Raw genomic sequence first — 144,179 nt, forward strand, 5'->3', positions numbered from 1 at the left:
AAACAATCTCAGGATCAGAACACAGGAGCTTTGGCTTATATCTTGGCCTCCCGAAGGTATTTTAGCTCAAACTTGAGATTTGGAATGCTCTCAAGTATGTCTACAAGATCATCAACTCAAATACCCCCACTATCCTGAGAGGTACATGGATGGCAATCCATGTTCCTGTCAAAAAAAAAATCTCCAAATTTTCCCAAATTTTGACAGTGTGTCGACAAGGTCATATGCAAGCTATATACCAATTTTCATCAAATTTTGAGGTTAAGGTACATGGATCGCGATCCATGTTCAACCACATCTCGACTTGATCTCTTGGCAAATTGTTCCGGACTATGCCCACAACCTGAATCTTAAATCTTTTTGGATCTAGACTTGTTTTGATAGGTCAAATACCCAATACAAGGTCTCTACTGCGGTTTTTAGTCTATCACCCGTTTTGCTCCCTTTTGACCCTAATTTGCTCAATTTCTCCCAAAATTGGACTTGGGGATATGTTTTCTTGTGTAAGAACTACTAATTTGGAAAGTTGTAGGTCAAGCTGTCACTATGGGTACATGGATCGTGATCCATGTTTGGAGCCCAAATTGACTTCTCTTGGTACCATTAGAATCAGCATGACTAGTAGGTCCTATGGTATCAATTTTTTTTTAAATGGACGTTTGGATTGAAATTTAGGTCAGTTATGGAACTTGCACGGAGTACTTGGCAATTCTCGACTTTTGGTTTGGTTTTTGGTATCCAAATTCACTTTTTTAAAAGACCCCTAGACTCCTAGTGATGTTGTCTATCTATGGTGCAAGTTTGGTATCACTCTGTGACAAAGGAACATGGATCGCGATCCATGTACGTATGTGTCAGATGATAATGAAACTTGGCATATAGCTTCCCCTTGGTCTTTTGATGCTAGCTATATGATTTTTGTATGATTTGGACTTGTTTAGGTCAGGCAAAAGTCAAATCCTAGCTCTGTTTTAGGGTTTTCACCTTGAACTGGTTTTGGCTCTTTTCACCCACTTTTTGAACTTTTTTCACAAAATTTCTTTGGGGACTTTTGTTGACAATGGTCTTTGTCACAGTCTTGAAAAGTTTTTGTCCAAAAATTTCTCAGGGGTACATGGATTGCGATCCACGTTCCACCACTTTTGGATCTGAATTTTTGGTGTGTTGATAGCTTGTGACGTTTGTAGCTTGCTCCACAAATCTTTTTGAATTTGGATCAGTTTGCCCTACCAAAATTGACTTCTACAGTTTGCTGCGGCAGTTTTGACAATGAGCTATTTTTGGCTCTTTTGACCATTGTTTACAACTTTTTTGCATTTGGTTCGTTTGGGAAAGTTGTTTATCTATGTGTCAGCTATCCACTGCTGAAATCTGAGCCAAAGAAAATTCAATTTTTTTTCATGAGCTACGTGGATCGCGATCGATGTTGGACCACATTTTGACATGAAACTTGGTCAGCTTGTAGTGCATGTTGTGTGATACTCTTCCCCAAATCTTTTTGAATTTGGAAAACTTTTTTCTACTCAAAAATGAGTTTTTCCGTCGGCCCTGCGGTTTTTGACTAGTTTCTGTAGTTGGCTATTTTGACCAACCTTTTTCAGTTTCTTGACATGGTTCCTTTTGGCAAAGTTGTTTCAAACGATATCAAGGATGTACTTGTCAAATATCAACCCCAAATGTCAAAAAGGTACATGGATCACGATCCATGTTTCACAGCATTTTTTCATGAATTTTGTTGTACAGGTTCTCTATGCCCTATAGAAGCCAAATCTCACCCCTTTTTGAATTTGGATCCCAAAATCTCAAGATTTGCTTAATTTTGTGTCTGCAATGCTGTTTTACTAATTTTGTCATAACAGCTAATTCTGAAGTGATTTTTAAGTTTTGCTTTCAAGCAAATTTGATCAGAGCAATTTCCCATTGATGCTCACTATAACTGGTTACTTTTCACCAAAAATGGTTTTTTAGGGTACATGGATCGCGATCCATGTTCCTCCACAGAATCTTGCCAAACTTTCCAGATTTCTTCTAGAGAGCCTGTTGATGCCCTCGATCCACAAATTTTTGAATTTGGATCACTTTTGAGGTCTCTACCATCAAATTTTCAGAATTTCAGAGTTATGGTCATTTTGGCCAAAATATGGTTTTCACCCTTTTTACCCTCAATCTTTTAGCCCAAATTTGATATTATAGTTTCTACTTACCCTACTCCTAAGTACTGAAATGAAGCATGAAACAAAAACAAACAGAACGGTACAAAATAAAGTCATAATGAAAAAACGATACAGCACTCTGAAAGCATAGAGAAAATTGAAGAATGAAATGCTTTTGGCTATCTCACTCACAACCCTCTTTACTTCTCAAGAATAGATCTAGCAAGTCTTCGACTTCTAGTTTCTATCAAGCACTAAACCCCGTGTCTAGCTGCTTCACTGCTAAGGTGTAAATGGAATGGAGAGACAAATCTTAGAAAAAGAATGCTCTAAATACGCACTAGGTCACTCACCATCTAAGGATCATATGCCCGGCAACGGCACCAATGTTAGCGGGTCGGCGCGGCGGACGTCTGCAGCATAGCTTTCTGGCACTAACATAATGTCAATAATCAGGGAAAGTGACTCGGATGGGGCACGGAGACTCTATGAGATTGTCAATCTCACAAACTGAACCTTAACAAGAAAACACACTAGCTCAACAAGCAAACCAACACTCATGATCAGGAAAATCTGCCTATGTCCTTTCTCACAGCTCTAGGTCATCACGCTATTTCGACACTCAAACATACTCGAAATGAAACGAAACTTTAGGAGGAGGTCTAAGACACCTAGGGGTACTATCCTAGCAAGTCTGGTCGCAATCCGACAAGGTACCAAAATCACGATCTATCATGAAAAAGGTCCTGAAAACTGCAACAGAACATGCCAAAAATGTCGTCCTATGGTCTAAGAACACTCTCGTATGGTCAAAACGACAAAACTTAGTGATTTAAGCACTCAAATCTGCAATTAAGGCTCACTAACACGTAGTTGTGAACCACAACAAAACTGACAATGCTTACACTAAATTGAAAGAGCAAAGAGAGAGGAACACAATGCAAGTTTTGGATTTGAAAATCTATCACCCAATCATTAGAAAAGTCGATTACAACTTGGAGCAGCTTGTAGCTTGAGCGTATGTACAACAAAGCTCTTTGTTCTTCTAAAAATAAGCCTCTTTTCACATTAAGGTCATTGACCTTTATACCTTGGGCATTTAAAATGGAGAGTAGCCTGCTCACACAGACCTTTCCATATATCATTACAGCATTACAACTCAAGGGATTGATCCACTACTCTGTAATGAGGATTTACACGGAGTATTACTACACTAGCTCGGAAAACTAATAAAGTAAAAATGTGGTGTCCAGCTATGTGTCCGACCAATTGGGTGCCCGTTTGATCTGTCCTCAAACAACGTGCTGCAAAGAAACGCGTCTTGTCCATCGTACAACATGCTTGCATTGATCACAAGGACATAAGATGCTTGTTGAGAGATAGATTTTTCGGTTGGACGGCCCCACATCCTCGTCACTACTCATAATGAGGGTAAAAACCTTATAATCTTGACATAAATTTAATCTTCTATTGGCATCCTCCATCTTTTATCTCTCTCTCTCTCTCTCTCTCTCTCTCTCTCTCTCTCTCTCTCTCTCTCTCTCTCTCTCTCTCTCTCTCTCTCTCTCTCTCTCTCTGTGTTCACACTGTAAACTTCCTCACATTCTCTAGTCATGTCCAATCCCCGCACACCTTGGTCTCGAGGTGCACGGAGGTCAGAAACACCGGACTATAATCTCGTCTTTATTGGTCAATACCTATATTTGTGGGTACGAGAAATCTACACATCACGTCTACATGATAGTGCATGTAGTGGACAAAACCCCTTTGCCTCTTCTCTAGCTGTAGGATTTCACAGCATCTTAACATCTTTCATAGTAGATCTTTGTTCAAGGGATTACTTAGCACATTACATGTTGGCCTCCAATATGAGTATCATGCCATTGAAAGCTTTCCAACTTAAGGTCGCATCCAGAGAGGAAGAGAGGGATCACCGTTCGTCTAACTCTAATTTTTTAACCCTAATCTCGAATGTAGACTCTAATATAAAAACTCAATCCAAAATCTAATCATAAATCTAGCCTAATTGAACATGTGGTGATTTACAGACTGAATATGGGTAGTGTGTGAGGTGTCAGATTCTGATGGGAATATACATACTATTGTGTAACTAGTGTTTGCTCTTTGGGCAAAGCACGCCTTCATTGACATGCACTAAAATCTAACCTAAATCTAAAAAAAGCTAGTCCATCGAGCATAAATCTAGATCTAATCTAATCTTAAACTCAAAATAAACCTAAATATAATCTAATCTTAAATCTATCCTAAACCTATATGTAATCTAACGTAAATCTAAATTTAATCTAGTTAATTTTAAATCTTGTCTTAATCTTAAATCTAAATCTAATTCAATATTAAAATCAACATAAACCTAAATGTAATCCAATCTTAAATCCTAAACCTAAATGTAATCTAACTTAAATCTAACATAGCTAGGTAATCTTTAATACTTTCCTAATTTTAAATATAACCTAATCTTAATCTAACGTAGATCTAAATCTAACCTAATCTTAAACTGAACATAAACATAAATCTAAATGTAATCTAACCTATCCTCTCGTCTTCGAGAGAATCCCGGTGGAATACTCTTTGATGTGTATTGTGGCATCATTATTGGATGAAAGTAAGTAGAGATCGGAGTACCCTTGTATGTGTATTGTTCTAAGTCAATTGGATCAACAAGTTTGTACTCACGTCCATACTTATCTACCATCAAAACTTGCACTCCATAAGTTTGTACTCACGTCCATACTTATCTGCCATCAAAACTTGCACTCCATGGGCATCTGTATATGTGAATGCATAGAGGTTCTTTTGGAATGTCAACTCTCCATCGTAGGGTTCTACACACCTGTAAAAGATGTATTGATCCCTGTTTGTGAATCTGTATAAGCCATCACGAGCATAATCTGTAAGCACTCTCATGGATTCATTGGCTTTGATGAATCTCACATTCGGTTTGTTGATCAGAAGATGCCTCTCCTCTATATATTCTCCCAATCCCCCTGTTGTCGGCATTGCAACGTTTTTCATTCTCTGAGTGGAGTAGAGAACCCTGGTGGTGGATGATTTGTCACGGTCAAGGATCACTCAAATCTCTCAAGATAGTACATGACAAGCCCAACTTGGCTTAGTGCAACTTATCTCTTTTTGCCCTTGGTAAGGTCTCTCAAAAGTCAAGAATTTGTGACTCTTTTGGTCTTTGAAAACTAGTTTTGGGTACCCTAAAAGTTCGGATTTAGGAAACCTAGAAAATTTCAACTTTCTTCCTAGCTATACCTGACTCAATTTGGAGTTGTCTATCAAAAGTTAGAGCAATTTTGGTGAACTGCACTTGAAACAACACTCAAAACAGTCTCAGGACCAGAACACAGAAACTTTGGCTTGTATCTTGGCCTCCCAAAGGTATTTTTAGCTCAAACTTGAGATCTGGGATGTTCTCAAGTATGTTTACAAGATCATCAACTCAAATACCCCCACTATGCTGAGAGGTACATGGATCGCGATCCATGTTCCTGTCAAAAACGTTTTCTCCAAATTTTCCCAAATTTTGACTATGTGTCGACAAGGTCACATGCAGGCTATATACCAATTTTCATCAAATTCTGAGGTTGAGGTACATGGATCGCGATCCATGTTCAACCACATCTGGACTTAATCTCTTGGCAAATTGTTCCTAACTATGCCCACAACCTAAATCTCAAATATTTTTGGATCTAGACTTGTTTTTATAGGTCAAATACCCAATACAAGGTTTATACTGCGGTTTTCAGTCTGTCACCCTTTTGCTCCCTTTTGACCCTATTTTGCTCAATTTTTTTCCAAAATTGGACTTGGGGATATGTTTTCTTATGTAAGCACTACTGATTTGGAAAGTTGCAAGTCAAGCTTATGGGTACATGGATCGCGATCCATGTTTGGAGCCCAAATTGACTTCTCTTGGTACCATTAGAACTAGCATGACTAGTAGGTCCTATGGTATCAAAATTTTTGAAAATGGACCTCTGGATTGGAAGTTAGGTCAGTTCTGGCACTTGCACAGAGTACTTGGCAAATTTGGACTTTTGGTTTGGTTCTTGGTATCCAAATTCACTTTTGAAAAGACCAGTAGACTCCTGGTGATGTCCTCTAGCTATGGTGCAAGTTTGGTATCAGTCTGTGACAAAGGAACATGGATCACGATCCATGTACCTATGTATCAGATGATAATGAAACTTGGCATACAGCTTCCCCTTGGTCTTCTGATGCTAGCTATATGATTTTTGTATGATTTGGACTTGTTTAGGTCAGGCAAAAGTCAAATCCTAGGTCTGTTTTTGGGTTTTCACCTTGAACTATTTTTGTCTCTTTTCACCCACTTTTAAAACTTTTTTGACAAAATTTCTTTGGGGACTTTTGTTCACAATGGTCTCTGCTACAATCTTGAAAAGTTTTTGTCCAAAAATTTCTCAGGGGTACATGGATTGCGATCCACGTTCCACCACTTTTGGATCTGAATTTTTGGTGTGCTGATAGCTTGTGACGTTTGTAGCTTGCTCCACAAATCTTTTTGAATTTGGATCAGTTTGCCCTACCAAAATTGACTTCTACAGTTTGCTACGGCAGTTTTGACAATGAGCTATTTTTGGCTCTTTTGACCATTTTTTACAACTTTTTTGCATTTGGTTCTTTTGGGAAAGTTGTTTGTCTATGTGTCAGCTATCCACTGCTCAAATCTGAGCCAAAGAAAATTCAAAATTTTTTCCTGAGGTACATGGATCGCGATCCATGGTTGACCACATTTTGACATGAAACTTGGTCAGCTTGTAGTCCATGTTATGGTGATACTCTTCCCCAAATCTTTTTGAATTTGGACAACTTTTTCGAAGAATGAAATGCTTTTGGCTATCTCACTCAGAACCCTCTTTACTTCTCAAGAATAGATCTAGCAAGTCCTCGACTTCTAGTTTCTATCAAGCACTAAACCCCGTGTCTAGCTGCTTCACTGCTAAGGTGTAAATGGAATGGAGAGACAAAACTTAGAAAAAAAATTCTCTAAACACGCACTAGGTCACTCATCATCTAAGGATCATATCCCTGAAAAATGCGCCAATGTTAGTGGGTCGCCGCAATGGACGGCTGTTGCATAGCTTTCTGGCACTAACATAATGTCAATAATCAAGGAAAGTGACTCGGATGGGGCACGGAGACTCTATGAGATCGTCAATCTCACGAAGTGAACCTTAACAAGAAAACACACTAGCTCAACAAGCAAACCAACACTCAGTGATCAGGGAAATCTACATATGTCCTTTCTCATAGCTCTAGGTCATCACGCTATTCCGGCACTCAAAAATACTCAAAATGAAACGAAACTTTAGGAGGAGCTCTAGGACACCTAGGGGCACTATCCTAGCAAGTCTGGTCACAATTCGACAAGGTACCAAAATCACGATCCTTCATGAAAAAGGTCCTGAAAACTGCAACAAAACATGCCAAAAATGTCGTCCTATGGTCTAAGAACACTCTCCTATGGTCAAAACGACTAAAAACAGAGATTTAAGCACTCAAATCTGCAATTAAGGCTCACCTAACACGTAGTCATGAACCACAACAAAACTAACAATGCTTACACTTAATTGAAAGAGCAAAGAGAGAGGAACACAATGCAAGTTTTGAATCTGAAAACGGATCACCCAATCATAAGAAAAGTCGACTACAAGTTGGAGCAGCTCATAGCTTGAGCGTACGTACAACAGAGCTCTTTGTTCTTCTAAAAATAAGCCTCTTTTCACATTAAGGTCATTGACCTTTATACCTTGCACATTCTAAATGGCTGGTGGCCGGCTCACACGGACCTTTCCATATATCATTACAGCATTACAACTCAAGGGATTGATCCACTACTCTGTAATCAAGATTTACACGGAGTATTACTACACTAGCTCGGAAAACTAATAAAGTACAAATGTGGTGTCTAGTTATGTGTCTGACTAATTGGGTGCCCGTTTGATCTGTCCTCAAACAACGTGCTGCAAAGAAACATGTCTTGTCCGTCGCACAGCATGCTTGCATTGATTACAAGGACATAAGATCCTTGTTGAGAGATAAGTGTTTCGGTTGGACAACCCCACATCCTCGTCACTACTCAGAATGAGGGTAAAAACCTTATAATCTGGACATAAATTTAATCTTCTATTAGCATTCTCCGTCTTTTATCTCTCTCTCTCTCTCTCTCTCTCTCTCTCTCTCTCTCTTTCTCTTTGTTCACACTATAAACTACCTCACATTCTCTAGTCATGTCCAATCCCCGCACACCTTGGTCTAGAGGTGCACGGAGGTCAGAACCACCGGATTATAATCTTGTCTTTATTGGTCAATGCCTATATTTGTGGGTACGAGAAATCTACACACCCACGTCTACATGATAGTGCATGTAGTGGACAAAACCCCTTTGCCTCTTCTCTAGCTGTAGGATTTCACAGCATCTTAACATCTTTCATAGTAGATCTTTGTTCAAGGGATTACTTAGCACATTACATGTTGGCCTCCAATCTGAGTATCATGCGATTGAAATCTTTCCAACTTAAAGTCACATCCATAGAGAGGAAGAGAGGGATCACCGTTCGTCTAACTCTAATTTTTTTACCCTAATCCCGAACATAGACTCTAATGTAAAACTCAATACAAAATCTAATCATAAATCTAACGTAATTGAGCATGTGGTGATTCGTGGCTAATTGAATATGGGTAGTGTGTGAGGTGTCACATTATGCTGGGAATATATATACTTTTGTGTAACTAGTGTTTGCTCTTTGGACAAAGCGCGCCTTCATTGACATGCACTAAAATCTAACCTAAATCTAAAAAAAGATAGTCCATCGAACATAAATCTATATCTAATATAATCTTAAACTCAAAATAAACTTAAATCTAATCTAAGATTAAAATCAAGTGCATTTTGAGTTCATCGAACATATATCTATATCTAATCTAACTGAAAACTAAGATATAAAACTAAGTCACTTGATTAATCTAACTTGATTAGTCACTTTAGATTAAATCAAGTTAGATATAGATTAAATCAACTTAAATCTAATCTAAGAGTAAAATCAACTTCATTTTAGTCAAGTGAATCGAACATATATCTATATCTAATCTAACTGAAAACTAAATTTAATCTAGTTAATTTTAAATCTTGTCTTAATCTTAAATCTAAATCTAATTTAATATTAAAATCAACATAAACCTAAATGTAATCCAATCTTAAATCCTAAACGCAAATGTAATCTAACTTAAATCTAACATAGCTAGCTAATATTAAATACTTTCCTAATTTTAAATCTAACATAATCTTAAACTCAACATAAACATAAATCTAAATGTAATCTAACCTAATTTAATTTACATCTTAACCTAATTTCTTTCTCTTTGTTTTCTCCCCTTACCTCTCTCTTTCGTCTTCTCCCTCTCTCTCTCTCTCTCTCTCTCTCTCTCTCTCTCTCTCTCTTTGGTTTTTTATTCTGTCTCTCTTTCTCTTTGTTTTCTCGTCTCTCTCTCTCTCTCTCTCTCTCTCTCTCTCTCTCTCAATGTGTGTGTATGCATTCTTTGTTTATGCATGTGTGTGTGTGTTTTGTTTATGCATGTGCTCTCTCTCTTTCTCGCGCTTTCTCTCTCTCTCTCTCTCTCTGTCTCTCTCTCTCAAAGACACAATGTTTGTGTGTATGAGAGAGAGAGAGAGGGAGAGAGAGAGATAGAGAGAGAAAGAGGGTAAGGGAACATGAGAAAGAGAGGAGAGGGAAGGAGCATACCTGGCTCTCCTTCCTCTACTCGTGTATGTGTGTGTGTGTTGGGGGGGGGGGGGAGGGGGAGAAAGAGAGACAGAGGGAGAGCGTGGGTTACCTCTTTGCTTGAGCACCAAAAACTCATATCTGAGATCTGAGTTTTCGGACGCTCTCGGTTTATTTTTTACCCTTGTTAGCATCGCTATAAGCGTCGCTGTGAGCGTCGTTATGTAACAAATAAAATAGCAAAGACCATAGCGATGCCGTGGATTTTCACTTTTGAGCGTCACACTGCAAGCGTCGCTAATGTGAAGTACCTCTTGTAGTGTATGGTGAAAAATGATAATCATAGTGTATCTATTGATTGTAGGATATATTTTGTTGAAGTCAGAAAACATGGTGCGAGGAAAAGAGTGGTCATATGTGGAGGAAAAAGAGAGAGGCAAGACATTTTCATTTTTAGAATGAAAATATTGTGGGCATAACATGCCAGGCAATGCAACTTGCATCAAAGAACATTTATTCGGCACTAATCCCAATATGAAAGAATGTGGAGCACCACCTAATGACATATGGGTCCATTTTGCAGGGTATGTAAAGAAATGCAAACATGCAAGACTTCTTCCTAAGAGACAGAAGGGTATGACAGGTGTGTTATCTGTCAACATAGAAGAAGTGAGTGTAGATCAAGAAGACATGCGAGCTAACCAAGGACCTTCAATGTGATAGATGGAAAAATGTAAACATCTTTTCATGATAATGTATCTCACTTTTTCTCATTGTAGCTCCCTATTGAGCTATATATCTTACTTTTTTTATCTAGTAGCAACAAATTCAACTATTGAAGAGAATTCGCATAAACATAAGAATTGAGGACATTTCTTGGCAATCAAAGAAAAAGACATTGCTTGACTCTCAACAAAGTCATAAATTAGCAACTCCAAAACAAATTCATTGCCATTAACATAGAGAGAATATAATGCGTCTCAAAAAAGAATGGGATAAATTGCTATTAAAATTTTCAACTACAGTCTACAATGTCTTTAAGAAATTGTGATATCTACCACTTCTTCAAGATCTGCATTCAATGCTGCCTCAAGTATATCCATTGTTTCTTGAATATCTACCTCGTGACTTGATCCACATATTCACATGTGTGGTATTTTGGCAATGGTGCTACAAAGTGCATTACCTCACATCATGATTTGTTTAATTCTCTTGAGTCTGTCTTGGAAATTCAGTCACTTGTGACAACAATGCCTCTTATCTTGTTCAAGGAGTTGGAAAGATTGTGCTTACTACTACAAATGGCAATTCTTTTACACTTGTTGATGCATTGTATGTACTTGGGATCAAAAAGAATCTTTTGTTTAGATCTGTACTTGCTAGACTTGGACTTGTAGTCAATTTGTTGATAAAGATGTACAAAACATAATCTCAATTTGGTGGATGAAATTGTTGCGTCTGGCATTTCATGTCGTTGGACAAGTGTGGGTAGAACTTTGAAAATGTAGTTGTGGATTCTAAGGCTATTTCAGATTCAAAACTTTGGCATGTGTTTTTTCGGTATCTAAATTTTTTCAGTTTTCTATGTTTAAAGAAATTTGATATTGTTGCTTCTCTCGTGGCCACTTAAAGCACATGTCAAACATGTTTGTGAAGGCTATATTTTAGGTAAGATGCAGCGGTCAAAGTTTCTGAAGGATGGTTCAACTAGAACCACATGAAAGTTACAACTTGTGCATAGTGTTTTTTTGTGGGCCCATGCAGACTCCATCCTTGAGAAATTACCTTTACTTAATGAATTTCATTGATCACTACTCCAGGTATGCATGGGTGTATCCGCTTAAAGAAAAGTCTAAAGTGTTTATGGTCTTCAAAAAATTTCTGGATATGGCTGAGAATATCTCAAAATGTATTATGGACGTCATCCATTCCGATCGAGGGGGGAGTATATGTCTCATGAATTTAATGCATTTCTCGCTAATCATGGGATAAAACACCAATTTACAGTTACATATCAAAATGATGTTGCTAAGAGGAAAAACAGGTCACTCACAAAAATGGCACGATGTATGGTCGAATTTTGGGCTTTTCCACATTCGTTTTGTCTTGAGGCCATTGTGTGTGCCACTTATGTACGTAACAGGTATCCTATAAAAGCTTTGTAGTCTATTACTCCATATGAAGCATGGTATGATAGAAAGCCTTCTATTGAGCAAATCCGTGTTTTTGGTTGTCTTGCATATGCTTTGGTGCCACAAACACAACGCACAAAATTGGAGGATAAGGTTGTTAAGTGTATTTTTGCTGGTTATAGTACTAAAAGAAAAGGTTACAGGTTGTATCATCCACAAACAAAGTGTATATTGGTCTCACGGGATGTTGTGTTTGTGGAATATTTTGTTCAGCCCTTGTTGTCATGTACTAGAGACAGTAATATAAGCTCACATGACATTTATGACATTTTGTTGCCTCTTTTTAGTGGTGGAAGTTTGAATGTAAATTCCAACTAGACAAATGGAAACCCTATGGGGGTTTCTTTAAATGTTACAAATCAACCTATACCTAATGGAGATGTACATGAAGTACTTGATGAGGAAAGGGTTGAGAATGAGCATGCTAGAGGTATGCCAAAATTGATGGTGCATACTTTGCGTAAAAGTATACTGGATGCACCTTTGTCTAGTTATACTCATTTAGGTTCTCTCCATGCATCTTTTGCATCATATTATATGCTTTGGATGTGTACACTTTATGTGATGTTCAAGTACCTTTGTCATTGATGAAGCACAAAATTTGGAAAATTGGATAGTTGCCATGCAATTTGAATATGATGCACTTATAGAAAATGACACATGGATTTTATGTGATTTTGCTCCTGGAAAAAGGCCATTGGTATGAAGTGGGTTTACAAGTTGAAATGCAAGCGGGATGGTGAGATTGATTACTATAAGGCTCAACTTGTTGCAAAGGGTTATGCACAAAAAAAAGGCATACTTCATGAAGAGATTGTTTTCTCCCACTTGCCATATGATTGCTCTATGTTTTCTATGTGCATTGGAATCTCATTTTGGTTGGAATGTACATCAGCTAGACATTGTTACGACTTTCTTGAATAGTGACATATTTGAGGAAGTTTATGTAACGAGGCCTCACAATTTTTTATAAAAAGGGTGGAAGATAAAGTGTGCAAATGTAAGAAATATTTGTATGGGTTGAAGCAATCTCCTTGTGCTTGGTATGACAAGGTTGCTCATTTGGTCAAACGAGGCTTTTGTAAAAGTCCAACAGAAAGCTCATTGTATATAAAGCACGAGGGTGATGTATTTCTCATTGTCGTTCTCTATGTGGATGATTTGTTGATCACTTGAACAAATGAGAGATATGTATTTTTGAATTTAAGGATGATTTTAATGCTACTTTCAAGATGGAAGATTTGGGGTTATTGCATCATTACTTGGGAATACAGTTTAAGCGGTGTGATGGTGGTATTGCCTTGTGTCAAACAAGTTACATAGAGACATTGCTATGTAAGTTTGGACTTGAGGATTGAAAACATATATATTGCCACTTGTATGTAGAAAAGTTTGAAATTGAGTCTCCATGATGCTCGTGATCCGATCGATGTCAATATTTACCAATTTTCTATTGGCTACCTTATTTATGTATGCAACATGAGACCGGATATTCAATTTGCAGTCTCACAAGTCAACATATTCATGCATAGCCCATGGTCTAAGAATTGGCAAGTTGTCAAGTGGATCTTTTCCTACTTGAGTATCACTTTACATTCTGGGTTGTTTTATCCCAGGGGGGGATCATTGCCGTTAGATCTACATGCTTTTTCAACCTCAGATTGGGCTTGTTGGTGGTTTTTGTTTCATGCTTGACATTTCACGCATATCATGGTTGAGCAAGTAGCAACCTACTATAGCCACTTCCAATTGTGAGGCTGAGTATAGGGAAATCTTCACAGCTACAATTGAGTGTGTATGGCTCATACGCCCTATGGATGATTTGGGTATTGGATAGGAGACACTGCCAACACTATATACATTGACAGTGAGAGCGCATTGGCAGTTGCAAGGAACCCACTTTTTCATGCTCGCTCAAAGCACATTGAGGTGCATTACCACTATGTCAGGGAGAGGCCCTCAGCAGGAGAGATCATCTTGGCATAAGTGCCAACACAAGACAACCTCACAGATCTTTTCACAAAGGCATTGTCTCGTGCGAAGTTTAAATCTTTCCGCAAAGCTTTGGGCTTACTCCCCTTTGTGGACTGATCATGTCCTCAAAGGACATGGAACTTCCCTATATTCTATGGGTCAGCTTCCATTCACCGCATCACTCCCATGGGGAATTTGTTACCATATACATGTGGTAGGGATGTGTGTGAGCACACTTAGGACCACCGGGGCATTTTTTCCCTCACTAGGAGTTTTTCCCCCCCGTGCATTGTATATATGCACATCACTCTAGGGCTATCTTATCTTTCCATTGCACACTAAGTAATGTAATCTTTGTTGTGCTAGTTGAGCTTCCTGCATCTTCTCCAAGCTATGTGTGTTTTCCTTAAACCCTAATTCCATCACCCTCGTCCCTCCTTTGTTGACTTTTGTGATGGTGGTGGCCCTCTTGGCCACCCACTTTTTCAAACTTACACACATATATTATGCTTAATAATTTAAGCGTGGAGACCCATGGGAGGAAACAAAAAAAAAGAGATTTTCTTGGCTCCACCAATTCTTGAGAATAATGCAAAAAAAGAAAAATACTATGTGTCTCATGGCTTGATTTTGCTAGAGGTTTCAAGCAAACCTTCGAGTCTTCCAAGTGGTAGTTCATCCGCAAAGGCTTGAAGCCATGCCATGGAATGCATCCCAAGACAGAAGAGGGCCAAAATTCAAAAATCGTCTCTCAACATGATGGATTCCTCTTGTTAAACATGCTAGGGGTTAAACACTTCTTTCACAAGAGGAAAAAAAGACTCTCTAGAACTCCAACTTCGAGCCTAAATAGAAAAACATTTTTGCAGTGTTTCTACAAAGAAGTCCCCTCGTCGAACATTTATGTTCGACCAAAAGCATATGTACAGAACTTCAAAATTGGCACATCGAACTGAGAATTGGAAGCACTCACAATACCATAACTCTATGTACAAGCTATCTTTGTCTTTTTTTGCACACTGTATGCTTTAGGTGGGTTTCCTACCCCTGTTGACTACAATCTGATGCACCTCACACACTAGATCCCTCTCTACATACAACTTGAGCCGCACACTATTCACCATGTTCCTAAGAAGCTTGCCATTTTCTCTTACCAGTTGGTAGGTCCCATTCGGAAAGGCCTTTTGCACTTTATATAGACTTGTCCACTTCTTCTTGAACTTCTTCTGGAATATGAAATCCAGGTAGCTTGCATACTTCATAACTAGATCTCCTTCTTCTATCTTATTGTCTTGTAGGTTCTGATTGAACTTGGCAACCCGCTTCTCTCTCTACTTCAAATAGTAGTCTGTTGCTGCCTCTCCGTCCATCTGCAAAGCCTCCAAACTGGTTATCCAATCCTGTAGAACTCCTTGTTGAGTGGCATTGATATGCCACATACCTTTCAAAGCACCTAACTGTGCATGCATCGGCAATACAGCCTCCTTACCATATACTAGCTCAAATGGAGTGAAATTTGTTGCTACTTTATAGGATGTTTTATATGCCCACAAATACTTCTCTAGATTTGTTTCCCACTCAGTCTCCTGCTTGTACACGTACTTTGTTAACATTTTGAAGATTTGTCCATTAGCACTCTTGACTAGACCATTGCATTGGGGGTGATAGGGTGAGGAAAAGCAATGCTAAATCTTTAGCTTTTCCACTAATGCACTCATGAGCTTGCTTCTAAACCCCTGACCCCTATCAAAAACTAGCACCCATGGAACACCAAAATGGTAGCAGATGTTATCGAACACAAATTCAGACACCACACTAGCATTGACTTCCTTCAGAGCCTTGGCTTTGACCCACCTTATAAGGTAGTTAATGGCTACCACCACTTACTTCTTATCGCTCGGAGACTTTGGGAGAGGACCTATGGCATCCAGACCCCACTTCTCAAAAGCACTTTGCACGATGATGGCACCTTGTGATTCCGCTACCTGTCGTCTTTCTCCTATAGTCTGACAATCGTTGGCACATCTTGCACCAGTAATGTACATCCTTCACTATGGAAGGCCACCAAAAGCCTACTCTAAGCACTCAAAATAGAACTTGGTATTTTCCCTGATGTCCACTTTCTTTGTGGCATTGCTCCAACACCATACCTATCTCTTCTTTGTACAGCACCCTTCTTAACACTCCATCACGCCCACAGTTCATGAGATCTTCACCTACTAGTGTGAATTTGTGGGCCTTTTGCACCACTCTTCTCCTTTGCAACTTGGACAAACCCTCTGGACACTACCCTGTACTGAAAAACCCTTCAATCTCGTTTAGAGTCTCCCTACCTGCATAAGTGGCTAGGGCCACATATAGACCTGCAACATGCACTTGTACTTTGCTACTTGCTAATTGATATGCCTCTTGGTTTTGCTCTCTCCTTACATGTTTGAACTAAACCTCTTCAAAATATTTTAGCATCTTCTTCATGGAAAAGAACCAATACTTCAAAGAATCCTGCTTTACTTGCCATTGGCCTAATAGTTGCTTTGATGACTAGCAACGTATCTCCCTTCACCACCAGTCTTGAAGTACCGAACTCTATACACTGCTTCAAACCCATATGTAGAGTGAGATACTTCACTTCATTATTGGTGTGGAAATCCTCCAGATCATACGCCTTCAAAAATATAGCTTTTTTGTGTGGGTCGTGTATCACCACACCTCCTCCTGCCTTCTGCACTACCCTTCAATATACTCCATCGAACCACATTGTAAAAGCATTCTCTAAATCAGGCTTCTCCTTAGCTTCATCTTGCACCACCCTTGGATAGGCTGGAAAATCAACGGCCTGGCTAACAAGAACATCCTCCAAGTGAGACCGACTCGTATGATCTACTTTGAACTTGAACTCGAACTCTTGCAGATCCAACACCCACTTCATAATCCTTCTTCTTGGCTTCAAATGTAGCACATCCTCTGGCAATAGATTGTTAGATGTCAACACAAAAAACTTGCACACAACTAAATGCACCTTGAACATTTTGCAAGCAAAGACCAGAGCCATTACCCACTGCTCCTCCTCGGTGTAGGTAGCTTCTCTTGGGCTAATCACCCCGCTCTCAAAGTATATCGATTTGTAGCTTCTCCGTACCTTTTGCAGTAGAACCGCGTCAATAGCAATTGTGCCCACTGTCATAGACACGTAGAAGTCATCCTATTGATTGGGAGGACACACCGCTGACAACTGACAACAAATTTCTTTGACCCTATCAAAAGCCTCCTAAGCTTCCTCATTCCACTCATAGCCATGCACTTGATGAGCTCTCTTTTGAAGAGGATGCACATATTCTGGCAACATCCAAAAGAAACATGATAGATATGATAGCTTATGAACAAATGAAGCCAAACCTCGAGCATCTGATGGTGTCTCCATTAACACCAACGCCTTCACCTTCTCGGGATCAGCCTCTATACCGTTTTGCAACACCATATGACCCAACAGCTGTGCTCAAGGTTGTGCTAGCTTGCACCTTCTTCATCAATCCTTTGAAAGCATAAATGCAACTTCGATAGGTGCTCTAATGTCTATGTTATCCATGAAGACCCTAATAAAGCGGCCTAGGTATGGACCAAATACCCTGTTCATCCAATCTTGGAAGGTGGCATATGCATTCAATAATCCAAATGGCATCCTTTGGTAAGCAAAACAACCCCATGGAGATATGAGTGTGGTCTTCAACTGGTCCTCAAGTGCAATCTCTATCTGAAAATACCCCAAAAAGCCATCCATAATCAAGTATCTCTTGTGCCCCACCACCTGGTTTAGGATCTCATCTTGAAACGACAACGGATAGTTATTTCTCTTAGTCGCTACATTCAGTGGCTTGTAGTTGACACACACCCTCCATTTCCATTCTTCTTAGGGGTTATGGCCACTGGTGAGACCCACTCTGACTCTTTCATAGGGTATATGATGCCTACATACAACAACTTATTAATTTCCTTCGAAAGGACCTCCTTTTGGATTTCCCCTAGTCTTCTTAGCTTCTGTGCTTTAGGCCTATGTCCCTCCTTGAGAACAATCTTGTGCTCTACCCCTCTTGAGCCACGCAAATGCTTGTATTTTGTCGCAGACAAGTTTGGATAGGACCCATATAGCTGAACATAGCCCTCCTTTTCACCTTTGGTCAAATCTTCACTCAACATGCTTGAAACCTCTTCTATGCTTAAACCATGAGCCTGAGGCTGTATACCTTTTTCTTTAGGAGGGGAGTCATCTATGGTAACTCCAAATAAGTTTGCATCTATCTTTAGCATGTCGTCCTTGCTTTCCTCTTCCTCTGTGCTAGTGTAGCCTTCATCATAGGCCGTCTCTGTCTCGTACTCGTAGCTCGTCGTGTCGCCTTCATCTTTTAGCTACCATAGGATGATAACTGCTCTCCTTGGTCTTTAAATCAAGCACAATCCTCTTTGTCAGTAAAGATGAATACTTTGATCTCCCAACCTTGCTTAGCACCTATTGCCAAAATCCATGGCCTACCCAAAATGATCGGATAAGCATTATCTCTTGCCTTCATCACAAAAAATTCTATCAAGCACTTTATGCCCATCACCTTGACCTTAACATCCTGAGCCACACCCAGACAAGGGGCTTTAGTATAGTTGGCCATCCTCATGTGCACATTCAACTTGTCTACTGCCTTGACTCCTATTCTTTCATTGTTTCTTCCATTATGACACAAACCTGCGCTCCACCGTTTATGTAGGCCTGTACCTACATCCTCTTTTCTATAACAACATCCACCAACGAAAGAACATCAATCGGGTTACATACCCTCAAAGCCATGTTTTTCACCACTTGCACACTCCCCTTAGCTCTTGGCAGCCTGGTGCTAACACTCGTGGACCACTGCCATGCCCTAATGGGAAATCCGCTTGCTTGATTTTGCGCCATCTCCTCCTTTTGCTAGGCTTGAGCTGCTCTCTGCCTTCATACTCCTTCTCTTTAACGTTGCGTTGACATTAAAATGAGCATCAAGTTGGCAAGGTGAATTATTTGTTAAGGTTGATAAAGTCTTGCATTTAAACTATTGGATGAAGGAGAAAGAAACCAATACTAAAAAAAGCCAATTTATATGGTTTTTAACATTAAGTAACGTTCTGTGATCACGTAATTTTTTCGAGTGATCACGTAAATAATAAACCATTGGCCTCTATCTCTTTCTGAGCTCTTGCCCTCTTATTGGCCAAAACTTCGATGTCTTGCTTATCCACCCCGATAATATTTACTCTTGGGACTTCACCTCCATTTGGAGGAGCTTGCTGCACAGGATTCTCTACCGCTTATTCTCTTGGACCGTTGAACTGCCCTTGGCCTTGACCTCTACCAAATAGTGGGTAAATGCCTCCTCACTCTCTTTGTGGCTGAGAACAATCGGGTGCATAGTGCCCCTCTTCTTGGAAATTGTAGCACCTTGCCCTCCCCCTTGCTCCTCTTGGTTGTCCTCTATCCATCACACTTAGTCGCAACTCCTGCATTGGCTCAAAAACATCTTGCAGTGTTCATACCCAATTTTGCGGCACAATAGCTACTCCTTGGTTTCCATGATTTTCTTCATGCATAGCCTCCCTCGAACTCTGCAGTTGAATCAAAGCCATCATCTTGTAGCCTCCGACACACCCTGCTCTATCTTTTTCTTTATCTTTCTGCTCTTTGATTGTGCAATTGCTACCGCACCATTGTAATTTTTTGGGCTTTCAAAATCGCCCTTTTCTCTCACCTTAGGATGCAAACACGCCATGAATTTGTCCAGCCTAAAGTATTCTCCATTAGCCAATTGCATGGTTGTCACTAGTTCTACCCAACACTCTTCAAAATGACCCAAAACAGATTGAATTCATCACTTATATCTTGCTTAAGCGCCTTCAGCTTTGCATCCATCTCGACTGGGAAAGCCTCCTTGCAAAAGTCGTGAAGAAACCTTGCCCGTAGAGCTGGCCATGCCTGCCTCGGCTCTCCTTCCAATGCTTCATACCATACTTTAGCTTTTCCACGCATCACCAACGAAAATGTCTGCATTTTTCTATCCTCGTTCGGCATACTCAACGATAGCATATACAACTCGAAATCCGACATCCACTCGTCAGGGCCCTCCTCGCCAGTGAAAATCGGTCCATAGCTTCTAGCTGCCATGACTTCCAACGTGAAAAAGTGCTTCTTTTTTATCAATTGGGAGAAATTAGTGTGCTCCTCTATGGGGGCACCAGAAGATGGGGAGGGGGAGTGGGGGAACACGCCCAGCACAAACACAAGGGCCTCTCTATAGCTCAGGGTATCCACAACACACCTATCCTCTCACAAAACACCTTCAAAACACACTTCTCACTAGCAAACCACCACCTGCTCCATTTCCACTGCTCACACACTCCACAAATTCACCACACAACACACGCCTACTGCCACGGTCTATTGTCTCTACCCTTGCACATGCACACAACCCCTCCATCTCACACTCTCATGCAATACACCGTCGGTTCGGTGGGGCAACACACTTCCACACACTGCCATCACCGAGGGGAAACACCAGAGGAGGAGAAAGAGAAGGGGGGAGGGGAAACGACAATAAGACGGGGCAAGAGAGTCTTGATTGCACTTCAAAAGTCATGTACAAAGGCTTGCACTTCCATCACCATGGCCATTTTCAAGAAAAAAGTACAAAGGGATAGGTCTGTCAGAGAACTTCATCTTGCAGGCTTCAAACAGCACAAAACAAGCCCCTAATTTGATTAAAATTTGACTTTTATAGGGGGTGCCTTCAAGTTTGGAAACTTCCTTTGTCCCATCTGGCACCTTAATTTAGCATCCTTTGGAAGGGGTAGCCTCTTTTCTTGCATCAGCGACATCGCTAATGCACTTAGGCATTTTTTGATGTTTATTTTTTCTTCTTTATTTTTACTCTTAGAAGGCCTATCTGGCACTGCTCTTTTGAGACTGTCTTTGTCCGGCTCCCACCAATCCTCTTCTCTCTCTCTCTCTTTTTTCCTCACTCTCTCCATGGTCTTGTTATTCCCGGACGTCTCTTCCTTGACCTTTGCCTTTGCTTGCCCTTGCTTGGCCGGCCTTGGAATGAGCTCGCATAGCGTCCCTTGAACTCTCTCTCTCTTCCTCTCTTTCCTTCACATGGGACTGCCCTCCATCTCATGCCGGGGGGGCATTAGCGATGTCGCTAATGCACTCCCCTTTTGCCTTCAAAAAATTGTTTTTAAGGGCTATGGGAACAGGCCCCCATTGGGTGCTACAACGTCATCAGTCGGCATTGGCCTCCACCACTAGGCTCGCGCCACCGGCACAGCCATCGCCCATGGGCAAGGAACTCTCCCTTTCTCTCTTTGATGCCCCATATGTGGGCGCTCCTTGGCTCATATAGCACGCCAAATTTTCTCCCTTCTTTGCATATGAGAATTATTCCATCCACGTGGAAACTTTATAGACCATGGCCTCCAAGCCTTCAAAAGGTCCCGAGATACCTTTTTTTATAAAATCCCCTCTACAACCCAACTCTTTGCCCTGCTTACCTTGTAGCCAGATTCTCGATCGAGGTGGGATTCCCAAGCCGTAAGGCTCGGCCAAAGCTTTACCATAACGACCTCAAATCACAAGTATTTGGCCACGTTCCGAGATTCTTGGGGTTGCAAATCGGGGCCGTCAAAACCAACAAAAATCATTTGCACACGCAAGCTCACCACCACCAAATTGTTAAGTATGGAGCCTGATTTACCCTTGTAATTTTTTGTGGTAAAAGCGCACATTTGTAAGGCCCCCATTATGAGGAGAAGCCATCGTGCGTGAAGGAAAATCACTCACCGGAAACCAAAATTTTCACGGACAAGAATCGGGGGCAACTTTAAAGGCCTCGGGGGCGGAGGCCCCCGAGACTTTTTTTTGGCTGGAATATTATGGCCGGACGGCGGCCGAAAAGTGGTCGGAAAACAACCGGTCGGTTGGCTGGTGGCCGGTAGTCAATGGCCGATGGCCGGTGGTCGGAATGCAATGGCCGGTGGCCGAATTCAAAAGCGGACTTGTCTTCTCAAGGGCGGCCACACATGGGCGGATTGGAGGGTCTGATTTGGACTTATTCGCACAAGGGCGGCTACACGTGGCTGTCTCTCATAAGAGAGGGCAGCCCTTTTGGCCTATAAAAGGAGGCCATTTCTACATACATTTCATAGTGTGAAGTTGATGCAACAAGGTGAGTGTGAGGTGGTGAGAGTGAAGCAAGGCGAGAGCTCCATTAAGGGTATAATCCCTTTGTAAACTACTTCTTGTTTTGAAGTACTAAATCCATTGAGTGGCTGCTTTCCCGTGGACGTAGCCCACATTGGGTGAACCACGTATATCGTGTGTACTCTCTCTCTCTCTCTACTCTATAATCTCGTGTATATAAATCTGTCTCTCTCCATTAAGTAATCTACTCAATTATCTATTTAGCTACGTCTTATTTCCTAACAACTGGTATCAGAGCAAGGTTTGCTCGTAGCTAAATTATCTCAAGGAAAGGATTCCTTGAATTGAGTGGGAGTTATGGCGGAGGAAGGGAGGCTCAAGATTGAGAAGTTCAACGGCAAAAACTACCAACATTGGAAGATGCAGATTGAAGACTATCTCTACCAGAAGGACCTCTATTTGCCACTAGGCGGTCTTGCGAAGAAGCCCGCAACAATGGCAGATGAAGCATGGATTGTCCTTGATCGAAAGGCACTGGGAACAATCCGGTTAAGCTTGGCGTCAACGGTGTCCTTCAATGTTTCGGAGATGAAGACCACGGAGGACTTGATGAAGTCACTTGATGACTTCTACGAGAAACCATCGGCATGCAATAAGGTATTTCTTATGAAGCGCTTGTTCAATCTAAAGATGGCGGAGAATGGTTCAGTTGCAGAATACCTAAATGACTTTAACACAAACATAAGTCAACTTCGATCAATGAAAATCAATTTCGATGACGAAGTGAGAGCTCTCCTTATACTATCATCTCTACCGGATAGTTGGGACAGCCTTGTGATGGCTGTAAGTAATTCTATCTCTGGCACAAATACTCTTAAGTTTGATGATGTTGTGGGTGTTCTCCTAAGCGAGGAAATGCGAAGGAGAAGCACAGGAGAATCATCAAGTGTTGCACTATCAGTGGAAACAAGAGGAAGGCTTAAGGAGAGGTTCAAAAACCAAAAGGGTCGTGATCGCTCAAGGCGGAGCAAGTCACGCACAAAGTCAGTTCTTGAATGTTGGAAATGCGGCAAGAAGGGCCACGTCAAGAAGGATTTCTAGTCCAAGAAGAAGAAGGAGACAGAGTCTCAAGACAACAAGGCAACATCGGAGGCCAATGTGGCAGGTAAAGTAGAGCAAGATGCTCTAATTCTCTCATTAGACAATGTGTCTAATTCCTGGATAGTAGATTCCGGAGCTTCATTCCATGCGACACCACACAAGCAACATTTCCAAGACTACATCAAAGGTAATTTTGGGTATGTATACTTGGGAGATGATGAAGCTTGTGAGATTGTCGGCAAAGGTACAGTTTCTGTCAAAACTGCTAACGGAAATGAATGGAAGCTTAAAGATGTTAGGCATGCTCCTTCTCTTCGCAAAAATTTGATCTCTACAGGATAATTGGACGATGAAGGTCACAACATTGCATTCGGAAACAAATGGTGGAAGATCTCAAAGGGATCTTTGGTGGTTGCCAAGGGTGAAAAAGTCGGTACACTTTACTTGTGTACTGTTAGCACGCAACGTTCAGCTTGTGCAGCAACTACAGAAGTTGACAGTGCGGTGTGGCACTACCGACTTGGGCATATGAGTGCCAAAGGAATGCAAATCCTTCAAACAAAGAAGCTTCTACCAGGTTTGAAAGAAGTGGACTTAGAGTTCTGTGAAGATTGTGTTTATGGTAAACAAAAGAGGGTAAAATTTCAAAAATCAGGAAATGAAAGAAAAAATAAAAAACTTGAGTTGGTTCATTCTGATGTTTGGGGTCCTGCAAGTACACCATCACTTGGTGGCTCATTGTACTATGTAACATTCATAGACGATGCGACTAGAAAAACATGGGTTTATGTCATGAAGAATAAGTCCGATGTATTTTCCATATTTCAAAGGTGGAAATACTTTGTGGAGAATGAAACAGGTACCAAGGTTAAATGCATCAGATCCGACAATGGAGGCGAATATTGAAGCCAAGCTTTTGAAAGCTTTTGTGCTAGCAATGGCATTCGGAGGCAAAGTACAACCCCAAGGACACCTCAACAAAATGGGATTTCGGAAAGGATGAACAGGACAATCATGGAACGAGCACGAAGCATGCGGCTACATGCAGGCCTACCGCTTGAGCTTTGGGCGGAAGCTGTAAGTACGTCTGTGTACTTAATCAATCGGTCACCCTCAATGGCATTGGATGGGGGAGTTCCAGAAGAGGCATGGACAGGTAAACCAGTGAATTATGCATTTCTCAAAGTGTTTGGGTGTGAGGCTTTCATGCACATAGATAGAAGCCTAAGATCAAAGTTAGATGCAAAGTCCAAAAATTGTTTCTTCATTGGCTATGGAGAAGGAGACTTTGGGTATCGCCTATGGAATCCTGAAGATGGTAAAATCTTAAGGAGTAGGGATGTAATTTTTAACGAACAAAATATGTACAAAGATTACTTGGAAAGAAAACAAACAAAAGAAACAGGTGATGAGTACATGGAGCTTGAGGACGGTGAAGACTCAAGGACTGCAAACAGTGACAATGTGCAACAACGTCAACCAAATGAGGAGCCTCAACCTATTCCCCAAAGATCTACAAGAGCAAGTAGACCTCCAAAAAGGTTTGTTCCTTCCTTCAACCATCTCTTGATCTCAGATTCTGGAGAGCCGGAATCATATGAAGAAGCTATGCAACATGAATCCAAAGGAGAATGGATGAAGAGCATGCAAGTGGAGATGGACTCACTACATCGCAACCAAACATGGGAGTTGGTTGAGTTGCCTAAAGGTCAGCGGGCACTTCAAAACAAATGGGTGTACAAGCTAAAGGAAGAAGAAGGTGGGAAGAAAAGGTACAAGTCTAGGCTTGTGGTAAAAGGTTTTTCTCAAAAGAAAGGTATTGACTTCAATGAAATATTTTCTCTTGTTGTAAAAATGAACTCAATTAGGCTTGTCTTAAGCCTTGTGGCTGCTCATGATCTAAATCTCGAGCAAATGGATGTAAATACGGCATTCCCTCACAGTGACTTAGAGGAGGAAATCTACATGCTTCAACCAAAGGGGTATGAAGTAAAAGGTAAGGAGAAAATGGTTTGCAGATTAAAGAAGAGCTTGTATGGTTTAAAGCAAGCATCAAGACAATGGTACTTGAAGTTTGATCGATGGATGTTGGATCATGGATTCACAAGATGTAACTCGGATCACTGCGTCTACATGGAGAATTTGGGAGATGGGAAATTCATCATCCTAATGTTGTATGTTGATGACATGTTGATTGCAAGTGCTAACATGCAGGACATCAAAGACCTAAAAGAGGAGTTGTCCAAATCTTTTTCAATGAAAGATTTAGGTGCTGCAAAGAGGATACTTGGTATGAAAATATCAAGGGACAGGACGAAGAAGACAATAAAGCTATCTCAAGAAGCTAACATCAAGAAGGTACTAGAAAGGTTTGCAATGCAAAATGCAAAACCAGTTTCTACACCTTTGGCTGGTCATTTTAGACTAACGAAGGATATGTGTCCAAAGACACAAGAGGAGATAGCCTATATGTCTAAAGTTCCATATGCTGCAGCGGTAGGTTCTCTAATGCATGCTATGGTCTGGACAAGGCCAGACATTGCACATGCAGTGGGAGTTGTGAGTAGGTTCATGGACAACCCAGCTAAAGAGCATTGGCAAGCTGTGAAGTGGATACTTAGGTATCTAAAACGGACAACAACAAATGCTTTGTATTTTGGAGGAACTGATATTTTTCTAGAAGGGTATGCTGATGCAGATATGGCAGGTGACAAAGATACTCGAAGGAGCACTACTGGCTATGTGTTCACGGTTGGAGGCATAGCAGTAAGCTAGGCTTCAAAGCTGCAGAAAGTGGTTTCACTTTCTACCACGGAAGCAGAGTATGTAGTAATGACTGAGGCAAGCAAATAAATTCTGTGGCTTCACAGATTCTTAGAAGAGCTTGGATTCAAACAAGACAATTGTGTCTTGTACAGTGATAGCCAAAGCGCTATCCATCTTGCGAAGAACTCAGCCTTTCATTCAAGGACAAAGCACATTGAGGTGAGATATCACTTCATACTCACTCTTTTGGAAGACGGACAGCTAAAGCTAGGAAAGGTACATACAAGTGAAAATCCTGCAGACATGTTTACAAAGGTGGTCAACAAGGAGAAGTTGAGCTTTAGCTCATCTTCAATCGGCATTCAAGGATAAGAAGCCAGAATGGAAAGTAGTCACAGGTTTGGTTTGGAGATTAGTCTCCAAGTGGGAGATTGTTAAGTATGGAGCTTTATTTACCCTTGTAATTTTCTGTGGTAAAAGCGCACATTTGTAAGGCCCCCATTATGAGGAGAAGCCATCGTGCGTGAAGAAAAATCACTCACCGGAAACCAAAATTTTCACGGACAAGAATCGGGGGCAACTTTAAAGGCCTCGGGGGCAGAGGCCCCCGAGACTTTTTTTTCGCCGGAATATTATGGCCGGACGGCGGTCGGAAAGTGGTCAGAAAACAACCGGTCGGTTGGCCGGTGGCCGGTAGTCAATGGCCGGTGGTCGGAATTCAATGACCGGTGGCCGAATTCAAAAGTGGACTTGTCTTCTCAAGGGCGGCCACACATGGGCGGATTGGAGGGTCCGATTTGGACTTATTCGCACAAGGGCGGATACACATGGTTGTCTCTCATAAGAGAGAGCAGCCCTTTTGGCCTATAAAGGAGGCCATTTCTACATACATTTCATAGTGTGAAGTTGATGCAACAAGGTGAGTGTGAGGTGGTGAGAGTGAAGCAAGGTGGGAGCTCCATTAAGGGTATAATCCCTTTGTAAACTACTTCTTGTTTTGAAGTACTAAAGCCATTGAGTGGCTGCTTTCCCGTGGACGTAGCCCACATTGGGTGAACTACGTATATCGTATGTACTCTCTCTCTCTCTCTCTACTCTATAATCTCGTGTATATAAATATGTCTCTCTCCATTAAGTAATCTACTCAATTATCTATTTAGCTACGTCTTATTTCCTAACACAAATGCTCCCGCTCCCAACTTCATCCTGTTGTATCTTGGAGACCGAGCATACGATGGACAAACCATCAATTTGTGCTGCCTTCACATGATGTCCTTCATCTTCCAGAGCCTTGTCAAAGCCAAAAAGATTCCAGAGGGCGCATCCTCCAATGCGGGAAAGTGGATACAGACTCAACCCCCGAAAAATCTTCAAATAGCCATAACTTGCTATCCATAGCTCCGATTTGCAATCCAAGAAGACAGGCGTACTCCATAGTTGGATCTCTATGCATCTATCTGTTGACATCTGTCTAGGCCATCTGTCCCCAGCTGCCCTATCCGTTGGGGATCTGCAACACCTTTTATCTTTGAACTCTAATATCTTGAGCACTAGGGCTCCGTTTGGCAAACCGTCTGAATCAACTTCTAGAGAACATTTAACTCTACATTCCAAAGCACTGACTCGGCACTTTGGGCACCTTGATCTCTCATCCCATCTGGACCATCCTTTAGCTCTTTTGGCCTAAAAAACCGCTTAAGACATACATTCCTGCTACCCTTTGGCTGCCCAAGACCTTGGTACTTGCTCTAGCCTTCTACACTGCACTTGCCTATAGCCTTTCACTGGCATAGACCACTTTCTATCTTGGACCAACTTTGGCGGAAAGCATATGTTGGTGGCAAGAGAGTGACAAAGGAGCATTGAGGGCGGCGAAACACATGAAATCCAATGGAAAACACATTTTCGATGTAAATGCACTTATTAGAGCCCATTGCATGCAAATAGACATGCCAAAACCCCTCTAATAGAGGGGCTAAATCACTCATTCCGTGTCGCCCCATCATTAGAGAGGTTTTGGCATGCCTATTTGTATGTAATGGGCTGGCATTTGGTGAACCCATTGCATGCAAATAGAAATTCTGAAACCCCTCTAGTGGAGGGGCCAAACTCATGCCATTTGGTCCCTCTATTAGAGAGGTTTTGTCATGCCTATTTGCATGCAATGGGATGCCCGTTTGGGGAGCCCATTGCATGCAAGTAGACATGCCAAAACCCCTCTAATGAAGCGGCCAAACTCATGCAAATAGAGATTTTGGCATGGGTTTGGCCCCTTCATTAGAGGGGTTTTGGCGTGTCTATTTGCATGCAATGGGCTCCCCAAACGGGCATCCATTGCATGAAAATAGGCATGCCAAAACCCCTCTAATAGAGGGGCCAAATGGATTGAGTTTGGCCCCTCTGTTAGAGGAGTTTTGACATGTCTTTTTGACCCTATCTGAAAACCCTTAGTTTATTTCCCTAATTGGTCGAGGTAAAGGCTCATGTGAGCCCATGGATTTTCCCCTAGGCTCATGTTTGTTTGTCCCTATTTTGCCTCCCCCCCTTCAATGTCCAAAACCCCTAATTTTTGACATGAGTTTGGCCCCTCTATTAGAGAGGTTGTGGTATGCCTATTTGCATGAAATGGGTTCCCCGTTTGGGGAGCCCATTGCACGCAAATAGACATGCCAAATCCCTCTAGTAGAGGGGCCAAACTCATACCGAAAACTAGAGGTTTTGTCATGAGTTTGGACCCTCCATTAGAGGGGCTTGGGCATGTCTATTTTCATGCAATGGGCTCCCCAAACAGGCAGCCCACTGTATGCAAAGGCATACCAAAACCTCTCTAATAGAGGGGCCAAATGTCATGAGTTTGTCCCCTCTATTAGAGGTTTTTTGGCATGTCTATCTGCATGCAATGGCTTGCCTAAATGGGCAGCTCATTTCATGCAAATAAGTATGCCAAAACCTCTCTAATGGAGGGGCCAAATGGTAGCCCAAAACCCCTCTAATAGAGGGGCCAAATTCATGCCAAAACCTCTAGTTTTAGGTATGATTTTGTCCCCTCTAATAGAGGGTTTTGGCATGTCTGTTTGCATGCAATGGGCTCCCAAAATTGGCAACCCATTGCATGCAAATAGGCATACAAAAACCTCTCTAATAAAGGGCCCAAACGGCATGATTTTGGCCCCTCTATTAGAGTGGTTTTGGCATGTCTATTTGACCCTAGTCCAAAACCCTTAGTTTATTGCCATGATTGGATTAGCTAAAGACTCATGTGAACCCATGGGTTGTCCCCCATGCTCATGTTTGTTTTGGCCCTATTTTGTCTCCCCCCTTCAATGTCCAAACCCCCTAGTTTTGGGTATGAGTTTGGCCCCTCTATTAAAGGGATTTTGGCATGTCTATTTGCATAAAATTTCCTCCCCAAATAGGCAGCCCATTGCATGCAATAGGCATGCCAAAACCTCTCTGATAGAGGGTCCAAACAACATGAGTTTGGCCCCTCTGTTAGAGGGGTTTTGACATGTCTATTTGCATGCATTGGCTCTGCAAACGGGCAACCCATTGCATGCAAAAAGGCATGCCAAAACACCTCTAATAGAGGGGCCAAACGGCATGAGTCTGGGCCCTCTATTAGAGGGGTTTTGGCATGTCTATTTGCATGCAATGGGCTGTCCGTTTAGTATATTTAGGTTGTATTTGAGTTATTTTTTCTCTCTTTTTCCATTGTGACATGGGCACACAAGACGAAGACTTCTTATTCTCTTTTAGGACAATCATGGGTTCCTCTTCCGTGAATCATTTGGGGGCTTCGGTCCTTATGACCACTCCCCCCTCCTTGTTCTTCTCCTCATTTGGTCCCTATGGATCCCCAGATAGCTTCATTCTTGCACATGCGACAAGAGTGTGAGCAAGATTTGAAAGGTATATTCCCTTCATATATGCCACATCAGTTGTCCCAGTATGGGATTTCCCCACCCTCATCCATGCCCTCGCAGGCGCCCTCTACCTTTTCTTCACCCTTTTCCTTGGCACCCCCCAACCACTACATTTCCTTCACCCTATCCCTCCATCCATGCAGCTACATTTCCTTCACCATTTCTATTAGAATCCTCTTCTGCGATTCCCTTTCAATGACCCTCCCCACGTTGACCATCAGGCCATACTAGACCTCGTGGTTGTCGATCTTCTTTAGGGCAATGTGAGCCACGTAGTTTGCGTGGCTCTGGGGGCCGACGAGAGTCCACTGACAAATAACGAAGATGGGAATAGGGGGAGGCTCTTGTTTTGATGCTTGCTTTGGAGGAGGTGGGGGAGGATCTTCCATTGACCTGCTAGATCCAAGATACAGTTTTGATGTGGACTATCCAGATGTCGATAGGTGTCATCGAGACGACACCCTTGATCTTGGCACTAGTTCCACAATCACTTGAAGAGCTTGGTCAACTCTACCTACACTAAATTCTTCATCGAGTAGGAGAAACAAGATCCTCAGTACCTATAGTATATTGTTATTACAATGTGGATTCAGTCTCCTAATCCCCAGGGCCAATCTTTTGCCACGCAGTGGATATATGGAAGGTTTTATCAAGACCTTCCTTCATAATAAACGGTCCATCGTTCACAAGGCAACCTAACAACAACGCCAACATCCCAATCTCCAAAAAAGGGGTGCCAATATGCATGATGCAGAGTGGTAGTTTTCCCTCGAAGAGAGGAATAGTGGAGGCGACCATCCTCACCAGAGGCAAGCAAGGGCAGGACAACGAGCGCATTGTTGGGGTTCTCACAGAAAGGACGTCTGGAAGGACAAAGTGATAAGTAACGTTTTTAGTTTTTATTTGATCCATAATATTGATGTAAACCAATATAAATAATGCTTAATATGCATGCAAACATCATAGGACATTGAGTGCCAAGGGAGGTGGTGAAGTATAAAAAATGCAACGATGAATACAGTACCCACCTGTGGATGCTCCAACAAGGCCACATCAATCAAGCACGGTTCGACGCTCTCATCAACACATTGACCACTACACAAGTACAAAGTCAACCTAACTAATTAATTATTGTGTTAATTACTTATTTTAATATTTACTAATTATGTGGTTTGCTTTGTTATTTGTGTAGACTCAAAGAGGTGGCACTAATGAGGGCGAGGACGACGAGGGCAGCCAATGTGACGATGAGGGTTACTAACATGTGGCCAAGAGCCCTTGTACAACATAATCCGCTCACATTTCAAACGCCTTGCCAAGATCCCTTCCTTGTACAACATAATCCCCTCACATTTTGAACGCCCGACCAAGAGCCCTTGTAGATGTTTCACTTTTATTTTGGATGCCCGGCTAAAAGGCGTTGTATACATTTTGCAAAATCTCGATATCAATAAAAAGAATTTTATTAATATATTGATTTTAAGTATCTTGTGTTTCAAAAATTATACAATATTGTTAAATATTAAATAGTAATTAAATGTGATATTTATGTAACAGGTAGGACACATGTGTACAGGTAGGACAACATGTACATAGTAAATCAATTTTCATCGTCACCAGTATTAGTGTATTTTTCTATAATAATGAGGAGTTGTTGGAGCATAAAACTTCTTGAGGAAGCTATGAGCGGGTGCATGCCATGAGGTACGCAGGTGCGTCAGATGACATCCAGTGGCATCAGAAGGTTGAATGGGATCAAGACTTGCACGTGGATAAGTATGTGCACAACGTGGGTGTTTTTTTTAGATGAATTATGCAAAAACGTCATCATGAGAATTGTATTTGGGGGCCACTTCACGTGATTGCAAGATGCATTATTGGAAAAAGTTGAGTGCCAAGTGTGCGGATGGATGTAGAAGGGTAACAAAAATGCACTGCGGGGCCATTTTTTGGCTTGTTCGGGGTTCGTTTGATGTCAATGAAAAGTCCAAAGGTACCCAAGGGATAAAATGAAGTGTGGACACTGAAAAGCCTGAGAAAAAAACCAGAAAAAATGTGGAGAGAAGAGGAGGACAACCGCAACTCAATTTTTGCTGCTTTTGGAGCCTGTTTTGGCCATAAATTGCTCATCCGAGGTCAAATTTGAGCACTTTGATATAGTAGAGTGTGGTTTTTGGCTGTTTCGGATGCAATAGTGCTGTCCATTTTGCCAAATTTCTCACTAATATTTTGTTGTTCTGGTTGTGTAAGTTTCTCTTATGAGCGAAGCCTCTGCTCAACTTTATAATTGTATCATTGGTGTTGGCCCAGGCTCAATTGTATCTAAACATCAGAAATCTTCCTTTTTTGAGCTAATTTTTTTTGGGGGATGCGTGTTTGTGTGTGTTGAGTGAGCAAATGGATAGTCTCTCTCCTCTCACTCCATCAGTGTGTTCCTTGTCTAGGCTAGGTAGGTTGTGTAAGCCCAGTGGTGCCCCATAGTGTTTGTGTGTATCATCCCAAGAGTGTGTGTTGAGTGATAATAGAGGCGTTGTGTTAGAAGCTGGACACACCCCACGGCACTAAGTATTCGGAAGATTATTCTTTTTGTAATTATTCATTCGTTGAGGAAAACCTGATTTTTCACCTTGTAATTATTGGGACTTACAGAAGTTTCCAGATTGTATCCCAGTTTTGATAGTTAGATTGAGTAGATGGTTGATTTTGGAACTTAAGGGTTTGAGGAATTGTAAGGTATATATATCACTTTTTGACCTTAATGAAAAACCTTTTGTCATTTTTAAAACAAGTTTTGAAGTCTGTGAGTGAGCGTACTATGTACAAGAGAGAGAGAGTGTGAGCTTCATCTTGACGCTACGCGTGCTCCGGTGGTCGGAATCGAGTGCAGAGAAGTGCAGCGTGTTGCCCCCGACGAGAGCTACACGTTGATACCTACATTGAGCGCATACAATCCGGTTTTGCGAGTTCCTTCTACGAGCTTCATCGGGTGTTTGGGTAAGCATACGTTGTCCGATTTTGCATTGCAGCATATCCACGCATTCACATTGAGTAGAACTAAACATTAGGCACTTTAGATTTTGGAAACGAAGACCTGTAGATTTCGGCCAGACATCCTACGTGTTTCTGCATTAGGTGTTTTGGGTTGGGATTTTGGTTCATAGACCTTAGGGAGAGCGACCTATTGGTATTAGTAGGGTCTCCTTTGTAAAGAATGAGGATGCAAGAGAGCTACACAAGACAAGCACAAAGCACACAGAGATGGAAAGCTTCTTCTTCTTCTTCACAGAAAAGAGAGTACAAAATGACTAAGTGCTAAAGCTGAAAAGTAGCACATATGTACATGCGGTCACTAAGTGTGAACTTCGCTAGAAGCGTACTAGGCTGGAACTATAAGTGTAGTCCAGCTGTAGAATCACTGGCAGAGATCCTCCGTGTCGGTCACCTAACGTGCCAGTGAGTAAATGCCGTAAGCGGCCAAGACCCGTAGTGGATGCCAGCTCAAGGTGTAGAGCTCGACATCTCAACACTCCCCCTCGAGCTCTACATGTCGTAGAGTCTAAGCATAGTCCGGAAACGTCGAAGCTTCTCAGCTCCGAGGGCCTTGGTAAAAATATCCGCTATCTGCTCCTCTGTGCTGACGTAGACCAAGTTGATGTCGCCCGCCAACACTCGCTCTTGAACGTAGTGGTAATGGACCTCTATGTGTTTGGTCCTAGCATGGAACACTCAGTTCCTAGCCAACTGCATGCTGCTGAGGTTGTCACAATGGATGAAAATTTGCTGGTCCACCTGCACTCCTAGGTCCTCAAGTAATGTGCGTAGCCAAGCTACCTCGCACGCCGCAACTGTTGCACCTCTGTACTCGGCCTCTGTGCTCGATAAAGCAACCGTAGGCTGCTTTTTGCTGCTCCAAGTAACAGCAGCACTCCCAAAAGAGAACATGAAGCCACTCGTAGATCTCCTATCAACAATGCTACCTGCCCAATCTGCATCTGTATACCCATACAATGCTAATGGTGCATCTGCTGCATAGAACAATGCGTAGTCAAGAGTACCTTGCACATACCTAAGTGTGCGTCGTACTCCATCCAATTGTGGCTTCCTCGGAAGCTGCATGAACTGACTCTCCAAGCCTACTGTGTAGCTCAAGTCTGGCCTCCTGATAGTCAAGTAGATTAGACTACCCACAATCTTCTTGTACATGTTGACATCCTCAACAACATCACCCTTCTCTGCACTCAACTTTGCATTCACATCCAAGGGAATAGAAATTGGCTTACAATCAACCATACCATACTTTGACAACATGTACAAAGCATACTGTCTCTGTGATAGCCATACACCCTCTGGAGTCCTGATCACCTCAATGCCAAGAAAGTAGCGCAACTCGCCTAAATCTTTCATTTCAAACTCTTGTTTGAGAAGACCCTTCACATGGTCAATCTCTATAGCATTGTCACCAACAATAATAAGGTCATCTACATATATGGTAATGACCACAATCCCCACATCACTCTCACGTACATAGAGTGAATGATCAGCATGAGCTCTCCTAAAACAATACTGACAAGATACTTGGCAATCCTATCACACCATGCTCTAGAGCCCTGCTTCAAACCATACAAAGCTTTGAGAAGTCTGCATACATAATCTGGGTAACCTGGATCGACATAACCAGGTGGTTGATCCATATACACTTCCTCTTGCAACTCACCATTCAAGAAGGAATTCTTTACATCCATTTGATGCATAATTCATCCTCTAGATGCATCCACTGCTATGACAGCTCTCACAGTCGTCATCTTTGCCACTGGAGCAAAGGTCTCCTCATAGTCTATGCCATATGTCTGTGCATAACCCTTTGCGACCAGCCTTGCCTTGTGACGCTCAATGTTACCCTCAGCCTTATGCTTGGTTTTATACACCCATTTACAGCCAATAGCTTTCTTGCCACTTGGCAATGGCACCAACTCCCATGTGTCGTTTGCTTCCAATGCACCCATCTCTTCATTCATTGCATCATCCCAATGCACATTTCCAACTGCATCCTCAAAACATGTGGGCTCCACATCCTGTATCACCTTAGCCATGTAGGCTTGGTGATGCGCTAGATACCCATCATAAGTCAATTTCTGAACTGGATTTCTGACTCTATTAGATCTGCGCAGTCCTGGGTCACTCCTTTGCCCTCTAGCATCTTCTTGTACTTTCCTTACACCAGGTGTCTTGACAGCCGGAATTCCAAATTCCTCATCAAGACTTTGTTCAGAACCATCTGAATCCATGTCTACATGTGAAAAACCTGATGATGCATCAGCCATAAAGGGAGGTTCATCAACCTTTTTCTTTCCTTTTCCTGATACATTCCCTATACCTGTTGGTGGAGTAACCTGCGTACGTAGTCTACCATTCTATGGTTTCTCAACAGAGCCACGAGAAGAGGACTCTTGTGGTCCACTCAAAACCTGTGACTGTGGCCTCACATTTTGTACAACCACATCATCTTTTACATCAGCCCCAATAGTGCCATGTGCATTACTGTACCAGCTGCTCATCTCATCAAAGACTACATCTCTGCTCACTCGTAATTCTCGTGTAGTAGGATTGTAGCACCTGTACCCCTTTTGTTCAAGGGAATATCCCACAAGAATACATTTCTATGCTTTAGGATCCAATTTCCTACGCAACTCATCTGGTACATGCACGTAAGCTATGCAGCCAAACACTTTCAAGTGTGCCAAATCAGGCTTTGTACCTATAAACTTTTCCTCAGGTGTTACATCATGCACCGCAGTTGTAGGTGTCTTGTTCATAATGTACACAGCTGTATTTACGGCTTCAGCCCAGAAATGATGAGGCATGTTCTTCTCATTCATCAATGCACGTGCAACCTCTGCAATGTGCCTGTTTTTCCTTTCTGCGACCCCATTCTGTTGTGGAGTATATCTGCATGTAAACTGCCTGCGTATACCATGCATTCATAGAAAATCTGAAAAATCATTGGAGAAGTACTCTCCCCCTCCATCTGACCTCAATGTCTTGATTTGCATATCTATCTCCTTCTCAATCATGACTTTGAAGTCTTGAAAGTGACCAAACACTTCACTTTTGTTACGCATGAAGTAGACCCATACTTTCCTTGTATGGTCATCAATGAAAGAGACATAATACCTGCGACCATGTATACTTGCAGTATCGGTTGGACCCCAAACATCTGTGTGCACCACCTCAAGTGGCTTTTTACATACATTGCGCTCATGTGGAAATGAGCCCTTTGACTGTTTTCCAAACTGGCATGCTGCACACACTTTACGTATACCATCCACCTTGAATTTGGGCAAAACTTTTACAATCTGTTTTGATTTCATGATGCGCAATCTCTGCTCATTGACATGGCCAATGCGTTTGTGCCAAATGTCAACATCAGTCACAACACCTGTGCCCTGTGCAAATAATGCAGCTTTTACCTCAGGCATGTCTACATTCAGCGTAAACATTCTGCCCACACATTTTCCCTCTGTGATCAGCTTACAGCCATTCTGGAAATCTTCTACATAGCAGCCATTTGGATTGAAGCGAACCTGCAAACCCTGCTCAACCATTTGTCCAACAGAAACAAGATTCTTTGTAATGTTTGGGACATGAAGTACATCTGCTAAGTACTTTGATTTCCTACTCTTCGTATTTAGAGGTATGTCCCCTACATGAGCAATGGGGTGAGTTGTGTCATCTCCTGCCTGCACATAGCCTGACACATCTGGTTTACGCATATCTCTAAACCACTCTCCATGAGACGTCATGTGATTAGAGGCACGTGAATCCACATACCAAACATCATCTTGGGTGGAATTCTCTGCAGTCATTGTATTCATTACATGCTGCATAACAAACATGCGCTCGTTTTTGTTGTCATCTGCATCTCTGCTAGTAGATGCATAGTTGCCCTGTTCTCTCTTTCCACTTGCTTTTCCCTTTGGACAGTCACGTGACATGTGACCTCTTTCACCACAAGTCCAACATTCTCTGCTATCTGGAGTATGTTGCTGCTTGCTTGATCCTGCACCACGACCTCTTTGACTCCCCCTGCCTTGAGACTGGTTTCCCCTGCCACCTGTATTGTTTTGATTTGATTGACCTTCCAGAAATTGGCTCCTGCAACCCCTTGGGCCTCGACCATGACCTCTACCTCTACCTCTATTGGAGTTAGAATAGAAGGCCTGTTCAGAATTATTTCTGCCATGAGAAGAAGATGTGTCAAGGTTCTTCTCCTCAAGAATAAGCATAGAAATCAAATCTTGGAACACGGGGATGTCGTCTCTTGTATTCATGGAAGACCTAAAATGTACATACTCATCTCCTAGACCATCCAAGCATGCACGGACAATGTCATCGTCTTCCACTGAGACTTTAATAGATCCAAGAGCCTCAATGATACTCTTGATCTTCAAGGCATAATCATTGATTGAGAGGTTGTTCCTCTTAACCTGATTTAGCTCCGACTTTAGTTGAAGCTTCCTGGCCTTGGTGTTCACCTCGAACACTCTGCCTAAGTTTCTCCATGCAATGGCGGGGGTTTCAGCATCCTGTAGATAGCCCATCATGCCATCTGTGATACTCATAGAAAGCCAATACATCACTTTGCTCTGGCCTTGTTGCCAATCCCTCAAAGCTTTCCTTTGTTTTGCTGTAGCATTTGCCTCGGGAATCTCTAGTTCCTTTTCATCGTGTCCTTTTACATAGTCCCAATAACCTTTTCCTTTTAGGAAATTTGTTATTCTGAACTTCCATGCAGGGTAGTTATTTTTCTCAAGCTTCTCAGTAACAATCTGACTGAAATCGTCAGACATCTTGAAGCACTAAGACAAAATAGCTGCAATCTGCAAAAAACTTGCAAATCTGCTGAACCTGTTATCGTGGTACCTGTAACGCTTTCTACACTCAACGAGGGTCCACAATCAAGCGTACATACAACCACTGTACTTGTACAGTAAATCTTTGTATACTGCACTTTGGAGACCTGTTCAGAAACTGGTCGTGGATTGCAAACGAAGGGATTCTGATGCTCTTGCTCTCTTAGCCACTCTTGCCTGCACCAGGCTCTGATACCATGTAAAGAATGAGGATGCAAGAGAGAGAGATACACAAGACAAGCACAAAGCACACAGAGATGGAAAGCTTCTTCTTCTTCTTCACAGAAAAGAGAGTACAAAATGACTAAGTGCTAAAGCTGAAAAGTAGCACATATATACATGCGGTCACTAAGTGTGAACTTCGCTAGAAGCGTACTAGGCTGGCACTATAATTGTAGTCCAGCTGTAGAATCACTGGCAGATATCCTCCGTGTCGGTCAACTAGCGCGCCAGTGAGTAAATGCCGTAAGCGGCCAAGACCTGTAGTGGATGCCAGCTCAAGGTGTAGAGCTCGACATCTCAACATCCTTTAAGTTCTATGGTGTTTCGAGATTTTTTTATGGGTGTTCGACTCTAGAGAGCGTTGTAGGAAGTTTCCTCTTATGCACTCTTGACGGCTGTGACTTAGACATTTGGTAGAGACCTCTGTAGGAAGTTTCCTCTTATGCACTCTTGAAGGCTGTGACTTAGACAATTGGTAGAGACCTCTGTAGGAACTAGTTAGGAGTCGATCGAGTGTAGGTTGACACCTTATGCTTGCTTCCATGCGCCTGCGGGTTGATCTTTGTCCTTAGCTGACATTACATGTTAGGTGAGTTCTCGCTATGCTGACGTCCTTTGCGGCATATCCGTCCAACATTGGCACCGCTGCCTAGATCCTTTGACTTAGGTGGATTAGGTAGACCAAGGTATTTTTAGGTAGTAGTCAAGTTCTAGAGTTGGAGTTGGAGTGGTAGAAGCGGTGAGAGGAGAGCTTGAGAGTCCGGAGAGGCCAAAAAGCAACCAAAAATACCATTAACACCATTTCACATGATAAGTAGGAGTAGAGTAAGTAGGACATCATGATTCAGGATCTAGAGCATTTCATGCATGTACACTTGCTTGGTAAAGTCATCACAAGTTTGAAAAAGATGCAAAAAGACGCATAAGTGTGTTTGAAAGCCTAATTAAGGTCCAAAAATTACTGTGAGTTTTTCTGATAGATCTACAGAGCATCAGGAGCATTCCTGTTAGGAAAAAAAAAATTTATTTCAAGCCAGAAGACATCCTATGCGTAGGATGTCTACAGGCTAATCTGGGAGGAATTTTGAAATTTTGAGTTGACCCCAGATTATCAGAAGGTAGGGTTTACCCCAATTTCAACTGGAAAGAGGAAATTTGGCCATATCTTGATAGGAGAAGGCCAGATAGACTGAAATTGCTAGACATCCTACCCAAATAGTGCCAAAACATTATTTTGAGACCAAAACCATAAGATGGCTGCATGAGCATGTCTTGCATGATATATTGAGTGACTGAAAGGGGTTTCACCTCATTTGGGTGAGAAAATTGGGTTCAAAGCGGACTTTAGCACTTTTGACTGAAAAAGGCAAGAACAGCTGAAATTTGGGACTTTTGAAATCCAAACCAAAATCTAAGCACACCACTGGGTTACTGACATCAAGGGGAAGCTGTGGCACAAGTCTGGGGTCAAACAGGCCAAAAAGACATCCTACGCGTAGGATGTCTTCTGAGTGATTTTGAACTCCAAACTAAATTTTGAGTATACCAAAGTGATTAGCAACTCAAGGGGAGCCTGTGCTTTGAGTTTGAAGCCATTCTGATGAAAAAGACATCCTACGTGTAGGATGTCTAAAGCAAGAAATTGAAGCCAGACTTTGACAGTGAGCATAGCGAGGTGTTGTATAGCCTAAGGCAAGCCTCCTAGTCAATTTTGGTCCAAATTGGAGTTGATTGGACTGATCAATATCAGCAACATACTGACGAAACAGATTTCTGACTCATTGACCAGCTAATAGGTGTCCAAACCAAAAAGTAGAAGAAGCTGTAAGCTCAGCACAACAAGGGGAAACCACAGTGCAAAAATCCACACAAAACACAGCAGGAGACATCCTACGCGTAGGATGTCTATTGGGGCATAATGCAAAGAAAATTTGACTAGGCATAGACATTTAGATTCCATTTGGCTTAAGGGTTTTAGAACTTCTTTCAGAAGTGAATTTGGACCTTGTTTACCCATTTGACGAAGCAAAGATTGAATTCGGACTTTTTCGCGTAAATTGACCAACATCCGAGGGAAGTACAGTTTCAGATTAGTAGACCTAATCCATAACATCAACAGGGTATAAAATACAGTAGTGGTTGAGATTAACTCTCCAGTTATACCAATCATTACTAAGATAACCTCTAGCAGATAAATGCTTTGATTCGATTGCCGAAATTAAAACGCTTGTGTACAGGTATATTCAGCAACAAAGCAAGAAGTTGAGCAGAAGCTGACCCTTTTCCGGGTGAGTGGTTGGATTTGTGATAAATTGCATTGATAAATTTGATGAATTTAAGATCATGGAGATATATTGTTAGAGACCAGAAGGTGGCAGGTGACCAAGGTAGCTTAGTGTCCACCGAAGAGAGTGTAACTCAGGCAAGGCTACATCCGCTAGCACCGATTATTGAGGAAGGTAATGATACTGACACTTTGTCAGACAAATATTTTTTCATGATGGGTAGTCAACAGCCAGGAGGTTTCACCTATGATGGACCTATGCGAGGAGGAAGCACCTCCCAAAATCCTTTGAATGATTCCAAGCTCACGGTGATCTTCTTAGAGGGAACAAACTCTAGAGGAGCCCTCGTCTATTCTAACTATCGAGGCAGCAAGTGCATTTGTATCGACGAGAGGCTAGCTCAAAGATTGGAGATAATCCGAGTATATGATGATGGAGATAGATTCCGAGACGAAAAGGGGAACCACTATTTAATAGTTAGTAACCCTGAATATTACAACAGATATGGAGATAATGTGGCGAAAGGGAAAATGGTTTCAGAAACTCAAGAACCGCCACCAAACATTGATCGGCACGGAGCTATTTTTATGTATGATAAGAAAACAACCAGGGTTCCAACTTACAATGAGAATGTGGGAATCTACAAACATGAGAGTGAGGGTATAGTCTCTTACTTTCGCAGCAAAGAACCATACGTAAACGAATTAAGCAAAGACAAGGTTCTTTACTTATTCTCTTATGAAACTGCTACGGGGAAGGGTATAGTTTTTGTTGATAAAGGAGGTAGAAAGGGCAACACGTCCAGGAGCATCAACATATGTCCCTAAGAAAGGGCCAAGAGCCACCTACACCCCGAGCAAGTCAACGAATCCTTTTTTAGATGAGTATGACGCTACCTCACATTCCACCCGACCACAAGCATTCAACAACCAAGACCAACCAGCAAACCAACCATCATTGCAGGCATGGCTTCGGCAGAGTGCAAACAATGGAACCAGATCGAAACCGAGAGGGTTATCAAGCTACACGAGGGCTCAGGGATTTGCAAGAACCACCACTCTATTCAATGTATCAGGCAGAGAGTAAGCCAAAGACTCAAGGGTCAACAGAGCCTGGAGGACCACCCATAGAACGAGTTCGAAGAGAAGAGCCACCTCCAGCGAGAACCGTTCGAAATTATGGCTTAGGAGCACTACTGAAAGAGGAACCAGCCTATTACAGAAGGCCTGAGGAGGTATATCGATTAGGACACGGAGATCCAATGATGAGGTTTGTAGACCATCGAAGAACTAGACCTTTTCAAGTGCAAAAATGGGTAAACAAGAAATACACAGGAAGCAGAGATCCAAGAGATCATGTAGCAGCCTTTGAGCGTGTAATTAGAGCCGAAGAGGTGTTAGGTTTTCCTAACCAATTTGCATGGTTTGGACTAACCCTAGAGGATGATGCTGCCACTTGGTTTGACTCTATAGAGCGTAGAGACTTTGAGTCTATGGAGGAACTGCCAACTCAGTCCAGACATATGCTGATATTCATCCAAGGACTAAGGAATGCAGAACTAAAGACCAAGGACTAAGGAAGAGGAGCACTACGTTGAATGAGTTGACCAAGGAAGGTCTTTACCTTGTGGAAAATTGTGCAGTCTACAAAGAGGGAGAGTTCAAGGACCTTGATGACGATTCGTCTTCACAGCAAAGTGGAAGCAAGTCTTCTAAGACAGCACCGAAAGGAGAAGTAGTTGTAAACCAGGAGCAACTTGTAGATGAAGTGCTAAAAAAGATTAGCTTGTACGCCAAACCCCAGGCTAAACAGCCCAAGTGGTGTGCTATTGAACAAAAATGGACAAACCATGGGACCGAGGAACGTTATTATAACAAGGGATATGTGAGAGAGAGACCTTACGCTCCCCAAGCTCCAGTAGCTTCCCCCCAAGTTCCACCGATGCCTAGATATCAAGCAGGCAACCTACCAGGACCTGCAGGTGTAGAAAGACCACAACCGGTGTTGGGGCAACAACCACCCCTACCAGGATTACGACCAGTTGGTATAAGATACACACCAACAGTAACTGAATCATAGGATAAGGCTTTGGTGCCAATGCATGCATACTATGAAGATCCCAATGGATATGTGGCAAACCCTGTCTATTATCCACCGAAAGAACCCTCGACACCAGAACCATGGAGCATGATAGGAAATATAGGACCACCAAGTGCTGCACATGCAGCAGGAGAAGGAAGATATATCTTAGATGAACGAACACTGATGTTCATAGCCAATGGAGGCATGGGCGGACAGAGACATGCTTACCAACAAAGAGGATCTCAAGGAGCACCTCAACAACCCAAGGGACCCTGCTACAAGTGTGGTGGAGACCTTTGGCTGAGAGAGTGTCCTCATGATGAAATCATTAGAGTCAATGCGTATTGCCCAGAATGTGGAATTACTCATTTGATTCCTGATTGCCCTAAAAACATGAGCAAAGGAGCAAAAACCACCTTGAACATGCTAGAAACAGTACCTTCCAGTGGAGGATCGGAAAATGAAACAATCATACCTATCCAGGCGGTCACACGAGCCCAAGCTCAAAGAAGGACGAACGAACCCATAGTTGAAGAACCAAAAACCAACGCCCAAAGTTCAGAAACGAGAAATGAGAGAAGCACTTGGAAAGCTAGAAAGGCGCGTAGGAAAGCCAGGAATGAACGAGAGCAAACAACTTTATCAGAGGAGTTAAAACATACAAAGGATAGATTGGAGCGGTTAGAGGATCTAGCTAGCTTAAGCTCACACACCATAGCAACCATAGCACCCAAGGAAATAGAAGAGCCCAAAAGTGCGGGATCAGGAGGATCTATACTAAGGTAAATGAGCAGTTTGATGCACTTCTAAAAGCTTATGAAGCTAGACTTTAAAAAAACCAAACCCAGGAGCAAAGGTGGATGACTTATCCATATGCAGAAATAGAAAAACAGAGGTTGGATATGAGTAAAAAGATTATCGAAATAGCTCAATCATTGATGGAAGACCTGCTGGGTAAACCTGCGAATTGGCATGAGGCACCAGCTCCAACCCCTATCCAACCAACTTTAGAGAAACATGTGGAAACAAAGGAAAGACTCACTCATGCCTATGAGTCCAGAGGAGAGCCAATCATAGTGCCAAATACCACAGATGGGACAAGTGACGGGTTCCAACCTAAAATATTGGCAGAAATGGGTAAGGACTGTAACGGTCTAGACGATCTGTGGAGGCAAATCCGTGAGACCAACGAGGCTAATAGGATGAGTAACCACATGAATAGCACGAGAAAAGAAAAGAATGCGATCTTACCTCCTATTGAAGAATTTGATGCAAGATCGCAAATGAACTTTGAGATACATTCACGAGGGGGAGACCAAGGATTAATTAGTTCGGGGCATAGCCAACCAGACTCACTGAGAACTTTACCCTCTTACCTAGGAGAGTATGAAGCTAAGTCAGAAGTGAGAGAAATCCCATCTCAAAGACTTTCTTCTAACAAAGTGATAGATTCACAAGGATTGATTGAGTTGTTGTCCACCCAGGTGGCATGCACAATCACATTAGCAGAACTCCTAAGGTTACGACCAAACATGTGGACCACAGTAGGTAAGTGCCTAGAAAAATTTGGACTGGAAGACCCCACCTTGAAGCTACAAGAAGGGATCAGAGAGTTGGACAGCCTCAACTAAACACTAGGCCAGTACCATTGAACAAGGTTGGAGAGTACTGCGAAGGGGAAGATGGAAACACCACGCTACCAGTAGAATTCCAAGGAGTAGTTTCCAAAGCTATTCTTGACAGTGGAAAACCAGCTTTGAGGGCTACAAGAATGAAACTGCAATTGACATATGGGTTCATGGAGAAGCCATTAGGACTTTTAGAAAAAGTGATTGTCACTTCGTGCGGAATCGAGTATGAGCATACATTCACAATAGTCGATTTCGACAAAAAGAACAATTATGAGATCATCTTGGGACGACCATTCATGCCACAATTGAAGATGGTCCAAGATTGGGGTTATGACCACATATACCTCAGACATGGCAAGACAACAACTAAAATACACCTAAAAGACCATAGTTACAAAGATGTGAACCAAACACCAGTCGAAGAGTTTGATTCAGATACAGTAGCAGGATCAGAACTCCCAGCATGGTTAGGGCAACCAAAAGAGCTATGGATGTGCGGAGCTTCACATTGTGGAATATTAAGAAGAGAGGAATGCGTCTTAGAAAGAGAAATTGAGGACAAAGAGTATATTCCGGAACCTTTCCCTGAAGATGCCTTGGAACCTCTCAAATGGGAACACATACTAGCAACATTGGATGTCTGTACCATTACCGATAGTCCAACAACAAAATTTTGCGATAAGGATGGCTATGATGTATTACCCTATTACATGGTAAGCGTTATACTAGAAAAAGAGACGGTAGAACCATCAGAACACGAAGAGTTTTACAACTCCTCTGAACATTTGGAAGTAAATGATGATGCAGATAATGAGTGTTCAGACACCTCAAGTGAGCGCGGAAATGAAACCAAGAATATCAAGTTTTATGATTTTGCTAATCAACACCCTAGACGCCAAGAACGCTATAGGAGGAAACGAGCAGAAAACAAAGCGAGAGAGAACCTGATGCCCAGGATTAAAGGTAAAACTCACTATTTGATGCTTGTAAAAGCAGAGGATTGTGTAAAAGATCAAATATCAGGAAGATTCTCAAAAATTCAAAAAGAAAGAATGCGAGAGGAAATAAAACAGTTACGAAAAGCTAAAACTGAAACAAAATCACAAAAATCTCAAAAAGAAAAAAAAGAAACAACAAAAGACCAAGAGTGTACCAAATTGGAGCGTAAACAGGAATACCAAGAACTGAAACAGTCTTTGAGAGAGATATGGACTACTGAAGACGATGGTGATAGTAAAGGGGAGTCAAAAAAGGGGAACATGAATGTACCATCACACTATCGGAAATTTACTATCCAGGACAGAAAAATCATCATGACACCACCAGTCAGGGAAAGAACCAACCAAGAATCTTACGATGGGCCTGAAAATGCAAAAAAATAGACTTTGCGGAACCAGGTGAAAAGACTCAGCTGGTCTATATAGCTAAAGATTTAGAGCCTGAAGAGGAAGAACAGTTAACATAACTTCTCAAGAAGTATAAAGATGTATTTGCTTGGTCCTATAAAGACCTCAAAGGAGTTGATCCATCCATATGCCAACATACAATTCCTTTGAAATCAGATGCAAAAACCTAGTAAGCAACGTCCTTATACATATAATGACACATTTGCTAAACGAATCAAAGAAGAGATTGATAAGGTGATGGAAGCTGAATTCATCTATGAGATTGAACATACAGATTGGGTGTCACCCATTGTGGTAGTTCCCAAAAAGAATGAAAAATTGCGAGTGTGTGTAAACCTCAAAAAGGTAAATGCAACCACCATAAGGGATAATTATCCCTTACCAATCACATAACATGTACTTGAGCGGGTGGCCGAGAAACAGGCTTATTCCTTTCTGGATGGGTTTTCAGGATACAACCAACTGGCAACAGAATGGGGGATTTATGCGTATCGAGTTATGCCATTTGGCTTAACTAATGCACCAGCCACTTTTCAAAGGTTAATGACTCACGCATTCAAGGAATACCTAAGCATATTCTTAGAAATTTACATGGACGATCTTTGTGTACACTCTCTTCTACGAGAGAATCATATCGACCATTTGCAAAAGGTCTTTGAAAAGTGCAGGACATATCGAATCTGTCTTAACCCGGAAAAGTGTGTATCATGGTTAAGCAAGGACGAATATTAGAACACATTGTCTCAAGAAATGGCATAACCACTGACCTAGACAAAGTCAAAGTCATTGTAGACCTACCTAGGCCTACTAATGCAAAACAAATTCAATCCTTCATGGGACACTACAGATATTATCGAAGATTCATATACATGTATGCGGTTATCGCACAACCTCTGTATCGTTTGCTAGTCAATTTTGAGTGGACCGAGGAATGTGAAACTTCATTCCAAAAGTTGAAGGAAAACCTTATATCAGCACCTATACTAAAGGCACCAGATTGGGAAAAGATATTCCATGTGCACATTGATGCTTCATCATATGCCATTGGAAGTATTCTAGCTCAACATGGAGACGGAACAATGGATTTTCCGGTTTGCTATGCGAGCCGACATTTAAACGGTGCAGAAAACAACTACACAACAACTGAGCGAGAAGGGTTAGGAATGATTTATGCTGTAAAGAAATTTCGGCATTATCTGCTTGCAAACAAATTTGTGTTCTTCAGAGATCATCAAGCTCTTTTGTATCTGATAAATAAACCTTGCAATACAGGGAGAATCGTACGCTGGTTTATTATATTGCTATAATTTGACTTCACAGTGGTAGTCAAAAGGGGTAAAACCCATCTACGAGCGGATCATCTTTCAAAGATACACAACAGGGAAGCTCCTGAAGGAGTAGATGATGACATACAAGATGCTTATCTTTTTAATATTGAAATGGTACCCAAATGGTCTCAAGAAATTTTTAGCCTTCTTTCCGTTGGAAGTGGGTTTGATAATACGGAATTCAGATCCAAACACCAAACAATTCGACAAACAAAAAACTTCCAGTTGATAGCACGATGGTTGTATCATCTTGGATCGGACCTAATCCTACGATTATGTATAAATCCGGAAGAATTCGAGTGATACCTTGAAGAGGCACATGTCCAGGGTTGTGCATTTCATTGTTCAACAGTGAAGACACACCAAAGACTGAAACAGTTAGGGGTTTATTGTCCAACTATGTATGCGGACACACATTCTTATGTTACCAATTGTACTATATGTAGTACCAAACGACCAGTGGATCATGCAACTTTGTTTCAGGTAAACATAGCACCTGCATGGAGTCAATATATCATTGACTTCTTAACCACCAGGACGTTCCCTGAGAACATCACAAGAGCACGGAAAAAAGCTATAGAGCTGGAATCTCGTGACTTTCAGTTAATTGGGAACCAACTCTATAAGCGAGGTAAGGACAATCAACTTAGAATCTGTGCAAGTGAAAGCAAATACTTGCTGATTCTAGAACATGCACATAGCGGAATAAGTGGAGGCCATTTTTCGGGCGATAAGACGGCAAAAATTGTCTTAATCGCAGGAATTTGGTGGCCTACATTGCACATGGATGCTGAAGAGTTTGTAAAGCGTTGTGATGCATGTCAACGCACCAAGGTGCCAATAAAAAGAGATTAGATGCCATTACGGCCAATGATGGGAGCAAGAGCATTTGCAAAATGGGGCATTGATTTTGTGGGACCTATATCACCCCCTGCATATCGCACCCATACCCAATATATCATTGTGGCTACGTACTATCTCACAAAATGGGTCGAAGCCAAGGCAACATAAAAAGCTGATGCACGCACCACTACACAATTTTTGTATGAGAATGTTTTTGTATGTTACGGGTTACCAATAGAAATTGTCAGTGACTGTGGAACACATTTTCTCAATGAAGTCATTGAATATCTGCTAGAGGAATTCATGGTCATACATAGTAAATCTGCACCATACCATCCACAGACCAATGGACAAGCTGAGGCCATAAATAAAACACTATGCACGGTTCTCACTAAAATAGTGTCAGAATCAAGAAGAGATTGGGATCAGCAACTACACTCAACACTACGGGCATACAAGGTAGCTTACAAAACATCAATCGAAACAACACCATACAACATGGTGTTTGGCCTAAATGCTATACTACCCATAGAGGTTTTAATTCCAACTCTACGAGTAGCAAAAAGCTTAGAATGGACAGGACATGAGCTCTCTTCAAGAATTGATGATCTTGAAAAGCTAGATGAACTCCGCTTACGAGCTGTCGCTTCAATCTATGCTAAAAAGAGAAGACAAAAAGAATTTTTTGACAAACATGTGCATACCAAAGAGTTCAAAATAGGTGATTACGTACTTGTTTATACCTTGAAGCAACATGCCAAGAAACTTAAAAAGCGAGGGATGAGACCATTTGTGATTAGTGATCTATCACAAAGTGGAGCTGTCAAGCTTGCTACATTAGCAGGTGAAGAAATGCCAAACTGGATTAGTGGATGTAGACTGAAGAGATATCATCTACCACTCACATAGGAGATATCATCTACCACTCACACAGGAGATGCTCCAACAGATTCATCAAGGAAAACAAAGAATGAAGGAAAAACAGAGAGTACGAAAGGAAGCTCAAGCAGAAGCACAAGAACGCATTGCAAAAAGAAGACTTTTGCGACACCAAGGAACACCATTGCGAATCAATGCCATTTGACTGACGAAGTTGGATGAAGAAACAGTGGATCCAATAATTGCGGTCAAAGTGGGCAGCAATCGAGTTGAATCAACAGCCTTGCTTGATTCTGGGGCTCAAGCAAATTTGATCTCTTACAGATTATACCAACAGCTCAAAGTCACAGGTTAACTTCATCCTACTCCTCAAGTGCTGGAAAGTAGCACATCACACCCATTGAAAACATTGGGATGGACTATATTGCATGTACAGATACATCAATATATTTACCCACACAAATTCTATGTGGTGGCAGATATAAGCACACAACACCCAATGATGTTGGGGCAACCTTGGAAAAAAGAGTACAATATGCAGATAGATTGGAAAGCAAAGGCAGTCAAAATTCAGCATGAACATGAACATGAACAACAGGTGATAGCCTTTGCTCAGCAATACCAGAATGATCAACTGCAAGCCATGCAATCACTGGAAACAAATCCAAAAGCACAAATTCCATCAAAGAACAACATGATACCCGAGACCAACAATCAGGTAAAAGCCAACCATGCTACTTACAGACATATGAAGTCACTAGCCACAATGCAAAAATCTAGGCTACCAAAACAAGGAAAACAAGTATGGATGCGGAAGGATAGAAATGACATGGAAGACAAACAACAATGCAACAAAAGGATTCCACCGAAGCAGATGGTTCAACCACAAACCAAGGTCATAAAACAGATATGGATCCCAAAGAAAATGCTTAGCCATAACCCAAATGTCACTCACATTTGGATACCAAAGCAAAAGCAAAAGTAACTCCCTTCAGTACAAGCAACAACGGAAGGCAGACAGCTGCATTTGAAAAAGGAAAAGCGACTTATGTGGATGCCAATCAACAATAAACCAGTGGCAAACAAGAAAGTGCCAAACCATCTACAAAAACCGGCAGCAACAAAATACCAATGGAGAGCAAAGGAAATAAGGCCCATAACCATTACGGCCCAGCCAATTCTCTCCTTAGACACAGCTACGGCTCTGCCTTTTGCAAAAAAGACAATTAAACAGAGAGCAGTAGAGTTACAACTGTTACTTGCAAATAAAATAGGAAACCTCGACGATGAATGCCAATAAGCATCTTGCTTATTCCCTTCTCTTGCACAACATTAATTTTCCATGCATTGACCGAGTATGCATAAAATAGGGCCACATTATTAGGCCAGGCCTTAGTACAACTTTTTCAACCTATGCACGGCACATACTCCAAGGCGATACCTTGTCATCCGGGAGGACTCCGGCTAGGAGGGGGGAAGGCATTCTAGAGGCACTCTCAAATGCAGAACCAGTAACAGAAACAGCATGAATTTCGACTAATTTAAGGGTTGTTGTTTGATTGCGAAATTTTTTGGAGTAACCCAAGTATATATGCCCTTATACAGCATGAAGCTACAAGTATATGGGGCCAAACGCCAAATCAAGCCCCTAGGTGTGTGTATATAAGTAGAAATAGCCATTTTTCAGGCAAAATATTGGTAAAATGGAGAAATTCGGCCATAAAAATTGCATGCGAGTGTATATAATGTTTGGCAGTGATGTTTGTGATTTATTATGATTTTTGGGGATTTTCTGGGTTTGATTTGCTATTTTCCTTTTAATTTTGCTAATTTTCGGTAGAAAAACTACAAAAATGCAAAAAGCAGGTGAAAAACAGTCGTAATGAAAAACAAAAAATATGGGGATGATCAGTGACTATAGGACAACCTATGGTACAGTGGGGGTGCAATAATGAGACTGGAGCGGAAAGCGTGTTTTGGCTAGGTTTTGACCGAAATGCCAAATTTCTGGTAAACAGAGCAAATGGAGTCCAAATCAAGAAATTTTTGAGCCTAAACTGCATCTCGTAAGAAGATAGGAGCACATGTCAAATTTTATGAAAAGTGGTTCGGGGACCTCCATTATAAGAAATTTTCACCCCATCTTTAGCTCATTTTCACTATTGACTTTGTGGAGAGAGCTTCTGCCACCTAGAGCGGACCGACCTTCCAACAGCTTCTACGACGTGCACGACTACTCGACGAGCTCCAGACATGAGAGGTAGGCTCACCACCTTGAGCTTTTCGCGCATGTTTGTCATTATGTCGCGAAAACTAGCGTAGGGGTCACACACAAAGCGGGCAGTAGAGACCTACAAGTAGAGACGGCAGCCTAACGGCTAACCCAAAAGCAACAAGACTTCATCGGTAGCTTACCCTATTTTAGGAGACCAGTCCTGGATGTCCAAAGGCAGTAGGAAACCATCCGAAAAAACCCTAATTCCCAGAAACCCGCAAGAGGCCACCATATGGGAAATCGGTGAAACGGCGACCAAATGCTACCAAAATTCATGGGTAGGAGCATCTCGACATGCTCGATAAGTCTTTATGACCTGCATGACCAAAAAGTGACCCGAAGCGGCACTAAACTTCAGAAACGGTATCAGACACACAAAGCGTCAAATTGCACTTGCGGCCAAACCGCAAGTCCGTTTGCCACCAAACTTCACAAGCGGCTTTCCTAGACCATCAACAACCAAGTCCTATGGTGGTAGACCACCAAAAATCATCAAAGGTATGTAAACGCAACCAAGGGGGCTTCTAGAGCGACAAATTGCCAAATGGAGCTCCGGTGAAGCCAAAGTCGACAAAAACCATACGGCAAGGATCCCCAAGGGATCGGGAAGCTATGGAGACCAACATCAAGAAATTTCATCGCCAAAAAGCACTCCAAAAGTGAAAAAATGGCTCGGAGGCTCTGAAGTTTACACAGGGAGTTATTCTCTATCCATTTGAATTTTTTGTTGAAATTAGGCTCAAAAGGGACTTAGGGGGCCCAAGGGTAAAGGGCAAGCACTGGGAGCACCATCCATGAAAAAATCACCAGGAGACATCCTACGCGTAGGATGTCTCAAGGGAACTTTTGGACACAAACTCCAACATTTTTCATCATGCACATTTTCTAAATGACATTTACAAGCTATCCACCAATTCTCATCACATTTGGACCAAATTTGACCTCATATGCATGGAAAAACGCAAAGTTAGGGCATAGAGGCAATAATGGGCTATAGACCTACCAAATCTTGTCCAAATCCAATGAAACTTGCACAACACACTCACCAACACATCAACAAACAATCTGTGTGGTGAGAAGCAAAAAATGATGAAATAGACATCCTACGCGTAGGATGTCTATTTGACTTTTTTGACCAGCAGGGAATGTTTGATCATTCCAGATCCAATCACCTCATCATCAAGAGCTCATATATCAAGTTTAAAGACATTCTAATCACTTTTGACCCCCAACACTATCAAGATAAACTTTTTGAGCCCAAAAACACCACATAGGCCCTTACAAGCATCAAACCTTGTCCAAATTCAAATCCAAGAACATGGCCATGTTCCACAAGCCAAGGACAACCCACAGAACAAGTTTCATGTCATTTTGATTAAAAAGACATCCTACGCGTAGGATGTCTCTAGCATAAATTTAGCCTTCTATGCAAAGAATGACATCATGGGAGCCAATACCATGGTGCAATAAGCCCATATACCAATTTTCAACCCATTTGGACATCAATTGCTACCTATTATGGACATTCTACCCAAATTGTGACCTAAAGCCTGAATCAGCCCAAAAATCCACTTTTTGATATCCAAATTCAAATCCAAGCATATAGCCATGTTCCATGAGCCATACACTACCAGCATGTCAAGTATGAACCAATTCTGATGAAAAAGACATCCTACGCGTAGGATGTCTAGATGAAAATTTTTGTCCAGATTTGCACTGTGAGCACAAGCACAGCTTCACAAGTTCCTTTTAAGCTTTATTTTCAATTTTTAAGTCATTTGGATAAGTAAAACTCAGTTTCGCTGCTAATATGGAAAAAACGCTAACTTCGGACTATTGAATTGCAACAAAATCTATGGCAGCCTCGAAGTCACCGGCAAAGAGAAGAGAATGACCATCAAGGATTACCTGGAAGAAGTGGAACCCTTCGTCATTCCAGAAGGAACACTATAGCCCACCAGCACATGGATACAAGAGGATCTGTTAGAGTCCAACGACCTAAAGATCTACCAAGGAGTGTTCAAAGACATTGTAGGCAATGTTATAGAGCTACCAATGCTGCCGAGAGAACTCAATGAGTTCGTACGAAGCAAAATGGCCAGATATTTGGAGAAGATTGATCTACACAACTACTTTGAAGCAATACTGGCAGGAGTGGACATCAAGAGAGTCTGGGAGTTTGTGAAAAGCATCAAGGAGGATGGAGTGGCCAAAGTAACAGATTGACAAGGCAGACCAGAAACAGAGATAATAATCACTGAGCGGGTTGTAGGAGATGCACTAGACCTCTCCAACGAGGGGGATAGTGTAACAAAAAGAAGAGATGAGGTCAAGGTGTACAAAGAGAAAAAGGGGAATTATACCTTTGAATACATTGCCAACCCAAGAGTGGCAATCATGAGCCAGTTATACAACCAGTACTTCCACATGTGCACGAAGAGGCCACAGAAGTACAGGATGCCGCCAGGTGCAATTGCCACGACATTCACGTGGGCAATGACGAAAGGCACCCCAAAGATAACCAACTATGCGGCATATGTACATGACAACCTAGTGAAGATGGGTAACAAGAAGCCGACCTACATAGTGCCAGGAGAACTCATCACCAAGGTGATTTATGGGGCACTACACGCAAAAGTAAGGTCGCTTCACCCCCCGTCTCAGAATGATTCGCTGAGAGTAAAATAAGACAAGGAAGATGAGCCGCAAAGAGCACCAAAGGTGGCAACAAGACTGAAAAGACGGCTAGAGCCAGTCCAAGAGGAGCAACCTGAGCAGAAGAAACGGAAGAAGGAGTTTGCTCAAGTGCCGGCCAAAGAAACGAGGTCACAGAAAGCGGCAAGACTAGAGAGACTGATGGAGAGTTTTCGAGCGGAGAGAGCCCTCAAGGGTGATTTAAGAGAACTCTGGAATCCATCTCTAGAGTCTATGTCCGGATCATTGAGAAGAGTGCAAAGGGACCGATTTGAAGACTATATCAAGAATTTTGAGATTCATGATGCTGCAGCAGAGAACATTCCACATGTCCCTTTCATAGAGGAAGAAGTACAACAAATACGGCAGAAACTACTGGATGAGCAAGAGAGCCAGAAAAGAGAAAGAAAAACAAAAGCAGTCAGGGACTTAAAGGGCAAACCTGCATCTCTACCAGCCATCCCTAAAACCAGCCCACCACCATCACCACCGCCCTCACCACCTCCTAGCAGCCCCCCATAAGAAGATAAGGAGGCTGAAGACAAAGCAGAGGAACGGCAAGGAGAAGAGCAAGAAAAAAGGCAAGAGCCGGAGCTGCAAGAAGAGGCTAAGCCTCAAAGTGAGCAAAAAGAATTCGAAGATTCTTAATATGCATTTTTGAACCTGCTAGCTGCAGGCTATACGATGGAAGAAGCCGCCAGAGTCGCATTCGACTTGGCGAGGACAGGGCCTAAAGAACAGATGCAAGGCATCAGTCTAGTGGAGTTAAAAGAAATTGCTACAGACACAGTGGACCTACACCCGCCCTCCAATGAATGGGACGTGGTGATGACAAAGCTAGCCGAATTGAGAACACTATCCATGGCTTCAGAGAAAGAGATGACAACTCTCAAGGCCACTGAAGAAAAGATCAAAATGGAAGTAGACTCTCTTCAGGCACAAAGTCAAAGGCAAAAGGAGAGAGAAGCTGACCTACAGGCCAGCTTGGCAAGGGCACTACAAAACTGCCAAGCAATGGAAGAAGCAAATCAGGCAGCAGCAAAAAGAATGCAAGCAGCTAAAGAAGAGTGTCAGCAGCTCAGAAAGTCACTGCTAGATGCCGAGAAAGAAAGAGATAATCTCACACTACAGTTGGTAGAAGAATCGAAAGAAGTAGAAGCCATGAGTAACGCCAAGGAAAGAGCAGAGATAGATCAAGAAACAAGCCAGGATGAGGTCTTAGAGCGCAAAGACCAACTCAAGGTCAAAGATCAGACCATCCAGAGGCTGCGAGCATCACCTGCTAGAGTCAGAGCTACTAGCTCGACTCAAATCATGACCGAGAGTCAACTCTATGAGGAGCAAATGCAAGAACTTCAGAAAGAGCTGACTCTAGAGAAAAAGCAGAGATTGATGATGGCAGAAGGTTCTATAGTCATGCAAATGAGAATGGAAGAGGGCCAAAAAGCCCTACAAGAGGAAGTGGAAAGCATGAAGAGAAAGCTCGAGGAGGCGGAAAGAATAAACGCCGAACTTAATGACCTCCTCATGAATATGGGCAGAGAAGCTGAAATGGAAAAGAAAAAACTCCTTAGGCAAATTGAGGAGTTGAAAGGCCAGCAAGGAGGAGAGGCAGAGAGCACAGGGCCAGCCGCCAATGAGGGCATTGACCTAGAAAATGTGGCAGATCCTGTGGACACGACTATGCAAGAGGAAATCCTAGCAGGATCCTCTCAAGAGCCACAGGATCTAACACAAGAAGAGGACGAAAAATTGCATAAAGCAATAGAGGTGGAGCTCAGGGAAACCACAAAGGAAGCCTTGGAGTGGGAGCAGAGGGTCTTCAAATCTATGACCATTCAGAAGATCGATGCAAGCAACCTTAGGCGCGAGTGGATTCAACCCTCTCTCCCATATCCATTGCTAAAATATGAGGCAGCTACCATAAACAAGCGGATCAGAGAAGAGCCAACTGTACCTCTCTACAATGCAGATACCTCAAAACTAGAAGGGGTCAAGCTTATTGTGGATTCTCAGCCAAAGTGGAGGAAGGCCTGGCTTACAAAGTACCCACAATACCTAATCCACTTGGTAGAGGCACCTAAAAATATCAGAGACAACCTCAGCTTCTGTCCTCTACCAAGGGTTAGGACGTGAAAGGCGTAGGAAATTTTGCAAAGAAGCCAACCCACTTGGCTGAACTACCCCAAGCTGTCGGGCTTGAAGGCAAGTGAGAGAATAAGTGTTCAATACATGGTGAAAACCCTAAGAGGCGCCATAAAGTTGTTCACTGGCTCACGTGACCGTACATACATTATGATGAGGAAAATCTGCAGAACCATCTTAGTAGTGTTCGAGACCTTCAAGCCAGGCCAGGTGACTGACAGCATCTTTTTCTTCCAAGATACATACATATGCGCTTATGATCTATCAGGTCAGCCTTCCAAGGAGGTGATACATGCATTGTATCAAAGGATAATGTTTCTACCATCCTATCACCTCCAGGCTTTTGAAGAAGCATTCTATACAGGTTTCTTCACCATAAATACTGATATTTTTGGCCCAACAATGTTGAACCTGCATGTCGGGTACGAATCACTGCTAAAGATGCGGGAAACGATACGATGAAGCAGCAGATTAAGGCCATGTCGGGGACAACATGAGCAAGGAGGGGGGGAGTGTTAGAAGCTGGACACACCCCACGGCATCTAACTATTCGGAAGATTATTATTTTTGTAATTATACATTCATTAAGGAAAACCTAATTTTTCACCTTGTAATTATTGGGACTTACAGAAGTTTCCAGATTGTATCCCAGTTTTGATAGTTAGATTGAGTAGATGGTTGATTTTGGAACTTTAGGGTTTGAGAAATTGTAAGGTATATATACCACTTTTTGACCTTAATGAAAAACCTTTTGTCATTTTTAAAACAAGTTTTGAACTCTGTGAGTGAGCGTACTGTGTACGAGAGAGAGTGTGTGAGCTTCATCTTGACGCTACGTGTGCTCCAGTGGTCAGAATCGAGTGCGGAGAAGTGCAGCGTGTTGCCCCCGACGAGAGCTACGCGCTGATACCTACATTGAGCGCATACGTTCCGGTTTTGCAAGTTCCTTCTACGAGCTTCATCGGGTGTTTGGGTGAGCATACGTTGTCCGATTTTGCAGTGCAGCATATCGACCCATTCACATTGAGTAGAACTACACATTAGGTACTTTAGATTTTGGAAACGAAGACCTGTAGATATCGGCCAAACATCCTACGTGTTTCTGTACCAAGTGTTTTGGGTCGGGATTTTGGTTAATAGACCTTTGGGAGAGCGACCTATTGGTATTAGTAGGGTATCCCTCAAGCTCTATGGTGTTTTGAAATTGTTTGATGGGTGTTCGACTCTAGAGAGCATTGTAGGAAGTTTTCTCTTATGCACTCTTGAAGACTGTGACTTAGACAATTGGTAGAGACCTCTGTAGGAACTAGTTAGGAGTCGGTCGAGTGTAGGTTGACACCTTATGCTTGCTTCCACGCTCCTGTGGGTTGAGCTTCGTCCTTAGCTGACATTACATGTCAGCTGAGTTCTCACTGTGCTAACGTCCGTCGCGGCGTATCCGTCCAACAGGTTGTGTGTGTTTCCATCCCGCTCACATTCTTTTGGCGTCCCCATGGAGGATCTTCTTCGAGTACCTTCATCTTCGAGATTACAAGTTACAGAGTACAGGTTTAGGTACAAGTGAGTCACACAGGTATAGTTAGCTGGAGTAGAGTTATATAGTGGCAAGTGGGAGTCACTTGCATTTGTTGTGGGTATGCATCATTTGGTGCATGTTTGAGTGCAATGTCTAGTATTGTACGTTACTTGTGGATAATGCCATTGTACGCCTTTGTGAAACCATACTTGGTTTTATTTTGAAATCCCAGCCATTTTTGAGACTTGGTCTAGAAGATAGTTATTTCTGAGACTTGACTATATGATCTTTGTGTAAACCTTCGTGAGAGGGTCATGGTGAGGTTTTATGGAACTCGGGGATTCTCAAATCTGAGATCCTTTTGGTGATACAGGCGGCTGGAGCACCCTTTTTGTGACCTCATCATAGGCTATGTACCAGTGATTCCTACTTGATGCTTGGGTTCCATTGTTGTTTTGCAGATTATGCATACATATACAATTTATATTCTGGGTTCTTACTGCTCTACTTCTGGGAAAACTCTGCCAAAATTTTTCCAAGTTGTGATGGCTGGTTTTTTGGTCTTTTGAGCCATTTATGTTGTTATGCTGCTGAAATTTTGGCAAGCTCAAAGGGTAATTAGTCAAGTGTGCTTTATTGGGACGGCATGGTTGGCCTTTAATGGATAATCACGATGGACCTCAGTTCACTCCTTTTCATTTTTCACAAAGAATCCAGATAAATGTTCATGTGGACAGGAAGATTTTTTACCAGTAGTGCATAGGCTTATGTTTGGACCAAGAATATTAAGAGAGATATTGGAATCCCCTTTGCCTGTTGTAATTCCAATGATTAACTATGAGAACTCATTTGATGTACATGTGCTCATCCTTTTCTAAAGCTTGAGCTCCATTGAAGTTTCTAGGGATTGAGTTAGTAGAAAGTTTTGGGTTCTTGCACGTGTGTTAGAAGGGGTTCTCAAAGCATCAAAACTTGGGTATCCATGGCTTTCTCTTTTTCGGAATTCCAAGGAAGAAGTGGTGAAGATGTGGAAGACTTTTTGGAAAAGATGGAGGTTGCCTGCATTAGCAATCAGATTCATTATCTAGCACAAATTTTACATCTTCTCTAGATTTGTTTGAAGAGTGATGCACGAGTTTGGTCCAAAGCATTTGAAGATGAGTTGCATGCAGTTGTTCCACTTGTGAGATTAAGTTGGGATAATCTACGGCATGGATTGGAACTGGAGGTTGTGAAGACAGAAGATCTTGAAAAAGTGTGGCAAGAAGTACAGGGTTTGGTGCAAAGGGAAGGTGAGCCAGTAGATGCGTGCATACGTAAGTTTTCAATAGCATGGGAGCGGATGTGCAAGGCCTTAGCACCACAGGTACCCCCACGTGACATGATGAAGAAGGATAGGTTCTTGGATAGTCTTTTGGAGAATATACCTTGGAGAGTGGAGCTAAAGAAGCCTAGGACACATAAAGATGCACTAGATGTAGCAAGGAACATAGAATGGAAGGTGAGAAGAATGAGTCAACCAGGAGTAGATTCTTTTCCCAAGAGGTCTGAGTTTTAGCCTATGGATTCTTTGCAAGGTCACATGCCAGGGGTTCGTCATGAACCAATGGTTTGTGTTACTCCTCAGGTTATGCCAGCAGTGGTCACTATTATGATAGTGCAAGATGATGGGCTAAGGCAGGACATGAGGCAAGCGGTAGATTTAATGAAGAATCTTATCCTAAACCTTCTAGGTAATGTGGAAAATAATCGAGTTCGGGGGAGGTTTGCAAATCATCCAGGAGGTGAAGAAAGACCCAGGAATGGTGTTGGACAAAGCAATGGTAGAGTCTGGAGGTAGACGCCCATGTGCTATATTTGTGGAGAGCTGGGCCACATCAACCCGCAATGTGATAAGCCACCAAGGATGGGGGGAAGCATGTATCCATTTCCAAGATAGGTGCTAACTAGGTCAAATGATTATATCATTGAAATTAAGCGAGAAGAAGGAACCAATGGATTAACCCAAGAGGAAAAGGGAAAGACAAAAGTGATAAGTGTGGTCACCTTGGAGAAGGCAGCAAAGTTGGAGAATACATTAGTGATGCCTATTGGGAAGAGGACCACACAGAATAAGGAATGAAGAAGTGGTGCAGGTCCTAGTAAGAAGAAGGGAAAGATCCATGAAGGTGAGGATGTCAAGGCCAAGAAGAAAAGAAGGGCTCGTCGCAAGTTTCATGTTTCAGATTTTCAACTAGGGGATGGGCAAATAAGCTATGACTTGAAGGAGTGCCTAGCAAGAAGGAAATCAGATGTTACTTTTGGGCAGCTTATAGAGATGGTGCCTAAACTAAAGCGACAGTGGAAGAGGATGGTTAACCCAAGGGAGAAAGAACTAGAGAGAAGTTCAGTGAAGATATTGGCGATGGATGAGCTACCAGACATTTTCCCAATAGTAGATGTGTGGCCCAAAAGAAAAAATCCAGTACAAGGTTATGTTGATGGCGGAGCCCAAATATGTGTCATAACACACTCATGCATTGAGAAGATGGGTCTACAGTAACTAGGGTTTCAGGCTTTTGGATCAGATTGGCAAACCATCAGAAAGTAAAATGTTTGTGTGTTGTAAAGAGCTTAGAATTGGAGGCGTATGATGCAAAGGTGATAGTTGATTTTCATGTAATGCCAGTGGGGTTGGAGCATATCCTATTATATTGGATAGACCATGGTTATGTGCAGTGGAAGTTGTCTAAGATTGGAGACATGGAATGATTAGCCTCTAAGGAAAGATAGGTTCCAAGAAGCTATATAATATGGACACAAGGAAACGATTGGAGGAACTTTATGAAGATGAGGATGAGTCTACTGATGGGTGAAAGCATGTTAACCTATCATGCTTTTTCATGTCCCGGACAATGCTAACTAGCACAAATTTGACATATGCTAACTAGTACAATAACTTGAGCTACATCTCCAAGATCTATGACATATGATATATCAATAGAAAGCACTTGAAACAAGGAATCCAAATGTACAACCTCCAACAAATTTTGATATTATTTGAAAAAAATTTACCGGACGCCCAACTTTTTGAAGATGTGCTAACTTGAAACTGCTAACTAGCACAAAAAGCGCGACAGGTTAACATGAGTCCAGTAGCCCAAAGAAAGATGAAAAGTGGAGGATTTTTGTAGATTTTAAACCCTTAAATGAAGCCACTAATAAGAACCCATATCCTCTTCCATTCATCGATCAGATTTTGTATTCAGTGGCAGGTCATGAGAGGTACAATGTGTGTGATGGTTTTTCAGGCTATTTTCAATTGAAGATTGCTCTTGAAGACCGAACAAAGAAAACTTTCATTACGCCATGGGGTTGTTATTGCTACATAGTATTGCCATTTGGGTTGTCAAATGGACCACCTTTCTATCAAGAGAGAGCAAATTGGCAATAGGGCTGAACACCATGAGAAGCTACAAATGGTATCTACAACAATAGGGATGAACACCATGAGAAGCTGCAAATGGTATTGGCTTGATATGATGAATGTGGAGGATAACTAAATCTAAAGAATTGTCATCTAGCACAGCCAAGGGTGAAGTTATTGGGCCATATGGTGTCAAAAAATGGCATTGAGACTGATTCAGACAAGGTTAAGTCTGTAATTGTATCTAGTATATTTCATCCATATTGTGTGAGGTATTTTCCCTATAAGTGTTGGCCCAAGCTCAATTGTATCTAAATATAAAAAATATTCCTCCTTTGAGCTGAATTTTTCTGGTGTGTGGGTGTGTGTCTCAGTGTTGAGTGGGCAAATAGATAGTCTCTCTCCTCTCACTCCATCGGTGTGTTCCCTGTCTTGGCCAGGTGGGTTGTGTAAGCGGAGTGGTGCCCCATAGTGTGTGTGTGTGTGTGTATCATCCCAAGAGTGTATATCGGGTGATTATAGAGGCATTGTGTGTGTTTCCATCCCGCTCATAACGTCTAGAATGTGCATCACGATGTGTGATATAGGTACAGTTTTTTGCGCCAAAGTTTCCCTCAATGAAGACCCTTGAGGCTTGTTCCCTAAAGCCAGATGCCACAACCAAAAAGGATGGCCATCGCCACTCAAGGCCTTCAATATGGCACGCTGCTCCAGCCTTCCAACCAACACCTTTAATATAGGTGCAACACTTTCACAACGTTCAACAGTCAGGGTGCGGTTCGTGTTGATAGCCATTTTTCGGCTCTCCATAATTTCCATAGTAATTTACTCTACCCTACCAAATTCACCCAAACTCTATGGCTATCCCTACCATTTCACTGTACATAGGCGTGTGTGAGTTAGGGGGCTTTTCCCATATCTTCTTAAAAACCCTCAGCTAGCTAGTCATTGGGCTAGTTGAGCCAAAAAAATAAAGTATTTTATGGCCTCTTTGTGTGTAAATATTTCATTGTATATATGGCCTAAATATAGGGATTTTTTATTATTATTTTGGTATTTTATTTAAATATTTCTACTTAGGTGTGTGTTTTATTAAACCTATGTACACCTTCTTTCATCCTCTTACACCATAATTATATTTTTTGCCAATATGTACATACTCTAACCTCATATTTTTCCTTTATACAAATCACTCCCACATTTTCACCCTCACCCTCACCCTCGTGAAAACAAAAAATTGATTTCTACTCATTGGTTACGTTTATTATATTATTTACTTGCATACCTTTTCCTCTTTCACCCAAAATAATTCAAGAAGGGACCATACCATATGATTCCAATATCTTTCCATATCCATAACTCCTCCATATTTTTATTATTATTTTTACTCATTATTCTAACACCATGTGCTCATTGAGCTAAAGTCCATGAATAGTCCATACACTAGTCCCACCATGTATATATTTCTTTATTCACCAATAATCCTCCTCCATGCATGGGTCAAGGGCAACTTGAATGCTTTGTATTATAATATGACAAAGGAGGGGCTCACTCTTGGATGCATTGTACAAATTCAATAAAGGAGGGGGCCACTAAAAGACTTTTGCAGGCATTAAAAACAGGTCTTTTGGTGGGATTTTTAATATCCATCTTCACTCCGAGTTTGGATCGGTGGTCAAAAGAGAAAATGTAGCTCACGCTCTGAATAATTACCTCAAATTTTTTCATGATTTTTGGAGCTACCAGCGGTGAGCTATGATTTTTTGAGTGGACCCCAGTCCGCCCACTTTTCTCACAAGTAGCCCATAGTCTTCTCTCACCTCTTTCCACACTTCTACACACACACACACACACACACACATTCCTCTCAATCCCTCACTCAAACCTGCACCTTCAATGGTTTCTCTCACCTTCTTCACCATTAACCTCCCCACTTACTCCTATAGCTCTCATCTGAGCTCTCCATGTACATACACCATCTCTATGCCTCTCTCTATTATCTCCAAAGTACAATTCCATCTTAACCCTTATATATATACATAAATTCAGCATGTGTACCATGATTAACCTCTGCAAATCAAGAGATCTCATCAACGGAATTACCATTTTCATCACGATAATCAACCTTGGCGGCGGTGGCGTAAAGAAGGGAAGACGAAGAAGAAGATCGATAGTCATTTTGAGAACCTACACAAGTAAATCCAAAACTTCTTCAAGCTTCACCATCACAAGGATTTGCTCACTTCATTCAACCATCTTACTTCAACCAACCACCTCATTCTACCCATTCTAAATGTAACATTAACTTTCTAGTGATTACTAACACTAACCACTAACATACTAACACAAAATAGCATTGACCTAACCATAAAATACACCTCACCTCAAGACATGTACAAAGTAACTCTCTCTCTCTCTCTCCCTCTCTCTCTCCTTTTCCTTAAAACTCTACTTTCACCTTATTCACCATCAATAATGCTCTCTTTTGAGCCCACACCCATGACTCAAGCAGACAAAGAAGGCCGGCAATGTTTTGATATTCAAAAAAATCATAATCCTGATTTGTTAGCTTGTAAATTAGGATTTCCAATAATCTTTATGAGGGGTCTCCAACCTATAAATAGGCCCCTCTCCTTCTTGTAAAACAATCTCCAACATCTCACATAGCACCCCAACACTCTATGCGTGAGGAGAGACTTAGGTGTAGCAACCACTTGTGAGCTTCACTCTTGGTGTGAGAGAAGCCTTCAAGCTACACATTGCAAGTGAGAGAGCGTGAGTTCCTCAAATCTCAAAACCACTATTGTATATGCTCCTTCATCATCAATAAATTGAGGTTTGGTGCATCAAAGGCGTGATTCGACGTTCAAATCTTCGTCCTTCCATTTGTGCAATACGGTTTGGTGAATTCAAGGTGACTTGTGTATTTGAGTTTTTATCGGTTGATCTTGATTTTAGAAAGTGTTTTAGTGTGTTTTTCATTGCCAGTTTTGTGTCCATTGTAAGAGGGTATTGTGGTGAGAGGTCTCCCACACCCTAAGACAGTGTGTGTGTGTTTTGGCAATGTTTAGCAATCACTAAGCATTGAGTGAGTTTTGTACAAGTTCTACAATAGCATCATAACGAACCATATCCATTTGCAAGTCACAAATAAGGTATTACGCAAGATCCATTCCTCTCTCTCTTCCCTTTGCTCTAGCTCTCTCTGGTCCATTTTGTGCGTGTCTTGGTGTGAGGTTTCTTGTGTGTGTTGTGTGGTGCATCTTCTTGGTTGTGCCAAAATCTCTCTTGCGTCCTAGTTCGCATACCATAACTAGGTGGTGCCCCTATCTTGTTTGGGTTTGGCTGTGGGTTTGTTGTTTTGTTATGCTTGTGGTTGCCCTAGCCCCAATTGAGCAGCACGGGAGCCTTGAGGGGTGTTTAGAGGTCGCCTCTCTTGTTGCCCGCCCCGGACCGCCTCAGTGTCAATGAGGTAAGCGCGTCCTGCGGGTGTGGGAACCTCATTGCATGTCGTTAGGATTCAGGGCTAAATTTGACGTGCAGAGGATAGCTACTAGTTAGAGGAGAGAGAGATAGCCTTATCACATGAGGCTGGATGGCCATTGTGCGGTGGCTCCTTTATTCTAAGAATATACTTTGGTCGATTGAAGATTTTGAGCACATGATAGCCGGTCATCGGGAGCTTTGAGCACATGGATAGTGGCCGGATGGAGTCAATAAGCCCTAGTTCTCCCTAAAATTTATTTACATGAGTTTCTTTTTTTTTGTAGTTGTGTAGACGTGTGCTATTGGGGGAGATCCACTCAGTCAAAGTCACCTGGGACTCGAACCCAACCCCTCCAAAAGGCATGCACACGTTCTCCTTGAAGGTTGCCCAAGCCTTTCAAGGATAGAATGCTCTTTTTTTCAAAATGGCATGCAAGCATTAGTCAATCAAAAAACACACACAAATAAATAAGGAAACACATGAGGCCATAGACACCCAAAGCAAGCATATGAAACAAGCAAATGCTACATTATGCACACACATAGAAACGTGCAACAATGCAAAAATAAAAAAGGGTACCGTCAGATCCAACTATTCATGCACAACACACAAAAAAACAAGTCGGTTTGATTCGTCCAATCAATGGACACATTAATATTTTCACTCTCAATTTTGCACGATTCACCTATTGAAATGTCATGCGCATTCTTAGGCCTATTGTGTTGGAATTAGGATTGCAGAGAAACGCACACAACTTGGAGAAGACAAAGGAATCTCAAGGCACACAATAGAGAGTTTGCTACTTAGTATGTAATGGAAAGATAGATAGCCCTAGAGTGATGGGCGTATATACAATGCTCGTGGGAAAAAAACCTCCTAAAGAGGGAAAGAAATGCCCTAGAAGTCCTAGTGTGTTCACACACATCACTACCACATGTATATGGTAACAAATCCCCCCTGGAGCGATGCGGTGAATGAGAGCTCGCACATGAGTAAAGATAAGTTCCATGCCCTAAGGACATGATCAGTCCACAAAAGGGAGTAAGCCCAAAGCTTTGCGGAAAGCTTCAAGCTTCTCACGAGACAATGCCTTTGTGAAAAGATCTGCAAGGTTGTCCTGTGTTGGCACATAAGCTAAGCTGATCTCTCCTACTAAGAGCCTCTCCCTGACATAGTGGTAATGCACCTCAATGTGCTTTGTGCGAGCATGAAAAAATGGGTTCCTCGCAACTGCCAATGCACTCTGACTGTCAGTGTAGATAGTGTTGGCAATGTCCTGTCCAATACCCTAATCAGCCATAAGGAATCTGATCCATACACACTCAATCGTAGCTGTGAAGACTGCCTTGTACTCAACCTCACAACTCGAAGTGGACAAAGTAGGTTGCTTCTTGCTCAACCATGATATACATGAACTTCCAAGCATGAAACAAAAACCACTTGTGGACACTCGCGTGTCAAAACAACCAGCCCAATCTGAGTCCATAAAACCATGTAAGTCTGGCGGCAATGATCCCCCTTGGGATAAAACAAGCCAAGATCTAAAGTTCCACTAAAATAGCGGAAGATCCTCTTGACAGCCTACCAATGCTTAGACCCTGGGCTATGCATAAATCTGTTGACTTGTGAGAGAACCGAATATCTGGCCTCATGTTGCATACATAAATGAGGCAGCCAATAGCAATTTGGTAAAGAGTGACATCAGGAGGATTGCCAACATCATGTAGACTCAACTTCAAACCTGTTTCCATGGGAGTGGCAATAGGTTTGCAATCCTCAAGTCCAAACTTACATAGAAATGTCTTTATGTAACTTTTTAGACACAAGGAAATACCACCATCACACTGCTTAAACTGTATACCCAAGTAATAATGCAACAACCCCAAATCTTTCATCTTGAAAGTAGCATTCAAATCAGCCTTAAATTCAGCAATATGTCTCTCATTTGGTCCAGTGATCAGCAAATCATCGACATAAAGAACCACAATCAGAAGTACATCACCCTCACACTTTACATACAATGTGCTTTCTGTTGGACTGTTACAAAAGCCTCCTTTAACCAAATGAGTGTCAACTTTCTCATACCAAGCACGAGGAGATTGCTTCAATTCATACACAGCCTTCTTACATCTCCACACTTTGTCCTCTTGTTCTTTTATGACAAAACCGCAAGACTGCATTACATAAACTTCCTCAAATATGTCACCATCAAGAAAGCAGTAACAATGTCTGATTGATGTACATCCCAACCAAATGAGCTGCCAATGCACATAGAAAATGCACAGTAGTCATACGACAAGTGGGAGAAAAAGTCTCTTCATAATCTATGCCTTTTTGCTGTCCATAACCCTTTGCAACAAGTCGAGCCTTATGGCGATCGATCTCACCATCCGGCTTTCGTTTCAACTTGTAAACCCACTTTGTACCAATGGCCTTTTTATCAGGAGGCAAATCACATAAAGTCCATGTGTCATTCTCTATAAGTGCATCATATTCTGATTGCATGGCAGCCATCCAATTTTTTGAATTATGTGCTTCATCAAACAACAAAAGCTCCTCAACATCATATAAGCTAGACACATCCAAAGCATAACAATTTGATGCATAAGATGCATGGCGAGAGCCTGAACGAGTACGACTAGACAAAGGTGAGACCCTGAACGAGTACGACTAGACAAAGGTGCATCCAATTTACTGTCATGCAAAGTGTGCACCAGCCATTTTGGCATACCTCTAGCCTACTCATTTTCATCCCTTTCCTCATCAAGTACATCATGCACATTTGCATTAGTAATAGGCTGATCTGTAACATTTTCAGAAACCCCTATAGGTTGTACATTTGCCTCATTGGAAATTACATTCGTATTTCCACCATTGAAAAGAGGCAACAAAGTGTCATAAATGTCCTGTGAGCTTACATTACTGTCTCTAGTACATGACAACAAAGGGCTGAACAGAATCTTCCACAAACACTACATCCTGTGAAACCAAAACACGCTTTGTTTGTGGATGATATAACCTATAACCTTTGCTTTCAGCACTATAACCAACAAAAATACATTTGATAGCCTTATCATCCAATTTTCTGCGTTGTGTTTGTGGCACCAAAGCATATGCCAAACAACCAAAAACACGCATGTGCTCAATAGAAGGCTTTCTATCATGCCATGCTTCATATGGAGTAATAGGCTACAAAGATTTTATAGGACACCTGTTAAGTACATAAGTGGCGCACATGATGGCCTTAAGCCAAAAAGAATGTGGCAAAGCTTGACTTTTGACCATACATCGTGCCATTTTCATCAGTGACCTGTTTTTCCTCTCGGCAACACCATTTTGTTGAGGTGTATAAGGCACTATACATTGGTGTTTTATCCCACGACTAGCCAAAAATGCATTAAAGTCATGAGACATATACTCCCCCCTCGATCGGAACAAAGGGTGCCCATAGTACATTTCGAGACATTTTCAGCCATAGCCAGAAATTGTTTGAAGCACATAAAAAATTCGGACTTTGCTTTAAGCGGAAATACCCATGCATACCTGGAGTAATCATCAATGAAAGTCACGAAGTAAAGGTAATTGCCCAAGGACGGAGTTTGCATGGGCCCACAAACATCACTATGCACAAGCTGCAACCTGCATGTGGCCCGAACTGAACCATCCTTTGGAAACTTAGAACGCTGCATCTTACCCAAAATACATCCTTCACAAACATGTTTGACAGGTGCTCCAAGAGGCGGCAAAAAAGCAACCATATCAGATTTCTGCAAACGCAACAAACTAGCAAAATTCAGATGACCAAAACATGCATGCCAAAGTTTTTTTGGGGTATAAAGCCCAATGTGGTCGCCCAGGTAAGTGGGCGGGCCGCCAGGTATGTACACATATTCTTTTGTAAAAACCTAATAAGAACTCACTATGCTCTACACATTACAGTAGAGCGAGTTCACCATATCGTCGTGCTCTTCTTCTCGCACTCTCTCTCGCGTCGCACTTCTGCTCGTACTCCTTCAACTGGTATCAGAGCTCAGATCGAGGCTCGGGGAAGCACTGCATGAGGCTAGAGTCACCAGCTCAGATTGGAGTGAAATTCGACAGGCGAAGACACGGCCCCAAATCTCGTGAGCAGCCCAAAGGGCTTGGTGTTGTCAGAATTTCATTCTGAGGTCATCTCGGCCACTGTTCGGCTTCGACAAAGGTCTGCGCAGGACATTTTCGACTACGTGGTCTCAACGGGTGCAGATCCGACTTTGCAAATTTGGGGTTTTTGGCCTACGACTGTAGGTGCTGAGGATATCGACACTCCCAGAGTGTTGATTTGTGGTTGTCTACACATCGAAGGATGGCTCACAGTTCTTGGAGGCGTGTCACATACGACACGGGCGCATCTACACACAGACTGTAGGCGACATCCACTAGTTCATCAGCTTGATATTGGTTCAGAGGTCAATTTATAGGGGAAACTCTGCCAAATTTTTCCCAATAAAGTACACTACTGTGAAGCGTAGCTATGGCTGGATCATAGGACACTACTCTTTACAATATCAAGAAGCTGGATGGAACCAATTTCCCATTGTGGAAGCAGCAGATTTGGCACGTGTTGGTACAAAGGAAGCAGATAAAACCTATAAAGCTCAAGGGGATAAAACCAGAAGATATGGACGAAGATGAATGGAGCAAAATGGATGAATTGGCACTTTCTACCATTATGCTGACTTTGGCAGAAAGCGTTTACTTCAATGTAGCAGACGAGATGTCGGCTTATCAAGCATGGTTAAAGTTGAGTGATCTTTATGAGAAGTAGAGTGCAGCTTCATAGGTATACTGGCTTAAGAATCTTGTTGACTTGAAGATGAAAGAAGGGACACCTATGTCCAATCATCTGAATGAATTCAACACAATCTACAGTCAGTTGTCAGCTCAAGGTGTCAAGTTTGATGAACCTGTTAGAGCTATGTTCCTGTTGATCACATTGCCAAAAAGTTGGGACACTTTTGGCACAGCTTTGAGTAATTCTGCACCTCTAGATGGTTTGAACATAGCAGGTGAGAAGGAAGTCTGCTTACTGAAGAAACCAATAGAAAGACAATGGACAAAGGCAAAGGAACAGCCTTAGTTGTCAGGGGAAGGACCAAAGAAAACTACAAAGGTGGAAAGAGGAATCAGTCTCGTAGCAAGTCTCGCAGTGCTAAAGGCAAGAGTGACATAGAATGCTACCATTGTGTCAAGAAGGGTCACATGAAAAGAGACTGCAGAGAATGGAAAGCAGAAAAAGGCAAAGAGAAAGCTGAAGACCATGGTGAGAAGAACAAGTCCTCAGTGAAGATTCAAGAAATAAATGTGACAAACACTGTTGCAGAGGATGACAGTCTAGTGTCAGGAGACATCTACTTCTTGAAGAATACAATGGACTCAGCTCTTCTTACAGCATCTGATGGAAATACATTGAGTGACTGGATTATAGACTCAGGGGCATCACTTCATGTGTCTCCAAACAAGGAGTGGTTTACCTCTTATGTGACAACTAAAGATCATGTTCGGCTAGGAAATGGGCAGACATGTGAGATCTTAGTTGTTGGAGATGTTCAATTGAAGTTTCAGAATGGCTCTTCTTTCACGCTGAAGAATGTGAGACATGTTCCCGCAATTACAAAGAGCTTGATCAGCACAGGCTTACTTGATGATGCTGGCTACGTCACCACTTTTGGACAGAACATGTGGAAGATATCCAAGGGTTCTATGACAGTAGCACATGGAGTAAAGTCTGGAGGACTTTACATGATTTATGTATCAAATGTCTCTAAAAATGTAATCAATGTAACCGAGCAGCCGAACGTTTCTTTTTGGCATAGCCGGTTAGGACATATGTCCAAGAAGGGAATGGAAATATTGTCTCGTTCTGGTTATTTTCCTGGATTTTCATTTAATGATTTTGAATTCTGTGAACATTGTCTGTATGGTAAGCAAACACAGCAGCCACATAAGCATAGAAGCAGTAGAAGAGATACACAATTGGCACTTGTTCATAGTGATTTGTGTGGACCTATGCCTAACCTATCTCTAGGGGGAGCTTCTTACTTTATGACATTTATAGATGATTACTCGAGGAAAGTATGGGTTTACTTTCTCAAGCACAAGGATGAAGCGTTTAGTGTTTTCAAAACGTTTGTGACACTTGTGGAGAATCAGAGTGGCAAGAAGCTTAAATGCTTACGCACTGACAATGGTGGAGAGTATGTTTCAAAGGCCTTTCAGGACTTTTGTGAGTCAAAAGGTATAAAACGTGAACTTACTGCTCCTTACAATCCTCCTCAAAATGGTGTTGCTGAGAGGATGAATAGGACCATACAAGAGAAGGTCAGAAGTATGTTGTCTAATGCACAGCTGCCAAATGGGTTTTGGGCTGAAGCTGTATCAACAGCTGTTCATCTTGTAAATAGATCTCCTAGAAAGGTTTTGCAGAAGGATTCAGTTCCAGAGGTGGTATGGTCAGGCAAAATTCCCTCATACAAGAATCTCAGAGTCTTTGGCTGTGAGGCAGATACTCACGTTCCAAAGGAATTTAGGAACAAACTTGAGCCAAAGAGTAGAAAGTGCATCTTTCTAGGCTATGGTAATTCTGGTGAGATGGGGTACAGACTTTGGGATCCCAAATCCAGAAAGGTTGTCCGTAGCAATGATGTTCACTTTAATGAATCCAAATATCATTCTAAACCAGAGAGGGTTGAGGAGATTAGAAGAGTTGTCTTCCAAGAAGATGGACCTGCACATGCAAGACAAAATGTCAGGGCTCAAGAGGAGCAAGGACAGGATAGAGTGGAACCACAAGTTGTGGCTGAGCCTGAGCCACCTATTGTGCGTATATCTGGACGTGTCACACGACCTCCTGATAGGTTTGTTCCATCTATGAACTATGTCATGTTGACTGATTGCAATGAGCCTTCATGTTACAAGGAAGCAGTGCAAATGAAGGACTCCGGGAATTGGCAATTGGCCATGCAGTCAGAGATGACAGCTCTGCATAAAAACCAGACATGGAAGCTAGTTAAATTACCACGGGGCAAAAAGGCTCTACCCTGTAAATGGGTTTACAGGTATAAGATCACCGCTCATGATAGTCAGCCAAAGTACAAATCAAGGCTTGTTGCCAAGGGCTTTAAGCAAGAACAAGGCATTGACTTTGATGAAGTCTTCTCTCTGGTGGTCAAGATGACTACATTGAGATGCTTTCTTGCATTGGTTGCCATATTAGATTTGGTGTTGCACCAAATGGATGTCAAGACAGCGTTCTTGCATGGTGATTTAGATGTGGAAATTTACATGCAGCAGCTAGAAGGGTTTGTTGAGAAAGGCAAGGAAGATTGGGTATGCCAGTTGTTAAAGAGTCTTTATGGCTTAAAAAAATCACCGAGGGCATGGTACCATAAATTCCACAAGTTTATGCTTTCTCAAGGCTACAAACGTAGTGAGTTCGATCACTGTCTATATACAAAGAAGGCTAAGGATGGTAGTTGGCTGATCCTTATTTTGTATGTGGATGACATGTTGATTGCTGGCAAGCACTTGGAAGAAATTTCAGCTTTGAAGTCAAAGATGGTAAAATCGTTTGACATGAAAGACATGGGTGAGGCAAGTCATATACTTGGTATGCGCATTGAGAGAGACAGATGAAAGAATTTGATTTGGTTATCTCAAACAGAGTATATTGACAAGGTTTTGCAATGTTTCAATATGGAGAAGGGAAAGGCATTGAGTGTTCCATTGCCACCATATGTGAAACTTAGCAAACAAGATTGTCCTGTGTCTGAGGAAGAACAGGCTGAAATGGATAAGATTCCATATGTGTCTGCAGTGGGTAGTTTGATGTATGCAATGATTGCTACTCGCCCAGACATTGCATTTGCAGTGGGAGTAGTAAGTCGATACATGTCAAACCCAGGCAAGAAACATTGGGAGGCAGTGAAAGGAATATTGAGATACCTGAAAGCTACAAAGAGTATGCGTATATGCTATGGAAGTCAAGAGCTAAGTGTAAAGGGTTTTACAGACTCAGATTATGCAGGTGACTTAGACAACCGAAGGTCTACGTCAGGGTATGTCTTTACATTGGCTGGTGGAGCAGTATCATGGCGTTCTAGATTACAAGATTGTGTTACTCAGTCTACTACAGAGGCTGAATATGTTGCAGCATCAGAGGCATGCAAAGAATCAATTTGGCTTAATTGACTAGTAACAGATTTGGGAATCAAAGAAGAGATGCATGTGTTATATTGTGATAGTCAAAGTGCTATACAATTGGCTCGCAATCCAGTTTATCACTCAAAGACAAAGCATGTGGATGTGAAGTATCATTTCATCAGGGAAATGCTCGAGGATAAGCAACTTCAGCTTGTCAAAGTTCACACCACAGAAAATCCTGTTGATCTACTTACAAAAGGACTTCCCTCAGAGAGCTTTGCGCATTTTCGCAAGCAGTTAGGTGTAGGGTAGTACATCACTTCTCTACATCTCTTGTATATTATCTTGTATAGTAGCTTCTCTCACACTTAAAGTACCACATTGGACTTTAAGTGGGAGGTTGTTGGGGTATAAAGCCTAATGTGGTCGCCCAGGTAAGTGGGTGGGCTGCCAGGTATGTACACATATTCTTTTGTAAAAACCTAATAAGAACTCACTATGCTCTACACATTACAGTAGAGCGAGTTCACCATATCGTCGTGCTCTTCTTCTCGCACTCTCTCTCGCGTCGCACTTCCGCTCATACTCCTTCAAGTTTTGCATCTGAAAAAGCCCTTGAATCTGCAACAACATTTGCAAAATTTTGTCCACACTTGTCATAGAATGAGAGCTTATACATCCCACGACACAAAAGGCCAGATGCAACAATTTCATCACCAAAACTAAGATCATGAATTGTACATCTGTCATCCACAAATTTGACTACAAGCCCAAGCCTAGCAAGTGCGGATACAGACAAGAGATTCTTCTTGATTCCAGGTACATAAAGTGCATCAACAAGTGTGAAGTAACTGCCATTTGCAGTAGTAAGCACAATCTTTCCAACTCCCTGAACCGGATAAGAGGCATTGTTGGCACAAGTGACTGAATTCCCATGAGGGACAGACTCGAGAGAGGTGAACAATTCATGATGTGAGGTAATGTGCTTTGTAGCACCACTGTTGAAATACCACACATATGAATCTGCAGCAACTGACAAGCATGCATCATGAACAGCAAGATTGTAAGTGCACTCTGTGCTAAAATCCCATTCTACATCGACATCAGCATCACAGTCTCCTTTCATAGAAGACTCAACAATGGCTGCATTTGTAGTGGAACCAGCATTTGTAGTGGAACCACCCTCTTTCTTCTTAGCCTCTTTGGACTTCAACTTAGGAAACGACTTCATCAAGTGATCATTAGCGTTACAATAATGGCAATGCATCTTCTTTTTTCCCTTATCACCAGAATTGCCAAACAAAGTGCTTCCAGCAAAAGCATTGGGAATAGAAGTTTTGCCACTCGTAGCAGAACTATAAGAAGTGGTTGCATTGCTGTTACCACCCTTTCTTTGAGAAGCAATAAAAGCATGTTCAATTGCATGCTGTCTAGTCTTGTTTTTTCTGGAAAGTGACTCTTGCAACAGCAATGTGCATAATGCATCAAGCTTGACAACTTCTGGATTTCCTTGGGTCATAAGTCTCCAAGTACTAGCAAAAGTCTGGTAAGAATCTGGTAAGGCATCAAGAACAGTCTGCACAAGGGAACTGCTTGAAATGACTTCACCTACAGAGATAAGTTGCTCATTGATATCCTTGACACTAGCAAGGAAAGTGTCCATATCATCTTCCTCATGCATAATCTTCGACTCCAGCTCTTTACGCAACAAAGCAATTTTAGCCTCATTGAGGCTTGCATAAAGACCAGCCAGAATATCCCAAGCCTGTTTTGCAGATTTTACTGAACGAATGTGAGGAACAATGGTGCGCTTCACAGACAACGCAATCAATGCATGAGCCTACGCATCCTTTACATCCCAACGAGCTTGTTCTACCGTAGGCAAAACAACTCTAATAGCAGCAATCCTTGCAGTAAGACCTACAACATCCTCAAGATCGCCTACATCCTTAGAACTAAGACGTACATCAATGCTGTGCACAATATTCCATACGCCCTTTGACACAAGAACATATTGCATCATATAAGCCCACATACGGTAGTTGTCCCCATCCAACCTATCCTCAACAGCAAACATCTTGAACACATCTGTGTTGTTGTCAGGCATGGTAAATGCTGCACCTGACGTGAAAACTGCCCAATAAAAGAAGAAACAGAGCGAGAACAACACGTGCTATATAGCATAAACCGTAGGAGACTATGAGGTATCTGCTATGCAGAAAATGGTACTGACAAAAATTTTGCACAAAATGACAAAATAGCCTGTGCAGTACTACTTGTAGTGGAAACGGAGGTCGAAATGAGCCCAAATTGACAAAGCTCATTGAAATCAGAGAAAGTGAGCAGGCGTGTGCTGGAGCAGCTAGCGACTAATCCCGGGAGGATGTAACCTGCTCTGATACCAATTGTTGGAATTAGGGTTGCAGAGAAACGCACACAGCTTGGAGAAGATGAAGGAACCTCAAGGCACACAATAGAGAGTGTGTTACTTAGTATGAAATGGAAAGATAGATAGCCCTAGAGTGATGGGCGTATATACAATTCTCGGGGGGAAAAAACCTCCTAAAGAGGGAAAAAATGCCCCAAGAGTCCTAGTGTGTTCACACACATCACTACCACATGTATATGGTAACATACTACACGCTGACGCGTCATCGCGCACCACCTCAAGGTATCCTCCGCATTGGGGTGTGGGTGGATTTTCTCTAAAGGCTCCGGTTCACGCTTCAACTGTACAAAATTGTGCAATATGTAGCAAGCACTATCAACCAAGGGAGGAAAGGGAAGATCTACATTGAGGTTGTGGAGAATGCGCCATTGGTTTTTTGATATACCAAAGGCATTCTCAACCTTAACCCTACCCTTCACAATGTGTCTATCAAAAATATTCTTTTGTGGTAGGTCTTGCCCACCTTTGGATTATAATCTTTGAGAAGAAAACTCATTGGCTTATATGCTAAATCCCCCACAATATACGGCCTCACTCTCAAGCCGCTCACTTCCACAAGAGACTTATTCAAAACCTCATTCCGCTTCATTTGAGCATATATTGTAGACTCCTTGAAGACTGTGGAGTCGTGTGTGCCTCCTGGTGCAATACAAACCACATCCCAAAATATCTTTTTGGAGTCGAATCCATGGTGACTAATATAGTGTGCAAGATAAAAGTCTCCTTGAGGCTTGTGTGCAAGATTTACGTGAGTGCCATCAACTGCACTACGTATGTTTGATAGGTCCATAATGTCCTGCAAATCTTCTATGATCTTTGCTAATTGGGTCCGGATAATCATCTCTTGATTTGTAAGTGCTCTAATGATAAGGTTCATGTACTTTCTAATAGTAGAATCTCCCATCCTAGATAATTGACATAATGTTCCATGTGCAACTCTCCATAGCACACAACCAAGTGCTTCATCAGCTTGGATGGGCACCCTAGACCATCCATGAACATGAGGACACGGGAGATTGGGTAGGTTTATCATGAATCAGTGGTTTCTGTTACTCCTCAAGTTATGCCAGCAGTGGTCACTACAGCAGTGCAACATGATGGGCTAAGGAAAGACATGAGGCAAGTGATAGATTTAATGAAGAATCTCAACCTAAACATGCTAGGTCAAGTGGGAAATAATCGAGGTTGAGGGAGGTTTGCAAATCACCCAGGAGGTGAAGAAAGACCTAAGAATGGTGTTGGACAAAGCAATGGTAGGTTCTGGAGGCAGACGCCCACATGTTATAATTGCGGAGAGTTGGGTCACATCAGCCCGCAATGTGATAAGCCACCAAGGATGGGGGGAGACATGTATCCATTGCCAAGACAGGTGCTAACTAGGTCAAATGATTATGGCATCAAAATTAAAGGAGAAGAAGGAACCAGTGGATTAAACCAAGAGGAAAAGGGAAAGACAAAAGTGATAAGTGTAGTCACCTTGGAGAAGGCATCAAAGCTAGAGGATACATTAGTGATACCTATTGGGAAGAGGAACACAGAGGACAAGGAAGAAAGAAGTGGTGCAGGTCCTAGTAGGAAGAAGGGAAAGAGCCATGAAGGCAAGGATGTCAAGGCCAAGAGGAAAAGAAGGGCTCGTCGCAAGTTTCATGTTTCAAATTTTCCACTAGGGAATGGGCAATTAAGCTATGACTTGGAGGATTTGACGAGCAAGAAAGCAAATGTTACTTTTGGGAATCTTATAGAGATGGTGCCTAAGCTAAAGTGAAAGTGGAAGAGGATGGTTAACCCAATGGAGAAAGAGCCAAAGAGAGGTTCACTGAAGGTGTTGGTGACGGACGAGCTACAAGACATTTGCCCAATAGTTAGATGTGTGGCACAAAATAAAAAATCTAGGACAAGGTTATGTGGATGGTGGAGCCCAAATATGTGTCATAACACACTCATGCGTTGAAAAGATGGGTCTTACAATGACTGGGGTGTCAGGCTTTCGGATCAGATTGGCAAACCATCAAAAAGTAAAATGTTTGGGTGTTGTAAAGAGATTAGAAGTGGATGCATATGATGCAAAGGTAGTGGTTTATTTTCATGTGATGCCAGCGAGGTTGGGAGCATATCCTATTATATTGGGTAGACCATGGTTACGTGCAGGGGGAGCTATTCAAGATTGGAGACGTGGTACGATTAGCCTCTATGGAAAGACAGGTGCCAAGAAGCTATATAATATGGACACAAGGAAAGTATTGGAAGAGCATTATGAAGACGAGGATGAGTTTAGTGATGAAGACTATTCCACAGTGACTGATGAGGATAGTGATAGTACTACCAGCAGTGATGAGGATGCTGATGTTGCATTTATTTTGATGGACAAAGAAGGCCATAAGTTTGGTTTAGTCGCATTTGCAAATGAGGTTGAAGACGAAAGTGAAGGGCCTTATGAAATGATTGAAGGGCTGAGGCAAACCAAGGTTGAATTGTCAAAGAAGCAAGAATTGATGACACAAATGATCAGTGGAGACCTCTCAGCTATGGAGAAGGAGATATATTTGCACATGCTGGATAGTTTTCCTGATTTTTTCATTACTTCATATGAAGAGATCAGAGGGATCACGGGAAAAGAGATGCATATAGAGCTGAAAGAAGATGCTAAGCCAGTGCGATAGAAGCTAAGAAGGATGGGTCAAGAGCAAATGGAAGCCTTGCGTGTCAGGACAAGGGTCCTACGGGGCAAGGCCCAACCTAGGGGGTCAGGGACCTAGGCCAAGGGCCGGCTGGACCACTGCGGACTAGGGATCTTCTTAGGGCAAGTGCTAGGAGCTAGCCTATATAAGGGGTGGTAGGGAGGAGGATCCCAGGTTCAGTTACCCTAGGTCTTATATGGGTATCGGAGCTCAGGGAGGGAGCAGCCGTGGAGGAGGGGATGAAGCATGGCCTTCTCTTCCGTTCTCTCTCTCTCTCTCTGGATCTCTTTTAACATGAGGCATGGCCTCTCAAGGGCACTCTCTCTCACTCTCCGTTCATAGACAAGCCGACGGGGCATGCCGTGGGAAAGAGTGTTCCACAGGCGGGAAGAGAAGCCCGACGTGTAGGCCCGCTTAGGAAGGGTCGGGCCGACGAGAGCCGTGTGCAAGCTCCCCTAGCAGAGAGAGGCGGGGCCAGGCGGTCACCTCCAAAAGCACCAGAGATGGGCTCTCTGGGTTTTCCCGGCCCTGCTGGACGAAGTTTGACTCTACCGCAGCCCTGTTTTCTCACTCTGCAGCGCATCTTCGTGTGCCTTCTTGTCTACGCAGGCGGGAGAGAAATCCATGGCTTGCATGCTTTTTGGGTTTCACATAGAAACTCCCTAAGGCCATTGGCCTTGGGAACTTTAAAAAAAACTAGGGGAGGGTGCCCACGGGCTCACCCCCCCCATTTTTAACCTCTTCGTTTACGCTTCATGGCACCATACCAATGGGGACGCATACGGTGGAGCACGGAATTCTCGGATGCAAGACAGTAGACGTAATATGCAGATATGCTTGAGAAAACGTGTACACACGCCATGATCATCAGAAGTTATTTTTTACTGCAACGACGAAGCCTACTGTTAGTTTGGCTAGTGGATCTGAAGTTGTGGTTAACATATGGGCTCTATGATGGCAAATTTTACCAATTATGTTCGACACGGTTTTGAGCAAGGCGGCGAGGCAACAGTGATGTCGACACTCGGTTCAAGGTTCATTAATATTCGAGCCAAATAATCTAGATGGCACGTTCATGAATGTACAATATGAGGTACGAAATAACTTTTGATTGTGTTTGCTAACTTTTTAAATTACATGCTCTTGTCATACATGCGAGGCTTGTGATTATTCCTCGCATCAACGGGCCAAAAGATTAGTACAAGAAAGCTTCAAGGAAAGGGAGTTTGTTTCAAGGTATGTATGCTGCCTAACTTTATGTGGCATGTCAGGCAAACACTATTAGGCAAGTGATGCGAGTACTTTAGCAGGTATGTATGCTGCCTCACATTTGCTTTTCCATGCTTGTACAATTCCAACTCTGACGGCATCGGCAAGGCTCATGGGCATTCCCAAAAGCATGTTTTTTTTGTTTTTGTGCAAACACGATGAGCAGCATAAACTCACACTCAAGCACGGCTTTAGTGAGAAATGTTCTCATTCGCGAATAGCAAAGGTCAACGCATGGTCGTGCTTGAGAATCTCATGGAGATCGGCACAGCATATTCCTACTCTTGATGAAGGAAGCAACAGCTGCTCGATAAGACCAACCATTCACAACCATTTCAAGAAGCTGTCAAGAAAATTGTTAGGGCTTGTCTCCGTAATCAAGCCAAGCAGGTACGAGGTACATCTTGTACGAGATGCATATACTTTGCACACATAATTCTGTTTTTTCCAGCAGATCTACAAATGGACAAAGTCTATTTTTTGTGAATGGTCGACACGGTCGACTTTGTTTTGCTATGACATCTGTCGCCAATAGCGTCTGTTGGCAATGAGGCCACACGAAATTATATGCATTGCGACTCCCCACGTTTGGCATATGGTATGACCATACAAAATTGGGAAGAAATAGGCAATGTTTTTGCAGGTTCTTTCATATTGCAGGTTATTTCATTCTGTACCAGACAGGTGTATAGGATATACGATGGCTTCTGTTCAGATATGGCTATACACCATTTTGGAACGAGTTTTTCCTTCCAAATTTCATGACAACTGGTTGCAGCAACAACGACCAGGTTAGCCAAGTTTAAGTTTTTCTTGTTTTTTCCTGTTTAAACTTTTCTTGGCAATTACTCGCATTTTGCAAAGCAAAGTGCTTTGGCAATTTCATAGGCAGCAAGGATTCAGGGCACTGGCACAATAGGGAATATCAGCTCACAGAATCCCTACCAGTCTAAACTGTGCAAGGCACTCATGGTTTTGGTTCTCACGGTTGAGGCCATCACTCTCGGCAAGCGTTGGATGCAAGACATGCTATTTAGGTGGATTCAATTCTACCGCCTCATGAATTACGCTTCCGCTATTACACTTGCAACTCTGTCACGTACAGATTCAAAGGTGGAAAATTGGGAAATGCTTATACGATAAGCTGCAAGTCAGGCATAAGATGCGTACAAGCACATAGCTTGGGCACACACTCTAAAAACTTAAGGAAAGTTCCTCAGCCCAGCATACTCTTCTTTTCATTCTCTAGCTCTCTCTCTAAGGAAAAAATGAAAATCTTCTAAGAAGCTTTTGATACAGGTTTTGCTCGTGAGTCAGCTTGCGCCAAGGTGCTCTAATTCACAGCTAGAAGGTGGCTACGATTCTACTCAAATTAGTCTTCATCTGTTCGTCGATTGAACACTATTTTGCATAAGGGCTATGAGCCAAACAGGCTAAGAGCCCTTGTCAGGCCAAGGGTAAGACCCAACTATTGGCATTCTTTGGGTGATTGTTTTCTAGATCTACCCAAGGAATTACACATCGACGATCATGGACATGGTCATTACGGAAGTTTAGGGTGTCATTTTTGCACTACATGTTTTCAGTGCGACACTCAAGTTGGGTTTTTACTAATCTTCAACTCACATCCGTTGATCTCTACAAGAAATTATAGATGCAGCAATTAGTTTTGACAGCACGGCTGTCCATAAGAGCTCGACAAGTCCCTTGTGTGGGTCTAGTGCTCTCTCTATATCACTACAAAGTGTCTAAGGACATACTGTTTTGGGGTAAGACCCAGCGGGTGATTGCTACATCACCCCATAGGCATTAAGGATCACAGTTTGATCTGCATTGAGGATCACAGTTGATCTCTCCTAGTATACTTTCAAGGAATGAATTCCGCCATCTACCACACACGGTAGCGGATAGAGACACTTTTCAAGTTGATTCCACTCATCTTGTACACGGTTGACTATGTTAGTTACCGTGATCTGCTAGTTGAGCAGTTTCTACAAAGAGTCTTACCAAAGGGTTTGACTACGTAGATTCTAATCCAAGGGCTTCAATTGCACAGGCAACACCCAGGGTTTCTGGTGCAATGTTGTTTATTTTTCCAGGTAGGGCACCTGATCCTCCCCATTAGAATACAGGTAAGAGTACATTACGTTCAAATCTCCAGGTACGCATCTATTGATTTGGTGTTATTCCATTTTTAGTATGCTCTGCTTGGTTTTTCAAGACGTCTAAGTACGCTTGAATGTTACAGAGCCATGCCAAAGGGCATGTCGGCACAAAGTATTTTGGGCCAAGTGTCCAATCTATCTTTTTGTCTTATGGTGTTACGAACCTACTTGTCAGGTTCAATTTGGCACATGTTGTCACATGGGATACAACATGGTCTAGGAACTCAAGGAGTTCGGTTTAGCCAGTGTGGAGCAAGGCTAATGAGAGTCTTTCTCACTCCCGTCGTAGAGTGTTTGCAATTACCTCCACACACAAGTACATATTGTACTTGAAGGATGTTCTTTTTTACACATCCTTACATGAGACATATTCCACAGGTAGAGAATATGAGTCTCTAGACTGACACTGGCGCTATTACTTCCATTATGTGTCACGACAAAGTCCCTAGGTGCTGGTCACATCTGTTTTCTAGACCATTTTTTAGCACGACGTATCAGGAGCAATTTCGTGGCCACAAATTGTCGGATACTCAGAATGACTTGTTAAGGTACAAGTACTGCTAAACAACATTACAGATGGTTGTTTTTACATATAGCAAGGCTATAAGTTGTTAATGAAAAGTTTCATTGTCTATACCTAGAAGTGATCAATGTTTCACCTTCTATTGTGACTCACATGTTTCAGCAAGGCTTGCAAACTATTGCAACTAAAAGTATTTAGTTTCTTTTTAGAACTATTTACATTACTTTTAATGTGTGCTAGGCGCATCACATTTGCCATCAGTATTGGCAAGGATAATTATGGATATACAAGTTCGGGTTAGTTTTTTCTAAATGCATGCACACTAGGTGTTATGGGCCCTACTGTTTAGCAAAGGCTAATTTGGAACGGCATGCATATTCCTTAGGTTGTTGCTTATGAAGCATTTTTCACTCTATGTGCACTATCTCTATGAGATTACTTTTGGGTCTACTAATCACCAATAGAGGTCATGGCTCGGTTTGGGCATTTGTAGATTTTTTCAAGTTAACCACGATGGTTATACACTACTGTGATTCCTCGTTTACCAATCATCTGGGACGACTGTCTATAGACCGTGAGGAAAACACACCTCAGTACTGTCAGTCATCCAAGGGGATAGGCAGATTACAAAGAGTAATCTTGTGCTAAAGGATCTGCTAAGAGCATACGTTAACACAACGCATTTTTGAATAGATGATTTTCTTTCTATTCTAGAATTTGCTTAAGTACGATTTTTGACTTCGAACACCTCTTGTGGTGGGGTTGGAGATTGTGTCAATACTTTCATGCGTCAAGGACTTACCAGGTGTGCTGACAAAGTATGTTGGCAAGTAACCTTCATTAGGGAAGAACCTATAGTTCTATGTGTTCCAATATGTTCAAAAGTCTGCCATAAGAACACACCCTACTATACTTCTTCGTAGCTATGAAGCTTTTTAAGATAACCACGCAAGTTGGAAATCTGGCTCTCAACTTCAGGGACAGTTGCAGCAAGGTTTCCTTGAATTATTCCAGTACCTTCAGAAGATCTGAACACTGGTTATGCCTTTGGGAAACTCTTCGTTATGGTTTCTCCTTTACAGTACTCAAGTGAGTTATAAATGGAATTACCATTTAGACCCAAGTGGTTGAAAATGGACAACAATGTTGAAAATCAAGATATTGCTCTTGGTTTCATTGAACCTCCTCACTGCACCAATTATCGGTCATACAGACAACTGGCTCATTTATGGGACGTCAATAAAGATAACATCAGTATTCTTAAGAAGATATTACTACTTGTGTTTTTGAGGACAAAAACTCTTCCTTCAGGGGGGAGTAATGTCAGGACAAGGGTCCTGCGGAGCAAGGCCCAACCTAGGGGGTCAGGGACCTAGGCCAAGGGCCGGCTGGACCAGTGCCGACTGGGGATCCGCTTAGGGCAGGTTTTAGGAGCTAGCCTATATAAGGGACGGTAGGGAGGAGGATCCCAGGTTTAGTTACCCTAGGTCTTATATTGCGGGAAGAGGTGGACAAGTTATTAAAGGCAAGGTTCATAGTCCCAGTGGAAACCACAGAATGTGTGAGTCTAGTAGTAGTCAGTCCAAACAAGGATGGGAAGTGGAGGATTTGTGTAGATTTTAAGCCCTTAAATGCAGCCATTAAGAAGAACCCATATCCTCTTCCATTCATCAATCAAATCTTGGATTCAGTGGCAGGTTATGAGAGGTACAGTGTGTGATGGTTTTTCAGGCTATTTTCAATTGAAGATTGCTCTTAAAGACAGAACAAAGACAGCTTTCATTACGCCATGAGGCTGCTTTCACTACATAGTATTGCCATTTGGGTTGTCAAATGGACCATCTTTCTATCAAGAGAGAGCAAATTGGGTATTGAAACCATTCATTGGCAGTTCTGTTAAAGCTTTTATGGACAACTTCTGTGTCTATAGCAGTAGGGTTGAGCACCATGAAAATCTGCAGATGGTATTGGCTCGATATGATGAATGTGGAGGACAACTAAAACCAAAGAAATGTCATCTAGCACAGTCAAGGGTGAAGTTATTGGGCCACATGGTGTCAGAAAATGGCATTGAGCCTGGTCCAGACAAGGTTAAGTCTATTATTATTCTTCCATCACCTACGAGTACAAAGCAATTGGCAACCTTTACACAAAGTGAAGTACATGGCATGTTTTATTCCATTGTCTTCACAGCTCCTTTGTCCATTACAACAAGTGGCAAAGCATGATCCATTGAAATGGGATGACAAGTGTCTCAAGAGGTGAAAGAGGTGCTAGCGGGGTTGTCATCCATGCAGGCTCCTGATTGGGAGCAAGTGTTTTATGTAAATCCATTAGTAGGGGATGATTCCATTGGAGCCATGCTATTGCAAAAGGGGAAGGGCAACCATTATATGAGGCCAGTGTATTTTTCAAGCGAGTGAAGTTGGTAGCAGAAAGAAAATTCTCGGAAGTAGAGCTAGTGATGGCCAGTGTAATATTTGCTTGTCGACGATCTCATCATTACTTGCTACCACGACCTTTTGTTTTTCTTGACGAGCTATGCTTTTTGCCATTGTTAATTAATGACACTAAAATGTCAAATGTGGTTAAGAAATGGGTAATTGAGCTGCAAGAGTTTGAGTTCTCTTTTTTAGTGGAAGATAGTACAAGGGCTACCCTAGTTGATTTGTTGACTTACAAGGAGAATCCCCTTCTTGTTAAGGAAGATGTGGTGAGAAAGGTAGTCGAAGAAGTGCCATAGATCAGCAATGCACATGTGTTGTTCATTGATGGCTCATACAAAAAGAGCCATGATGCGGCTTCAAGGGGTATAGCACTTTATGATCCAGAGGAGAAGCTAGTATGCAAGAGAGGGTTCAAATTGGATGCTCATAGTAACAATGAGGCTGAATATGCTACTTTGGAAGCCGGATTACACATTTTCTTGAAGCATGGGATTAGAAGGTTGAGCATAAAATGTGATGCCTTGTTAGTTGTGAAGCAAGTGCTGGGTGTGTGGAAGAGCAAGAACACCTCTTTGAAGGAAATGTGTTTCAGAATTAAAGGCCTGTTAAAAAAGTTTGAAGCATGGAGCATCAGACATATTGAACGTGCTCTAAACGGAGAGGCACATGAAGCAGCTCAAAGCATGATCGAGGAGCTATTTGTGTTGAGGACCAATTTACCTCTTTATCATGGCCGGGAAAGTTTGGCTCAAGAAGAGGAGTTTTTGCTAACGGGAATCATTTCGAAGGACATTCAAAAGTCTAAGAGGTATGGTTTTGTGCGTAGAGCATACAAGTACAAATTGATTGGTGATGTCTTGTACTTGAAAGGGGTTGATCTTGTGTTGAGACGTATACCTTGGCAGGAGGAGCTTTACAGAGTAATGGAAGAGAATCATGAAGGCGCATGTGGCGGCCATTTTTCTCTAAAGATCACCTTGCATAAGATCTTGCAAGAGGGGTATGTATGGCCTAGTTTTCACAAGTATGTTCACCATTGGTGTAGGTCTTGCAATAGGTGTCAAGCATTTGGGAAGAGAGTGCTGAAGCCAGAGCTACGGAAAACCATTATGGCATTTGATGTGTTTGAGAAGTGGGAGATTGATGCAATAGGCCCGTTACCTATCACAAGCAGGGGAAAAAGCTATATTTTGACTGCATTGGACTATCTCTCTTGATGGGCAGAGGTTATAGCAATAAAACAATTCACTGCAAAGGATGTGGCAAAATTTGTGTACGATGAAATATGTTGCAAGTTTGGGGTGCCACTAGAGCTACTTTCGGATAAGGGGCCAGGATTTGAGCTAAACTGCTAGACTTTTTATGTGCAAAGATGAAGATTAGGCACCAGCATGCCATTCCTTATTATCCCCAATGTAATGGCTTAATGAAAGATTCAATGGTGAGTTGGTACAAATTATTTCGAAAGTGACAGAGCACCAAGGAAAGAATTGGGATTTGGAATTTCCTAGTGCATTATGGGCTTACCGTACTTCAGTAAAGACAGGTACAAGGTTTACTCCTTTTCATTTGGTATATGGAAAGGAAGCACTATTGCCTGTGGAAGTAGAGTTTCCTGCAGTAAAGATGCTAGAGAAGTTGCTTGGGCCGCCTAGTGATGCATTCAAAGACAGGCTCTTACAGCTACAAGAGGTTCATCTGGATAGGATGAGTGCATTGGAGAATTATGGGCAGATGCAAGATAGGGCTTTGGCAAAGATAAATGAAAAGGTCAAAAGTAAGGGTATCAAGAAGCATGACTTGGTTTTGTGCTACAACAGTAAGCTGGACAACACCTTCCAAAGAGAAGTTTCAAATTAAGTGGGAAGGCCCTTTCAAGGTAGTGGAGTGTTTTTCGAATGGTACATATCAATTGGCTAACCTGGATGGGAATCTACATAAGTCAAGGGTAAATGGATTGCATCTTAAATTATATCATGCCAGATTGATGATGGTGGAGCAAGATGACCTATCTGTGGAACAAGTAATGTCTGTGAGGGATGAGGAAACTTGTGATGCGGCGAGTCTCATTTCTCTTTTTGCTGCTGATCATGAATGATCAGCAGCAAAATGACCTGTCTGTGGAACAAGTAATGTCTGTGAGGGATGAGGAGACATGTGATGCAGCGAGTCTCATTTCTCTTTTTGCTTGCTGATCATGAATGATCTAGCAGGCTAGGGGATGGGCAAATTATGTCAGGATTTTTTTGGAGCAAGGGATTGCACATATGTACATACACATGCATGGTGCATAAAATAAAGGATTGCCCATTTTCCAGAGCCAGGTGGTTACGTGGGGCCCACATGTGTAAAGGTAGGACAAGATGTACATAGTGCATCGATTTTCACTATCACCAGTACTAGTGTGTTTTTTCTACAATAATGAGGAGTTGTTAGGGCGTAAAACTTTTCAAGGAAGCTATCTGCGGGTCGACGACATGAGGTAAGCAGGTGCGTCAGATGGCATCTAGTGGCGTCAGGAGGTCGAATGGGGTCAATACATGCATGTGGATAAGTACGGGCACAACGTGGGTGTTTTCTTGTGATAATTATGCAAAAATTTCATCATGAGGACCATATTTTATGGGGCCACTTCATGTGGTTGCGAGATGCATTACTGGAAAAAGTTGAGTGCCAGGTGTGCGGATAGACGCAGCAGGGTGACAATTATGCACTGCGAGGCCAGTTTTTGGCATGTTCGGGGTCCGTTTGAGGTCAACTAGAAGGCCAAGGGTTCCCAAGTAATAAATCCAAGTGTGGGAACTGAAAAACCTGAGAGAAGAACAGAAAAAACATGGAGAGAAGAGGACGAACAGCCGCAACTGTGTTTTTGCTGTTTTTGGAGCCTGTTTTGGCCATAAACTGCTCATCCGAGGTCGGATTTGACCACTTTGACATTGTAGACTGGGGTTTTGGGCCGTTTTGGATGCAATTTTGCTGTCCATTTTGGAAAATTCCTCAATTTTTTTTCTGTTGTTTTGGTTGTGTAAGTTTCTTTAATGAGCGAAGCTTCTGCTCCTATTTGTGATTGTATCTGGCATGCTTTACCCATATTGTGTGAGCTATTTGTCCCATTGGTGTTGGCCCAAGCTCAGTTGTATCTAAACATCAGAAATTCTCCTCTTTTGAGCTGATTTTTTTGGGGGGGTGTGTGTGTGTCTCTGTGTGGAGTGGGTAAATGGGTAGTCTCTCTCCTCTCACTCCATCAGTGTGTTCCCTGTCTCGGCCAGGTGGTTTGTATAAGCCGAGTGGTGCCCCATAGTGTGTGTGTATATCATCCCAAGAGTGTGTGTCAGGTCATTATAGAGTTGTTATGTGTGTTTCCATCCCAACCACACCGTCTACAAGTTTCAATTTCATTTGTGTTTTGCATTTCCCCTAGATGTCCTTTGTAGCCATTGCCTCTCTTTTAGGAAATAGAGACGTAGCTAAGTAGAGACTGGAGTGGTTTACTTAATGAAGAGATATAATTTTCACACACAACAGAGATAATAGAGAGAGAGAGAGAGAGATCACATGATACATGTGGCTCACCTAATGTGGGCTACTACCATGGGAAAGCAGCCACTCAATGGTTTTGAACTTCAAACTAGAAGTAGGCTACAAAGGGATTATACCCTTAATGAAACTCCAGCCTTGCTTCACTCTCACCACGTCACACACACCTTGCTTCACCAACTTCACAATATCGTTTTGTGTGTAGAAGAGGCCTCCTTTTATAGGACAAAAGGGTTGACCTCTTTCATGAGAGACAACCATGTGTAGCCACCCTTGTGTAGATAAGTTCAAGTTGAGCACTACCATGCGCATATTTGTGTCCGCCCTTGAGAAGACAACCATGTGTATCCACCCTTGTGTAGATAAGCCCAAGTTGAACTCTACCATGCACATATTTGTGTCCGCCCTTGAGAAGACAAGTCTGCCTAGAATTGACCATTCGCCCATGTGTAGCTATAGCTATGTTCACTTAAAACTCTGTTACCAGCCATTGAATTTGGCCACCGGACAAAGTGTTCCAACCATCAGCCCCCACAAGCCATTAACTATCGTCCATTGTCCAATCAACCAACCAAACGACTTTTTTGACCAATTTTTGGTTGTCATCCGACCATAATAGCTCTTGAATAGGCGTGAATTGTGAACGCTTGCCAAAGCGCACAAAAATCAGAGAAAGTGAGCAGGCATGTGTTGGAGCTGCTTGCAACTAAGAGGACACAACCTATTCTGATAGTAATTGTTGAAACTAGGGTTGCAAGAAAACACATACAGATTGGAGAAGACAAAGAAATCTCAAGGCACACAATAGAGAGTATATTACTTAGTGTGCAACGGAAAGATAAGATATCCCTAGAGTGATGGGCGTATATACAATGCACGGGGGGGGGGGGGGGGGGGGGGGACCTCCTAGTGAGGGAAAAAATGCCCCGGCAGTCCTAAGTGTGTTCACACACATCACTACCACATGTATATGGTAGCATTGGCATAGCCAATGAAGAAACGCATCTTGGAATTTGCATCTAGCTTTGACCTTAGGCTTCTATCTATGTGCATAAAAGCCTCGCATCCAAACACTTTGAGAAATGCATAATTTACTGGTTTACTTTTCCATGCCTCTTCTAGAACTCCTACATCTAGTGCCTTTGAGGGTGGTTGATCGATAAAATACATAGATGTGCTTATTGATTCCACCCAAAGCTCAAGAAGTAGGACTGCATAAAGCTGCATGCTTCGTGCTTGCTCCATGATTGTTGTGTTCATCCTTTCCAAAATTCCTTTTTGTTGAGATGTCCTTGGGGTTGTCAGTTTCCTTTGAATGCCAATGCTAGCATAGAATCTTTCAAAAGCTTGATTGCAATATTTGCCTCCATTGTCTGATTTGAGGCATTTAAGCTTGGTATGTGCTTCATTTTCTACAAAGGCTTTCCACCTTTGAAATATGGAAAACACATCAAATCTATTCCTTATTGCATATACCCATGCTTTTCTTGTTGCACCATCTATGAAAGTTACATGGTATAATGAACCACCAAGAAATGGGTAGTACTTGAACGACCCCATACATGAAAATGAGCCAATTCAAGTTTTTTATTTTTTCTTAGAATTGTTACTTTTAGAAATTTTATCCTTTTTTGTTGACCATAAACACAATCTTCACAAAATTCCAAGTCCACTTCTTTCAAACTAGTTATAAGCTTCTTTGATTGAAGGATTTACATTCCTTTGGCACCTTAAGATATTTTTGCTATGAGAAAACCTTTCTCTGATACTACTTGTTAGGAAATATAGAGGTAGGTAAGTAGAGACTATAGTGGTTTACTTAATGGAGATAGATAATTTTCACACGAGAGAGAGAGAGAGAGAACACAAGATATACGTGGCTCACCCAATGTGGGCCACATCCACGTGAAAGAAACCACTAAATGGCTTTGCGGTTCAAATTAGAAGTAGGTTACAAAGGGATTATACTCTTGATGTAACTCCCGTCTCGCTTCTATATATATATATATATATATATATATATATATATATATATATATATATATATATATATATATATATATATATATATATATGGAGAAGCAAGTGATACTAGAGAAGCTCAAAGGCGAGCTCTACTTCAAGATCTCTCTCTCTCTTTCAATTGACTTAAGGAAGCAAGAAAAGGAAGCCATAACTCTCAATTTTTAAGAGATTCTATGGCATGGAAATACAGGTATCATGAAAATGAAGGGATTGGAAGCAAAGGAGTGGCTTGGGGTGCATAGAATTTATGCCACAATTTCATGATCAAATAACTAGAAAGGATTGAGGAGAAGTTTTCATGGAAAAGGTGCCAAAAGGCTAAATAATTGGGTTGATATTTGTTGTTCAATTCCTAGGATTTGGGACTTCAAAGCAAACTAAGGGGTGTCATGTGTATAAAGGCTTTGGAAAAAGAATGGTCAGCTGGTCTAGTAGATTAATGATTGCCTTTGTTTGAAGACAAACCAATACCTGCTCATTGAGGAGATCAAGGAAATGCGGCTATGAGGTCTTGGACATGCAATGGGAAGACTCCAAGAGTGGTTGTAGGTTGATTTTCAATTCTGGAGCTATTGAGTTTACCAAGGGTTTTTATCATGTAAGTGATTGTTAGAGATCAAGTCTCACATACCTTATACATATTGTTCCAATTTTATTGATATAGTACTTCTATTGGGTTTCTATTGGCATTCATCTATATGTGTCTGTTATTTCTCTCTTCTCCATATCTCACAGCCAAAGGCCTTGTTCCTTCTTGACTCACCTCTAGAGCACATTATGCCTGACAATAATAGGTCCACTCTATGTAAACATGCTATGTATGCGTCCTCCAAAAATTGTGGAGTCTTATCTATGGTGTCATCTCTCGCTTCTCTTCCTCCCTCATCGTCTACTCAACATGGTTCTAGAGCATTCTTGTGGTCTAAAATTTTAAAGGGCTCTTTTTGGTCATCATGGGAACAAAATAAGTAAAATGAGGAAAATATCCTCTCGATCATAAGTGATGGCTCATTCCAAAAAAGAACATAGTTATGAAAATCCTCCTTCTCAATCATGAACTGGAAATTGATGGGTGTTGTAGAGAACACATGTTTATATCCATTGCATCTCTATGGTGATGAACAAAGCAATCACTAGATTCATGATAATTACAAACATGCTTTGACAGGGCCTTGAAAACTGATAACAATACATATGTTGTGTGTGTGGATCAATGTTTATGGCTATGTAGCATGTGGCTATCAAAAATTCATATTGTTTACATCTAAAACTATAATAAAACTAATTGCATTGATGTTTGTGTTGTATCTCCTTATCATTTCAAACGTGCCTTACTACAGTACTACTTTCCACAATAAACATACCCTAATGTTTGGCATTTATGTCATGGTGGTTTATATCAGTTAGAGGTTTTTATAGATGTTCAAGTAATATATTAATGCATTAATATAGAATGAGGATAACCTGGGTTGAATCTTACTAGCATGGAGCATCAAAATAAAAGACATATTCCACAAAGTGACGTGCATGGAAAATGATACATTTGATATCACTTGGCACAAGTGTGCATGGAACAACATAGTAAGTAAGCCGATCTTTTACTAGCATGCCTACCTCATCAAGTGTTTATGGATAATAATAATATTTGATATCACTCGGCACAAGTGTGCATGGAACAACATAGTAAGTAAGTAATCTAATCCTTTCCTAGCATGCCTACCTCATCAAAGTTATCTCCTATGTAGACATCATCCATAATATTTTGAGCCACATTGTTTCTTATGTCATGTATTTGGAAAATACATGATTGATGTCACTTCAAAACAATGTGTATGTGACAACATAGTAATCGACTAGCTCTCTTCCCCACTTGCTTTCCTCACTAGGGTCGTCTATTATGTAGAAATAATCCAACTTATTGTGATTCAACTTCTTTCTTGTGTCATCTATGTGGAAAATGACAGATTTGAAATCAATTGGAACAAGTGGCCATGGAGAAACATAACCATTGACTTGATGCTAGCATGTATGCCTGATAAAGGTAGTCTACTATATAGATATATTGAAAATGGTTTGAGTCACCTTTTTCCTTGTGTCATCTATATAAAAAATGAAACATATGATATTGTTTCAAACAATTGTGCACAAAAGAACATAGTAATTAATTGAAATCTTCTCAACATAGTCAAAAACATAGTGACTCGTTTTGTTTCTTATTATCTATGTGGAAAAATGACACATCCTATATGACTTGGAACGGTTATGCATGAAACAACATAGCGATTGACATGATCTCTTCCTAGTGGCCCTTTAATGTAGTAGTTATTTTCTACAGAGCGCTCTAGGATGCAATCCTCCTTTTTCAGGCTACTGCACTTCGATGCTTAGCATATCCAAATATGCGCATCTTTCATTAACCAAGCACGTAGACGTGTTCTTGAATCCCTGGTTACACCAAATTCCTCCACTAGGGTTTGGTTTACATTCATATAACTATGGTCCTTCATACTAACTACCCTAGTTGTGATATCCTTATTTCAAAAATAAAGACGGTCATAGCCCCAATCCTGAATCATTTTGAGTTGACATAGAGTCGATTGTCCCAAAATAACTTCAAAGTTGTTTCCTTTTCCAAATTCAACTACAACAATATTATGTTTGTATTCTAATTTACAAGAGGATACAATAACTTGCTCCAACATTCCTAAGGGTCTCTCCATATATTTGTTTGCTAGTTGCAACTTCATGCACGTTTTTTTGAGAGATGGTCTTCCCCGTTTCTCCTAGATTTTGTTTCTAGCAATGGCTACTCAGGTCCCACCATCAATCATTGTTATTGTATTTACTCCCTTGTATTCCAGTGGTAAAATGGTGCTCCCTTCTTTGGCCTTGAAATAATCACCCACCTTATTTACTAGTACAGGCTCTTCTTTGGGTTTCTTTGGTTGATTTGTGTCCATGATTTCACCTACAAGTTTATCTTTTGGATGTATTTTCAACCCCTTTTCTTCCAGGTTTTTGCTCATTTGTCCCCACAAATGTGTTCTAATTTTCAAAAGTTTGGTGAGAGTAATGGTGCATCTTTTAGGAGAAGAAATCAATTTGTGCAAATTTTTTGTGTTCGTCGCCTATGGAATCAAATTCCATTGAGATGGCACAATTCTCACTTCAGGTTTTGTTTTATGTTCCCCTAGAAAGGATGGAAAGGTCCTTATGATCATTGGTTTACTCTCCACAGAGACTTCTATCCCTGCATCCATGTATAATGACTGTATATCCCCATGATAGCTCTCATGGTCCATGTTGACCTCAAGGATTGGTACAATCAGAAACATGGTGCTTTTGTCTTTTCTATTTTTTATTGTCTCCAAATGATTCTGGCCATGGCTAATACACTTTAAGAATTGGTGGCACCTCAAGAAATTTATCCTCATCCATTGCATTTTCAACAACCCTCCTATCCAGTGGTCCTTGTTTTTCCACCGTTGTTGATTTGCTCAGGTTGCCTAGATTCTTAGCATAGTCTTTGAGTAGGTGATCCCATCCACAATTTTCACGGAACCCAAAGATTTTGATTTGTTTGATTGAGTTTGTTTCCTCAAGTGTACTTTTGTCTACCTTTTCTAGCGCATGCACTACTTGCTCAAGGGTTTTCAAGGTTTTTGGATGCACTAGAGCTTGAGTGGTCTCTATGAGCCTTTTACACATATCCATTCCTTTAGTTCCAATCTCAGGTTGTAGATAAGTTAGCAATCTTTGTCCCAAAGTTTGGTTGCTCTTAGCCTTGATTTTAGAATTGCAACATAGTATATAAATGTTTGTTTACCTTTTCAACCAAGACTAATCAGCCTCATATAGTCTTTGACTCTTTTGCTGGCATTTTCTTTGCTCTCCAATTAACGTTTGATTTGTTCCTTGTTTGGTTTGTTTATATCTCCAAGGACATCTTTTCCCTTTGCCTCTTTGCTTTCATTTTGTCCCCTTTTTCCTTCCATGATTTCCCTTCATTCCTTAGTAACCCACTTTCAAATTTGATTTGTTTTGTAAGTTTCAACTCTTTTGCCACATGCTAGTTTTTGGCTACTTCCTAAGCTTGAGCTTTAGTTTCCACTTTGATTGAAATGGTCATCTCTAATTTGGATCCACTAGAACAAGGTTTAGGATCTATGTATACAGCTCACACTCATACTATATATAGGTTGAGGTCCCCACTATATATGCACACTTAGTGTGTAGAGTCTACACAATTTTGGGTTTAGAGTTTTGGAGTCATCTCCCTCTCTCTCTTTGTCCCACTCTCTTTTCTTGTCTATATGCGCTCTCTTTCACCAGGTCAACATGGTATCATAGCAGACGGATGGAAAAGTTCAAAAGAGAAATATATGTTAACAAGAGCTAAGTATTAATCCTCTTTTTCTTTGATTTTTTCTAGGCTTTGAGGTATCATGTGTGTTAATTGGATACACACATGTAATTACTTTCTTAATATCTCTATTTTTGGTTTTTATATTGCTTTTGATGACGTGAAATTCTTGCATGAACTTAGTTTTGGCTCATGATGATAGTGCACGCATGGCTTATAGTTAATTTTGGTTCATGGAAATAGTAGACTTCCCTTTTCATCAAGCTTATGATCTGCAGCTTGAAGAAACAATTCAATCTTTTTGTTATCCAAAGTATCTCACTCTGCTCCTGAGAGTTGAGCACAATGTCACTCAAACTCCCTCAATAGTTCATTGATGGAAATTCCTTCCTTTGGCTTTGCAACCCATTCTAAGAGTACTTTTTGTAACCCTTTCAGAGTCTTCCATGGAGTATTCCTCCCAGTCTCCTCCATGCTTCTCCTTGATTCCCTTTACATGGTCTCTAGTCTCACGGACCACAAAAAGCTCAAAATTGTGAATCATGTCCACCTCTGATACCAGTTGTAGTTCCATCTCCTTCACATAACCACAAAGATATCTTTCTCTTCAAAATGGTCCATTTTTTTTACAATATCTTGAAGGGATTTTTTTTCTGACGCCTCCCTTCTTTCTCCACCTTGTTGTTGCTGCATAAACATGGCAAATGCTTGAAACATTTGAATTGTACCTTGATCAAAATGCATGCCTTGTTTCTCTTCTTGATCCATAGATTTAAGCATTTGCATTGAAACCTTTTAAAAAAAACAATTGAACTCTAATCCCAGTTGCTTTGCGTCAGGTTCATCAAAAGCGTGTCAAAAAGTGTGTAGTCACTGGAAGGTGTGAAACCTTTAGCTGTGAGAGTTTGTGGATGAGAATTACAAAAACTTAGTGAATAGGTGTTTATGACAGATCACCAACTCTCTTCCTAAAGACGGTTTAAATTGTAAAAGCATTCATGACAAAACAATCACCAACCTCTTTCCTATTGTGCTTAGAAGCTACTTGTTTTTGTAACAGAGATCGTGATGAAAGGATCACCAATTCAAATTCAATTTTAATTTAAAAGTGAAATTAAAAACAATAAAGTTTTATCCATAAACCTCTCTCATACAAGGACAAATCCCATTCAAAACCCAAATCTCTTTGATAGAATCATGTAGCCTCGTCCCCAATTACATAGTCATAATTAACTACAAACATTTGAAAGGGATCAAAAGCTTCCACCTTCACACTGACTATTTTTTTATTTTTCATATATTTAAAAGCTTTCGTATTGAAGCTCACACACAATTTTTGGATAAAGGGAAACCCTAATTCACTCCCTCAAAAGCTCAGATACAAGATAGTAGAGACGCGGGACTGCACTACACACAGAGAGAGAAACCATGAAGTGAATTGCACAAAAGGGAAAAATTGCATATATTTCTCTCTTTCCCATGGAAATATGAGCTGATATGTCAATTTTTGGGCATTTTTTCCTCTTTTGACCAAAACTAGGTCATTTTTTAGCTCATTTTTTACCAAAATAAGAGCATTGTTTATGTGAAAGTTTTCAAGCAAAGTGAAGAAATACCTAAATTTGTGGGATCACTTGCATAAGCATAAAATGCATAGATATGCATCACTTTTACATTTTGGGTCACTTTCCATATAATTTTATGAGACGATGCCCATTAGTTGCTATTTTTGGCAGTTTTTGCACGCATCAATCTTTGTAGAGTGTGTCGCCATGAAACACTTGGAACATGTATATCATAAACAAAATTAGTCATTTGATCAAGTGGAAAAACACGCAACAATGCCACATCCAAGTCTATGACTCCCTTGGTAGGTATGTACATGATAGCGATCGCAATAGTAGCTGCTTTAGCATATATCACAATATGTACATGATTTCTTTTATTTACATGCATTGAATGTTGAGATCGCAAATCGGATGGTTTCTCTCACAGACATGGCTATAGAAAATGGAGTTCAAAGAAGATAAGGAGATAACATGAATGAGCAGTAGCACCAAAAAGAGGGTTTTCAATAATGTTTTAGTGAGCCTTATAAAGGCTTTACAAAGCCGACATTCACACATATGCGGCTGCACAAGTTGGTTTGATCCCCAATAATTGCCCCCTTTAGCCAATTTTGGCATAACCATCATCATCATACACTCCCTTGAGATAAATTCTTCACTCTCATGACACAAACAATTTTTTTCTATACTCGCAGACCATGAGTTTTAGGTTTCCTCACAACCTGATTCTACTTTTGAGCTACCATCATGTGGGGTTTTTGGTTTACTCCCAAACCTCGGGTTTAGGTTTACACATTAACCTCGTGAGAGTGGGATTTACAAGGAATCAGGTTTTGGATCGGGAAGGTCTTACCGCCAACATCATGTGTCACTTGCTGGGGTAGTGTCTAGTCCCATACACAATTTTGATAAACATATAAACATGGGGATGAATGTGGGGTTTTTGCCATACAAACATACATATCATGGAATTTAAAGCATAATATTTGTGTGAAGCTAGTCGCCAAAGAGGGATGTCAAATATGAAAACATTGAAACGAAGCCAATGCCGGTAAGGAAAGCAGTTGATGTTGTCAGGTCTTGCATGCGCAATTTTGGGGCTTCTCTCTTTTTTTTAATGCGACCAAAAGACTTAGCGCTACCTACTCTTGAGCCTTCTACTGCCGCTCCCAGTCAATTATGAGCTGCCTAGTTTCCCTTGCCTTTGGGCTTGCAATAGAGTGTGTGAATGGATTTTGGAGTCAATGGGGAGGATAAAATGTGTGTGTACACACTCTATCTTGTTTTCATTGGAAGACAAAAAATGACCGGTCCAACTCTTGTGATTAATGCTTTTAAGCTCTGTAGAGTCTTGGAGAGAGATTCCGATTTGCCTCGATAGTGTGTGTGTGTGTGTGTGTGTGTGTGTGTGTGTGTGTGTGTGTGTGTGTGTGTGTGTGTGTGTGTGTGTGTGTGTGTGTGTGTGTGTGTGTGTGTGTGTGTGTGTGTGTGTGTGTGTGTGTGTATGTATGTGTTAGTGTGTGTGCATGTGTGTGTGTGTGTTGTGTGTGTGTGTGTGTGTGTGTGTGTGTGTATGTGTGTGTGTGTGAACAACCACACATGGCCAAAGATAATTTGCATGACACGTGGCTGACATGGCTTGTTTATGCCGCTACCCAAATTGTTCACATCAGTTGTTTCCATGGCCTTACAGTATGAGAAAACACAGTTGCTCTTGCACTTATTTTGTTGTTGTGGGTTCCAGATGCATGTGCAGATTGATGTATAAGCTTGGATGCCGGATTGGAGCTTGCAAATCAGCACCTAACTATGTACGAGATTCATCACTCCCTCTTTGGGCCTTTCTGGCTTTGGTGTCCCCCCTCTTTACTCAAAGTTGGCATATTTGACTTCTCAGATTGCTGCTCATGAGAAGAAATTTAGAGACTGTTCAAAAACTAACATGAGCTCAATACCTCCAAGACCTTGCTTCAAAGCTCTAATACCAATTGTTGAGCTCACAAAGCAGATGGCTTCTCTCACAAACATGGCTATAGCAAGTGGAGTTCAGAGAAGATAAGGAGATAACATGAATGAGCAGTAGCACCAAAAAGAGAGTTTCCAATAATTTTTTAGTGGGCCTTATAAAGGATTTACAAAGTCGATGTTTACACATCTACTGTCGCCCAAGTTGGACTAATCCCCAACATTGAAAATTTTTAGAAGTAAGATGAATGTTTTTATTTCACATCGTGTATATGCCATGTCATATCACCATGTTTGATTTTATGGATATAGAACCATGTGGCAGTCACCTTTTTAATTTTGAACTTTCTCTAAGGGTATTGACTCCTCCTCCCTAGAGTGTGCTTGAAATTCTTGAGGATACCAGTAATTTGTCCAAAGCAAAGGAGTACATCAAGAAACGTGATCTCCTGAATTTTGATGACTCATTTTGAAAATTGGTAGTTCAAGTTCAATTGCTCGCCAGTTATGTGGAGCAACCTAAAAAGTTGATTACCTCTTTCATCTCGTAGGATGCATGAAAGGGCATAGGGAGATAGACATGCCAATAACCACCCAACCATACTTATATATAAGCCCTTGGCCCTCCTATATATAGCCCCTATACCGCATGTGTATCTATCGGCCCTTGGCCAAGGCCGTGCCCTCCTATAGTCCTACCCTTGGCATGACATTACTCCCCCTTTGGAGAAGCGTTTTCCTCCGCAAAAACAAAAGTGGTAGGATCTCCATAAGAACACTAATGTTTTCCAAAGTGGTATCCGTCATGGATCCAGCTGTTTGCTTGATCAAAACACGGTACAATACAAGGTTCAATGAAATCAAGAGTAACATCGTGATTTTGCACATTGTTGTCCTTTTGGAACCATCTAGTGTGTAGACTACATTTAGAATGCACATGAGCATGCTTAAACGAGTTATCACAACAAAGATGTACCTGAAAGAGTACCATGTTTCACTTTCCATGAAAGCCTACTTGCTGACATAACTCACAGCCAAGTATAAGTCCTTGACTTGTTCTCAAATTTCATCAGTAAACAACCCCACCATAACTAGTGTTCAAGGTTGATAATCTGACTTATGCTTTAGCTGATGGTAAGAAAACTCCAAGTAGAGCAATAAATGCTTATTAATTATATTGGTTGGTACTAATATATGCACTTTTCATATCCTTTAACACAAGATTACACTTTGTAATCTGCATATCCCATTGGATAAGTGACAATAGTGAGGTGTGTTTCCCACCATGGTTTACAAACAGTCTTTCTAGATGGCTGGTAAACGGGGATCACAATATTGTACAACATTGCTGAGGAATCAACAATTGGCTAAATAACCATCGTGGTTAACTTGAAAAATCCACAAGCACCCAAACCAAGCCATGACCTCTATTGGTGATTGGTGACCAAAAAGTAAACTCAGCGAGATACTGCACATGGAGTGAATCTCTTCATGCTTTTGTTGTTAACAATTTCTCTTATACCAGTAGGACATGGTATACCTTTTATATTTTGCAAGCATGGTCTAGTGAAAAAATATAATTTCTCCTAAAAATTGCATGCTAAGTGAAATTTTATATATTCAGAAGATAGATATGAGCACAATACAACTCATTGAAGTATTTAAGGTGAAGCAAGGCTTCAATTTTAGAAATCTTGCATAGATGCTTCCAAAGTTTGGAATATGCTATCATCATACAAACTTCAGGATATTTTGCATCATGCCTAAATACTTTTTCACTCATGGTTGATATAAACTAGGCCATGAGGGCATGCATGGTTTGTACAATAGCTCTCTACTTCTCGTTATATGTGACTATGAGCCAGATTCAAGTCTTGATGACAAAATCAATTTCTACTCCATTCTCAAATGAGAGTTTAGTTCTGACTTTCAAGACAACTCACCATAGAGGGGCGACACGGTTAGAAATTTCAAGTTCTCCTTGTTTTTTTGTCATTAACCTTTCATTTGGAAAAGATTTTCATGTTGTGCAAAGCAAAGTGCTTTGATAGACTTGATGAGCAGTAAGGATTCTACTATGTGTCAAAGTAGTATCTATTGACTTAGGATCAAAGGTTTATGGCACATAGGTTTGGCGAATTGGCAGTATATGGATATAAGCTCCCATTTTTATGTTGGCAACATCAAATTGTAATGTATTGCAAGGCATGAATGGCATCAGCTTATTTCCTTGAGACCTTCATTGAAGCAAATTGCTTATCACTGCATTTGTTTTTATGTGCATGCATGGTGTACAAGTTTGGTGGGGTTCATTCCCCTAAATCATTGTTTATGCTTCTGCTATAACATCAACTACTATGTCAAGAACATTGTTTAAGACGAGGTAAGATATTTTCTTTTTTTCATGATTTTTCTCAAAACCCACAGCTCTAGCCTTTTTCTCGCTAACAATGAGGCTGGTATATTCTCATGTGATCATTGTATATGTCTACAATGGCAGGCACTTCACATCATTGGCTCCATGCACAAGGTGCATCCAATATAGGCGATGTTTTCTATGGGTGGCAAGTACGCATGGTCTTGCTTTCCAATAACCAATTCATGGGATGGCATTAATTGGCCAAGAGGGCCTCAAAGCAGGTAATAGCTTGTTTTATGCGCCAAAGAAAATCTAGTATGACTACCTTCTTTGGGGTGTTAAGAATCTTTCGCTTCATTTCATGGGGAGAAATGATTATTTCAAAATCTAATTGTGAAATAAGATTTCAACTTGAGAGGATCTATTGTTTAATTTGTAGCACTGATTCTGGCTATAGAAATGCTCTTTTCAAAGGTAAGACATAGCTAATTCCAAATTACTCCATGAGGGTTGATGGTTATTGATTGATCTTTTTAGAGTTGTACTCTCAAGGAAAAATCTGATAAGGGATAGTGGATAGGATGCCTCTTATGGAAAGGTCTTGGACAATTGCTTTGTTAATAAAGAATCACTTCTTTTTAATTTTTTCAAGTACATGTTCACTTTAGCACCTTAAGAAGTTAAGAAATGTTTGCATAAGCTCACCTATCACATCAAACCCTTTGAGAGAGATCTGTATGTCACCAAAAACATCGCATCTCTTGCCGTTAGATGTAGTCCCCACAATCCTTCCTCATCTTGTACATTACATTGGGATATCGACCTAATGTTTGTAGAGTGTTTGCATAAGCGAGATGTACAAGTTCCATGTCTTGATGATGATCGGGATGATGTCGTCTAACCCCCAATTTCAATCCCTATTTCCTAAGCTATTGTATGATCACTCCCCTCGGATGAGGCGTTGGAGTTGATCCATTCATGTGTAGAGTCCTTTGTCAACCCAAAATTGTAAAAGAGATTTCCATCTTCTTTTCTCCGTAAAGGGGGAGGTGTGGTGTTTCGGTGAAGCTTGGATGGACAAGCCCAATGTGAAATGTGTTGTGACAGGATGCTTGGTAGTCAATTGTATTCTCTCTTATGGTCAATATAAGGACTTTCCTCTCACTTGTGAAGGAAAGAATAGTTTGGTCTAGTCTCTCTCTCGTGACTCCACGTCTCAATATATATATACATCTCATTGAAGACATTTAATATGCGCTTTCATTTGATTTAATCTCTCTCTCTCTCTCTCTCTCTCTCTCTCTCTCTCTCTCTCTCTCTCTCTCTCTCTCTCTCTCTGTGTGTGTGTGTGTGTGTGTGTGTGTGTGTGTGTGTGTGTGTGTGTGTGTGTGTGTGTGTGTGTGTGTGTGTGTGTGTGTGTGTGTGTGTGTGTGTGTTTCAATAATATTAATACATAGACACCAAAGAATTTGACCAAATTCAAAAGACACAAGAAACTATGTCAGGAAAGAGTGCTGTATAATTCCATTATCATGTCAAAAAATGGTCTTATACACAAGTGGGGAAATTTAAAAAGCTTCCCTAGTAAGGATGAAGAGATACAAGTCCTGCAAATCTCCAGACCAGCAAAAATTTGATAGCTTAGAGTTGAGAAGGTAACCCTCACCTGCATCCATAGAGACAATATAACATTTAGTTAGTATTGGCACTGACTGCAGGTGATGCATAGGTATCCCACTTGTTATCGATGTCACCCAACTTTAAAATTGCTATCAATTAAAGTAAAGAGATGAAAACTTTTAACCAGTGCGATGGGAAAAAATGTTTTAGACTTATGTGTTTCACGATATCAAAGACCATACAACTCTTTCAGTTTAACAATCATAAAAAACCAAGCTGTATGGGGACAAAATGTAGTTTTTTTTTTTTTTTAATTAGCAGAATTCTTGATATCAAAACAGATTTGTCTAACCAAAACAAACTTAGATTTAGGAATTCTAAGTGGAGCTCTTTTTAATTTTACAAGCTCTAAAAAGGAAAGGTCGGAGGCGAGCTTTGGAGGCTATCTTTGCCCCGAAGTGGACTACGTACGCCCGTCTCTCCACTTGGCGGAGTTTGGCATTTATTGCCGCAATTTTTTAGGTTCTGAATTGTGCTCATGCGTGCCGTTAATGTATATTTTGGTGTTTCCTGTAAATATACAAGTATTAGCTCCCAAGGTAAATAATAATAACTTGAATTAGTTACTACCTTTTAGGTTTACATCATCCCATCTACGGGTCATCTTAGTCATAGCCCAAAAAAAGTTGCTGCTATTAAGGTTTTAGCAGAAAGAAACTCTCAACAGCCCAATAGCTAGGTTCATTCCGGTCTTCAGAGAGCAAAAGAGATGACACAAAGGTAAATATCAATACTCTTACTAGGCGACGGACCTGCCAGAATTATCAATTACAAGAAACATATCACAAAGATTCAAAAAAGAGCCATAAGAAGTATAAGCCCTCTTTTAGCATGTAAAAAGAGATGACACAGTCAGCTGGTACATGTAGTAAGCTTTTAGAAAAACAAGCAAAGTGCAAAAACCAGTTACAGCCAAGTGGAGTTGGCCTAAAAAACATCTATCTGAGATTTATAAGACTTAAAATACCAAGAAGACTCAGCTCAGTCCTGGTAGCATACTCCCGAGGAGATCCTACCAAGTTCCAAAGATCCCCAAAAAAAAGGTCAGTAAATAGCAAATAAAAAGAGGGACCAGTCTGTCAAGAAACTGCAAATCAATCAAATATATAAAAAATGTGTTACAGAGCAGAGCTATTGTTAGAAAAAAATATATTTAAAGTAATCAACCAAAGGAAAACCACTCCCAAGCTTTATTTAGGCTTTTAAACAGCAACCACCAAATTAAGTGATGACAACTGCTAGATTTTTTTCAAAACCAGGATCGTGTTTTTTAAGCATTGATCCAGTAGATCCCAGCTCAAAAAGAAACAAAGGTATCCTCTTCCCCATCTTGGAGGTTCAAGGAAACCATAACATAAACACATAAGACCTAGTGTAACAGGTGTCAGCACTCATTATTTACAAGGGCAGCTCAGTACTGAGTAGAAACTAGTTATTACGGCAGTAGTTGTTATCATCATCTACTAAGCCATAAGTATTTACATAACCTGATGTACGGAAGAAAAGTAAGTTCTAACCGATAACCGTTAGCCAGCAGCCAGCTTATGAGCGCCATATTTGGTTATGGCTAAACATCAAAAATAAGCAAGACCCAGCCCAAAAACTAGTACAGAAAATCAATCAGCACCCAGTGAAAAAGGGCCATGAGATACCCTTTAATACAAAAAACCTGGATAACTTTTTAAGAAAATTATTCTCAGAATTTTTCCAGATCAGCATGATCAAAGTTTTCCACTATAGAAACATTCCCAAAATCTCTGGCCAGCAAAAAACAAACCAACCCAATGAGATGCTTCTACCTATTTAACCATGGATAGAAAACTATAGCCAAGATACGAAACCATCGTAGGCCACATGCTATTGAAACTTCCAGGCCTAAAGGACACAAACCAACTATATTGTGTGAAGTAAAAGAGAGACACAAAACCATTTAGACCGCTTCCAGATCCGCAAGCTATCTTGACAAAAAACCAAGAATCCGGTATCCGAATGTTGCCAAAGTTGTGTTCTTGGACACCATAGCAGCCAAAAAAAACACAAAAAGCTGTACAAGAATGATGCTCAATTCAAATGCAGGTATAAGCATTCAATCAACAAAGAGACAGCCAATACCACAAAATAGCATAGTTGCATTAAGTCACAAGCCAACTATATAGTTGCATAAGCAAAAAGTTCAGGTTAGTAACAAAACAAAAGAGACTGCAGCCATGATTAGCCACTCCATTATCCAACACATTGACCAGATTTTCATAGAGTTATACTGATGCACCTCAGCCCCAAACAGAGAAGCGGCCTAGCTCCCAACCAGAGCTCCAAAACTCAAATATTCCCAAACCCATAGTCAACCTTAGTGGAGTTCCAGCATGCCAAGTTCTATCAAAACCATTGGCTATATCAAACAAGCCATAATGTTGTCATGAGATGTAGGAAAAAAGACCATAAGAACCAGTCCATAAGCCATATAAGTCCTATTAAAATAAACAAGAGCAGCAACAACACATGAAGCTTAAAAAGCAAGGTATCCACCACATAGTTGTATAGGTAAATTGATTGCAGAATATAACCGATACGGCTTTCCAAACAAATAAATAAAGTTCATGCCAATAGTGCAAAAGTGAATTCATTCACAATCAGTTGCCCCCTTAAGCAAAGCGGTGAAATGGCCAGACTTTCATGGAGCCATATAGATGTAGCTCAACCCCAAACAGAACAGTAACACATCTCCCAAACAGAGAACCATTCATATACCATAGACAGACCTAGAGAAGCTCCACTAGGCCAAGTTCCACCAAAATCACCAGTCATAATATGTATGTTATATTGCTGTAATGCCACACATGGCCTATCAGAATGGAGAAGAGCAGCTACAAAACCACATGAAGCTGAACCTAAATAAAGCTCAATATAAATGCAGGCATAAGCATTCAATCAACCGAGTTCTGCGAGTATCCTTAAGTCAGGCATGGTATTCACGCCAAAAGACCAAAATCCCACTACTTAGTTATAACCATAGAACATAAGTTGCTTGGCTAAGCACAAGAGCCCTTTAAAAACAGTCCGGTCTCCAAAGCAAGCAAGCCTAGACAGAAGTTCATAGAATAATCGACAAAATCTGGATATCCTTTACTAGTACAAAATAGAGACAGAACCTGGGTGATATTTTAACCTCAGAATTTTCCAGATCAGATTTTTCTCATTACTGCACCATCCCCAAAATCTCCGGCCAGTAGAAAACAACCAATCCAATGAGATTTTCCTACTCATTTAGTCATGGGTAGATAACCTAAAACAACAATATGAAAACGTCGTAGGCAACTTACAGTCGGATTATAACGGAAACAACCAACTACATTGAGTTAAGTAAAGGAGAGAAAAAAACTATTTAGACTGCTTCCAAACCGCAAGCCAGCTTTTTACCACAAAAATTAAACAAGAGATCAAGTATTTGAAAGCCCATGTCCAACAGTAATACCTGTGTTTGACTTGGAGCAGCCAGCTCCACAACTGCCAATTTATCTTTCCCTTTAACCATCACTCAAAGCTTTTCCCCAACAAGAGATAGTGCGACTACTAAGTGGTATTTGCAAACACACAACGAAATGAACAAGTGCACAACACTAAGTGAGCTCCAAGAGAGCTCACCTTTATATACAACTCGCGCAGCAGCTAGAGGAGTGGGAGAGATCCATACGGACGATCCCCGAGGTTAATGCCTTTGGTGGCGTTCTAAGTGAGCAGAGCAGAGCGTATAGGAACCCGCGCGACAGAGTGCAGGAGTGAGGGAATGAGTGCGCCGTGTAGAGTGGGGAGACAGAACAGAGATCGCATGCCGGCTCGATTTGGGGGAGGGCATTAAGTGTAATAGCCATATGCCCCCCAATATTAGGAGATAATTAGTTTTATCATGTAAGGGTAGTGCCCCATGCAAGAGAGTTTAATAATCCAGTTTAAAGGTAGGTAGTATTAGAGTAAGTGTACGAGTGTGTAGGAATAAATGTCAAGAGTAATGTAGGTTTTTGAATAGCTAGCGGCCTTCATAGGTATTGTGTGTGTGTGTGTGTGTGTGCCCCATGCTAGGGGGTTTAGGAATCTAGTTTTAAGGTAGGTAGTGTAAGAGTAGGTGTAAAGGTCCCGGTAGCGGCCATAGCTAGAGAGAGTTAAGATAGATAGTGTGTGTGTGTGTGTGTGTGTGTGTGTGTGTGTGTGTGTGTGTGTGTGTGTGTGTGTGTGTGTGTGTGTGTGTTGCTTACAATCATTAAATGGACATAGTAGATTAACTTAGTCACTATTAATTGCTAGTTGAAGTATTTTCTATGCAAAATCTAACCAAGGGGTTTATAATTGGAGAATTTAACGAAGGGGTTTAGAATTGTAGAACTTCACCAAGGGGTTTGGATTTTCAAGGCAACACCCAGGGTTACTAGTTAAATATTCATTTATTTTTGTTGATCTTCCATTTAGTATTTAGCAAATCAAATACATACTTGGTCTTTAGAGGCTGGCTTTTTGGTTATGTACCTTTCATGTTTGTAAAGTGCACTTGACTCCGGGTAAGTCAACATTATTTTCAACCTCCAAGTAAGCATATGATTCGATTTCATTTCATTTTTTAATATGATAGTTTTCCAATTAGGATGTATAACACAAAATGCTTTCAACTATTTTTCTCTTCACACACATGATAAGGTCATGTCGGAAAAAAAAATTTGGGATAGTAGTGTACCCGATACATTTTTGCACATGATGTTATGGACCTATCTAGTAGGGTTTCATTTGTCACATGTTGTGACAATGGATTAAACATGGTCTAGGAACTCATGGATTTTGGTTTTAGCCCGTGTGAAGAAATTTATGAGGGTCTCTCTCACTCATGTTGTTGAGTGTTTATAGTTACCTCCACACAAAAGTACATCTTGTACTTGATGGATGTCATTTTTTTGGACATCCTTATATGAAACATATCCCACATGTCAAAAATATAAGTCCTATCTTTGGGATTGAGAGTGATGCTTTCTATTTCAATTATGTGTCACAACAAAGTCTCTTGGTGCTGGTCACATCCATTTATTAGACCATTTTGAGCATGTCTTAATAGGAACAATTTCCATTTCCAAAAATTGTCGTCGAATACCTACTTAGACTTGTTAAGGTTACAAGAACTTTTAAACAACTTCAACAGACGGTTGTTTACACATATAGAAAATCTATTTTCTATTAATAAACATGTTCTATTTGTACCTAGATGTGATTGACTTTCATGTTCTATTATGGTCCCAATATGCCAACATGGTTTTTACATGATTGAAATGGAAAGTATCTTGTTCTTTTCCTGTGTGCTATGAGCATAATATTTTCTATAATTATTGGCAATTATAGTCATGATAAAGCAGGTTTGAATCAATTTTTGCTAAATGCATGCACACTAGGTGTTATGGGCCCTAGTGTTTAGCAAAAGCTGATTTTGAGTGGCATGCCGATTCATGAAATTGATAGCTTTTAAAGCATTTTGCACTATGTGCAGTATTTCTACGAGATCAATTATGGGTCTATCAATCACCAATAGAGGTCATGGCTCAATTTGGATGCTTATAGACATGTTGACTAAACTTTGTACAATTTTATTCAATTTACTACTCAATCTCTACATTTAACCAAGTTGTTTTTCATAACATTGTTGATTACTACTTAATCTCTACATTTAGCCAAGTTGGTTTTCATAAGATTGTTGATTAGTCAACAATGTTGCAAATAATTGTGACCCACATTTACCAATCAATTATGGTAGACACTCGGTAAACTGTTGAGGAGAAACAACTCAACATCAGTATTTTCACCAATCTAGAGACAGATAGGTGAATGTAATCTACAAGTATTAATATACTACTAAAGTATATGTTAAGGACATACGCTAGTGGGAAAGAGGTTGGAAGCAATCCACTGGGAAAGGTTATTTCTCTAGTTTAGGGTTTTCTTAATAGTGACACGCATATGACAATTGGTTCAGGTCTATTCATGCTTGTTTATGGTTTTCAATCTAGATCACCAGGTATGATGGGGTTGGAAACTGAAAACTTTTTGTAGGTTACTAAATTCTTCCAAGATTATGTGGATATGCTGACCCTTGCGCAACAAGCATGTAGTCCTTACAAAAAGTATGTTGATGAGAAACATTGGCAAGTTACCTTCATGGAAGGGGAAGAGATATTTTTATTGACTAGTAGAGTTTGGTTGATCTCATTGGACCTCACATGAACCCTCAATGTATTATTATCAACTGCCATGACCTACATACACACTATCGCATACGTCAAGTGGAAGACATCCTGAAGAAGCTACCACTTAGAAAAAAAATTGTGTTTTTGTGAAGCAATCTCCCACTTTTGTTTTAGTTCAAAATGCTCTCCAATAGGGGGGTAATGTTAGGCCAAGGGCTGGTAGCCAAGAGAACCGATATGAATAGACCAAGGGTACCTATATAAAGGCAATGGATGGGCAATGAGTTGAGGTTAATGAATATCATCAACAACAAGGTTACAACATCGACAACAATCAACCGACATGGAAAAGACAAAAAATTTGGTTTGTGTGGGGGTGAATGTGCTCCAAATCTACCAGCAAAAATACACTCCCTGAAAAACTATGTGTAGCCTCAATTTTTGGTCACCCTCTTTATGTAAAGGAGGTGTATGCTCCTCCACCCTAGTTTGTGTGTGCTAGGGGAAGTAGGAGAGGCAAATTTGTGTTCCTTCATCCTCTTTTGTGTTTCAGTGGAGACAATTTGTGTGAGTGTATACACTTTTGTGTTATGTGCAAACAATACCCGCACAGAGAGGGTTGCTGGGGTGCACGCATTGTAGCACCTCACACTTTTGGAAAACCCCCCTAGTTTAGAAGCCATGTGTAACATGTGTGTGTGTCATTGTTAAAGGAAAGAAGTGTGCGCCAACAAGCAGCTTGTGTGTGTGTAACAAGATGTGTAAAAGCAAGGTCCATGTGACAAGTTTGTATAAAGCAACCCTATGTATTTATAATTCTATCTAATGCATCTCTATTTCTACCATCACAAGGAAGATAAGCATCAAACCCCCTCCTCCCTCCCCTTGTGCTTGTAGCGTTGTGGCATCTCTAGCACCCTACATCCTTGCATGCATTGTATCTCCATTAGCTTCTTAGTATGGCATTGCTCTTCACAACTCGTGTTCTTTGTCTTGGATAGCTCTTCAATTGGACGGTGCATCAAGTCTCTCTAGGCTATGCTAGCTATAGATGGAAACTCTCTCTCTCTCTCTCTCTCTCTCTCTCTCTCTCTCTCTCTCTCTCTCTCTCTCTCTCTCTATGTGGCACCCTGGGGCACCCCTCTCTTTTTCATTCTCAAACCCACCGCAACATCTTTCTAGCCCTACTCCCACACTGTCTCCTATGTGTAAACTTGCTCACACAATTTCTCTTTGTAATCTACCTCTCAGTAACTCCTTCAATAGTAGCTCCTAACCTACCTCTTGCTTGCATTCACACATTTTGATGCTCCACTCCTCCCCTTATGACAATCGATAACAATGGGCTACATTTTTACAGTGCTACAAACGAGAGAGAGAGAGAGAGAGGAGTCTCCCAGGCGCAACCTTTGATTGACATGTATAAAGCCCTGTTTGAGCTCTTGCCTTCGACTCCATAAGTAGTTTTTGTTGAGCAAGACATGCCGCTGAATCCAAGGGGGGGGGGAGATTAGGGGAAGTTTGAGGTTAGTTTTTTGTCCTATAAGAAATTGTAGAGAGAGAATATCAAATAAAATATTAAAAGTAAGAAAAATGAATAAAACATTGGGGTGAATATCTACTTTTCTACCTTGCTTTTGGTATTTTAAAGAAACTCTCATGCTAAATGACACTTTCAAATTTTCTTTCACTTTCAAGATCATTATCACCAGAAGCTTTCCTCTTTCCCTCTTCATGAAAAGAGGGAAGCTTTTCTCTGCACATTGCATTTCAAAGAGAAAACTTCAAATTCTCTACGATGGCATTGCCTTCTTCACCATTTTCAAGCCTTTTCACCATTTCCAAGATTTCATTCTTTGCATTTAGGCATGAATCCTACTAAAACAGTTCTCTACCATTTGCATATTAAGTTTGAAGAAGAATATGCACCGATTGGAAAGAGAAACAAGGTTTGCAAAGCTTCACCATCTGCTTGTGCTTCATTGAGATTAGAGGGGAGAAAGAATATAGATTTATGGATAGATGGTAGATTCTATCCTTTAGATCCTATTACAAGAAGAACTCCCGCATTTTCTAATTGCTCTTCCTTGATCTAGTTTTTACGAGATGGAGAAAGAAAACTATTAAGGTATATCAAACATCTTGTAGCACAACAAGACATTCTAAAGCTTGAGAATCATTTTCTATGTCAACAAGATTCATCTATGAACAAGCAGCTTGAAGAAGGCAAGGAGGCTATGAAGAAATTGCAAAACCAAGTGAATGTAGTAAGAACAAAGAAAACCAAATGAAGGTTCTGACAAATAGAAAGACGACTTAAGAACATTGAGAGTCTTAAACGAGGAGGTGGAGGCTGTAGTATAAGAATCAAGGCAGCAAGAGGATAGGCTACATGGGATTCCCCAGGTGCAGCCGTAGGATCTCTCTCTCTCTCTCTCTCTCTCTCTCTCTCTCTCTCTCTCTCTCTCTCTCTCTCTCTCTCTCTCTCTCTCTCTCTCTCTCTCTCTCTCTCTCTCATTCATTAGAGAAAGTTTGAGGTCATTTTTTTGCCTTTTAGCGTCTAGAGAGAGAGTGCTCTAAACGAATGGGAGGAAATCTTTCATTATCTTTCTTTAAGAAATTTATCTTTTTTACCTTTTCTTTATTCTTTTTTAACCTTTCCAATTATCGTTTATTACTTTGTAACGGGATGTCCTTTTAAAGAAACAACTTGTGTAACTAACATTCAAAATTTGGATCTCCCTCTTGGAGATCTGTACCTCCCCTCAACCTCCTTTGTACCTTTGTACCTCCTCTGCACCTGCTCTTCAGGTCGGACCTCCCCTACATTTTTTTTGCACCTTAAGGTTTGAATTTCCCTCCTTTTACACATGATCCTACATAGAAGCTATGGCCTCCAGGTCCAAAAGACCAAGCATGTTGGAAATGGGGAGTGGGGAACACACCCAACACACACAAAAATGCCTCTCTATAGCTCAAGGTATTCACAAAACACATGTCCTCTCAGAAACATCTCAAAAAGATATGACACACTCTAGCACACCACTGTCTTTGCACACCTCCCAACACGCACACGCTTGGCAAGATCACCATTAAGCACAAACACGCCACAATGGCTCATTCCATTGCTTTCCGACATATGCCACAAGCCTATCTCAATCTTGTTGCATCACAAAGCACTCCGTGAGCACACACATCCATCGACACCGGACAGACGCACAAAGAGCAAGAAAAAAAGAGAGGGGAAGGAAAAAAAGACATCAAAAATGGGGGGGAAGGGCTTGATATTGCTTAGTAGAGTGCTTCTAAAACCATCATCACGCCAAAATGGCCAGCCTCCATAAACAAACCCTTAAGGATTTTCACTTGGCTTCCACAGAACTCTTATTGTGCAAAAAAGGCCCTAAAAGGACTAAAAATTTAATTTTATAGGGGGTCCTTGCCCGTTTTTAAAAACTTTGATTTCATAAGACCCTTCAGGTGCTTTACATGGCAAGCTTTGAAGCTCCTTTGGCTGACCCTTCAACTCTCTCTCTCTCTCTCTCTCTCTCTCTCTCTCTCTCTCTCTCTCTCTCTCTCTCTCTCTCATGAGCTTGAGGATGGAGGGCACTAGCACTAGCGCTAGTCCTCCCAAGTTATCTTCAATAAAATGGTCCTCAAGGCCATCTGAGCCCGCTCCCAGAAAAAGCTACCATGCCATCACCTCGCAGAGCCATCCGACCACCACACAGGAGCTTTCTGCCATCGTCAACCACCAAAGTCACCACCTACTTCCTATTGGGCTGCACAACAATGCCACCAACATTAGACTGTAGCACCCTTTTGGGCCTGCCACGTCCATGCCCCAAGAGGAGCTCCTCCTTCTCCTTATGATTGAATGAAGGGTCACACCCTAGGATAAGTGTCATGCCCTCCTTGGTGGCAGGCACGCATATGGGATAATTTTTATTCTATAAGGTGGCCATAGGGGTGCTCACCAAGAACGTCCTCATAAAACATAATAAAACCATTTTTCCCCTATCTTGGAATGCTACTCTTTTTGGCTCACCCAACTAATGGGCCCATTGTGTAAACCCCATGGAAACCTGAGTCCTCATCTTTGACTGCACCCCTTTGCTCTGCATTTTGTCCTCAGCACGGCATCCAATGGTGAGCCCTACAATTGGAAAAAATGTCAGACTTCCCCCAATTGCAATCAACCACCAGGTTCATATGGGCATAACTGCATGATCATGGCTTAGAATGAAAATCCATAACTTCATGTTAGTGAAGGGAGCAAAGCGAACCCCGAACCCCGAACCCCGATGGCCTCTAAAACACCGGGGACCGAATGGCGCGCCTCAAGCCTGTCATGGTAAAGCACACAGGGGGCATCACCTACCTTCAGCGGCTAGGACGCAAACAACACACCACCATAACAAACTTTTCATCCAAGAGAGATGGATGCTTGGGAGTAATGATGAAGATGAAGGGAAATGAGATCAAGTGAGAGAGAAAGAGAGACAGAGAGAGAGAGAGAGAATGAGGGAGGGGGTATTGCGGCTTAGTACTTGGGCACCACAGAAGGATGGCGAATCCGCACACCCTTCACACATACACAAGCTCACTCCAAACACAAGACTAGGTGGCGATTCCGTACACCTCACCTGGGCAAAACATTGTAGGAAAACATACTCACAAAACCTCAAGCTTTATTTAGAGAATAAGGCCATGAAATGGGGAGCATAGGGTAGGGGAATGAGAAGGGAGAGAGTGGTAGAGCACATGGCGGATAGGTGGGGGTTGATGGCGAAGACTCGCACAAGGGTTATGGCCATCATCCTTCATTTAGCTGCCCTTCATCTTTCATAGCCTAAGGGTGTAGAGGTCATGCTCAAGACGAGCATGGTGATTGCGGTGATGGTGATGGTGATGGTGTGGGTGTGTGTGTGTGCACTAGGCACACAATGCATAGTGTATTCTTTGGTGATGTTGTGTGTGTTTTTTGTTTTATGGTGAGCTCTCATGGCCTCCTTATATAGGGAAGGAGGAGAGGATTTAGCAATATTTCTAATTGAAGTGAGTGTCCCACTCTGGTGACTAGGAAAATGGGGTGCATGTGACTGTGGCTCCCATCTTGTCTCCTCATTATTCAAAATACCAGAGTCAATAGAGAGAGAAGAAGAGAGAATGAGGGTAGGATGTAGAGGATAGGAAATATTTACAATATTCTAGCTTTGTCTAGACATAAGCTTATTAGGGAGAGAAGAGAGAGGTAAGAAAATTATAAGAGAGGTTGTCGAAGGTGGATATTTGTTGATGAGGATGGATCCTCCAAAAATGGTGATAGAATCACTCTAAACTTGCCAAGACCTCATTAAAAGAGCCTTGTCTCTTGTAATCATGCTTGAAGACTTGTAGAACCATATCCATTCTAGAGGGAAGAAAACTAGGATGGCCTGTGTCACCATTACATGAGAAAATTGGGGTCCACTACAAAAATTATAGCTCCGCGTTCATAACTCTAAAAATTCTGAAAAAATTTGAGCTAAAATTTGAGATCACAAGCTACATCTTTCATGTTGAACGCTCCTTCAGATTCGGGGTTCTTCTTTACTTAAAAAATTCAGCCAAATAATGTATTATTTGTGGCTGCAAAAGTCTTTTGGTGGTCCCCTTTGAGTGGACTTCTCTCTTGCCTTCAAGTGTAAGCTCCTTCATGTGTATGAAAACATGACCTAGAGTTTTGAAAAGATTGGCAATCATCTAGATGGAGGTATTATTGAAATTTGAAAGTGGGGTTGAGGTGTGAAAATGAAAACTAGTGAATAAAATATTTGGTAGGGTGGAATAATATACATACATGAAAAATATATTAGAAAATACTAAAATATATAATGTAATTTATATATATTTAATATTTAAGGTCAAAAGAGAGATCGACAAAGAAAGCTTACTTATTTATGCTACATCGTGATTGATTAGCATAAGTCTTATTTATTTAATAAAGACTAAAACATTTGTGAAAAAGGAAGAAAAAATCAAAAGTAACTTATATAATGGGAAATATTTTGGTAAAAGGGCAAAAATATATGGGGGGGTTCCCATGCATGGAAAAGCTTGCCTCATTAGCCTTCCCCCTAAGGCTAGAGGCATTCATGTCTCTAGCTCTGTTTCTTCTTCCGCTTAGCTGTAGGATCTGATATCGAGTTGCCTTCTGAACTAGCCACTCCATTTGGCCATTGGTGAGATTTCTGGGATATTCATGAATTTGTAACAGGTCCGAGTGATATCTTGTTCCTTGGAATAGTGTCGGTTGATTAAAGGGGAAGCCCATGGCTTCCAAAACTTTGTTCCAATGTCCTCGTGGATCCCAAGTGAAAAATAGGATCATTGTCTGTAGTGTCCGAGCAATGAAATTTGCATGCCAAATTGGACCAAATTTGTAACCACCAGTAGCGAGAGGGAAAATGAGCATCTTGGCTCCTGCAAAGACAGAACTGAAAATTATGATTCCCAAGAGTGTGCCAAGAATCCACCATATATGGCGGCCTTGTTGGTGTGGTGAGCTCCAGTTGTTTTCAGAATCCTGCTTACTGCCATGATTGGAAAAAACTGCAAGCATATCATGCTTCTTTTGGGTGTGCTGAAACATGTCAACTTCCTTTACTGATGCTAATAGCAAGCCACCTACCTTGCGGCTTAAATACAAGCGTAATCCACTTACCTTTCTCCAAAGAGAGGATGCACTATTTGTAAAAAATTGTACCAAATTGCGAAGGAGGTCTTCATTCTTGCATTCTATCAGGTTTTTGTCTATCCATGGCTCCTTTGCTCTTATCTCCATGCTAATCTTCTCTCTATATGTTATAGCGGCTAGCCATAGCCATAGGTTTGATGCATCCCATGCAAACACAATGCTGTGTTGTGGAGGAGTTTGGAACATCCTTAAAAGGTTGGCAACATATTGATCATCAAACTTACTATGAACATCCTCACATATACTGGAGGCATTACCCATCTCCAAGTTTATAACACCCTTCAGTAGACTAGAGGCATTACCCATCTCTAAGTCTATAACACTACACAATAAAGTCTTGCTCGGCTGCCAAGCCTCTGGAGCAATATCCAACTCCAAACCTTCAGTCGTACTTACCTCTTCGTTATGGTTCTCAAGTGAAACTGCCCTGATACAAGATTCCTTTAGCTTCCTACATTGTCCTAGGTCCATGCTGGTGCACATGCTTCCGTTTTCAAAGCCCTCCCCTTTGATTGATATGTTGTCCACTTTCTGCAAAGCCTTGCTAGCAGGCCGGTCTTTCTCTTCTCTTGTATCTTTCATGCCCTTTGCATTCCTCTTACTGTGACGAGGCCTAATCAACACTTTACACCTTCTTACCCTTACTGCCCAATGCTATCGATTGATCGCTTTGGTGCCTATTTCATTCAAGGTTAAAGATGTACTTACATTTGTAACACAATTTTCTTGACTTACCTCCGCTACCTGGGTAGCATCTTTTGATTCTTTAACCTCTTGTTCCACTGCTTCAGTTCTTTGAATAAACTTCTCGCTTGATCCTTCTTCAGTTACCTTCATCTTGACCTTTTCTGCAAGACCAATGATACTTGGTGTGCGGGTACCAAATGATGGTGGGCGTAGGATGATTGTAAGTGGTGATTGTGGCGGACGTAGAATTTGTGTTGGTGGGGTTGGTGCTCGGGGTGGGGGTGTTCTTTCTCTAGGGGGTGACAATTGGTTCCTCCTACCTCCTCTATTATAGTTTTGTCGTCGTTGGGGACAGTAGTACATACCGTGATCGTCTTCTCCGCAGTTGTAGCAGTGATACTCTCTGTTTTGTCGTCGTGCTCTTCCAGGGTCTTGATCTCTTTCTTGACTCCTCCCTTGCTATATTAAGTGGACAGACAAACTCTGCAGTTGGTCAGTAATATGGGCCAACATATCTTGTTGGTCATCTCTTACCCCAAGAGCCGCTGGTGGTGGTGGAATGGTGGTTGTCATAGTTGTTGGTCGACGCGATGTTCCAGCTTCTATTGACTCGGTTTCTTTGGCTTTCATTTGCAGCTTCTTGTCCTTAAGGCGAGCAATCTCAACGGCTAGCTCGTACGTAGCCGGGAATCTACCTTTCACCTTCTCCTTTAGAAACGGCCATAAGCCATGCATGAACCAATCTTTTTTTAGGAAATCGGGTGCATCTTCCCCCTTGCCAGTGACTCAACCCACCTTTCCCACAAATCCACAAATTTGGACTCATAGGTGGCGTATTCTGAAAGACCCTCTTGCTTCAAGTCTCTCAACTTGTCCCACAACTTTTCTGAAGTGGTACCTCCCCCAAAGCGCCTCTTAAAAGCGGTTTTTAAGGGTTCCCAGTCATCCTTGGCTGCTTGTGGAAGTGCATTGTACCATGATCTAGCTTCTAGCTTCATAATATGCTTAAAGATTCTAAACCCGGGATTCATCCGTATCTTTGTTGCTCACTACACATGCTACTTCAAAGTCATCTAGGAAGTCTGTTACCAAATCCTTCCCCTTCTTTCCTTTAAATGTTGGAAATGCTACACTTGCCATGATTGCTGAGAGAGAGCTAGAAAGACACACTGCTTAGCTTGCAAAAGTTTTTTTTCTTCTTTACAAGGAGGCATGTATACCCTCTTATACTAGGACATAGATTAAAACTTCAAACGGTACATTGCCTTGTACCAAAGGTAAGACAAATGGTTGATCTGATGTGAGAACCTCCAAAAAACCACTCCCCACCCGGCATGGTGTCAATGACGTGCTGGTAGTGAGCCTTCAAATCCAGTATTACCTTGATTGAGCGTACACGTGTTGGTATGTGTGATCTGTCTTGAGGTAGGTTGTACTGATTCATGTGAAGCTTAGAGGTGCTTAGTCACTGTCCAAGCTTGTGGGAGAGGGTGGTGTTCTTTCCTGAAACAAACTCAGTAGATCCCTAGTTTCTCTAGTGAGAGTGTGAGCCAATGATTCCGTTATCTGTGTTGCAGCATCAGGTGCGACTTGAAAACTGACTGTGATAATTACCTCGATGACTTGAGTTACCCGATTCTCAAAGTAGAATAGTGTTGATTCTCTATTTTGTAGAGCTCCTTCCATTTTGTTGTTGTGGGTTGGTTGTAGGTTGCGGACATGGTTTCGATCTTCTCCTTCTTCTTCTTGGCACTTGGCCTATGTATATCCACTGGGTTTGGCGTGTTGGTTGACTCTCCCACTGTAAATCGATTACCGTTACGCCTGACACTCAAGCTTCGATGAAGATGCGGAGTTCCTCTAGTTGTGCTTGGAGCTCTTCTTCTTCTGTCGTCCAATTAGCAAATCCTGCTAGCCATTCATCCATTCACAATAGTTTAGGGGTTTCAGTCTTATAAACTGAAGGGTTTCATGAAAAGGTCCTCAGTGGGGGCACCAAATGAAGGGATCAAACCGAACCCCGAACCCCGACGGCCTCTAAAACACCGGGGACTGAATGGCGCACCTCGAGCCTATCATGGTAAAGCAAACAGGGGGCACCACCTAGCTTCAGCGGCTAGGACGCAAACAACACACCACCATAACAAAGTTTTCATCCAAGAGAGATGGATGCTTGGGAGTAATGATGAAGAGGAAGGGAAATGAGATCAAGTGAGAGAGAAAGAGAGAGAGAGAGAGAGAGAGAGAGAGTGAGGGAGGGGGTATTTCCGCTTAGTACTTAGGCACTACAGAAGGAAGGCGAATCCACACACCCTTCACACATACACAAGCTCACTCCAAACACAAGACTAGGTGGTGATTCCGCACACCTCACCTGGGCAAAACATTGCAGGAAAACATACTCACAAAACCTCAAGCTTTATTTAGAGAATAAGGCGACGAAATGGGAAGCATAGGGTAGGGGAATGAGAAGGGAGAGAGTGGTAGAGCACATGGCAGATAGGTGGGAGTTGATGGCGAAGACTCACACGAGGGTTATGGCCATCATCCTTCATTTAGCTACCCTTCATCTTCCATAGCCCAAGGGTGTAGAGGTCATCCTCAAGACGAGCATGGTGATTGCGGTGATGGTGATGGTGATGGTGATGGTGTGGGTGTGTGTGTGTGTGTGCACTAGGCACACAATGCATAGTGTATTCTTTGGTGATGTTGTGTGTGTTTTTTGTTTTATGGTGAGCTCTCATGGCCTCCTTATATAGGGAAGGAGGAGAGGATTTAGCAATATTTCTAATTGAAGTGAGTGTCCCACTCTGGTGACTAGGAAAATGGGGTGCATGTGACTGTGGCTCCCATCTTGTCTCCTTATTATTTAAAATACCAGAGTCAATAGAGAGAGAAGAAGAGAGAATGTGGGTAGGATGTAGAGGATAGGAAATATTTACAATAGTCTAGCTTTGGCTAGACATAAGCTTATTAGGGAGAGAAGAGAGAGGTAAGAAAATTATGAGAGAGATTGTCGAAGGTGTACATTTGATGGATCCTCCAAAAATGGTGATAGAATCACTCTAGACTTGCCAAGACCTCATTAAAAGAGCCTTGTCTCTTGTAATCATGCTTGAAGACTTGTAGAACCATAGCCATTCTAGAGGGAAGAAAATAGGGATGGCCTGTGTCACCATTACATGAGAAAACTTGGGTCCACTACAAAAATCATAGCTCCGCGTTCATAACTCTAAAAATTCTGAAAAAATTTGAGCTAAAATTTGAGATCACAAGCTACATCTTTCATGTTGAACGCTCCTTCAGATTCGGGGTTCTTCTTTACTTAAAAAATTCAGCCAAATAATGTATTATTTGTGGCTGCAAAAGTCTTTTGGTGGTCCCCTTTGAGTGGACTTCTCTCTTGCCTTCAAGTGTAAGCTCCTTCATGTGTATGAAAACATGACCTAGAGTTTTGAAAAGATTGGCAATCATCTAGATGGAGGTATTATTGAAATTTGAAAGTGGGGTTGAGGTTTGAAAATGAAAACTAGTGAATAAAATATTTGGTAGGGTGGAATAATATACATACATGAAAAATATATTAGAAAATACTAAAATATATAATGTAATTTATATGCATTTAATATTTAAGGTCAAAAGAGAGATCAACAAAGAAAGCTTACTTATTTATGCTACATCGTGATTGATTAGCATAAGTCTTATTTATTTAATAAAGGCTAAAACGTTTTTGAAAAAGGAAGAAAAAATCAAAAGTAACTTATATAATGGGAAATATTTTGGTAAAAGAGCAAAAATATATGGGGGGTTCCCATGCATGGAAAAGCTTGCCTCATTAGCTTTACATGCTTCACACTTTCTCTGCAAACTCTGGCAAGATTGAAAAAACTCTAGATGGCACTATTTTGAAGACGGTCACCTTGGCACACATCCGGCCATCGACAAATCTTCAACTGACCATATATTTACCATATGAGATTTACGGACAAGCCAAAAATACCAGCATGCTGCACAACATGAGAAATTCATATATGTCTGCTCGCACCCACTCTAGTCATCTATCTCTGGCCTATCTGTTGTGGGTCTGCAAAGCATTCCAAATTTGGACCCCATAACTTTCACATCATGGATCCCTTTGAGGATTCATCTAGACCGGATGGTAGAGCACCTCAAGCACCACATTACAAAGAAAAATCCTCACACTTTGCATGCTTCACCCAACTATCCTTCTTGGCCCATTTTGGATCCCTCTTGGCCTACAAAACCACATCATACATACATTTTTTTCTATCACCTACCTGGCCTGGTCATCATACGTGCTTTAGCACCTTAGCATGCACCTGTAGACACTCATTGCACGGAAGGGTCCACTTCCCAGCTTCGACCAACTTTGGTTGTACCATCATTTCCCAATCCTCTTGTTGAACATTTACGTTCAACCACACGAAGGCTTATTGACCTAAAAAATTGTACAACCAAACAAACACTCTATGCACACCAAACCTTATACCATATGTACAAGTCCTTACTCTTGCTACCTCCACCTCTGTTCAAGCACGTTTCCCAACCCCTTGCATCTCAACATAACTTCCACTTGGGTCAAACACCTAGCCTTGATTACATCCATCCACCTACAGCATCTTCCCATAGCTCTTTACTCCAACACATAGACAATCATGCACATAAATTTCCCATGGCATACCTTCATTGCACCAAGCACCCATTAGCACAACACTTGCTCCAAACCAAGCATCAACATGCATAACATCACTCTCATTAGACATACACGTACCTAACCCTCCCTTCCAATCATGTAAATCAAGCTCTGATATGCAAGAAACTTCCTTTAAGGGGCATTACAATTGATACAAATATTCCTCCACAGCTACCTTTGCCTACATAACTGTAGTAGCTAATAGCCACACACTCAAAGGGAACTCCACTTGTGGAGGGGAAAACCCTGCATCACCTCTTTCTTGGCCAAAGCCTTACCAACAAGCACCTATGACTCTTTGTCCATATTAACCATTGGGTCATCAAACCCTCAATCAAAATCATCCTCATTGTATACCAGATCAAAATAACATGTATCCACAACATCTCCATCACAATCCATAGGCACAGCCTTGCCCATCTATGGAAAGATGTTAACCACCTACACAGCTATAACCCACTTCATTGTAGTCCTTATCATCATAGCCATCAACATAGTGGTGTATGCCATCTTTGGTTGCATATGCTCATCCACAAGCTCTGATGTTTTAGATCTTCTTTCACATTGCCAATCACCATATTCTAAGACATACAACAAGGTAGCTTTACTCTAACCAACACAGGCTCATCAAAAGTTGCTCACTCACCATAGGATGTGGACTCATCCTCCCATCTATCTTCTCTGCTTTTCTCCCAAAATATTGAGCTTATATACTCATTAGCATCATCGTATGCCCACTCCATATCCGCATTTTCATCCTCTTGCTGCTCCACAAAGGCTTGACCACCATCTTGGCTTTGCTCACCATCTTCTGTTGGAATTAGGGTTACAAGAAAACGCATTAACATAGTGGTAATGCACCTCAATGTGCTTTCTGCAAGCATGAAAAATATGGTTCCTTGCAACAATTGCCAATGCGCTCTGGCTGTCAATGTAGATAGTGTTGGCAGTGTCATGTTCAACACCCAAATTAGCCATAAGGCATCTAAGCCATACACACTCAACCATCGCTGTGAAGATTGCCCTGTACTCAGCCTCACAACTAGAAGTAGCCACAATAGGTTGCTTCTTGCTCAACCATGATATACATGAACTGGGAATCATGAAACAAAAACCATTTGTGGACACTCATGTGTCAAAAAAACCAGCCCAATCTAAGTCCAAAAAAGCATGTAAGTCTTGCGGAAATGATCCCCCCTTGGGATAAAACAAGCGAAGATGTAAAGTGCCACTCAAGTAGCAAAAAATCCTCTTGACAGCCTACTAATGCTTATACCCTAGGCTATGCATAAATTTGTTGACATGTGAGACTGCAAACTAAATATCTAGCCTTGTGTTGCATACATAAATGAGTCATCCAATAGTAGTTTGGTAAAGAGTGACATCTACAAGATCACTAGCATCATGAAGACTTAATTTCAAACCCGTTTCCATGGGAATGGCAATAGGTTTGCAATCTTCAAGTCCAAGTCCAAACTTACATAGCAATGTCTCTATATAGTTTTTCTGACACAAGGCAATACCACTATACACTGCTTAAATTGTATACCCAAGTAATGATGCAATAGCCCCAAATCTTTCATCTTGAAAGTAGCATTCAAATCAGCCTTAAATTCAACAATATTTCTCTCATTTGGTCCAATGATCAACAAATCATTTGTACGTAATGAACCAGAATGAGAAGTACATCACCCTCACACTTTACATACAATGTGCTTTTTGTTGGACTGTTATGAAAGCCTCGTTTGACCAAATGAGTGTCAGCCTTCTCATACCAAGCACAAGGAGATGATTCAACCCATACAAAGTTGTTATGTTTGCATACCTTATCCTCTTGTCTTTTCTTGACAAAATCATGAGGCTGCGTTACATAAACTTCTTCAAATATGGCACCATTCTAGAAAGTAATAACAATGTCTGACTGGTGTACATCCCAACCAAAATGATCTACCAATGCACATAGAAAATGCATAGTAGTTATACGACAAGTGGGAGAAAAAGTCTCTTCATAATCTATGTCTTTTTGTTGTGCATAACCCTTTGAAACAAGTCAAGCCTTATAGCGATCAATCTCACCATCCGGCTTGCATTTCAACTTGTAAATCCACTTTGTACCAATGGCCTTTTTTCCAGGAGGCAAATCACATAAATTCCATATGTCATTTTCTATAAGTGCATCATATTCTGATTGCATGGCAGCCATCCAATTCTCTAGATTCTATGCTTCATTAAAAGACATAGGTTTCTAAAACATCATGTAAGCTAGACACAGCCAAAGCATAAAAATATGATGCATAAGATGCATGGGGAGAACCTAAACAAGTAGAACTAGACAAAGGTGCATCCAATTTACTATCATGCAAAGTATGCACCAGCCATTTGGGCATACCTCTAGCCTGCTCATTCTCAGCCCTTTCCTCATAAGTACATCATGTACATCTACATCAATAATAGGCTGATCTGCAACATTTTCAAAAAATACCCATAGGTTGTACATTTGCCTCATTGGAATTTACATTCATACTTCCACCACTGAAAAGTGGCAACAAAGTGTCATAAATGTCTTGCGAGCTTAGATTAATGTCTCTAGTACATGAAACCAAGGACTGAACACAATCTTCCACAAAGATAACATCCCTTGAAACCAGAATACGCTTTGGTTGTGGATAATACAACCTATAACCTTTTCTTTCAGCACTATAACCAGCAAAAATACATTGCATCCTACAACCTATAAACTTTGCTTTTAGCACTATACACTGCATGCTATGCAAAATACAACCTTCACAAACATTTTTGATAGGTGCTTCAAGCGGTGGCAAAGAAGCAACCATATCAGATTTTGCAAACGCGGCAAACTGGCAAAATTGACCAAAACGTGCATGCCAAAGTTTTGCTTCTGAAATAGCCTTTGAATCAACAATTGCATTTGCAAAATTCTTCCCACACTTGTCATACAAAGTGAGCTTATACAGCCCACAATATAAAATGCCAGATGCAACAATTTCATCACCGAGATTGAGATAATGTAGTGTACATCTATCATCCACAAATTTTACTACAACATCAAGTCTAGCAAGTGCAGATACAGACAAAAGATTCTTCTTGATCCCATCTACACAAAGTGCATCAACAAGTGTGAAAGAACTATCATTTGCAGCAGTAAGCACAATCTTTTCAGCTACCTGAATCGGATAAGAGGCATTGTTGGCACAAGTAACTAAATTCTTGTGAGGGACAGACTCAGGAGAGGTGAACAAATCATGATGTGAGGTAATGTGCTTTGTAGCACCACTGTCAAAATACCATATATGTGAATCTGTAGCAAGTGACATGCATGTATCATGGACAACAGGATTATAGGTACATTCTGTAGTAAAATCCCATTCTGCATCAACATCAACATCACAGTCTCCTTTCACAAAAGACTCAACAATGGTTGCATTTGTAGTGGAACTAGAATCTGCAATGGAACCACCCTCTTTCTTCTTAGCCTCTTTGGCCTTTAACTTAGGACACTGCTTGATCAAGTGATCATTAGCGTTAAAATAATGGCAACGCATCTTCTTTTTCCCTTATCACTAGAATGTCTAGACATATTTCCATTAGAAGCATTATGAACAAGTGATTTTTCACTCGAAAAAGAACCATAAGAAGTGGCTGCATTGATGTTACCACCCTTTCTTTGAGCAGCAATAAATGCATGTTCAACTGCCTAGTCTTGTTTTTTCTGGAAAGTTACTCTTGCGCAATAGCAATGTGCACAATGCATCAAACTTGACAACTTCACGATTTCGGTCATAAGTCTCCAAGTACTAGCAAAAGTCTGGTAAGAGTTTGGCAAGGCATCAAGAACAGTCTGCACAAGAGAACTATCTGAAATGACTTCACCTACAGAAATAAGTTGCTCATTGATATCCTTGGCACCAGCAAGGAAAGTGTCCATGTCATCTTCCTCATGCATAATCTCCGATTCTAGCTCTTTATGTAGCAATGCAATTTTAGCCTCATTGCAACTTGCATAAAGAACAGCAAGAATATCCCAAGCATGTTTTCTAGATTTCGCAAAACAAATGTGACGATTAATAGTGCACTTCACAGACAAGGAAATCAGAGCATGAGCTTGTGCATCTTTTACATCTTAAAAATCTTGTTCTGTTGTAGGAAAAATAACTCTAACAGCAGCAATCCTTGCAACAAGACCTGCAACATCCTCAACATCGCCTACATCCTTAGAACCAAGACGTACATTAATGCCCTGCACAATATTCTAGACACCCTTTGACACAATAACATGTTGCATCATGTAAGCCCACATACGGTAATTTTTCCCATCCAATCTATCCTCAGCAACAAACATCTTGAACACATCTTTGTTGGTGTCAGCCATGACGAATGCCTGCACTTGATGTGAAAACTACCTAAAAAAAGGAGAAACAAAGCGGGAAAAATACGTGCTATATAGCACAAACCATAGAAGACTCTAAGGAACCTTTTATGCAAAAAATGGCACTGAGAGAGTTTTTGCACAAAATGACAAAATAGCATGTGCAATATTGCTGCCTGTAGTGGAAACAAAGGCCGAAATGAGCCCAAATCATAAATCTAAGCAGACTAGGCTTTTCAAGTTTACTAGAATTTTTTGTCGACCTACAAGCACTCACCAAATCTCATAAAAATCGGAGAAAGTGAGCAGGCGTTGTCAGGAGTTTTTTTGAGCAAGGGATTGCGCATATGTACATATACATGCATGGTGCATCAAATGAAGAATTGCCCATTTTCCAGAGCCAGGTGGTTACGTGGGGCCCACATGTGTACAGGTAGGACAGCATGTACATAGTGCATCGATTTTCACCGATACTAGTACCAGTGTGTTTTTTCTACAATAAAGTGAAGTTGGTAGCGCGCAAAACTTCTCAAGGAAGCTATCCGCGGGCCGACGACGTGAGGTCAGCAGGTGCGTCAGATGGCATCTAGTGGCGTCAGGAGGGCAAACGAGGTCAATATTTGCACGCGGATGAGGACCGACACAACGTGGGTGTTTTCTGGTGAGAGTTATGCAGAAAGGTCATCATTAGGAGCACTTTTTGGGGCCACTTCACGTGGTGGCGAGATGCATTATTGGAAAAAAGCTGAGTGCCAGGTGTGCGAATGATGCAAAAAGGTGACAACTATGCACTGCGAGGTCAGTTTTTGGCCTGTTCGGGGTCCGTTTGAGGTCATCTAAAAGGCCAAGGGTGACCAAGTAATAAAGCTAAGTGTGGGAACTGAAAAAACTGAGAGAAGACCAGAAAAAACGTGGAGAAGAGAGGAGGAACAGCCGCAGGTGTGTTTTTGCTCATTTTGGAGCCTGTTTTGGCCGTAAACTGCTCATCCGAGGTCGGATTTGAGCACTTGGACATTGTAGACTGGGGTTTTGGGCCGTTCCGGACGCGATGGCGCTGTCCATTTTGCCAAATTCCTCACTCTTTTTCTGCTGTTTTTCTGTGTAATCTTCTCTGGTGAGTGAAGCTTCTTCTCCAATTTGTGATTGTATCTGGTATCTTTTACCCATATTGTGTGAGTTGTTTGCCCCATTGGTGTTGGCCCAAGCTCATTTGTATCTAAACATCAGAATTTCTCCTCTTTCGAGCTGAGTTTTTGTGTGTGTGTGTGTGTGTGTGTGTGTCTCTGTGTGGAGTGGGCAAGTGGATAGTCTCTCTCCTCTCACTCCAGAGGTGTGTTCCCTGTCTCGGCCAGGTGTGTTGTGTAAGCCGAGTGGTGCCCCATAGTGTGTGTGTGTATCTTCCCAAGAGTGTGTGTCGGGTCGTTATAGAGGCGCTGTGTGTGTTTTCATCCCGCTCACAGCGTGTGCTGGAGCTGCATGTGACTAAGCCTGGGAGGAGGTAACCTGCTCTGATACCAATTGTTGGAATTAGGGTTGCATGAAAACAGATAGAGCTTGGAGAAGACGAAGGAATCTCAAGGCACACAATAGAGATTATTTTACTTAGTGTGCAATGGAAAGATGGATAGCCCTAGAATGAATGGGAGTATATACAATATACGGGGGGGAAAACCTCCTAGTGAGGGAAAAAATGCCTTGGCCATTGGCCTTACCTCAACAAGTTCTGCACTTCAAAGAACCGGCACCACCTTTGACTCAACTGTAAGACACATTGTTGTCACCACAGATGCATAATCCATAGGCTTTAGAAAGCCCAATTCCAACTTCCATTTCACCTTTCTTCTCTTCACTTTGGCCAAATACATCATGTCTTCATAGATTTCCTCTCCAAACCTCACATTTTCTCTAATCTTTGGATGCAAGCAATCAAGGAACTTTGACAACTTGAAGTACTGGTTGCCACTAAACCCCATGGCAACCTCTAGCTACTTCCAACAAGCTTCAAACTATTCAACAAAAATCATAAAATCTTGACTTACATCTTGATACAACACCTTCAACTTTGCACCCGCTTCTACTGGAGAAATCACCTTCCAAAACCCCCCAAGAAATTGAATCCACAACTCTTGCCATATGAGCGTCAATTTCCACTCTTCAGACCATCAAGCCGCCAGACCTTCGTGCATCCACGTATCAGCACACCATATGCAAATTCTCTTCATTTTTCATCATGCACATTGGCAACATCCATAGCTCAAAGTCTATCACCCAATCCTTTAGGTCTTCTACACCTGTAACAATGGGGTCAATGCTTGGATCCACCATCTCTATCAAACTGCAATTTGAGCACCAAACATTCCACTTGACAGAATGCCAATTGTTTGTCAGCTTTGAACTCTACTTTCAACTTCAATTGAGAGAAATCAACATTCTCCTCATTGGGAGCACCAAAATATGGAGAGGGGAAATGGGGAGCACACCCAGCACACCCAGCACACACAAACATGCCTCTCTATAGCTCAAGGTATTCATAGCACCCATGTCCTCTTAGAAACACCTTCAAAAGATACAACACTCTCTAGCAAACCATTGCATGCACACCTCCCAACACACACACACACACACTTGGCAACATCACCATCCAACACAAACATGCTGCAATGGCTCGTTCCATCATTTTAGACACACACCACAAGTCTATCTCACTCTCTTTGTAGCACAAAGCCGTCTGCGGGCACACACATCCATCGGCACCAACACACACACAAAGAGCAAGAGAAAAAGAAAGGGGAAGGGGAAAACGACACCAAAAATGGGGGGATGGCTTGATATTTCTTAGCAGGGTGCTTCTACAACCATCACAATGCCAAAATGGAGAGCTTCAACAAAAAACATCCCTTAAGGCTTTTCACTTGGCTTTCACAGATCTCTGATTGTACGACAAAGCCCCTAAAAAGACTCAAAAATTTGCTTTTATAAGAGGCCCTGCAAATTTTTAGCAACTCTTATTTCATTGAACCCTTTGAGTGCTTCACTTGGCAAGCTTTAAAGCTCCTTTGGATTACCATTCATATCTCTCTCTCTCTCTCTCTCTCTCTCTCTCTCTCTCTCTCTCTCTCTCTCTCTCTCTCTCTCTCTCTCTCTCTCTCTCTCTCTCTCTCTCTCTCTCTCTCTCTCTCTCTCTCTCTCTCTCTCTCTCTCTCTCTCTCTCTCTCTCTCTCTCTGTGTGTGTGTGTGTGTGTGTGTGTGTGTGTGCCACACTCCCATAGCGCTAGTGCTCCCGAGTCATCTTCAATAAAATGGGCCTCAAGTCCATGTGAACCCGCTCTCGAACGGGGCTGCCATGCCATCACCTTGTAGAGTCACCCGCCCGCCGCATAGGTGCTTTCCATTGCCGTCAGCCCACTAGGGTGCACAGCGACGCTGCCAGCAGCAGAATGCTGTGCCATTTTGGGCCCGCCATGTCCAGGCCCCAATACGCTGTCTCCTTGTGATTAAATAAAGGGCCATGTCCTAGGATAAGTATCATGCCCTCCTTGGTTTTGGGTGCATATATGGGATCATTTTTATGCCACATGGTGGTCATAGAATGCTTGCTCTTTAGTGGGAGCCAGAAAGCCCTGAGAAAACTTAATAAACCTTTTTTCTGTCACTTTGGAGTGCTACTCTTTTCTGCTCACCCAACGAATGGGCCCATTGTATAAACCCCAGTTCTTGGCTTTGACTCCACCCCTTTGCTTTGCATTTTAGCCTCAACACGGCATTGAATAGGGATCCCCAAAAACCAAAAAAAAACCTCAGACTTTCCCCAATCGCAGTCAACCACCAACTTCATACAGGCATAACTTCATGACTATGCCTCAAAATGAAAAGTTATAACTTGTTGTTTGCTTCACACTTTCTCTGCAAACTCTGGCAAGATTGAAAAAACTCTAGATGGAACTCTTTTCAAGATGGTCAACTTGGCACACACCTCGCCCTCGACAAATCTTAACATGGCCATATATTTCCCTTCCAAGATTTGATTGACAATCCAAAAAGATTAGCATGCTCCAGAACATGAGAAATTCATATATATATCCACTTACACCAGCTTTGGCTACTTGTCTCCACTTGCCTTGTCCATTGGGAAAGTGCAAAGCATTCCATTTTAAGATCACCATAACTTTTACACCATGGCTCCGTTTTAGGAACCGTCTATGTCAGCTTGTAGAGCACCTCAGACACCACATTCCAAAGGAAAATCCTTGCACTTCAACTTCTTTGCCCTACCATCTTGTTTGGCCCATTTTGGAGCCTGCTTGGCCTTGAAAACCATATCAAACATACATTTATGCTATCACCTACCTACCTAAGGTCTCCATACCTGCTTTATCACCTTAACATGCACTTGTAGACACCCATTTCACTACCTAGTCAACTTCCTAGATCCAACCAGCTTTGGCTGCACCAACACCCATTGACTCAATAATCACTTAAAACACCTTCGACAAAGGAAATCAATGGATTCTAATCACTATAACCAAAGGTAGTTGGATTCTTATGCAACTTAGTAGCACGAAGAAACCATCCTCCAAGAATCCATTCTTGTCTTGCTAGAAGGGAAGAGTGAGTGACAAGCAAAAAGAGCATTAAAGAAATTCGGGTGCAACATGTGTTCATGCACAAAGAGTTGTATGTGGATCTAGAGAATTGAAATCTTCATATGCATATACCAAATTGTAAGTACAACTATCTTTGAGTATTATTGAAATTCTTGCACAAACAATTTTTAATTGTTTTTTAGTATAACTATTGCATGCACAAACTTATAGCCCTCCAATATAGAGGAATGGAAACATGTGGAGTGTGTCATTGATATCTTATATGTCTTTCATGGGTCTATTGGTGAAGATCTTTACAAAGGAATAACCAAGGGATCTCTTGCTAAAAATGGTGTTTCGTTTTATGATCATTCATATATTCCTTCAATAGATAATAGGGAATGGGGCTTTCTATCAAACATAGATAATCTTGGTTTCAAAATTGGAGATCAGCCACTTCCAAGCTCCATGACAAGTGAGATCTATAGGTCTAAACTCTTCAATGAAATTTAGAGATGCTTGAAGCCAAATATTGCAAGCAAACATAGTAGAATAACACTTTTCATGCCAATAAAAGTAATTGTGGATTTTTTCTCAAATATTGAAGTGAGAGCTTCAAAAGGAATGTTCTCAATCAAATGATAAGGCAATGAAAAAATTCTTGAGTTTGTGGATGAGGGATGGAACACAAAAACAGTCACTGGAGTCACATGCAATGTCCAACCAAACTCCATTGCTTGCAAATATATGATCTCCACCCTCAATTTTATCTTGACCTTATTTTACACCAAATGGCACTATATTGGTGAGAGACCCAATCCTCTTGATCAAGACATGGAGAGTTTTTGTGAAAATACAATCCAAGATATAGACATTTGGCTCAAAAATGACCACCTAGAAGATAAAGTTCATTGTGCACACTTACACAAGTGAGGATAGACCTACAAAATGAATAAATTGAACTACTTGCCTAATTTATATTTCAATTGGATGGAAGAAAGCTAGATAAATGTCTAGGTTAATTTCTTGAAGCTAGGTATTATTGTTGATTTCACTTTCATTTTCATGCCCTCAATATTGTATGATTTTTGTTCAAAAAAAAATAAAGTGCATTCTTGTCCTTTAAACCCTATCAATAGCTCAAACCGGTTGTCACCATATTAATAGCTCAAATCGATTGTCATCCTATTAATAGTTTTAAGTTTTGTAACCTCAAAAGCATCCATGAGGAGTTGATGATGGTTTCCTTTTCCATCTTGTAGGTTTCAATGTCACTGTCTTCCCTCAATCTTGTATGTTTTTTGTTCAAAAACATAAAGTGCAGTCTTGTCCTCTAGACCCTATTAATAGTTCAAACCGGTTGTCACCCTTACAATGAGATATGGGTAAAGATTTGGGATCCTCTTCCTCACTTCTTGTGAGCAAGAAGGAGAGGAAAAGAGAGATAAAATGTCATAAATAGGAGAAGGTAAAAGAGGAAAGAGAAAAGAAGGAAGAGGCAAACTCTGAGACTATTTTCATTGTCTCCACTTATGTTGATAGGCATATTAGTACGTCAGTTTAATAGTTAGTCAAATTTGTTTTGTTAGTCAGTCGGATATGCTTCATTGGATATGTAGTAAGTCGGATTGTAGTCAGTCGAATGTTGATCAATCGGATATTTTACAGTTATATTGTATCAAGACTGAAGTTGTTATAACTTCTTGGAAAAGTTGATATAAGTCGGTTATGTACGCTGTGAAGGATCTGATTGTACTGAGATATATGTAGTTCTTTCTTGATGAATGAAGCATTCTTACTCTCTATTCTGAGTTACTTCTTCTCTCATTCCATATACTCTGTGTCATGTTACTGTTTCTGAATGTTAAATCTGAGTTATGAGAGGTTGAGAGCATTTATGATGAACTAGTTTTCTCTGTGTTGATGAACCACAACACATTTGGCGATCCTGTGGGCTATGTTCTCTTTACTGAGGATATATGCAGTTATCAAGTATTCCATTTCTTTTTATGAAGGTATTTTCTGGCATAATGCATGTCCGAGAGGGGTAGGAGACACTTTCAAGTATATTACACAAGGGCTCAAGCCAGGGCAAGCAACATAGATCCTTTCCATTAAGAGGATATACGTGAAGATGATGGGATTGATCAATCACTTGAAGAACCATTGGTAAATTCTAGTAGGATGGTTCTGGAGCAGGAGAGGGAAGGGCAATGAGGCAATTGGTTGGAGCGTTACTCTTGACAGGAGGTCCTGCAAGAAGTAGAAGGTGACTCCACTTTGACCCACTGAGGGTTTCTAACAGGCAAAGACCTGCAAGACTCCCCACTCCTATCCCCATGGCTCAACAACCTCCTAACCCACAGATTAAATCAGCCAAGTTCAGAGGGAAGTCAAAATAGGATGCAGATTGTCATGTAGCCCAATTTGAAACAAGGTGGCAAGCAAGTGGATATCAGGTTATGTACCCTGATTCTATCAAACTTCAGCAATTTGCAGCCACATCAGAAGGAAAGTCCATGAGTTAGTTCAGCCAATATGGTATAGCTCACTTTCCTACTTACAATGCACTTAGTCTATCTTTTTTACAAAGATTCAGAAAGGAGAAGACTCCTACTGATATTTTAAGAAAGCTGCATCGTATCAAATAGGGTACAATGATAGTAGAAGATTTTGCTCAAATATTCAGAATCTTTGTTGAAAGACTACAGGGAAATGAGAGATTGACTGATGAAATGTTGGCCGGTTATTTCTTGAAAGGTTTAAGAAGTGGAATTAAAAATGCAATAGCTAGCATTGACATTGCAGGAGAATTTAATAACCTTCTACAAGCTACATCTAGAGTTGAGAAGAGGTTTGGCATGGCCAAGTCTAGCAAAAGAGGAGCCAAGAATTCTGAATTAGGTTCTGAGTGAGATACATCTTCTTGTGTTGAATTGAATTCAGAGATTTTCTCTGATGAAGAGGACAAAAAGAAGAAAAAGAGTCATGTTAAGAAAAAGAAAGACAAGGCAAGTGATGAGGCTGATCTGATCCAGCAATTGAAGAGTATTGGATATTCAGTTATAGATCCTAAGGACAAGAGGTTTTGTGAAATATGAGAAGGATGGGCATACCACTGCTCAGTGCTAGTACAATCCTAAACAGAGGAATAAACCATCTTCAGGTACTAGTCGGGGTAATGCTTTAGCAGAGGAAAATTAGGTGGCTCCATTTCGAGGAATACCACCAGGATAGGGGAATCAGAGAGGACCTGGTAGAAATCAGGATAATAATCAGAGAAGACCCCAAGGGGTAATGCCTTTTGTCTATTGTGGTGACCCTAATCATTGGGTAGGTCTCATATGTGCATTGTGAGTAAAGCATAGAGAAGAAAGGGATATTCCGATCGTGCCTTTTAATCAAGAGAACCATCAAGCAGGTCCTCCACAGCCTCCTCAGAATCAACCACAGGCACAGGCTAATGTCATTATTATAGATATTCCAATCTATCAAGGGCCAAATACTGGATCAGCAACAATAGACCAGCTTGAGGAATATGATAATGTGGAGATTGATTGCAACCATCCAGAGCATCTTTAGCCAGGGATTAATGTATTGGTTGTCACAAGGTCTAAGGCCAAAGGTCCTATTGAATGGGAGCTACAAAGAGGATTAAGAGATTAGGTGCATAAACATGTTCAGAAGGAGCACCAGCATCAGGTTTTGAAGGAGAATTCCGATTCCGATGAACCACTACAACAGCAAAAGAAGGTGGAGGTATTTGAACCTAATTGGTTTGAGGTACTTATTAACTCTCCCTTGAACTTATCTTTGGATCAAATGCTTTCCATAGTACCAGCATTTAGGGAAAGTTTATTGCGCAAGTTGTTGGGAAGGCACTATGGAATTCCGACTCAGCAGAAAGGGGATCCAGGTGTGAATATCATTCATCCTTCTGATGTGGATTTCATGGTCCCACTTATTAAGGTGACTTTGCAGGACAGGATATTTGAAGAGGTATTGCTCGATGGAGGATCTGGAGTCAATATTTTACCTGAGTTAGTTTATCTCACAATGGGCTTAGGAAAGTTGGAACCTCTACCTTTCCAGGTTAAAATGGCTGATCAGAGAAGGGTCCAGTCTATAGGTATTTTAAGGAATCCTTCCATTCAGATTGCAGGTATGCACTTTCAAGTAAGTTTTTTTGTACTAAAAATGAAGGAAGGGGATGCTTCCTATGAGATGTTGTTGGGTAGACCTTGGTTCAGATTGGCCAAGGTGAACAGGATTGGGGTGAGAATCAGGTGGTTCTTACCAAGGGTAAACAGGTAACCACTATTACTATGCTGGGTAGAAAGCACATTCCTGGCAAAGAAAGGCCACTGCTTGCTCAATCAATCAGTCTTGCTGAAGAAGTAGAGGGATGATGAGGAGGAAGCCTTTTTGCAGGCTAATTCGACTATTGTTCCAGGGTTTGACGTTGATATTAAAGGTATCTTGCAGAAAGAATAAGAACCTGAAGAAATTGTTATTGAAACTACTATGGGTCAAGAAATTCAGGGATCCGATGTACTAAAGTTGATGGATCAGAGTGTATCTTCCAGTACCAAAGAGGAAGTTCAACAAGAGTAAAGAGATTCCAGAGACATGGTAGAAAAGATCTATAATAAAAGGTTTGGTGGCTCTAAAAGAGTACAATCGGATAAACTCACAGAGTTGAACGTAGGGACTGAGGATGACCCAAAGATGGTCAAAGTCAGCATTATGTGGATGGAGAATTTTTACAGAATTTGTTGCATTTGTTGTTGGAGTATAAGGATGTATTTGCTTGGGATTACTCAAATGTTAAAGGTATTGATCCAGAACTGCATCAGCATCACATTAATCTGAGAGAAGTTGCAATTCCGATTGTGCAATAGAGATATCGGATGAACCCTAATTTTGCATAGCAGGTCAAGCAGGAAATTGACAAGTTATTGGCAGTTGGATTTATCAAACCTATTCATGAGGTTACTTGGTTATCACCAATCATTGTGGTACCAAAGAAAAATGGGAAGATTAGAGTATGTGTTAATTATAGGAAGTTAAATGCAGCAACAATTACAAATCCTTTCTCAATGCCTTTTTGTGATGCTATATTGGATGCAATAGCAGGGAAAGAAATGTATAGTTTCCTTGATGGTTTTTTAGGGTATAATCAGATTCAAGTTGTTGAGTAGGATCAACACAAGACAGCCTTCATAACAGATTGGGGAGCTTTTGCATCTACAGTCATGAATTTTGGTCTCAAGAATGGACCACCATCATTCAATTATATAGCTTATAAAACATTTGAGCCTTATTTGCAGGATTTCATGAGGGTTTTTGTGGATGACTTCTCAGTTTTTGGACAAAGATATTAACACCTTCACCATCTAAATTTATGTTTTGACAGGTGTCGGATGTTTAGATTATCCTTAAATCCTTACAAAAGTGTAATGACTGTCAGAAGTGGTGTGCTATTGGTTCATTTGGTATCTCACGAAGGAATGTCTATAGATGTGAAGAAGATTGAAGTAATTCAATCAACAAAAGCACCTACCAATGTCAAGGAATTGAGCAGATTTGTGGGACAGGTCAAATGGAATAGCAGGTACATCAGATAATTGGCCAATGTGTGCATGCCTCTTACCCACTTAACAAAAAAGCATGTAGACTTTGTATGGTCTGAACCTCAGGAGAAATCATTTCAGATTTTAAAGAAAATGTTGTCAGTTGCTCCTATATTATAACCTCCAGATTGGGTATTACCATTCCATGTATTTGTTGATGCCTCGGATGTGGCTATTGGAGTTGTGTTAATGCAGGAGAAGACCAGGGGGTGGTTTCGACCTGTGTACTATGACAGTAGGGTACTTACCTCTGCTGAGAAGAATATCATATGCCTCTAACCCAAGATATGCTACAAAAGATCCATGTGGACAACAACGCGCAAAAGAAAAGGCCAGAGATTATGCAGTAACTGAGAGAGAAGCTTTAGGGATGGTTTATGCATTGAATAAATTTAGGCATCACCTCCTATGCAATAGGGTCATATTCCATGTTTTTTCTTTACCTTATCAGAAAAGCTTTTCTTTACCTTATCAAAAAGCTCTTACTTAAAGGTAGGTTAGCAAGGTGGATGTTGTTGTTGCAGGAGTTTGACTTCATCATTGTTCATACACCTAGAAAAGAGCATGCAATAGCTAATTATTAGAGTTGGATTGAGACAGGAGAACAACCAACATGAGTTCAGGATTAGTTACTAGATGCAGAATTATTTGAAATTCAGAGTTCCATTACTTATTCATGGTATGATCAAATGCTTGTTTTCTTAACTGATGGTATCATGCCAACTAAGTTTACAACAGATCAAAGAAGGAAATTTTCTCTCACTAGTAGACCTTTTTTTGTTATTTTTGGAGCTTTATATAGAAAAGGGATTGATCAGGTAATTAGGAGATGTGTACCAGATTTTGAGCAATCAGCTGTGTTGCAAGAAGCTCATTTTGGAGCAGCAGGAGGTCATTTCTCAGGGGATATCACAGGAAAAAAGATATTACAAGCTAGTTTATGGTGGCCTACTGTATTGAAGGATGCTCATTCCTATGCAAAAAGTTGTGTGGTATGTCAATAGGTTGGTCAACCTGATTCTAGGGATAGGATGACAGATCATCCTATATTACCATTGGAACCATTTTAGAAATGGGTTATGGATTTTGTGGGACCGGTAAAGCCTACAACTAGTAGGGGGTGCAAATACATTTTGGTTGCTACTGATTATTGCACTAAGTGGGTGGAAGCTATGTCTTTAAAAGATAACAAGGCTCAGAGTGTAGCAAAGTTCCTCTATCACAACATTATGACCAGGTTTGGTTGTCCTGTTGAATTGGTCAGTGATAGAGGGACACATTTTCTGAATGAAGTGATTTTTGAGTTAACTAAAACCCACATAATTATGCACAAAAAATCTATAGCTTATCATCCCAGGCCAATGGATAGGCTGAAAGTACCAATAAAACACTCATTAAAATTTTGAAGAAGATTGTTCAAGAAAATAAGAAAGACTGGGATGAAAAGCTAGATTCTGCTTTGTGGTCTTTTAGAACAACCTTCAAGGTAACAATAGGTATGACTCCTTTCATATTAGTGTATGGTCTTGACGTTGTGGTCCCTATGGAATTTGTGGTACCTAGCCTCCGGATTAGTGCTAAGAAAATGACTCCAAAGTTATTGCAACTGGAGGAAAACAGGTTGGTCAGCTCATACATTACAGAGGTGATTCAGAGAAGAAGGAAAGCTTGGGTAAGCATGAATGTTAAATTCAAATTTTTCCAAGTGGGAGATTGGATTATTCTATACAATTCCAGATTGGGTCCTCATCCTGGAAAGCTAAACTTGAGATATAAAGGACCATATCACATTATGAAGGACTTAGGTCAGGGAACATTCATTTAGGCAGATGTATTTGGCACTAGAGTGGATAAATCTGTGAATGGGTTCAGGTTAAAGAAGTTTCAGGGAAATCCACCTCATTTGGAATGGCTTAAACCTACTGTGCCAGATGCTGCCTTCTGTGAAGTTATTGGATTTTTTCCCAATACTGTGGAGCAGGTTACTAATGAACCTTCATCAGATAATACAGGGATTTCAGTCAGATATTGGGTTGGATCTCACTGGCTTGGAGTCTGCTTGCTCGAAATATACTGGATCGCATTGCAACTTATCAGATTATTTAAAAAACATTTAGGATTCAAATTTGGCATAGGAGAGCATGCAAAGTGCTCTCCACTAAGCACTATCATAACAGTGAGGGAGGGAGTAATCACATCACACCCTTTTAGACGTTGCCACGCTTGTGTGAATCATGTAAGTCGATCCTGCATGTATACGCAGTAGCCCTTTAAGCTTTCTTCTCCTTCTACGCCCACCATGCCTAAACCAACATCAGGTTCAGTGATGAAACCTTCGCCGGATGATGAGCAGGCTGATGCATGTAAGTTGCGTCCTCATAGGAAGGGTGTCACACTCAAAGTTTATGTGTCTGATCTAAAGGATGATGTTGAAGTTCTCCTAGATGAGGAAACAGCTGCTTTATCCTCTAGCAAGATTTTGCAGCACCTCATGGAGCCATTCACAGATTTTAAAGTGGAGATTAACTGTCAGGCAGAACGCAATGAGAGATGGATGAAGACAGTTGGCTTGTATGAGTTTGCTACACTTCCCTGGAGTCAATGGAAAGCAAACATCTATGCCAAGACACAAATGGAATTATTGAGGAAGACCAGCGGAGCTATATCAGAAAAGGTAAATCTCAGCCCGGGTGTGGTTGCACAGGTATTTCAACTTCCTTTTACCTCTATAACTATAGCACCCAAATGTTCTGATGAAGACTTGAAAAAAGAGTTTGGTCCAAGGGAAGGGGGTAGACAGTATTTCATGTTTAAAAATGTGGACTATTGTAGAAGAGAACAACTTAAGTGGTTCTTAGAAAGGGTTTGTTTTCTAGCGGCCAAGTATGACTACATGTCTAAAGACAACTGGGCACCATTATGTTTTGTTGAGAATGGGGGTAAAGTTAGCTGGGCTCACTGGGTTTATGAGAGAATCCATGCAGAGATTTTAAGCCCGGATAAGAGGAAGACATAGATTGCGTTCTTTCAACATTTCTTTCAGCTCTATTTGTTTTTTCTCAAAGAGTGGATACGGGGGAGATTTCAGTGTCTATTATGACTCCTAGTTTTGAGTCAACTCCTATCACTACAAGTGGTGAAGACAAATTGCAGACTTTACAAGATTTGATTGTTGCAGGTTATATTGAGCAAGAGGCAAAAATGGTATTGGCTAGTCCTAAGCATAACTCACTCATGGGTGATTTATTGAAAAATTTGGATTTTGATGCCCAAACACCAAGCAGGATTATAGACAAGACTTTCACAATGCCTAAAAAGAGAAAATTGGATGCTTTTGTGCATGAAGTAGCCAAAACCTTGGACTTCTCCGCAGTTGGTCCAAGTTCTGCATCAAAGTCTGAAATTAATGTTTTTGATGTACCAATAGCTCTTAAAATTCTTAAGGCTTTGCAGGGCTTTGTCACTGATCACCAGCAGCAGATGGAAGATCAATTACAAAGTGTAGCAGATTCTGATGTTTCAAAAGTCATGCTATAGCAGCAGGCAGAATTAGTGGAAGCTCTGAAATTGGAACTAGTGGACATAAAAGAAAGACATCAGCAGGAAATGCAGATTCAGTTACAGCTACATCAATAGGAAGTACCAGGTTAAATTGTCCTTGGGTATGTTTCAAGATTGGACAAAAGATCTAGAAAGTAGAGTTAATTCTGAATTGGATCAGATTTCTGTCAGAAATACAAAATTACAGGTACAAAATGAGATGCTTCAATAGAGGTTGAAACCTTTACAAGAATTAGAGAAGCAAGTGTTGGCTCAAGAGGATGTAACTCTCAATGGAGTGCTTATGGAAGAAGGAGATCTGAATTTGGTCAGGCAGCAGTTAGTAGATGGGATGCAAGATGTGTGGAAGGCCATGAGAGAGAGATTGACTTCAATTGTCAAATATCCTTATGAAGCTGTGAAAGCAGGATTTGTCAGTTCTTATGAAGCTGATTTGTTGGAGACAGTGGAACACTTGAAGAAAGAGAAGCATATTTATCTAGAGCAGTTGCAAGATTACAAGGGAAAAGAGTTGCATAAAGAGGAAGAACATATGTTTGGATTAGGTTCTGCATTGAGGAAGTTAGTGGATGTTTCTGTTCAGACTTTGCAAGCTGATGATCAAGTTCAGAAGTCAAATGTTGAAGAACTTTTAGTGGAGTGAACCTCAGCATGACTTTGTAGTGGGTGATATTTTAATGGAGAGTGCACCTTAGCAGGAATTTGCAGTTGTTGTAGATGCTGGAGATCAAGTGTTTACTGAAGATCAAGTTGTTCATGAAGTGTTTATTGAAGATGTTTCCAAAGAATTTGTCTATCTCTTTCTGATCAAAAGATATGTGGATTCGAGTCGGATTTCTGGGAGATCCACCACCGAGGCGTGCCATGTGTTGATAGGCATATTAGTATGTCAGTTTAGTAGTTAGTTAGATTTGTTTTGTTACTCAATCGGATATGCTTCATCGGATATGTAGTAAGTCGGATTGTACTCAGTCCGATGTTGATCAGGATGTTGATCAATCGGATATTTTACAGTTATACTGTATCGAGACTGAGGTTGTTATAACTTCTTGGAAAAGTTGATATAAGCCGGTTTTGTACACTGTGAAGGGTCTGATTGTATATTTGTAGTTATTTCTTGATGAATGAAGCATTCTTAATCTCTATTCTGAGTTACTTCTTCTCTCCTTCCATATATTTTGTGTCATGTTACTGTTTCTGAATGTTAAATCTGAGTTATGAGAGGTTGAGAGCATTTATGATGAAGCAGTTTTTCTCTGTGTTGATGAACCACAACAACTTACTTAAAAGAGCTTCCCCCATGGCTGGCAAAATATTTAGGCCCTTCAGGAGTAGGATTTGAAGATGGCATGGCTTATGCATTGGGCCTTGATATGCTACTATAAACACAATTGGAGTGGGAAAAACATGTGGAGATAGATGCGAGGGCTGTCACAATTCCAACAGAAACTGATAGACTATATTGGGAGCTACATGAGAGCTAGAGCAAATGAAGGTTGTATACATGTAATAAAGGACTCAAATCTCTAGTTCTCCTTATATAATGTTGTCTTTATAAAATAATGTCTTTACAAAATGTACAAAATGTTTTCTTTACTTAAAAATGATTGTCTTCACATATAGTTTGGTGTTCAAAATAGCTTTCTTGGTGTTTTGGGTTTCCTTGTAAGGGAGGATGGTTTCTAGGGATTTTTGAAGGGATTTCAGAGGGTGTATAATTCTTAAGGCTCATTTCCTTGGGCTCCTCTTGCTTCTCCTTGTATTGTGCTTCTGCTTTGTCTCTTGCCCTTTCTTCTCTTCCTTCCAATCTTGATTTTTTTAATCATCTTGCCTTGCCGACTACTATTTATCTGAATAATCATGCCCTGCCTCATCTTGATCAGCCTTTAATTGCTCTTGATCAATTCTTTCCTCCTCTTGATGATCAACATTTTTCTCCTCTTTATGTATATTGACCTCATCACCTAGCTCCTATGTTGCCTCAATTGTCTCATCATTTGCCTCATTCTTACTCATGTACATTGTCCTCCTCAACTACCTCCTCTGTTTCCTCCCATTTCCCTCCTCATTTACCTCATCATCCTCTGTTGACTCCATATCTGCCTTGTCCTCTTTGAATTCTTCATATTTTTTTGATGGAGTTGCTTTAGAGTCCATATCCTCAGAATCTTCAACTTTGTAATCAAGATTCTCTTTTCTCACTTTTTTTGTTTCTCCTTCTTCTTCCTCTTATTTTCACCTACTTACTTGATTTTCCCATCTTCCTCTTTTTTGGTGGTGTAATTGCTTCGACATCATCTTCCTCCTGATAGAGACTTTTTCACCTTAATAATACACCTGATAAGCTTGGCCCTTGTAAACCAAACATGGATATCCTCATAGAAATTCCTTGATCTCTATTAAAAAAATTAAATATTATAGAAGGCGATGAGAAATTCATGAGAATATTAAATTTGGAGACATCTCACCCGAACATCATTGTTTTCACTACAGCAAATGTATTGAAGCATTAGCTTTGCATTGAATATTGTCCTTTGAATTGCACATACTTAAACAAAGGAAGAATTTTGATCTATCGGACATTACATGGAAATTTATACTCTTAATATCCTCCATAATTTGTGGCATTGGTGGGAAATGCCACAAATGATGGAGGATATTTATACTCTTAATATCCTCCATCATTTGTGGCATTGGTGGGAAATGCTCTTACACATTTTCAAATCTTGTTCAACTCTAAAATTAAGAGGAGGAACAACTATGAAAAAATGTATAGCATTATCTGATAATCCAAGTTAAGGCACCACTTACAATCTTGATTGTCATGCTTGCCCACTAAGGAATTTACAAAGTAGCATTTCCTTCTTGTAACATGAATAAATATCAAACTCCAATGAGCACTTCAAAAAGTCATGTTGTAAACAAAAACATTATCATTATTTTTAAAGGGAAATAAGATTCATTGAAAGAAGGGTCTTACTTCTCATGGTATGGGATGATGAATACCTCACATAGTTCCAAATCCATATGCCACCTTGTCTATCTGCTAGGGTCTCTGGCACTTCCTTCTATCATGAGATAGTGACAAATTAAGGGGTCAACCACCTCTAGCTTCTCCTAAACATTTAAGGGGGAGTCATGCACCATAAGCCTATTTTAGAAGAGAACATAGAGTTGTTAATTCAAGATACATTGTATTCAAGTCAAAATATGAAGGTCTTGGAGAAACCTCATTGCAGAGTAAAAAAATTGGATCATTTATCTCAACATCCAGTCAGATAGAATTTTTATGCTCTTTGCATCCAAGGTCACATAATTCTCTCTATTGCATGGATCATTTGGTAGGAAGCGTGACATAAGAAATTCATTTAGGTTAAGTAAAGGGAGCATTCTGTTAAGTTGTCTCCCAAGAGCTTCTAGACTTTCTTTTGTCTCCTTATTCTTCATTCCTTATCAATTTCTTCACTCTCAGAGGTAACTTCTTCAATCTTTTCATGTGTCTCCTTGGAATTTCTCCATGGAGGAATGTTGAGAATGTTGTATGCCTTCTCATAATGCATTGCTACTAGCTCCAGAATCTTGTTGAATATGTACCTTAATCTTCTTAGTGTTCTTAAAAGAAGACCCTATGGGCATTGGAAGTACAAATATAAGCATCTTGCATGAGCTCAATAAGAAAATCCTCAGCAACTTCTTAAAGACAACCCAATGTTGACCTTTGCCATCTGATGCCAACTTTGTACTACTCTACAATCTATCTATGTAGCCTATAGAAAAGACGGAATGGCCATGTTAAGTGTCTTTTGTGCCCTCTTTATCTCTCTTAGGCACTCAACACCTTGGCTAAACTACCTCTTAATTGGCATTGGCTTCAATTTTTGTGGCTTGGTGGACTTCATCTTACCCCTTTTTGAAGTATCTGTATTTTCTTTTTTGTTTTCCTTGATTCCCTCACCCTTTTCTTTCCTTGGGACCTTGTCAGCTTGCTTTTGGCGTCCTTCACCTCAGTCTTGCCTGAAGACTTCTGGCCCTTTCCCAATTTTTGACCCTTCATTGCTTCTACATGCTTCCGTTTACCTGAGTTCTCCTTGAATGCTTGGTTTTGAACACCCTCTCTATCCTTATCCTTAGATTTCTCCTTCTAATTGATCCTCTCCTTGACTTTCTCCTTGGACTTCTCCTTTTGGTTGGCCTTGACACTCTCCTTTTGGTTGACCTTGTCCTTCAATTTCTCTTTGACCTTCTCTTTGGCTTGCAAACTCTTCTGGTGTGACTCTCCTAGCTGTCTTCTTTTTCCTTGTCATCTCTGGAGTGAAGCATTGCACAATAGAAATAGGGTTTTTCATGAGAGTTAATTAGTAGTGAGAAATGGGTGAGGGGTTCTCTAGTACAAGATAAAGTAGGAAATTGTAACACTCATGATGAAATGTGTGTGTCTGTGATGAAATGTGTGTCTGTGATTGTGATGGATTGTGTAAATCATAATATTTTCTCACATTTAAGACATTTATATCATGATAAAAATGTGTGTATGTGTGTGTGTGTGTTGGATTGTGAAACTATTAAATTGAAGTGACAGGGGCAGTGTTACATCATACGTGAAAAACAAAGGGTATGAAGTTCCCCTACCTTTTCCCCTTTTCGCTTCAAGCTAATAGTCTCACAATCCAACACACACACACACACACACATTACATCATAATCAAGATATTGTTGCCAAGATGAAATGTGTGTGTGTGTGTGTGTGTGTGTGTGTGTGTGTGTGTGAGAGAGAGAGAGAGAGAGAGATACACTTTTAATTATACCCCTTACTCACATTTTAGACCTTATATCCATGTAAAAATGTGTATGTGTAAAGGGGTTGTGAAAAGACAAAAGGGGGGGGGGGGGATAATTTTCATAACTTATCTCACACACACACACACATGTGTGTGTGTGTGTGTGTGAGAGAGAGAGAGAGAGAGAGAGAGAGAGAGATGGGTTTTGAAAATTATAGTGTTAAACAAGAAAGTGGAGGGAGTTCACCTTCAACACCGAAGGACCCTTCATTTTCTGTGGACGAGGTGACCACCCCCGCCCCCTCCCTTAAACTCAAAAGGGAGGTGGTTCACCTCATGCATGAAATATAAAGGGTCCTTCACCATAGGAACTTTAAGCTTTTGTGCACGAGGTGGACCTCTCCCTTTTCCACTTTCAAAAGCAAAATTTACCATGGATGTAAGTGCACAAGAAGGTATTGACACCATAATTTAGCACATTTCTCCTTTTGTCACAATCAAGATATTGTTGCCAAGATGAAATGTGTGTGTATGTGTCTGTGTGTGAGAGAGACAGAGAGATACACTTTTAATTATACCCCTTACTCACATTTTAGACCTTATATCCATGTAAAAATGTGTATGTGTAAAGGGGTTGTGAAAAGACACAGAGGGGGGGGGGGGGATTTTCACAACTTATCTCTCTCTCTCTCTCTCTCACACACACACACACACACACACACTCTCTCTCTCACACACACACACACACACACACACACACACGTGTGTGTGTGTGTGTGTGTGAGAGAGAGAGAGAGATGGGTTTTGAAAATTATAATGTTAAACAAGAAAGTGGAGGGGGTTCACCTTCAACACCGAAGGACCCTTCATTTTCTGTGGACGAGGTGACAACCCCCCCCCCCCCCCCGCCCCCCCCTCCCTCCCCTCTTGACTTAAACTCAAAAGGGAGGTGGTTCACCTCATGCATGAAATATAAAGGGTCCTTCACCATAGGAACTTTAAGCTTTTGTGCACGAGGTGGACCCCTCCCTTTTCCACTTTCAAAAGCAAAATTTACCATGGATGTCGGTGCACAAGAAGGTATTGACACCATAATTTAGCAATATTGACACCATAATTTAGCACATTTCTCATCGGTATCCTATAAAGTCGGGAGTCAACCAATTTACACCACCAACATCAATTGTTCATCGACAACAGGTAAATATAAGCCTTTGAATAATTCAATTTTGTTTTTTGTTTTTTTAATTAATTTGCATCTTATCGTATGCTGTGAGTGAAAAGAGAAGGGAAGGGGGGGGGGGGGGGGGGGGGGGGGGGGGGGGAAGGGCCCTTCATGTTTCGCATACCAGGTGAACCCTACCCCATTACTTTAGATGAATCCTACCACTTGGTACTTGGAACCTTACTATTTGATTAGGAATCAAGATGGTAGAGTTTAAAGGGCTTAAGGTAAAGGACCTTGAAGAGTGTG

The sequence above is a fragment of the Adiantum capillus-veneris genome, chromosome 14, assembly GCF_014529385.1.
Source record: "Adiantum capillus-veneris isolate H3 chromosome 14, ASM1452938v2, whole genome shotgun sequence".
In the NCBI taxonomy this organism is placed as follows: Eukaryota; Viridiplantae; Streptophyta; class Polypodiopsida; order Polypodiales; family Pteridaceae; genus Adiantum; species Adiantum capillus-veneris.